Source organism: Notamacropus eugenii, chromosome 7 (genome assembly GCF_028372415.1).
Source record: "Notamacropus eugenii isolate mMacEug1 chromosome 7, mMacEug1.pri_v2, whole genome shotgun sequence".
Lineage (NCBI taxonomy): Eukaryota > Metazoa > Chordata > Mammalia > Diprotodontia > Macropodidae > Notamacropus > Notamacropus eugenii.
The window spans coordinates 166,433,130-166,577,308 of record NC_092878.1 but is presented as its reverse complement, the minus strand read 5'-3'; the positions used below and the strand labels follow the sequence as shown (position 1 = coordinate 166,577,308).

Below are 144,179 nucleotides of genomic sequence, written 5' to 3'. Positions count from 1 at the left end.
GAATTCAGTGCTACTCTGATTCAAAGCAAAAAACATTGTATTGTCAAGCACAGGTAGGAAGATTGGCACTGTGCATTTGAGGTCATTGCCGAAAGCAAAAAGTAATTAAAATTATTTTTAACTAAAATCTTCCAGAGGAAATGATGAATGCTGGAGATAAGGTGAGAGCTTTTTGGGTGCCAGGCTGAGTGCCACACAGCCTACGATTCCTGCACAAAAACACTTACATTCTGGGTTGTTCCTTAATTCTGAAATCTCTCCTTCGTATAGTTTAGGAGGGCAGTTAATGACAGGATAACAGCCTAGCAAACACCTGGTGTGCAGATGACGAAAATTAGAATCCAGTAACAAAAGAGTTCTTCTAATGGCTTGTATTTCTATGGGGCTTTACTACTTTCACAGAGCTGTCTAAAATAGTCTATTATTCTGTCTTCACAATAGCTTTGTGAGGAAGGCAGGGCAAGTGTTATCATTACCATTTTTGCAGATGAGGCAACTGAGGCTTAGTACTAAATCATTGAGCTAGCAAGTGGTAGCACCAGGAATCTCTTCACTATCCTACTCCCTTAGTTTTTAAATTCCATTTACTTTCTCCATCTTTTAACACCACCAGCCCTTTTATTTTAAAGAAAGTTCTTTATTTATTTAAAGAAAGTTCTTATTTGTATAGCTTTTCCTGAGGGGTTTCCCATCTCCCTATGTTAGTGCTCTGGACAGGCAGGGCAGCTGGGCTGTTGAGGCAACCAAAAAGGAGCTGTGGCTGTCATACCGTAGCACAGCATCAGTCTACCTCCTGTCCAGGGTCTGCCTGTGTTGTTGTTTATTCTTCACTTTCAAAGAGGACCATGACAACAGGGAAGTGATGCCATTACCTGGAAGGGAATTGGATTTAAGTGACAGAGTGCTGGGCAAGGTCACCAGCCTCACTTTCTCCTCTGGAGCCATCTAGGTCCAGTGGCCAGATATAGATCAGGATGACTGGAAATGACCCTGGATGCAGTGGGAGACCTTGGATTTTTAAGGCAAGGCCTTTAACAGGTCTCAATTTGACTGAGGCAACACCCATTCGGTGATTAAGGTTAGCTAAGAAATGAGGCAAAGAATGACCTGTTTACCTAGTTTTAAAAAAAAATCAGTTTGGGAGCAGAAGACTCTCCTAGTTTATGGCCAAAGAAGGGACAATTGATATTTATATTCACTCTGAACCACTCAGAGGCCAACAATGACCAGGTAGGGTTTGGCCTGGAACCTTTTGTTGGCCAATCAATAAGAGCAGAGTGATTTGGATTCAAGACCTGGTCCTTTAGGGAAAGAAAACATTTTAATGATCAAAATTTGCATTCTTTTGGGCAGAACACTTTATTGGCAAGGGACAGAGGGAAGGAAGGAAGGAAGAAAGGAAGGAAGGAAGGAAGGAAGGAAGGAAGGAAGGAAGGAAGGAAGGAAGGAAGGAAGGAAGGAAGGAAGAAAGAAAAAAGAAAGGAAGGAGGAAAGGAGGGAGGGAGGGAGGGAAGGAAGGAAGGAAGGAAGGAAGGAAGAAAAAAGAAAGGAAGGAGGAAAGGAGGGAGGGAGGGAAGGAAGGAAGGAAGGAAGGAAGGAAGGAAGGAAGGAAGGAAAAGCTGTATTGCCCAACTGGCCATTTCCAGTTGAGTCCCCAGTGTGACAGCTCCTATTTCTACTCCCAGAGGTTGTTACTTGTCCTTTGTTCTCAAAGAGGACCGTGACATCAGGGAGGTGATGCCATGACATGCAAGTGAATTGGGTTGAGGCTGCCCATATATAGCACATGAAGCTAAGATAAGCTGGGCTTTTATACTAGTGAATGCTTAACTGTCCCACATGTCATTGCTGTTGTAGAGACAGTTGAAGAAGTCATGTAGAAGTCATGGAAGGAACACAGCAAGAAGGTTGTGGAGGTCTGGGACTTCCGAGTGGGTGTGTATGTGTGTAGTACATCTTGGCCTCTGTGCTCCACATGCCCTTGTGCCATGTCCTTCCTGAAAGGTAGCAGATAGACCTGCCCAAAATGCTCTGGATCTGGTCTGACCAGGACAGTGGATAGGATGATTATCACCTCCCTAATCCTTGACGTTTGACCTCTCAATGCCACCTAAGGAGGTATTACTTCCACCGGTTGCCATGTCACATTATGGACTCATGCTGAGCTTGGAAATCACTCAAACTTCTGGATATATTTTTTTACAAGAAGTGCTGTCTAAGAAACAGACCATTTTCTTTTGTGTTATGTTGTGTTTTGGTTTGTTTTATGGTTTTCCCCATTCCTTTTAATTCTTCTATGCAACATGCATTAAATAGGAATGTATGTGTAGAACCGATATAAGATTTTATGCCATCTCAGGGAAGGAGTGGGGAGGGAGGGAGGAATAAGAGGGAAGGAGTGGGAAAAAATCTAAGATATGTGGAAGTGATTGTCGAACACTAAAAACAAATAAAATAATTCAATTTTAAAAAAAAGAAGTGCTGTCTAACCACATGTTCCTCATCCTGGAACTGCTCATTTTTTTTTTATCCAAGTGCTGGATTTTCTACACATCTCTAATACATTTTATCTTATTAGTCAGTCCAACATTCTAGCCTGTCAAAACCTGTTGCAATTCTGGCTCTGTCATGTAATACGTTGGCTGTCCAGATTCATGCTGTCTACACATCTGACAAACATGTTATTTATCTCTATTTTTATTCAAGTTGTTGATAAAATGTCCATGATGAAAAAAGGAAAGATGAGGATTACCTAAAAGAAATAAAAAGGAATTAATAACTTAGGTCGAACCCCAAAACTAAAGAATGAGTTGAAGAGAGGATTTGGTAGGGGATGGGAAAAGCCTTTGGAAGTAGGGCTGCACCAAGGTAAATGAAACAAAACTAGCCGTAGGGATAAAGTACTGAGTTAAAATTGGAGAAGGAACAAAAGGAGTATTCTAAATGAAGAAAAAACTAGAGACAGAAATGGAGGAGAACATGAATCTAATTTCCATAACTTTAATGTGAATGGATTAAGCACTTCAATCAAGTGAAAAGAGGTGGTGGGTTGGATAAGATAACAAATCCCCACAATCTATAGCTTAAAATAATTTTATCCCCCAAAAGTGAGCCATACATGAAATCAAAATGAGAGGTTGGAATAAAATGTGCTGTATATCAGGTGCAGTCTTGGTATCATACAAAGCAAACACAAAACACACACATAGTGTATATGTATACACACATACATGCATATGGAGAGAGAGAGAAGGAGACGGAAAAAGAAAGAGAACAAGGAAATTAATCATGATTGAAGGAAAGGTTTCAACCTTTTCTGTGCGATGGATTTCTTTGGCAGTCTGGTGAAGCTTGTAATGTTTTAATGCACAAAAGAAAGTACATGGAAAGTAAACCAATTAATCATATTAAAAACAGTTATCTCTCCTATCTGATCTATCTTCTACCTAGAAGCTAAGAATTAATCCAGGGAACAGGGGAAAGTGTATCTAATATCTCTGAGAAAGTTCTGCTATTCAACATGCAAGAATAAACAACAGAGCAAAGCCATTCTCCAGTAGAAGAGTTGCCAAGGACCTGACCCAGCCATTCTTGTAGAATTGCAAAGAAATAATCAATGGAAGAGTGTTCCAAACCCATAATAATGAAAAAGATGTAAATCAAGATAGCCCTGAACTTTCCCCTCATATCCAACAAATTGACCAAGGTGAACCAAACAGAACTAGTAAACGTTGGAGGAGCTATGGAAGAGAAAGCACCTAATACAAGGGTTTTTAACCTTGGGTCCACGAATTTGTATATTTGTGTGTATGTGTACATGTGTGTATGCACCTGTGTGTGTAGAGAGAGAGAAGGAGGGAGGGAAGCAGGCAAAGAGAGAACAAAGGAGGGAAAGAGGATAAGAGAAAGAGATGGGGGTAGGGAGAGGTGCTTCAGTATAATTGTTTTCCTTTGTATTCCTGTGTTTTATTTTGTCCATTTCAAAACTATTTTTTTAGGAGGGAAGCAGAAAACTGGGAAAGAATTTTTGCAACTAATGTTTGTGATAAAGGCCTCATTTCTAAAATATGTAGAGAACTGAGTCAAATGTACAAGAATAAAAGTCATTCCCCAATTGATAAATGGTCAAAGGATATGAACAGGCAGTTTTCAGTGGAAGAAATTAAAGCTATCTATAGTCCTATGACAAAATGCTTTAAATCACTATTAATTAGAGAGACGCAAATCAAAACAACTCTGAGGTACCACATCACACCTATCAGATTGGCTAACATGACAAAATAGGAAGATGACAAATGTTGGAGAAGATGTGGGAGAGTTGAAACACTGATTGTTGGTGGAGCTGTGAGCTGATCCAACCATTCTGGAGAGCAATTTGGAACTATGCTCAAAGGGTTACAAAAATGTGCTTATCTTTTGACCCAGCAATATCACTTGTAGGACTGTTTCCCCAAGAGATCATAAAAGTGGGAAAAGGACCCACATGTACAAAAATATTTATAGCAGCACTTTTTGTGGTGGCCAAAAACTGAAATCAAGGGGATGTCCATCAATTGGGGAATGGCTGAATAAATTATGGTATGTGAGTGTAATGGAATACTATTGTACTATAAGAAATGATGAACTGGAAAACTTCAGAGAGGCCTGGAAAGACAAGCCTGTGAGTATGTTAAACTGCTTCTAACGTCAGATTTCTTTATTATATTTATTCATTTCACCCTTCTTTGGTCAAGAAGGTGGAACTATGAAAGGTATATCCTCCTCTAATTTGTTAATGATCTGATTTTTTTATATGTCATGTATCCACTTGGAATTACTGTGGTAACTGATGTAAAATATTGATGTAAATCTAATTTCTCCCGGATTGCTTTCTAATTTTCCTAGCAGTTTTCATGAAAAGATGAGTCTTAATGTTAGTAGTTGAAGATCTTGGGTTTTCAAAAATCTACTATTTTTCATTACTTTTATATGTTATGCCTAAAATTTTCCAGTGCTCAACTTTTACACTTCTTATCTGTACCAAGTAGTTTTGATGATTATACTCTGGAGTACAATGCGGATACGCCATATAACCGGGCCCCCTTGCCTTTCTCCTTTATGGTTTTGCTCCTGTGATTCCTTACCTTTTATTCCTAAAGATGAATTTTGTTATTGTTTTGTTCATTTCAATACAATAATTCTTTGTTACTTTATGAATGTTGGCATTGCATCTGTAAGTTAATTTAGTAGTACTCTCTTTTTTACTATATTAACATAGCCCAACCATAAACAATTAATATTTATCAAATTATGTAAATCTGTAAAGAATATCTTAGATTTGTTCCTGGGCAGGTCTCGTAAGTCAAATCTTACATCTTTAATGCATGCTATTGTCTCTTTACTACTACTGTATTCAATATTGTCATATCAATATTTATTCAAAATAATGGCTCATAAGGTTTTGCCCTTTTGCTTTATCTCTTCCTGGGTAAAGTTACAGGGAACATCATTGTCTCATAGAAGGAGTCAGATAGGATGAGTTCCTTCTTCATTTTTATAAACTATTTATGAAACAGCTGTTTTTAAATATGGATAGAATTCGATTATAAATTTATTTTGTCCTGGTTTTTCTTTTCCCTTTTCTTTTGGAGTCCATTTATGACTTGTTAAATTTTTTTTAAAGTTTAGATTACTTAAACTCTGTATTTCTGATCCTGCCAATCTGGACATTTTATATTTTATAATCATTCATTTAATTTAATTTGTCAATTTTTGACATATAGTTTGGCAAAGCAGTTTTAATTAATTTCATTTATCTCTTCTTCCCCTGTTGCATTTCTGAGTATAGTCATTTGATCTTCCTCTTTTTCCTAATGGATTGCCTATTTTGTTAGGTTTTAAAGAAGAAACGGCTCCTTCTTCTAATAATCAGTTCCATTTTGTCTTTGCATAATCCCCAGTAGGGAGGTGGCTTCATTTTTTGTTATGACACTGCAGTCCCCAGTTGTATATCATAGATGGCTCTGGTCTCAGCCCTCCAGTAAGCCTCCCCATGCATCCTTAGGTGGGGAGCTTACTGTGCTCACATACCCCCTGCTGGAAGGGCTGCTGAGCACCTGATTGCTAGTTTTGCGCTGACCTGCCTATTGTTGTTGCTTTGACAACTCGACCTTATTGAACTGAACTCTGGGATTGACTGGCTGGGGGATGGCACTGTAGGGCTACTGTTCCACCAGGCCAGGACTGAGAACCCCCTGGCTCCAGATTTCATTTAGGCACTTGCTTCTGCTTCCCTGGTATGTCTCTGAGAGCGTCCTGAGGCTTCTGATGCCCTGCTCCCAGTGAGTTCCTAGGCTGAATGGAGGACTTCTTTGCTGTTCTGATTGGAGCTGCTTGATCATTTCTCTCCCAGGTTCCCTTTTTTATCTCTACTGGAGTGATTATGGGAGTTTTACCCTTTGAGGGATAAATCTAACATCAAGTCCTTCTTTCTATCAATTGTCTTTCAAATGCAAAGAGACAGAAACCAACATCCCCCACCCCTTATAACTTCTCCTGGCTAAACTTTCTAATTCCTTTAACTGATGCTTGCACAGCACAGGTTTGCATTCTCTTCTGTTCCATGTTACCCTCCTCTGAACATGTTTGGATTTTCAATGCCTTTCCTAAAATAGGAGTGCACATAACTGAACATGATATTCCAGAGGTGATAAAAGATGCCTATTGACTCATTATTATAGAATGTTTGGGTTGGAAAAGTCACCTATCCAATGGAGTGATCCCTTTTTTATAGTATTGCCCATAGAGGGTCAGATATCTTTTTAAAAAATACTTCAATTGATAGGGGATGCTCTGATATTAAATGACAGTATTTTTCCTTAATATCCTAGTATTTAGAGCTAGAAGGTATCTTAGGGATTATCTAGAGAACCAGGTATTATCAGTGTTGAATCTGTGAATTTCACATATATCTTGATAATTCTATTTCAAAACAATGTTTCTTTTATTATCTTATGTAGTTTATCCATTCAAAATCTTAGGACTGAGTCAGACAGTGAGTAGGTTTCCATAGACTTCACCAGGCTGCCAAAGGGGTCCATGATATGTAAAATCTAAGAACCTCTAGTGCAGTCCCCTGTGTGTAATCAACTAATAGATGATAAACATTTTTTAAGCTCCTACTATGTTCCAGACACTACACTAACCACTGAAATGACAAAGGATGCCTAAAGGATGAATGAATGAAGAGACACATTCATCAAGCAACTATGCTGTGCTGAGGCAGTGTGCTAAGCATTAGAGATACACCCAAACCCAAAGCAGAGCAGTGAGCAAAAAAGGCGACATTCTTATGGGAGGAGGGGACAGCATCTGCAGAATATATACGAAGAGAAGACAAGGTAGGTTTGGGAGGTTTTGTGCTAATAGTTTGGGGCTGGGGATTCAAGGAAGACTTCAAAGAAAAGATGATGTGAGGCAGAGCTCTGATGAAAAGAAAGGATTCAAAAAGGTAGAGGTGAGGAGTGAGGACGTTCCAGGTGTAGGGCTCAGTTGTTACAAAGATAGAAGATGGGGCATCTTGGGGAAGCGACTGCAAGAAAGCCAATATGACTAGACCGTAGAGGAGTGAATGAATGTCAGAAACAGAATATTGGAAAAATAGGAAGGAAGCAAGTTGTAAGGCGTTTAAATGCCAAACAGATAAATCACTCAGGCTCAGAGAGAGGCAGGGACTTGCCTGATGTTACACAATGTACTCATCTTTTGTGATTCTATTATGGTGACTATTTCTTTGAAACTAACTTATTTCCCTCTATTTCAAACGTTTAATTGGTTGTCCCAGAAGCTCAGATCAATTTAAACTGGGGGAAAACAATTTTCCAAATTCAACTCAGAATCCCCTCTCATTTAAAAGAAGTGTTTTCAGTAGATAAGTTCCAAGGCTGCTTTGAACTTTTGATCCATTTAAATGTCATGGGAGCCCATTCAGATTTCTGGGTAAGACAAAGTTGAAGTTTCTTTGTTGGATTTCCTTTCATTGTGCCCTAAGCAGAATGGAACATTACAAGATCAGACTGACTTCCTAATGGAATCTAAGAGCAGCAACTGGGGAGTTTTCTAGAAGGGGAGTGATAAAATCAGTGATCAAAATGCCAGAAAACTTGCTGAAAGGGTAACAATAAAGACAACATGGCCAAAACCACAGGCCAGTGACTGCTAGAGGATTGAGGTGCCATTTCTGGCTTGCATCTGGCCCCAGTTCAGGGAACCTAAGCTTTAGGAAAAGCACCAAATCTTATGAAGAAGCCTCCACCTTGAGCAGCTTAGCATCGTTGATAGTAGCTCACAGAATATCAAGGAAAATTCTTGACTTTGATGCCACTTGTGGCCGATAAACTTTGTCTGTTAGCTATATCTCATTGGGCCTTCTTTGCCTACCACACATACCTCAATGGCCAACACATCCAAAGATGTGTTGTTTTTATGGATTCATTCAAATCCATAGCCACTGCTAAAACACATGACCCCAAGGATATCATCCACTTACATCTCCATAAAAGAAGGATAACATTGGTATTTTGTCCAATGATCAATCAATAAACATTTATTAAGTGTCTGTTGTATGACAGGTACTGTGCTAAGTGCTGGGGATAAAAAAGAAACATTAGACAGTCCCTGCCCTTGACAACCTTACAGTCTAATGGTCTGGTAAAGCTAGCTACCATTTCTATAGTGCCTTATCTTCTAGATTCAAAATCAGATTTCCAGATCACAAATTCTTCATGCTTTCCATGAGGCAGTTCCTTAGTTCCCAGGGAGCTTTCCTCTTTCTTTTCTAAGATATCTAATGGCAATTCACTTGAAAGTGTTGCTTCATAGATAACATGGGACCATAAAGCTCTCTCCCCTCAGTTTACTGCTCATGAAACTGAGGCTCAGAGAAGGGGATTGGCTTATCAAAGTTCATGTAGATAGTGAACAGCAGAGTTGCCATAGAAATCTAGGTCTTTAACCCCAAATTTAGTGACTGCTTGCTCCAAACCCTAGGATCAAAAAGTGAATAAAATGATGGTTTGTTTTTATGGCTAAGGCTTTCAGTTAATTTAGATGAGTATTTCTGAAAACAAATTCCAGTAGATAATAGTACTCTGCATGAGAATATTGAGAAAGAGAAACTATTAACAGCAGCTAAGTGGATTTAGTTTTCTTCTTAACAAAAAATAGTTCTTATGTAATGTGTGTTCCTTCACCTGGGAGGAGTCACCACAATTTATCCTGCCACTTAAAACCAGCAGGAGAAATGACCAAATGAAAAAATACATTGAGGCTTTTTCAGCATCACCATAAGGAGGGAGGGATTGGAATCCTGAGGTGTCAAGTCTACCTTGTCACATAATGTTCATTAAACAATACATCTAAAAAGTCCCCCAATACACGACAGTCAGAGATTAAAAATAAGAAGATAATGAAAGAACCCACCTAAGGGAATTTTTATGGGGAGGAAACTTCCCCTGTAGATCAGATCACTGCTGTGGGCTCTCTCTCTGCTCAGGACCTCCCACTGTCCCCTGCCACCCTAGTTCAATAAGGCCAATAGTATCCCCAGAAGCCATGTGGCTGCTGCAATTTTAGACAATGACTGATAATTACTCACAGTGTAGCTTTCTAGAGAGAACCCTCCTTCCAGAGGCCGGTGAAGTCAATGACAACAGAGGGCTAAGAAGGAGGAGGTGATTGTGGAAAGAAAGCAGGAGAGGGAGAAGACCAGAAATAAGCCACTGACTGAAACCAATTAACAGGGCACAGGAGAAAATGGGTAACCAAGAGAAGGTGGAGAAAAGACTCAAAGGTGAAAGTTTCTTGAAACAATTTTCTCAAGAAAATACTTAGAAAAGGGTAGTGAGACCCAAAAGAGTAGGCTGGGCAAAGCAGATCCTTTTTCAATGACCACTTCGAGCCTCCCTATTACAGTGTCCCAATTGGTCAACCTCAGTCTCTGAGGGAAACTGGGCATCGGAGAGGTCAGAGAACAGACCAGGAGAGAAACATGGCAGCATCAGGGCTCTGGAAGGGAGAGGCTTGGGGGGAGCATATTTTCAGAAAAGGGGGGAAGCTATGGAGAAGTCAGCAGAGATTGACTAAGACAGGAAAGAGCTGATTGAGGAGAAATAAAGAAGTATTAGAGGGGGAAAGCCACAACACAAGAGTGTCCCAACAAAGATTCTGAATCAACAAGTCTCCTGAGTAGGATGAAGACACAGTAACAACAAACTAAAACGATAACTGATATAGGAAGATCATATCCTAAGGTTTCATTTGATCCTCACAACAGCGCTGAGGGAGCAGGTGCCCAACAAAGTTAGCAAAGGCTCCTGAGACAGCAAGCAGCAAGTCCACAAACTACCAGAATGATGTTGGACAGCAGTCCCAGAATGATGGGCAGCTGGTGGCATGGTGGAGAGAGGGCTGGGCTTGGAGGCAGGAAGACTTGAGTTCGAATCTAGTCTTAGATACCTACTAGCTGTGTTGCCTTGGGCAAATCACTTAACCCCTGCTTGCCCCAGGTTCCTCTCTATTAAAGTATGGATAAAATAGAGCCTGGCTCTGTGGCTATTGTAAAGATTGAATGAGAAAATATTTGTAAAAACTCCCAGCACCATGCCTGGCTTATAGTAGGCACAACATAAATGCTTGATATCATTATTACTATAAATATTAATGCTATTATCAACTAGGAGAAAATCCAAAAGAAATAAGGACAAAATTTAGGTCTTTTGAAGAGACCAGTAGAATAACCAGAAATAACAGAATTTAGAAGGAAAATCATTTTTGCTAATGCTCAATTATGACTGGTATTCTCTTACCATCCCTGCAAACATGTACACACACCTGCACGTGCGCGTGCGCGCACACACACACACACACACACACACACACACACACACACACACACTCTGTAAACTTCTTTTACCTTTAAGGTCCAATGAAAATTTGATTAGTCATTTGAAGCCCTCCCTAACCAGGCTCCAGTTGAGCTTTGCAGCCTTGTCACATGTTACTGTCTGGCCCAGCCATATCTATCTTCTTGATGTTCTTTGTATGAGACACACCCTGTCCCCTTCTCTCTGTGCCTTTGCACATACCTAGAAAGCCACCCCTTCTCACCTCGGCCTCTTAGAATGCCCAGTTCTTCTAAGGTTCTGCTCCAGTAACACCTTCTACATGATTTTTCTTTCTGACCACCCCCCAGCTACAAATGTCTCCCCTTTCCTCTCCCCCCAAGCTTTGCCCCTGGAGTTGTACACACTTACTTCTTACACATGGTCTCCTCTGATACAATGTAATTTCCTTGAGAACAGAGAACAGAGTTTCATTTTTCATCTTTGTATCTGGAATGCTTGGCAAGGTGCTGGCTATTTGGGAAACACTTAAGAAATCCTTGTTGATTGATTGAAACAAAGAGACACTCTCCGTATCAGCAAATGCTCTGAAGAATACAAGTAGAGAAACAGAAGGAAAAAATGGAGCAGAAGTAAGTGAGTTTTTACCCAGATGGGAAGGGCTCATAAAGGAGCCTACATGTTACAATGGAAAGAGCAGTAGTTATGGATACAGGACTTCAGTTCAAATTCTGCCTCTGGGAGAGAGAAGGACAACCAGAAAGTCTTGGGTCATTATTGACATGTGAGGATTGGTTGAAGGAGCTGGGCAAGTTCAGACTGGAGAAAAGAAGATTACATGGTGGGGCTGGAGGAAAATTCAAGTATTTGAAGAGTTGTAAGGTGGAAGATAGTTAGATTTATTCCCATAGGGTGAATTTTGTGTAGGGACCAATTTTCGCTAGATGTCAGGGCAAAAACGTAACAACTCTCTAACAATGAGAAATGTCCAAAATACAAATGAGTTGCCTCGAGAAGTGATAAGGTTCCCTTCCTTAGAGTTCTCCAAGTAAAGGTTGGACAACCACTGGTCAAACATGCCACAATGAGCGTTTCTTTGCTGAATGGTGGCTGATACCTCATCCAACTCTTAACTTCAGTTGTTCTGTGATTTTTTTTTTATTCTGGACTACCTGCGTCACCTTCCGCTTGCCACTAAACTCCCCTGGTACTCAGTTTCCTCACTTGTGACACAAGGAGGTTCAACCAGATAGCCTCTAAGGTTCCTACCCTTTCTTGATCTAGTAATCTATGATTCACCTGAAAACCTCTACAAGACAGAGTGTTGAGTTTGAACATAGAACGTAAAGAGGCTGAGGATGAAAAAGGGCACCTAAATACTATATTCTAGAAAGTCACATAGAAAAATTGTCCAGAAATATTGGAAGCAGATGGCAAAGTTCAGGTCAAGAGAATCCACAGAACACCATTAGAAAGAAACCTGAACTAGAAATCATCAAGAATGTTTTTCAGTCAGTAAGGGGAAAAAAATCCCTTAAAATTCCATGGTAACCCAGTTAGGACAGCAAAATATTAGTCTGTGGTTATAAACAAATCAAAATATAAATTAGAATGTGATATCCTGAGAAGCAAAAGACATTGGCTGACATTCAAAAATAACATATCCTGAAAAGTTGAGCTTGAACATCAAAGGAAAAAAATGAACATTTGTTCAGTAAAAGGGAAGAATTTGGATCATTCCTTCAAAACAACCTGTAAGTGAACGGATTATTCAGCATACAAAATGAAAGCAGCAGAAAGCGAAATGCTTTCATGAAACACTAAGACATTAAATGTCCATTTTTGTGCATTGAGGGCAAGGCAAGGACCTGAATGTGGGGCAGGAGAGTAGTGTTTGATTAACAAAAAAAAGTACGCATTGCATTGTGTGAGCAAAGAAAGCTCAGGAGATTTCAAGAGGGGAAACTGAGGGAGTGAATTAATATTAAAGGTGCAAAAAATTCCACCTCATTAGCAAACCAATATTATAAATGGTCAGTTGAATGTCTCTGATGGAAGGGGGTATGCATGTGAAAACTGGTAGCACAGGTAATATGAAGAGAGAAAATTTCTTTTTCTTGTTTAGTTGATATAGGTAGCATTTCTGGTACAATACTGAATAATAATGGTGGCAGTGATATCGGTACTTCACTTCTGATCTTATTAGAAAGGCTTCTAGTTTATCCCCCTTACAAATAATGCTTGTTCTTGGATTTATTGTTAACTTGTGGTTATGATCCTTGTTGATTTCTATTTCTTTGTCCATTTCCCATTTTTTCACATCCGTAGATTAGATCAGGTTAGAGCTGTTAAGAGAAAAAAAATCCTAAAATTAAAGCTCTTCAAAATTGGAATGAATTATTATAGAAAGTGGTTAGAAGGTTCCCTTTCATTGCAGCTCTTTCTGTTTAGACTGGATGACCATTTGTCAGGTCCACTGTAGTGAGTGTTCCAAATTCCTAATAGTCTAATATGGATGAGGAACTGGGGGCGGGAATCACGTTCCCGTAGCACTAGCTTTGGTGATAGAGAAAGATGCACCCTGTTTTGGGGCATACATCTTCCAATCCTCCCGTAGACCCTTTTTCTAAGAAATTCTCCCTTGACCTTGGGAGTGACAGAGGGGGCTGACTGTGACCCATTGTCTATCTCTACATATCTTTGTCTATGTGGATACGAAAGCACCAGTCATCTTCTGATGTTGTGATGGAGGAGCGCCTGCAAGGATTTGAGCGTAGGAGCAGCTCCATGGACCTTGAGGCAGATATGAAGCAGCCCCTCTAGAATGAGGGGCCTGGTCTGACCCAGAGCACAAAACTTCTCCACCCTCTCTCATATCCCATAGTTGTATATAGGAGAATGCAAAATTGTTGTCTCTTTCTGTCTGACCAAATCACAGGTCTTGTTCGATCTTTATTAGACTTGATTTCTTGGCTATGAGAAAGTCACAGTTAAGTATTAGAAAGTATGCTCTGGATGCCATGTGAAATGGAACAACCCAAATGGAGGAGATCTGAGGTACTGTGAGATTATTTCTACCAACCCCAAGGAGTGCTGCCAGAGTGAGATTTTTGACTGCAGGTACAACTATATATGTAAGAAAGATGTAGACAGGGTAAATTGGAAGTACTCTTAGGATGATGATGATGATGATGACGATGATGATGAAGAAGAAGAAGAAGAAGAAGATGATGATGACAATGACAATGGGGATGATGATGACAAGCAGGGGATGGGGAGAGGGAAAGAAGAAGGAGAGGGATAGGAGAAAGGAGGAAGAGGAGGAGGAAGATGGGGAAGAAAAGGAGAAGGAAGATGAAGTGAGGACAACAACCTCAGCTGTTTATGCACAAATAATAGTATTCACCGGTTATCCTGTTGGATGGATTTGATGAGTCTTGTCCGACATAATTAAGATTGCACCTTGATTGGTTATGGCTCCAAACAACCCAACAAGGGTAGGCCCCTCTGCCTTGTGATTGTCCTCAAGAAGAAGGTGCTGGATGGTGAGGAATAGGATACAGCACAAATGAGGAAGCTGCCTGTGGTCCAAGGGCACAAGCCTGCAGGTCTGTGTGGGAGCTAATCCCTAAAGAGCTCCAATCAGACACTTCTCAGCATGACGACTTCAGGGCACGTTCTGGGAAATGTTCATCATGCTGGAACAGAAAGGCAGAAGTCCAATTTTTTATGTTTATGATTTTTATTTTAATTTAGAGGAAAAAATAATAATGTGTTACACATGGAGAGGCTTTCCCTAATTGTTACCATTAGAAGAGACCCAAAGGACATATTCCAGCTAATTAGATCATCCAGGAGGGCTTTCTTGAGCCTGGTCTATTACAGTGCTTTACCAGCTAGGGTGTAGGCTGGCTACAATAAAAGCTGAAGGCCATGTTAAAATGAATAGGGTCAGTGCTTGGCTTTGTGGGCCAGGAGGATGTGGGATTGAAAAAGTGATGTACTTGGCTTCCTGGGAAGATGGGATTGCAGAGACATCACAGGTCTTTTGTTCCTTGCTCCACATTAAACTCCATCTTTCCAGCCATATCTGGAAAACCTCAACACCATCTTTGGAGGGGGAGGTAGGAGTTGAGTGGTCTTGGAAGTGCGGAAGGAAGTGGGGTGTTGTCCATTTGGACTCCTCATTTCTTTCATGTGTCAAATACCAAAGTGTGGAAAGGTTTTTTTGAAAGAAAAATGCTTCCTCCCATACAAATAAATGAACTTCTTTCAAGCTTTGTCTAAATGACATTAAGCATTCTTCAGTACTTTGTGGTCTTTATGATTTTGCTTATGAAGAAACTTTCTGTATTGGTGCAGAGTTCTGTCTATCCACTACATCATGAAACTGGCTCATGTACTTCCACAGATTCTCCATGGAGGATCCATTCAAGAGCCTTACTGTCCATCTCTAGGAATTTTAACAAACCAGGATACCAGTGGAGCATCTCTTTCTCTCTCTCTCTCTCCCTCTCTCATCCCTTGATCCATTTTCCAATACATTTTCTCAATTTCATTTCATTTCAATTTAACAAAGGCTGATAAAGCATCTATTACTATAAATCCCAAGACCTATGCTAGAAGCAGGAAATAAAAAAGACAAACATGACACAGTTCCTTTCCTCAAGGAGATGAATTCTCCTAGGAAATGTAGCATGTAGGCAGATAAATAAATTCAATGCTATTGTGATATTTAAAAACATTCCAAGAGACATAGTTTCTGGGTAATTCAATCATTTTATTAATAAAACTGGAATGTTTATTCATAGAAGGATAGTCATTTGGCCATCTCTCTTAGATTCTAGACCCCTCGTGGTGGTGGGCTTACAGTTTATATACCTTTTCAAAAGTAAATGTTCCTGAGGGTGGCAATCAGCTCTGATTGTTTAACACTTAATGAGAAAAGGAATATTACAATGAGAGGGCGGGCTATATTATGATAAGTACATGACTTGGATCACCCAAATCTTGGTCAGAGACTTATCAATTTCCATGTCACCTGTGTGACAAAAGGGAGAATCAACCTTTTCCCAGATCTGTCTGAGTAAACACAATGATCAGGGATGCACTCCTTCACCTAAACTTAGAATTTCTTTTATTGTCTTTGATTAAATCTCAGCCATCCTGATTGGGTATTATTTCTGGTTTATTTCTGGATCAGGAAGTAGAAAAGGGCAAAGACTTTGATCCTAATACAACATTTACTTCTTAAATGCAAGAGGAAAATAATCATTTCTCACACTACACAAAGTGTCTTCAAAAGGGAGAACCTACTAACAATGGCGGGGGGAGAGGAGAGGAATAAAGAAGGGTCACGTTGATAAAATGTCCCTCAGGGCCTGGACATACATCAATGGGAACAGTAGCCTAATTATTTGCCCCATGTGACTTAATGCCAGTTTTTCCTTAAAAGGCATTGAAATCATGTTTGAGATGCTGAAGACCCAAGGGACCAGAGGTTTAGGCTTTTGTCAGTTACTGGTTGCATGAACACAAGAAAGCCATGAGAAGCCCTGGGTGCTCCCCTGTCGTGGCTGTCTCTGCTCATTGGCTTAGTTTTCTCCCCTCCTCTCCACTTCTTAACCTCATGTAGCTTGACATTCACTCTACTCAACTGACATGACTTTGTCTCCAAGAGTGCCTGGGACCTTGTCACTGTCCAATGGCTTTTTCTCAGTATTCATGCTTCTTAGGTTCCCTGCATCATCTGGTGTTACTGACCCTTCTCCTGGCCACTTGCTCCTACACTGCTCACTGCTGGCTCTCCTGGCTGTTTGTCAGGTCTTGAGTCTTCTCTGCTGAATGACAATTCATATCCAATCCCCTGTGCATGGATGTACCCACTGGCCCTTTCCTGGGCCCTCGTATCTTTCTACCTGCTTTTCATGATTTCATCAGCTTCTGTGACTTCAACTACAATGCCGATTCGGATGATTCCCAAATGTCTATATTCATGCTGAGCATTTCTCCTGAACTCTCTACATCACCAACCACCTCTTAGAGACATCCCATTAGAGGACCCTTAGGTTAGAAAAAGAACGCATTATCTTTCTTCCCAAATCCTTCCCTCTTTCTCACCTCTCTGTTTTTCACACACTCAGCTCTTCCCTCATTTTGAATGCATTGCCAGGTTTTATTGATTCAGCTCCCACAATATAATTCAAATCTACCCCCTTCTCATCCACAGAGCCCCACGTGGGTTCAAACCCTCATCACCCCTTACCCAGATGTTGTGATAGACTCCTAATTGGTATCCTTGCATCCAGTCTTCCCCCCTTACCAGTCTATTATTCATACTGATGCCAAATGGATATTCTCAAAGCACAGGTCAGATCATGTCACTTCCTTACTTAATAAACTCCAGTTACCCTCTCTTGCCTCTAGGATCAAATACCAAGTTCTCTGTTTGGTTTTAAAAGTCCTGAATGATCTAGCTTCAGGCTTATTGCACAATATATTCTGTTTCATGAACTCTGCCTTACAGCCAGACTGGTCTACTTACTGTGCCCTATTCATAGCTTTTCATGCCCCATCTCCATGCCTTTGCACAGGCTGATCCTCATACCTGGAATGCACTCCCTTCTCCCCACAGAATCCCTGGCTTTCTCTAAGGCTGAGCTCATGTGCTATCTCCTAGAAGACTATAGGGATTGCCACCCTCCCCTCCATTTGCTGGTCCCCTCCACCCAATTTCTTTGTATCCAATATTCTGTGTACATACAATATTTGCTCCCATTCCCTATCCCCCCCCCCCCATAAGATCTATGCAGACAGGATCTATTCTGTCTCACATCACAAAGCTTGAGTATTGCTTCAAGGCACCTAGTACGGGCCATAATGGTGATTTTGTTGCTTTCTGTTCTTTTCCTAATGACTCCCCAGTGATTGCAGGATGAAATATAAATTCCCTCGTTTGGATCGGAATGATCTCTATGATTTGCTTGGATCTTTTCTTTCTAAATTTTGTAAATTTCTCTCCTTTCCTCATGTTACATTCCAGAAAAACTGGGCTTCCAGCTGTTCCTTCTCTCATCTCCCACCTCAGTACATTTGTGCAGTCTGCCACCATATCTGGAATGCACCCATTCCCCAGGTCCACTTATTAAAATGCTTCTTTTCCTATTTGTAAAAGTTTGAGGCAGATTGTCATAAGGGCTTCAAGTGACAGAAACAAAGTTTTGGAAGGGTCCAGGAAAGGAAGAGATCAGATCCAGATGGGATGAATCAGAAAGGACTTCATGGAGGTGGTGGCATTGGAGAAGAGCCATGAAGGATAGATGGGAGATGGAACAATTTGAGCATATAGGAACAGAGTTTTCCAGGCAGACTCAGAAGTACCTACTTTCCCCCCAGAAGTATTTATTGATTTATTTTCTTTTTATATTAGCCCTATCTCCCAATATGTCCCTCCCCAAAACCACTTAGAGAGTCATATCTTCTAACAAAGAACAGGAAAGAGGGGGAACCTCAAACCCAACCAACACATAGCCAAATTCAATGCTCTATTCAGTGTTCCACACCCATAGGCCCCCCCCTTTAGATAATGAATAAATATGCATTTATTAAGAAGTCTATGTCCACTGCATGGATCTAAGCACTGGGAATACAGATAGACAGCCTTGGCACATCCTAATGAGCGAGATAACACAAAGAAGGAGGTGCAGCACGTCCATCTCTCTTCTTTTGGCCAAGCTTGGTCATGAGAATCCCACCCTGTTCCATTTTCCAAGATCGTAGGAGAGTAGATTTGGGGCTGGAAGGAACCCTTGAATTCACAGATGAAGAAACTGGGGCATGATTTGAACCCATGCCTTCCTGATTCTGACTCTAGAATTCTATCCATTTTTCCAGGCTGACTCAATTTTTTGGATTAAACCTCTTCCCCCCCCGAAACTTTCCATTTACAATGTTATAATCATTATGAATATTGTTTTCCAGGGTTTGCTAACTTTACTCAGAGTTGATCCACATTAATCTTCTTCGCTTTGCTGTATTATCCATAGTCATTGATCTTACAGTGGTGTAATATTCCATGATCCCCAAATTCCACATTTCTTGAGCCAGTTCCCAGACAAGGGGCACTCTCTTTGCTTTCAGGTCTTTGTTAGCACACAAAGTACTTCATTTTGGAGGATATGGGCCTTTCTTTCTGGCACTGACCTCCTTGGGCTAAATGCCTAGCAGGAGATCTGGGGGCATCTACTTTCAAAGGAAGTTGAATTGGTGACTTCCTACTCTCAACTCTGGACTGGTTTCCTCCAGAAGAACATGCTTCCTCTAAAAAGAAAGGCCAGAGAGGCAGCTGGGTGCTCCTGCCCCTCCTTGTCTCACCTCTGGGTGCAGATGTGGCAGGGCAGCAAAGGGAAAGGGTGGTTCAGCAGAGGAAGCAGTGCCTCAAGCCTTTCCTGGAATGGGTTCAGTCAGAAGGTGGGCATGAGTCATCCAGGAGCAGGCATGCGGCCACACCTTGGCCTCAGATCGCTGCAGGCAGGCGGGCGGGCAGGTAGGCACCTTTTCTCTGCCAGGGCTTCTCCCTCCTTGAGTGGGATTGAGGAAAACGCCCTGGGAGGATCCCATTCATGAGAAAGACTTGTAGCGGAAAGAAGAGTCCACTATGATGGAGGAGTTGTGGGGTTGGGTCCCAGTACCATGGCCAAGCTGCTCTGCTCCATGCCCATGGAGTAGCCCCTGCTCCTCTCAGTTTCCTCCTCTGTAATAAGGGGATCCCTAGGGATCCTTTCTACTGGGCAACTCCTCGAAAGCATGCAGATATGCACAAATATTCATGGATATATGCTCCCTGAAGACTGTGCATGGAAGACTGCATTTTCCATGAGCATGCCCTGTTGGTTCAGGGGAAAGAAGGTTGACTTGGATCTGAGACTTGACTTTGAAGGGGGACTCGGTCACTCTCATTCTCTCCTCTTGACTTGGGCCTTCTTTTGGCCTGAATTGCTCCTCTACAAAATGAAGTGATAGCCCCAGTGACCTCAGCAGGGTGCCCTTTCTGGCTTCCTGGGCTCCTGACCCCAAACTCCTGCCTTGTCAGCTAGGCCTTTGGAGAAGGGGCTTGAAAGTAATCATTCTTGGCCAGGAGAATTTTTAGCCTTCGGGATTTTCAGCATGACTGGTCCGAGCCCTCTGACTATGGCACTGACCCCAAAGAGCCCTTACATGTGTGTGCTGTGGTATGTTGGATTTGTTCATGTGGTCCTTCATCAAGCATGTTGCATGGCTCCTCGATGTGAAGCCCAGTGTTGGGCAAGGTGGGGTTACCACATTGGATTTGCCCTAACTTTGGATTTCTAAATCCAAATTTAGAAAGTAGGATCATGGATTTAGAACTCAAGGGGACCTTACAGGTCATTCCCCAGAGGAGGAAATTAAAGCCCAGAGATGTGAGATGACTGGACCAGAGTCACTTAGCTAGTAAGCTGGTGAGGTCTTCCTCACTCCAGGAAGTGCTGGTGGTGGAGCCACCAGTCAGGGGTGCCCAGAGTCCACATCACTGGCACCCTCTGACTCCTGGGCATCTCCACTATGGCCATGGCTACTGGCCATCCCCTGAGCACCGAATCTTCTCAACTAGCTACAACTTTTAAAAATCTTTTTCAGCTTTACTTTCCTGACTTTCCTCATCTGTAGGGTTAATAATTGTACCTCCTTCATAAGGGTGTCATGAGTGTCAGAGGAGCTAATATATATATTCGGTGAGCTTTAAAGTCTATTGAAAAGGCTTATTACTATTATTCCTGAAAATATCCATGTGACCTGGAGCAAATCAATTGACCATCCTGGAATCTGTTTCCTTCTCTGTGAAATGCCGAATGGACTGACTTATTCTAGATGGCCTCAGAGGAACCTTTTGGTTCTAGATGGGAGGTTCTTGGGCTTTTGCGGATCCTGAACCCCTTGGGCAATCAGTCTGGTGAAACTTTCAGGAGCATGTTTTTCAGCAATTGATGGAAATTCTAACATTTAGTGAAAAAAATGTTTTCCCCCCATCCACCTTCACAGACACCACTCGAAATGTATCCATGGACGTCTTGAGAATCCGTGGAACCCAGGTGAGGAACTCTTCCTCTAGATTTGTAATCCTATGATCTTCAGTCACTTAGTCCCCTTGGGCCTCAGTTTATTTCCCTGAAAAGTAGGGGGTAGGGCTGGACTAGATGACCCTGAGGTCCCTTACAACTCTAGCTCTGGGATGCGATTCCCCAAAGCACACAGCACCGTGATCTAGTGATTGAAAAGTGACTTCTAAATGCCCAGTCAAAATATATCATTCCTAGGGGAAGAGGGAGAGGAGTATAGAACTACCCAAATGTTCAACTCCCTTAATTTTATAGAAGAGGAGACTGAGGCCCAGAGATAGGAAAAGCATTGCCCCAAACCTCTCAGAGCCAAGATAAGAACCATGGTCTGACTTCCAGTTGTAAGCTTCTTTTGTGTCTCACCACCATTGTTTTTTTTTTTTCTTCTCACTCTTTTTTTATGGGCTATTCTCCTCTTACTTCTGATACCCTGGGCATCAGCACTCTCAGGAGTAATCCATTGGGAAGCTAGGGAGCAGATAAGAATCCTATCTTAATGTCAACACAATAATGGATTTATGAGTGCTGTGGTATCAGTCCCTCCACTGGTGCTGATCACAGTTCTTCTCATTACGTAGAATTCTTGATGATATAGGACCCACCCTGTGCCTTCCTCTGTTCCTTACTCCAAAGGGGAAATAATGTACCCTCAGACTGTACCCCTCTTCCCCTAAACTCTTGCTCCATGAATAGCCTACTCCTTCCCATCTTATAGGTCCTGGGACATGCCTCTTATGACATTGTTCTGTGTGAAAATCACCCTTGGTGTCATTCTGCCCCCGGCTAACTCCCAGCTTTCCATTGCTCTTTGGGCACAGCTTAGGGGTTTTGTTTGTTTGTTGTGAGGTCTGCAGTCAGACTAGGTCATAGTGAAGACAGATGTTGTTGGCATTCATCAACTTGGGAATATTGCAATTGTCGCACAACTTTGTGAGCCCTCCTTGTCCCTCCTAAATCTTCCTTACAACTCTTCCCATGCACTCTACCCGATTCTGGGCTTGACTTCTAATATCTTTTCCATGTCTTTCCAGGATGGATGGATAACCAATGGATCGACTCAGTAGGCCCATTCTGATGGATGGACCATTGCCTGGCATTTAATGTCTCCCTCCCCCCAAATTCCCCTCCTCAACACACACTCTCGTCTCCTCTCTGTGCAAGGCTTGACTATCATTCCAAGAGAGCTTAGAGATGCCATGGGGCAGGAATTCAATGTGCTTCCTAGGAGAGGAGCATGTGTGTACTCTCCCATCGAACTGGGAATCATTTCTTAGGGGATTCTGTACAGGACATGCCTCATGATAGTGATAAATCTCTTCGTTTGACATGAAAGGATCTATTTATTTGAAAATGCCCAATAAGAACCTGCCAATCTGAGACTCTGTGGAGGGGAAGAGTGTATGACTCCACATGCTCAGACCCTTCACTTTACCAAGGGGAGTACCAAGGCCTGGGGGATGATCTCCTGAGGCTGCTCCAGCAGAGGTGGGACAAGAACACAGAATAAGCCCAGGCCCCATGACAATGGGGCCTGAATTTCCTTGATGGCTTCCTAAAGGAGATGTGCCCACTAAGTGTCCCCTAATGGAGGGGGCAGAAGAAGAGGTGATGGTCAGTTAGGGCAAAAGTGAGGCTGTAGCTGCTTGGACCCTGGAGTTGTAGATCACAGGCAGATAGATCTACATGGCAGCTCCCTCTGAGCGTGGCTCTGCCACTGCTTCTGCCAATGATGAATGAGTTCCTGGAAGTCTAGCCTACTCTGGGCCATAGTGAAAGGGCAGCATCTAGGGTCCTGGATCAGTATACAGATAAACTTAGGTGGCCTCACTGCACTAAATGAGCCCTGCACTTTCCTTGCCCTTCCAGGTTGAGAGAGGAACTGCCCTGGCAATACCAGCACCTTCCAGATGGGACACTTGTGAGTTCTAGGGCTGAGGAAATTGGAGCTCCAGTTCTGGCCGTACATGTTCCCATCAGGCCTGGGAACACTGGTTAGCCTTGAGACAGTGGAGGTCTGTTCAGTCCAGCCTTGTAGCCAGCTTGCTGGCCCTTCTGGGATGGGAGACATTTGCTAGCTCCAGGATAGGAGACAAGCACAAATCCAGCACTGGGTATGCTTGCTAATACCAACCTGCTTCACTGAACCAGTGGTCCTCTGGCTATTGAGTACCATGTGGTTGCACCCAAGCTTTGCCTTAATGGCCTCGACTTTTCTGTTCCCCAGGCTCCTACCTCCAAGCTCTCAGGCACTTTTGATTATTTCAAGATTGTTTCTATCCACATGAAGATCCTGGGCAGATCCCATTTCCCTGGGCATTGGACCTGCCACTATTGTGAGCTAGGCTGGCCTGTTCACTTTCCTGAGAAGTCAAACACAGCTGCTTAGCTTGGGGGAGGTAATAAGAAGCCCACAGGCTTTTGATCCAAGAACAGTGAGGGAGTAACCGTGCTCTTCCAACTGAACCCCCATCCCTACCCCCACCCCCAACTAGTGACGTTCTTAGAGGAAATGGGCCTTTGGGGGCAAGAATTTCTGACAAGAAAGAGTTGTGAAGTCCGCTTGGATCTTGTCTGGACAAGCTGAGCGAAGTATGCGTGGGTTGTCCTGGCTGTGGGCCTCTCTGAGATTTAGTGACCTTTGATTGACTGGCAGCTAAAAAATAAATAAATAAGAAACAACAAAAAACCCACTTTTAACAATTTTTTTTAAAAACAAAGCTTTGAGCCATGCCGGGGAGGTGGGCTGCTCTATTGGCACCAGGGCAAAAGGACATAGTGCCCCAGTGACTCATCCTTTTCCTGAATGAAATTGGAGGAGGGGGGAGGACAAAGAGCTCCTTGCTAGGCCCCCCATTCCCTGCTCACATTCTGTGAATGCCTTCTCCATAATTCATGCCTGCTTGCCTTCTGGTTTTGTTATTCTGAATGGAGGGCAGAGAAAAGGGGACTTGTTTCAGCAAAGGTTTCATCTGATATCTATTCATAATCCCACTCCTTTGACTAAGGCTGCCACCTTGGGCTGGGCGGCTTTGCCATGGGGTTGGGACTCTGCTGCCACACAGCTTCTGAGTGAGTAGTTGAAGTTGTACTAGCATATGATTAGCCCCAGAAAAACTGCTAAGGCTGGGGCTTTGGATTCTTGGGTGAGTCTGGAGTGGAGAGCAGAAGCTTTGGCCCACTCAATACCTCTTGGGGAGGAGAAACCGAAAACTCAGTACATTCAAGTGAACAAGCATTTGGTAAGGACCCGTGATGACGAGCGGTACCAGCCTGGATTTACTTATGAGGGTCCTTCACCTTGGTTGTGCCCTGGATCCTTTGGGCTGCAGTCTGCTGACCCTTCTCAGAAGGAGGTTTTTAAATGAATAAAGTAAAATACATAAGATTGTGAAGGAAACTAAAGGTTGGTGTGAAAAAAACTCAATTTTTTCTCTGAGTTCACATATGCCTTAAAATTGGGATCCAGTTGGACCTTGGGCTAAGAACCCTCGATTTAACACAGAGGTTTGAAATCCTCTGTTGTTTCATTTAATCTTCACAACAGTCCTGAGAAGTAGCTTCTATCATTATCCCCTTTTTCAGATAAGAAAACTGAGGCTGAGAGACATTAAGTGACATATCCGTGGTCACACTGCTCACAAGTGTTAGACACATGATCTGAACTGAAGTCTTCTTCATTTCAACACCAGAAGTCTATCTACTGTGATGTCTAGCTGCCTCACTATGCATGATGCTGTGTTGGGTCCTCAAGAAACGGCAAAGCAAAAAACAGAAAAACGACACAAATCCAAGTCCTTGGAGAACTTACATGGAACAGGGGCAGCATGAGTGCAAACCAAGCTCAAGTGAGAATGGGGGGAGGCTGAAAAGGTTTCTCACAGGAGATGACACCTGATAGAAGCTAGGGATTAAGAGGCAGAGGTGAGGAGACATGCAAAGACAAGGGGGCAGGAGATGGAATGTTGTTTGTACAGGAGACAGCTGGCAGGCCAGTTTGTCTGAAAATGACAACTGGGAAGGCGGAAAATATGAAAGATCCCAAAAGGCACTGGAAATCCAACTGAAGGGAGCTTTAAATGCCAGGCTGAGGAGCTTGGAATTTATTATAGAGGCAATGGGGAGCCATTGAAGTTTTAGGAAAGGGAGTGTCACTGTCAGACCTTTGTTTTAGGAAACATGAATCGAAGCTTTATAGATTGGGGATGGAAGAGACTAGAAGTAGGAAGTCCAGTTAGATGCCTGTAGCTATAGTCCAAGTGAGAAGCAATGAGATCCTAGACCAGGGTAGATGGCACCTGAGGGAGAAAGAGAGATATTGGCTACCACCACCATCACTACTCCTACTCCTACTACTACCACCACTACTACTACTAACATGAATATTATCAGATGTGGAGGGCAAAGAGTTGAGGATGACATTGAGGGATTGTGAGCCGAGGTACCTGGGAGGATGGTAGTAACCTAGAAAGAAATGGAGAAATTGAAAAGAGGTTTGGATTTGGGGGAGGGTATATATAAAATTCTGTTTTGGGCTGTTGAATTTGAGATTTCAGTGGGATGTCCAAGGAACTGGAATTCAGGCAAGAGATGAGGTCTTAACCGCCCAGCAGTTCAGCCAAGAATACAATATATACCCTAATTGATATCTGATAATGTTATTTTATAGCATTCACTTGGAAAACAAAAACAAAGAATCATCTCAACTCCCAGGAGAACAGGTTGAGTGCTGTAAATAATAATAACTGATATTTTTGTATGAATGTATTTATTCATTAGCACCATACTTGTGATTTCAATAACGTAGGGAGCTTCAGATGGGAACTTCTTCTACCAAGGCAAGATGATGCCTTCTCTACAACTGAGATCCTTGGGGAATTACCTAGGATACTAAGAAGGTTGAGTCATATAGGCAGCATGTGGTCTACAAGACTTTAAAGTCTGTCAAAATTTTAAGAATATGTGGTCTCCCTAATACTCTTAATGGAGTTATGAACTGATTTCCAATTTGGAGCTATGCCCAAAGGGCTTTGAATACCCTTTGATCCAGCAATACCACCATTCCTAGGTCTATATCCCAAAGAGGTTCAAGAAAAGATCTATTTGTATAAACATATTTATAGTAGCTCTTTTTGTGGTGGGAAAGAATTGGAAATTGAGGGGATGCCCATCAATTTGGGAATGACTGAACAAGTTAGGGTACATGAATGTAACGGAATACTATTGTGCGCTAAGAAATGAGCAGGATGGTTTCAGGAAAAACCTGGGAAGTCTTGTGATGCAAAGTGAAACGAGCAGAACAAGGACATTGTACACAGTGATAGCTATATGGTAAAGATCATCTGTGAAAGACTTAGCTTGTGTGATCACTCCAATGATCCAAGACAATTCCGAAGCATTCAAGATGAAAAACACTAACCCCCTCCAGAGAGAGAACTGATTGACTCTGAGTAAGGAAGGCAACACGATTGTCCCTACTGGCATAGTCGCATCTCCTCTCACAGTCCCATAGGCAGAGTAATACATATCTAAAGAGGCCACAGAACAAGGAAGACCTAGGTTGAACCTTGCCTCATTTATTTCCCAGGTAGCCACGTGATTCTCTGGACTACAGTTCCCTTATCTATAAAATGAAGATGTACTCAGTGTCCTCCAAGGTCATTAATAATATTGGTCGTTGTTGTTTTTTCTGTACTTTCTCTCTCCCTGGTTTTAAGTATTAGGGCTCTATTTATCTCATAAAAGAGTTCGGGTAGGGTGCTTGCTTTTTGGATTTTGGAGAATAATTCATTAAGTCTGGGAGCAGAGTGGTCTTTAAAAGTTTGATAGAAATCTCCTGGAAATCCGTTAGGACTGGGAGCTTTTTCTGTTGGTAGGTCTTTTCCAGTGAGATCTATTTCCTTTTCTGAGACTGGGTCTCCCAATAATTAGGTATTTTGTATTTTATGGTATTTTTCTATTTTGTATTCTTAGTTTTGTTAGCACAAAGCTGTATTTAATATGTTCTGACATTCTCCTTATTTCTTCTGGGTTTACTTTGGTTTTGACTTGCTTATGTGCTATTTATTGATTGCATGTGCTGCTTTCCTGTTTAAAATCAGATTAGCAAAGGGTTTATTAATTTTATAAGTCTCTTCAAGGAACCAGCTTTTAGTTTTATTCATTATTTCTATGTTTTGTCTCTAATTTATCTATTTTTCATACAAATTTTAATATATGCTTTTTGTGCTTATTTCAGGTTTATTTGTTGTTTCTATTTTAAAATATATAGTCAGTTCTTTAAGCCTCTTTTTGTCTTTTTTGTTAATCTATGTTTATAAGATTTATGTTGACATGTAATTGAGAAAAATAAAATAAGAATTCAATGTTTTTATCTATCTATCTACTAGATAGACAGATGATTTCTCCACTGAAGACTGCTTTAGCTGCATCCCAGAAATGTTGGCATGTTGTTCCATCATTACCATTTTTTACACAATTAATAAATCTTTCTATGGCTTATTCTTTGACTCACTCATTTTTAAGGATTTCATTGTTAAGTCTCCATTTGTGTTGGAGGCACAGTTAGGGTTATATCTTTTCTTTTTGGTCCCTGAACCAATTATTGTTTTTATTGCACTGTGGTCAGTAAAGGATATATTATCTGCCCTTTTACATTTCTTTATGATACCTCTGTGCCCTAGTAAATGGTTAATTTTTGAAAATTTATATGTGGTACTGAGAAACATGTATATTCCTTTGCTGTCCCATTTAGAAAATGCAACAAGTCTTTTAACTCTAATTTCTCCAGCAATTTGTTCAGTTACATATTTTATTTTTTGTTTCTTTCTGTTAAACATCCAAATCTGAGAGAAGTATATTGAAGCTTCCTATCAAGATGGTGTTGCTGTACATATCTTCTTATAATTCAGATCATGTTTGCTTTGTGAATTTGAATGCTAAAGCACTTGGAAAATATAGATTTTATCATAGATATTAGTTTGTTGCCTATGATTCCTTTCAGCATAATATAGTTTTCCATTCCTTTTTTAATGCCTATTTTTATTTTGTTAAATAGCATGATTTTGGGATTCACTTTATGCAGAATAAAAATAATAAATCCCATCCCATCAGTTTTATTTTGTGCATATCTTTCTTTTAAAATGTGTTTGTCATAAGCAACATATTTTAGGATTTCCTTTTCTTATACAATCTATCACTCCTTTTAGTTTTGTTAGATTGTTTAATCCATTCATGTCCAAAGTTCTAAGAGTTAGGTTTGTTTTAGTTATTAATTTTTCCAAGTTATAATTTTCCTCCTCTTCTGTTTCAAACCTGGTGCTATGTCCCTTCAATGACTGCCTTTTTTAAAAAGTGGTCCCAGTCACATTGACTCTCTTTTCCTCACCTCCGATCCTCTCCTCCCTTGTTAACCTTTTCTATTAAGGGTTTTGCTTATTAGTTTTTTTCTCTCCTGCTTTCTTCATTTCTTTTCCTCTGAATTAGTCCTATTAGTCCTTCCCCTTCAACTAGTCCTATTCATTAGATTTTTAAATTTCATTTTTGTGTACCTTTCCAAAAAGGATTTCTCTCATTATCTGTTCTCTCTTTCTATCTACTCCCAACCCTCATTTTCTGATTCGTGAGCCTTATAATTATCTGGTCTCCCTTTTCTCTGTATTCCTTATGCAATCAAAGCTTCCAAGATATCCATTCTAGACTCTCCCTTCTAGGCTGTTTCTGCAATTGTCTTGTATAATTTGCCCTACGGATTCCTCTTCTCTATTGTACCTTATCCCCAGTACAATGCCACTTATTACAGGTATCAGAGAGGACATTGCCCCATAACAGGGGCTCTCTCCCACCATGGCCCTGATTATTCATTCAGCCCACCTCTAATCTATACATTTCCATTATTATTCCCCCACCCATTTGCCTCAAAATCTCTTCCCTGAGTCCATGCTTTCCTACTCCCCTAAGTTCTGGTTACTCCCAGGAGTCCCAACTCTTCCTCTGTCCCACACTAGATAGGATGATTAGATTTTTAAGTACCAAATCCTCCAGGTCACACCCAGTGCAAGGTCCCCATCACCCTTCACAGACCATCTATTTTCACCCATAGGAACATTCAGCAGTGGAATACTACCAAAGCAAGGACTCTCCTTCACCCCTCCCCTTCAGCACTCCTCTATAGGCTCTTCTTTTTGTGAGACTTCCGATCATTGCTAGTGCTTGATTAGACCCCAGAACATCCGTACATTCTTCTTTAGTGATCTCCTTTCACGTGCCCTCCTATGTAGTTCCACAGGAGGAAAAAATGATTCACTTGTGGGCAGTTCATCTCCAGGTTTTACTCATCCTTCCTCATGCCTTTCTCTTCACTGTTAACTCTACTAGACTTGATCCTATAACTTTTCCTTCCCTGTGACCTTCTGAAATGATGAGTTGTCATCATCCTTTGTAAGGGATATTTTGCATGGTCCCTGCCAGGGAACCAGATTTCTTAATCCTAGGACTTTGACATCTACTGAAAGAATAGAGCCTGTACAAGGATGATGAATATTTCTTCCTCAAAGCATTTTCTCTCCTTCAGCTCCAGCACACAGTAGGGACTCTGTAAATGCTTGCTGAACTGTTACATGACACAATGATAGTAACCACAGAGACCAGGAGTGATAATGTAGGGTCTCTGAGGTCCCAGAATCATGTATTTCCTTAAAAAAAGAAATCAAAATGGATTTTTCTTTGAAAAAAGCAGATGTTTTTGCCACTTTTCCCCTGAACAGCAGCTGATTCCTCTCATCCCCAAAGCTGGGAACGCTGTGTTCTATAAACCTTAAAAAGCTTTATAAACTTCAGCTATTAACATTACAGTTGGGGTTTATATTTTAAATCACACCAGAGGTTTGTGTATTCAGGGTCTTAATTATTCCTCCTTCTCTAGTAGCTCCTGTCAAAGGCAAAAGCCAAACAGGATAATCCCAGGTTTTTTCTTTTCTTTTTTAGTCCTGCTTTAATGTTTCTGACTTTGGTGGGCTTCCTCCATTGACCAAAGTAAACAGATGTCCTCAGAATCATGGAGAGGTCCCCAGTGAGTACAAGCAGGATGGCACACATGATAAAAGGGGCTTAATTTAGAAGTGGTGTCAAGGATGTCATCAGCAAAATGGGTACTTTGGGGAAAAAGACAATGAAAGCCAGAAGTAGTTCATGTACAGTCCATTGGGCAGCCTCGATGCCTTGTAGTATCCATTCAATGTGATGGGAACACAAGGAAAACATTCTGGGGGACTCCCTGCAGCTCTCTCATAGGGGAGATCCACAGGCTAGATAGGCATGACTGTGCTGTGGTGGGCATTCCTAGAGGGAGCAGGGATATCAGTGAGATGGGAGATTCCTGGAACAGGGAGATGAAGCCTCAGGATCAGAGTGAGGGGGGACGTGGGAGACGTCAGAGTGCAATTCACCACCTCACCCCAAAACCCACCTCTTCCCACATCTTGTCCTTCCAGTTGCCCAGCAGTGATATCCTCCTTGACTTGTCTGGGTCTGTCATTCCCCATGCCCCGTCTCCAGACAGTTGCCAAGTTTGATTGCCTCTCTCTCCATGATGTTTCCCATTTATCTTCTCCCTACTCACACAGCCATCTCCCTCATTCAGTCTTTTATCATTCCTCCTCTAGAATCTTGAAGTCCTCTCCAAACTTGTCTCCCTGCTTCAACTTTCCCTCATCTCCAGGTCATCCTCCTAACATCTGCCAATGTGATTTTCCCAAGGCATAGGTCTGACCATGCTATTCCCCTACTCAAGAAGCTATAGTGCCTCCTTATGGACTCTCAGATACAACATCATCTCTTCTATTTGGCATCTAAAGCCCTTTAGAATGTGACTACGAGCCATTTTTCTTGGCTGCTTATACATTACAGCCTTTTAGACATTCTACCTTCTAGTCACATTAGTCTATAATCTGGGGGAGCCTATGGATCCCTGCCCTCCCAGAATTATTTTTTAAAATAAATTGAAAGAAATGCTAGGTTTTCATTAGAAGTTAGTAAAAATAATGATGTGATGCTTTTCCCATCTAAGTTCACAGCACCCTGAAATCTTTCCATGTGATCTGTTAGAGATCCGTGAAATTGGACTCATTGCATCTTAGATCTTAATTTCTGAACCCAATGGTCATTGTTAAGTAATAGCAGAAATAGCAGCAGCAGCCATAGTAATTCTGGGAAAGGACCAACATTTCAGACCAAACTGTTGCCCAGAGCCTTTAGGCTCTAACATTGATCTACAGAACCTTAAGAACAATGTCTTTAATAGATGTCACCATCATCAGTATTTCTAATCTCTAGGCTATGTAAAATTTAAAAAAAACAGCTTTCAAAGAAGAGGGACCTGGCTGAGGAGGTCAAAGCCATGTGGTAACAGGACAAGGTGAGCATCATCCCTGGCATCTTGCCTGAGACTGGAGTTGTACCCAGGATGCTAGCAGAGAGCCTAAAGAGGATGAGCTCATATCCTAACACTTTGATTCTGCTATAAAAAGCAATTATTTTTATCCCCTTGAGCAAGAATCCATAAAACATGGAATAAAAATGAATAATATAACGTGATAGTGACTTGACCCATGACAGTTTCAATTTAAAACCCATCAAAAAAGATGAGAAGAAGATGCGCAGCAGTAACAATGTTTGTAATAACAACAAACGATAATAATGTTTCTACGGAGACATGGTGGAAAATTTGTCACACACACACACACACACACACACACACACACACACACACACACACACACACACACACACACTGAAGGTTGCTAAAATTTAATATCAATTGAATCCCTGACCCCTATGTTGCTAACTCAAGCCTTGACTAACTTCACCTCCGTCAGCCTCCTTTCCCTCTGGAGGGTAGAATCCTAAATTCCTCCCAATGCCTTCCTTTATAGAGGACGGAAACTGAACTCTCATCCTTTCACTTTGCATTTGCTGCCTTGCTTGATTTCTACTTCATGCAAAAAGATAGCCCCTGGTGTTTTTTTCCCAGATTCCACCACTTTTGTATGTTCTCTCTTTAAAATGTAAACTCATTGAGAGCAGGGACTGCTTTTCTTTTTATTTATTGTAACCCCAGCATTTAGTACAAAGGATGACATATTGTAGGTGCTTAATAAATACTTTTTAAAAAATCATAATCAGGTGGCAAGAATTAGACACCAGCAGTTTACGATTTTTCATAAGTTGATGACCAATCTTTGTACTAGAAATAGACACATCAAAAAAATTAAGAATTTCACCAATAAACTCTACTTGAATCACAACACTATTACAGATAACATGGATGTCCAAAGTCATCTGGAAACGACAACAAAAATTTTAGAATTTTTCAATATACATTGTTATACCAGCTATTCCTAATCTTCAAACTGTGAGGAATGAATTATTTTCCAAATTTCATTCTTTTTGACTGCACAATAATTCTCCCATATGTTACCTCCTCTCCACTTGGACATCCACTACTTAGTTTAGGCCCTCATTACCTCTCATCTACACTACCACGATAGGCTACCATGTGGTTTCTCCACTTCAAATCTCTCTCTTCTCTACTATGTCCTTCACACAACTACCAAAGAGATTTTTCTAAATTATAGGGTTACTTGTTACTCTCCAGCTACCCCTCTTCAATGAATACCAGTGCTTCTCTATTACCTTTAGAACCAAAATCACCTGGTATTTAAAACTCTTTCAAACCTGACCCAGCCAATCTTTTCAGCCCTGTTGTGTTACTCATACTATCCAGCTATGGTAGCCTCTTGCTGTTTCTCCATCTCCTTTCTCCATGTCTTTGCGCTGGCTGTACCCTACACCTAGAATACTTTCTCTCTTCACCTCCACATCTTGGAAGACTAAGTTGGAGCACCGCCTTCTTCTACATGAGACCTTTCCATGTAGAAGAAGTGTGCTCAGATGCTAGTACCTACCCCCAAGATTACTTCCATGTTATGTATTTTGGATATACTTTACATGTTTGGTACCGCTTTCTCCAGTAGAATGCAAGTTTCTTGATGGCAAAGATTCTTCTGCTTCTGTTGTTGTATAACCCCTATACCCATCACATGATTGGCATTTAATAAGGGTTTAACTGATGGCATTTCATTGTTCTGTGGGCCTTTTATGATCCTGATGCTCCCAACATCATGCTATCACAGGGTAGTAAGGCATAGAGCATTTCTGGGAGGCTTGCCTCATCAAAGAGATGGGAGCATTTTGGGGAACATGGAAAGCATGGTAGAGCCATACAGCTCAATCCCTACCTCCTGCCCAGCTCTGAGCCCACCTAACTGTCCTTCTGTAGCTCAAGTCTAGGTGTGAGTGTTGACGGAGCTGCACAATAGGCTGCTAAACTGAATTTGGGAGCATTGTGTCTTCACTGCGCTTTTCTAGTGTGAGTGGTGCTGATTCAGCTTTCACATTCCTGGGAAATGTGCCGAGAAGACCACAGAGTGATCTGGGGCCTGAGACTAGCACAACGTCCTCTTTAACTATGAACATTCAGAGAATGTCTTCATCAGTGCATAGCTTCTTATTATCCCGCAAGACTTTTGGACACCTTAAATGAGCAAATGTCTCCCTGATTGTTCACATCTCATCTGATGCAAAAACTCAGTAAAACTCAGTATTTACTAGCAGTTATCTCTGTAGATCTGTTATCATGTATTCTGAATTTTTTAATGTATATCACAAATTATATATATGTTATTATATATAACATAATAACATATAATGTATATTCCTTAAGGTGGGCCCTCATGGCTACATATTTTACGGGGTTGCCTGCCTTTTAAAATAGATTACTGGATACTTTAGAACACCATAGTGTTTACACTCCTCAGCAGGTATGTAACCTAAGAGCAAACAAAACCAACGTGGTACGTAACCTTAAAGATGTGCTGCAGTATAAAAAATTGCTAGTTAAAGCCTTCCTTTTGTCCTCTGAGGCTTTCATCAAGAATCATAGTGTCATAGACTGTGAGCTGGAGAGGACCAACTGAGGCTCAGATAAACTATGTTAATTTCCCAGAGTCTTGTGGCAATAAGTGGCAGAGCTGGGATTTGAACCTATGTTTTCTGGTTCCAAACCCATGTCTTCCTTCATTGTATGTATGGGAAACTCTTGCACACATTTTGCAGAGATGAACAAGTACTTGTGTGGATCAGAATTTATTGATGTCTTAGTCAAGGTTTTTTTGGATGTGTATGTTTGGTAACATTTTTGGAATTTTTCATTCACATGGCAACTTTATCTCTTTGAAGTACCCTGAGAATTGATCCCTAGTGGTCTTTCAAGTTATATTGTATGTGTCAGAGTCTTCCAATCCTACCAACATCTTATTTCATATCATTGACACCTTCTCACATAATACACTGAATACAGGTGACAGAATTCAAATGCAGGAAACATGTTGATATGGTATCGTCACAAAGGAAAGTTCATCACTTTAACTAAGCTGCCACTTCTCATCTCTTCTGGGAGATATTTGCTGTTTTCCTTCTGATTTCATAGACTATTCCTTTTGGGTTGACAGTCAGCAAGTGTTTGGTAAGCACCAACTATGTGCCAGGGGGCACAAGGAAAGCAAAAACAGTTCTTGCTACAAGGAGCTTACATTCTAATGGTAGAAACAAACATGAAAACATCTAGGTATATCCAAGATATATTGTCCATTTGTAATACTAAACACATTTGTGCACACACACGTGTGTATCTCTATGTAAACAAAATTATAAAAAACCCCCTTTTTTATACGGATAGTATCAGAGTTAAATAATTGCAGAAATATTCATTGTTCATGATAAGGCAGAGCCAATACAATAAAAATGACAAAACCTAAACTAATTTACATATTCAATGTCATCCTAATTAAATTACCAAAAAGTTATTTTTAGAAAAAAATACAAAATTCATTTGGAAGAACAAAAAGTCAAGAATATCAAAGGAACTAATTAAAAAAAGGTAAAAGGAGTTGAGCATTATCAGATATTAAATTACATTATATTATAAGGCAGTAGCTATCCAAGCTATCTTGTACTAGCTAAGAAAGAGAAAGGTAGATCAACAGAACAGAGCAGACATACAATGTGCAGCTGCAAATAAATATAATCTGATTTCAAGTCCTCTGAAGGTATCATTTCTCTGAAATGACTTGTTGCAAAGTGACTCTACTTGTCATCTTTCCTTATTCTTTTCCTGACATTTTTTGGAATGAATTTCTTCCCTCAATCTTTATTATCTTTGGCGACCTTATTTCTTTCCCTGTCAGCAATTGTTTTTGGCTTAGGTCGTTTTGAACTCTTTTAGTCTTTTTTTAAATGACAACTGTTTGGCATCAGTTAAATTATATTAAATGATGATATGGTAAAAATCTTTACTTTTATCATGTAAATTTCTCTTTTTCCTCTTCCTTCCCACCACTCCTCACCTTGGAGATGTCTACCATTAGCTACAAACAAATGTGTGTGTATACATACATATATACACATGTGTGTGTCTGTGTAAAATTATTCTATACGTCTATTTATCAGTTCTTTCTCTGGATGCAGTTGTGTCTTTCCTCCTATGTCCTTTAAAGTATTTATAATAGACAAGATAACTTATTCACTCAAAGTCATTCTTTAAACAATACCCACTTGCTACTTACTTTGGCTTTGCTCTGACCAGTTAAAGAGCTTAAAACGAGGGTATTGGACTAGATAACTGCTGATATTCCTTTTAGCTACACACAGGGGACTCATCTTTCAATAACTGATACATATTAAACTAGCCATTTTCTGCTCTTACAGTGTGATGAACTGCCTTCTGTATTCATCATGTCCACTCCCTCCCAATTTTCTTCTAAAAGAAAGGATCTCTGATGTCTAGGCATAAAACTTTTGAATAGACAGCATTTTTGTCATTTCTTAATTATGGGTCATCTTTTCCAATAGAACTTTTCCCCACCCCCACTTTTCACATGGAAATCAATGGATATCAAGGCCAATGATAAAAACAAATGACTTTAAATTGAAGAGAAGCTGAAATAATGCATCTTTGGGTGACAGCCTCTTCATATTAGCTCGGTTAGTTCTTTAACGGTGCACACAGCACCTCTAGCAACATGAAACCCTCCCAGCATGGAAAGAGTTGCCAGATCTCATACTCAGAGACTTTGAGAGCCATGGTCACCTTTGTTCCAGAGAAGGCATCATCTGAAAGGAATGCTCATGCAGATGAGTTGGCCTATAAAGTTTAAATCATTGGGCCACTTACCTTAAAATCACAAAAGTCACATGCTTGAAGTGAATTCAGTGAAGCCAGCTGTCTTCCCCATGACTATGGCCCTGGCTAAGGGATCCAATCCCTAGGGACAGCATCAGAACTAAGGAGATTAACTTTTCCTGGGAAGTGCCATCTTTTGGGGTATGGCGTGTGCCACCATTTCATTGTAGGAGCTGCTCAGCCTTCCCCAACTGTGGCATCAGAGGATGTTTTATTGACGTGAGTGAAGAAGAGTTGAAGCTTCTCTAGAAGCTATGGGCATCTTCAGGGACAAGTGTTCCACGTGGGCAGGCAAAAGGGAACCTAAAGGCCAAAGGAAGGATTTTACCAAATTAAATAACCGCAACATCAGTGACTGTCTCTAAAGAAAACCATGAAAAGGATGTGACTCTGAATCAATCATCCCAGACCTTCCGTGGTTGGAAATATGGGAAGAATGGTACCTGGAGTTTGTAAGAAAGATTGGGTAGCATAACTTATAAAATAAGGGATGGCTCTTCCAAAAAAATTCCTCTGCTTATGTTACCATATTTTTCTTACCATTTTGAAGGGTACATTTGGAATGTTGTTTATAGTTTCCAATATTTCTTTTAACACTTGAATAGATCTACAACCACCTCGGCTTTGCAGGCTTTCACTGATCCACATTGTAATTTGTCTACGCTTGCTCACTCAGTGGTATTTTTATTCATGAAGTTTTCCTAAAGCTTCATAACATTCCCACTTGACACAGTGGAGGGGGAGGCTTCAACTGGCTTATTTTGTTCCTATCTGGTGAATACTCAGCAGCATTCAGGCAACTCATTCATTGCCCTTCACTTCTTTTTCTTGAACCCTTTCCTTCTTTTTTATCCTATAAACCTTGATTGGAAACGGGGTTGCTTTATGCCGCTTATTACAAGTCGTCATTATTATATAACAAGTCATCATTACTATACATGTATACTACATACTATGTATATAATTGTCGTTATTAACAAGTCATCATTAATATAATTTTAGTGTATTATTTACCTGCGTTTAGGAGAAGAGAGTTGCATACATTTGAGGAGTTAATCAATAAGGAAAAGTGACTTTTAAAGTTTCAGTTACACTTCAGAAAATATTTGTTCCTGGTCCCAAACTAAGTGTAGATACTATCCTTTCAAGACCCCTTTTTGTAAGCATGAGCATTCTTCTTTCCTTTCCAAGTCTATTTCACTATTCTTTCTATTTCTCATGAAATCTGTTTTAATTCCAAGTCTATTTCGCTGTTTAGTTGATTTCATGTGAATTTCTTCTTGTCACTGTTCAGTTCACTATTTGATTTCATTAGAATAAACCCCCTTCCTCCCCACCCCACAGCCCCAAGTCTCTTTCACTGTTCAGTCTGTTTCATGTGACTCCCTTTTTTATTTGTATTTCACTGTTCCATCCATTTTATGAGAACTTCCCCTTCTAGTCTATTTCAAAGTACAGTCTATTTCATGCGTATTTCACCAGGTGGTCAATTTCATGAGAATTCTCTGTTTCATTCTTGAATCCATCTTCAGCCCTTTCTTCTTCCATCCATCCCCCCCTCACGCCATCTACCCATCCATCCACCCCTTCCTCCCCCTTCTCCCTTCTGTCTCTCTCTGTCTTCCTCTCTATCCCTCCTTTTCCCTTCTTTCTCTCCCTCTCTCTCTCCATCCCTCCCTCTCCTCCCTCTGCCTACCTCTCTTTGTCTGCCTCTCACTCCTTCTCCATCTCTCTCTCCTTCCCCTTCTCCCTCCCTCCCTATCTCTCTCCTCCCTTCCTCTTCCCCTCCCCTCTCTGACCCTCGTTCTCCCTCTTTTTCTCTCCCCCACCCTTTTTCTCCCCCATGTCTGTTTCATTTTTCAGGCTGTCCCATTAGAATTTTTGGTTTCCCATCTATTTCATGTTGTGGTCTGTCTGAATGGTAGAACACAGTGCAAGGAGCTCAGCAGAGTGAATGTCTCTCATGGAGCAGCCTCTCCATGTTGGGCCCTGGGTTGGTGGATACTGAGAATAAGCTGGTGGAGAAATCTTTGTTGCTTCCTTGCCTGAGATCTAAAAGGTAGTTAAACAGAAGGGAAATGCCTCTAAATTATATCCTTGAATCTATCTGGATGAATACTTGCATGGCCCAGACATTACATGGCAGCAAGGATCCTCATTCTTGTCTGTATGGAGTCAGCAGCCTTAGGCCCTGATTCATTCTATTTAAATCCTATGTTTCTAAAGAGCATAAAGTCAACCCTGCACCACAGCTGCATGGTAGAAGTAGGTAGAAGTGCCAGCATCTCAGGCTCTAACACTGAACGGGACCTTAGAGAGCCTGTAGCAACCCCTTTTATAGATGAGAAAACTGAGACCCAGAATTGATCAGCTCAGGGTCATAGAGATAAGATTGAACCCAGTCTGAGCTCTTTCTACTGAATCACACCCTTTCTGCTTCCCCAATTCCCTCCTTTTATGTAGGAATAAAATGGGGCAGAGACGTGACTTGCCCAGAGCCTGGATGACTGTGAAGTTCTTCTGACTCCAAATCCAGTGTTCTTACCCCATAATATGCTGGTGCACTGAGAAGGTCCCAAGCATACCACGGAGCTGTTGAGTGAGCACTGGGTGATACAGTGTAGTCAGTGATTATGAGCACAAAGAATCCTTTTTCCTACCTCATCCCCATCACATGAAGGGGCAGGCTTGGCATGAGAGAGGGGGCTGATGTTGTCACCAAGTCCTGAACAAGAGGAAGACTACAAAGGAAGGAAGCAAGCATTTATTAATCACTTATCATATGCCGGGCACTGTGCTAAGTGTTTTACAAATCTCATTTGATCCTCACAAAGACCTAGACAGTAAGTGGCATTATTATCCCCATTTTATAGTCAAGTCAGGCACACCATGGTGAGTGATGAGCCTAGGTCACATAAGCAAGGAGGTGGCTGAGGCTTATTTGAATTTGAGTCTTCCTGACTACAGGCACAGCTCTCTTTTCATGAAGCCACCTTGCTGCCTCTAGCAGAGTAAATGGGTTGAGATGTTGGGGGCATCCCATATGATGATAAAACTGTAGTTTGGTGTGAGGAAAGTTTGTGAGTCGAGAAAGGAGTGGAGGGTGAATATGTTACATTATCTAAGAAGGTGTCAGTGTGTGAAACTTATAAACAGTGGCATTCATTCCAGATTCACTCCCTAAATGCTTCTTAGAAGCCATTGATGGAGAAGGCAGCACGGCATGGTGGATGATGTACTGACCTTGGAGCTGCCAAGAATGGGATTCAGATCTGACCTCTGACACTTACTGGCCACGTGAACATGGATGGATCACAACCTCAGATTTCTCACCCATAAAATAGGAATTATCATAAGGTAGCACTTTTGTAGAGCTTTGAGATTTGCCAAGTGCTTTGTAAATATGATCTCATTTGATCCTCACAACCACTCTGGGAGAGAGGGACTCTTATTATCCCTATTTCTACAGGTGTGGAAATAGATAAACAGAGACTAAATGACTTGTCCAGGGTCATACAACTAGTAAATGCCTAAGGACAGAATTGAACTCAAGTTTTCTTTATTGTAGGCTAGAGCTCTACTCACTGGGCCACTGAGCTATCTCTTGAGAAAGTCCATCAAAGTGCTTTGTGAACTTTCTATAAATATCAGTTATCATAAAAAAAATTATTCTCCACTTTGGTATGGCTTTAGGGGTATAGTGAGGGGGTGGTATAGCAGGTAGAGGAAAAATTGCTGACTGGACTTGCTGTCATAAGATTTGGGTTCAAATCTCAGCTCTGTTACTTCCAGACCCAATTTGCAGAGATACTGTGTAAACTGTATTATGGTCCAGAATGTTCTAGAACTACCTTGGTGGTATCCTTAACAAAACCAACCACAGGAGGGAAGAAAATCTCAGATAGGCAGAGCTGGTGGCCAGTGAGCTGGGCCTAGAATAGGAAAGAAGAGAACAAAATGACCTGTGGGATAAATGAAAAGGAGCTACAACACTGGACAGGAGTCAGCCTGGTGGTGGAAGGAAGCTGGCTGTAGAGTTAGAGGACCTCAGTTTGACTCCTGACTCTGGTGTTAACTATTTCTGTGAACCCAGGCAAGGCACTTCACTTCCAGGACTCAGTTTCCCTATTTTCAAAAAGGAAGGGTTATATTAAAGGTCCTTTCTAGCTCAGGCACTAAGTCACTTCACCCCCAGACCTCAGTTTCCTCATTTGTGAAATGAAAAGTTGAACTAGAGTGATCTCCAAGCTCTAAGCCATTAGGAAGATCTGGGTTTGAATTGTGTCTCACATGCTTATTAACAAAAGGAACTTCAGATACTAACTGACACCAGACCCTGTTTTTTAAATAGCAACATTCTCCTATGAGACTTTATGACTTAAGTCCATGCAAGACCACACTCCCCAAGAAGCCTGAACTGCAGGTGACCCAAAGAGCTATGCCTTATGGGAAGAAGCGGCAGAACTGAGAGCCCCATCAGGGTCATGTGTGATGAGAAAAGGAGAGGGAGAGAGAACAAATAAGCCAACCACATGTGGCTCTGGTATCCAATAAGGCCCAAATCCCTGGGAAGAAGCCTTCACTGCACCAGGCCAACCTTCTCCAGAAGATTGATGAGGAGACCCAGTCAATAATTGCACAGCATGAGGGGACTGAAGATGGTTAATCAGTCCTCAGGGGGAAGCGTCCATGCTGATGAGTTCGTGTATCTACGGGAGTCTTAGACAATGCTCTTGGTGTGGGGGAGGCAAATAACTTAGGAATCAACACTTGCCCCCTGGGCACTCATGAGGTCATGTGATTAGCTTCTAGTCACTTGGCCTGATGTGAGGTAACAGAAGAGCAAACAGAAGAGGACCTTAAGACAATGCAGAAAGCCAAAAAGTTTGCTTGGAATCCAGGCCCCCTTGGGAAGACACATTTCCTTCCATGAAAACTCCATGCTCCTACTTTGATGGATGAGCAGTCCCTTGTTTCTCCTTCTTGGGTTTACTGTACTAATTCACTGAAGCTTTTCATTTTTCCCTAGAAAGGTGGATGTATGGATTTCTGCTGAAGATAATTCTTCTATTAAAAAGAACAATCTTGTATGGTATTTAGATCAAAACCATACCAAGTCTTTAACTGAAGAAAATTGACATAAACCGACTAAATTTAGCTGACTTAGGTGAGGAATTACTCATGATGGGGTAACCAAAGAGGAAGGAGGCTCTAGCTGGTTCACTGTGTACAGCTCTTGATCTCATGGTGTAGGCAGGATGCTGGTGAGCTGGACAGGAGGAGAGCTGGGATGGCAAAAGGTCTTGAGACTGCACTACATGGAAGTCCATTGAAGGAAATAAGGGTCTTAGCTGGGAGAAGCCAAAACTTGGGCTAGGGGGAGCAGCTTGATAGTTGTGGTCACATATGTGAAGGGTTATTATATGGAAAAGGGAGGAGCCTCGTTCTGTTTTGGTCATGGTGAACCAGTAGCTATGAAGGTGAAATGCAAAACGGAAAATTCAGGCTTGATGTTAGGAAGAATTTCTCACAATGAGAGCCATCCAAAAGTAGGATGAGGGAGTCTGAGTGGGTGTTAGATGCTCCTTCATTTGAGGTCTTCAAGCATAAGTTAAACAGGTAAATATAAAGGTAGATAGATAGATGATAGATAGATAGATAGATGCAAAGATAGATAGAAAGATTGGCAGATAGATAAAATATTTATTAATTTCTGTTTGCCTAGCGCATAGCTAAGTGGTAATAACACAAATTCAAGCAAATAAGAAAGTCCATATACATATATACATACACCCACAGACAGTTTGTTTGTATGTAAATATTGTTGTCATTTTCAGTCATGTCTGACTCTTTGTGACCCCATTTGGAGTTTTCTTGGCAAAGATACTGGAGTAGTTTGCTATTTCCTTCTCCAGTTCATTTAACAGATGAGGAAACTGAGGCAAACAGAGGGGAGTGACTTGCCCAGGGCCCCATAACTAGTATCTATCTCTCTAAGGCAGGATGTGACCTCAGGTCTTTGTGACTACAGACCCAAGGCTCTATTTACTTCAGCACCTAGCAACCATCTACCATGTTACATTCAGTTCTGCCAAGCCCATTTTAAGAATGACGTGGATAAGCTGGAAAGTAACAGATGACGGCAACCAGAAAGGTAAAGCGTCACAAGATAACTGTCATGTGAGGATTGGTTGAAGGAGCTAGAGATGTTTTGTCCTGAAAAGGAGACTTAGTGGTGGGATGTGATCATTGTCTCCAGGCATTCGAAGGGCTGTCAGGTTCAAGAGAGATCAGCCGTATTCTGCTTGGCAACAGGAAAGGACAAGGAGCTGGGGTGCCAGCTGAAGAGCGGCAGAGTTTGGCTTGGTGTCAGGAAAATCTTACTGATAATTAAAGTTACTCTAATGTGGAATGGGCTGCCTTGGGAAGTGGAGAATTGGTTCTATTTCTCACCACCTTCAAGCAAAAAACCTTGGGGGAACATTGGTCAGTCATGAGTTAGACCAAGTGGCCTCTATAGCCCCTTCCAAATTTGTGATGATGGAACACAAGGGCTTTTAAGTGGGACCAGTATATGGAAAGAGTAAGTAAGGGACTGAGAAGAGACAAAAGATATCTGCTGGCCTGAAAGTCCCCCAAATGGTGGAGGGGATATGTGCTGTGACATTGACTGCTAAGGTTCCCTTCAAACTCTAACTTTGTGACCTATAATCCTATGTGGGCACAGTATCAGGACACTGTTTCCCTTCTCCTTCATTCTGGATTCTATTTCTCTTGATATAGACTAAAATTGAACTGTTAGAATTTGAAAAAAAAAAAAAAGCAGAAGTATCTCCATATCTAGGAAAGTTTGGGACTGGCATCCATCTTCCTGATCAAGTGTTTCTTCTTGCTTCAGCAGCATGGATCCACACATACCCCCCCTCTCTCTTTAATCATTTATGACAATTGATTCTACTTCCCTGCCCTCATCAATCCTCCTCCCTCCAACTGCACACCCCCAACCCTGGAAAATAACCTGATGACATTGCTTCCTGGCCACATCCTCTGCTAATGATTACCACGGGCTGAGATCACTGTGTGTGAAGAGATAGTTACTTTTATTTATTTTCAGTTGAACTCATAGTATCATCTAGTGATCGCCTAACCTCAGTGTAATCAGCCAAAAAGCTCCACATAGATTTAAGGTCTTTACAGACAAGCTCATCTCTCATTTTTGTTTCTGTAAGCAAAAGCAACAGCTTTTTCTGCAACAACTTTCTCTAGACCTTTCTTCTGAGCCAAGGAAAGATTCATCTTGCTGGAATTTTTAGGCTGTGATACTCATCTTCCCTTCTTAGCATCCCCTTCTTAGGTCCCAGTCTCTGGGGCTTGGTTACATGGCTTGCCCTCAGGTTGACCAGAAGGCCTAGATTTCATTACCAGTCTTCCCTGTGAGTCATGGGCCTTCTTTGAAGTGGGCATGTGCACAGTGTGTCTCTCCTGTGAAGTTTTCTGAAACACACACACACACACTCTACACCCTCCCTCCACCCCAGGATAAGTTGATCACTTCAAAATCCCATTACCATGTTGATCATTTAGATGTAGATATTCAACACCTTCCCAATACCCCTCTCTCTGATTTGATGGCTCATGGGTAAAGCTTTTCTTTAGAGAAAACAGGATTGGGACTTTGAGTTCTCTCCACTCTCCATCTGAAAGTCTGTTTGGTTTCAAATCCAGCATATCCACCCCACCTAGAGCAGGTACTCCCTGGTGTCCCCTCCTTTCCTGCTTCCTTTTGTGTATTGTCTTCCCCCAATCAACTATAAGCTCCTTGAGGGTAAAGATTGTTTCTTTTTCTTATTTGTATCCACATCATGGTGCCTAGCACATAGTAGGTGCTTAATAAATGTTTATGGAATTGGTAACAAGAACAATGAGATAGAGCTTTGCATAGAAACTCCAAATGATGAGTCCAGGGGCTCTTTGGAGCAGTCCTGGTGGAAGATAGCATCCTGTGAGGGTGCCATTTTAAATGCATGTGCTCTTCTGGGCATCTGAAGACAAGCTGGAAAATCCAGTTTGGGAAATGGAGCTAATCTATGCCCTTCTTCTTTTGGTCACACCTGCTCTTTCAACTCACACCTGATCCATTCTGATCACACCTGCACCTTCTCATTACACCTGACCTACCTAGTAACATTTATACCTTCAGGTCATACCTGCCAAGTGTGCTTACACTTGCACTTTCTGGTCATATTTGCCCTGTCTAATCACATCTGTCCCTTCTGGTCACAGCAATACCTTGAGTTCACACCTGGTTCATAACCAAACTGTAGAGCTCAGACATTCAGTTCATTTGGTTCCAATGCTCCCCAAATCAAGCTCAACATCCCAGGGAAATGACCTACCATCCTGCTGTATATATGCTTTTTTCTGAGTGTAGCGTGTACACGAATCTGAGGACTGTTTCTATGGATGCCATTCAGAAACTTTCCTGAGTTGTTGTAATTACCCAGTTATCACTTGGTGACTAATTTCCTGGTCGTGAGCCTTGCTGACCTCCCATGATGGATGGTCTTTCAGGGACAGGCATATTGCCCATTTGCTGGACTCACATACCAAACTTTCCCTGATTGATGAGGCTGCCAACAAATCATCAACAATCTTTAAGAACACAAGACTATTGCTAACATACATGGGGGCATCTGAGAAGGACATTAGTGGAGGCAGAGAGAGAGATAGAGAGATGTTCAAGTTTATACAGGTGAGAGTGGGGGCTGGAGCTCTGATTTCATGAGCATCAGGAACTTGCATGTAAGGAACCTCCCTCCACCAGTGGAGGCTGGCACTTCTGCTGCGTCACACATCTTTCCACACCAGGCTGCCTTTCCATGCTGGAGTAGCTGGAGAGTCAGGGATCACATGAAAAGATGCACGTGTTCTTGTTATTGTGTAACTTTCTGCTCAACTAATTATTATTATTGAGTGTTAATCTCTGTTATTTTGATTCAGTTTAATAAGCATTTATTAACGAGACATTATACGCCAAGTACTGTTCTAGGCTCTGAGGAAAGCAAGGGAACAAAGGGAACACAGCCATTGGCTCCAGGGAGCTTACATTTTATGCTGTTGAAGGACTGCCACTAATGTCAGCACCTTCCAAACTTGGCATCCTGGGAACAAAAGCCCAGCTGCTCCATCCTACTTATGTCTGCACAGCTGTGCTCTGCCTTCATTGAGGTGGGGTGGGGTAGAGGTGTCTCACCTATTGAAATCCCAGATCTTTGGTTTACTCATTCATATACACACATGCAGACACACAGAGACACAAACGAATGACCATATGCTCACACGACCTAAATATAAATATGAGGATAACACGGCTGCCATCTGCTTTCCCACTGCAACTTCACAGGATGGCCCAAGAAGATGATTGGATGATCCTTGGACATATTCATTTATTTCCCAGTATCATCAGATCAAATGGGATAATATTTGTAAAGCACTTGGCACAGTAGTGCTCAGCACTTAGAAAACACTAAATTCATATTCCTTCCTCCCCCTCCCACCTCATCCATCTGTGCCATTTCTATCAGTCCTCCAAGGGCTCACTAAATGACTGCCTTCCTTCTTTGAGAAGACTTTCCCTGATTTCTATCCTCCACCCAGAAAGAAACGATTGTTGCCCTTGAGAAGTAACCAAGTACTTTAGACTTCTCTGATGTACCACTTCTTAACGTGACTGCTAGACTGTAGGGTATATGGGGGGAGGGACCATGCCTTAGCCCACCTTGTATTTCCTGTGTATCTGCCATGGTGCCATAGGGGTGGTTCCTACTCAGTAAACATGTGTGGCCCTCTTACCTCTATAATTTTATGTCAGATTATTCTTCCCCATTAATACTGCATTTATTTTCCACCCCAGCCATGCTGTGCTACTTCTTTGGAAGCTGGCAGGGCCACCTTGCCTCCATGCCTTTGTCTCTGTGGTTCCTATGCCTGGAATGTCCTCATGCATTCTTTACTACTTGAAGTCCCTCCCATCCCAGAGACACCATGTGCTATAGTGAAAGAGCCTCTAGTGCTCCCTGCCTCTGTGACCTCAGGCAAATTGTTTAACTGTCCAGGCACTCAATTTCTTCACTTGTGAAAAGAGGGCTTTGGACGCAATGATGTTCTTGAAGTTCTTTCCATTTATGAATGTATGACCTTATCATCTATCTTTTATAGCCCGCCTCAAATGCTGTCTTCTCGAGGAAGCCTTCCATGATTCCCTAGGTCATTAATGACCATCCCTACTGGACCTTACATGGCACTGTATCACACACCCATGTCATGTCCTTACCCTATAGGATTGTGCATTGTGGCTAGCTGAGTTTTTGTCTCCTGCTCCTTCCCCCAGACCCCCAAGACTGATCTACATGAGGGCAGATAGATAAACATAGTACAGTGAAAGGGCCAAACAATCAATCAGAAAGCAATTTATGAAGTCCTTACTGGGTACCAAGTACTATGCTATGGACAAAGATACAAAGAGAAAAATGAACGTCTATACTCAAGGAGATTACTTATACTTGACTGGAGGAATGTAGTATGTGGATTATACTTTGGTACAAAATAAATACAAAGCAATGGTTAGGAGTAGGAAGTCAGGAGAGGAGACACTGGAACCTAGCAGATGTAGTATCAGAATGGTCTCATGCAGGAATAGATGCTTTTGTCAAAATTGGAAAGAAGTGAGGGATTCTACAAGGCAGAGCTAAGAAGGGTGAATATCCTAGAATGGGGCACAACTTGGGAAAAGCTATGGAGGTAGGAGATGGAATGGGGTGTATGAGAAAACACAAGTGATCAAAGTTAGCTGGGCCAGAGAGTGAGGAAGGAGTGCAATGAGTCATAAGTTGGAAAAGTCGACTGTAGGAAGCAGTGCGGTATCATTAAATGACAAAGGATTTTGTATGTTGTCCTAGAAGTAATTGGGTGGCAAGGGAGCTTTTGGAGAAGGCAATGACATCATCAGGTCTGTGCTGTGGGGTGATGCCAAGACTGCTTTGATCGTTGTTCTGCAGAAATTTAGGTTACACTCTTAACCTCATAGAATTTTGATCAAAAGCATGCTTGTTTAAGACTCCCATTTTACAGATGAGGAAATAGGCATAGAGGAGTGAGGTTTCTTGCCCAAGGTAATTTGAGGGGCAACCATTCTTCAGATCCAGGTTTTCTGAATCCTTCCAGCTCTAAGTCCTGTGAACTAATGAACCAAATTCAGCTCTTTTGATTATGACATACTGCCTCTTTCATCTAACTTCAGTCATCAAAAGGAATGCACTTTAGAGATAATATAACTGGATTTTATGTTAAAGTCAAGTCAGAACTTTGTGATATCCAATGAAAAAAGCCAAGTCCAAGAGATTTCCCAGGGTGTAGAGTGACAATCCTTGTTATAATAGACGATGGAGTAGTGGGCTTTGGGGCTGACGAGACCTTGGAAATTGTGAAGTCTCACTTCCTCCTTTCACAGATGAAGGAAGAGATATTCTCATTAGAATGTAAGCTTCTTAAAGGCAGGGACCATAATTTTTGCTGTCTTTGTGTCTCCAGTGTTTAGTACAATTCCTACTCCATAATAAATGCTTAATCCATTGATTAATGGAGGCCCAGAAAGTAAAGTGCCCAATATCACACGGTAGTAGAACTGGGCACACTGGTAAAATTTTCATTTTTATTATATTGGTTGACCCTACCTACCCATGAACAATTAATATTTCTTCTATTGTTTAAATTTGATTTTATTTGTGTAAAAAGGTTTTTTAAAAATCATTTTGATTATATAGTTCTTGTGTTTATTTTGGCAGGTATACTCCCAGGTATTTTATATTGTCTAGAGTTACTTTTAATGGGGTATCGTTTACTATCTCTTGCACACTGGGATTCAACTCAGATCCTTTAATTCCAAGTATAGTGATTTTTTTTCCTCCACTAATTATCCTTATGTTCTACAATTCCAAAATTTTCCCTTTTTTATGACACTTTTTAAATAAGTTAATATTCAAAGGAAGATGGTAACTATTTAATTGTGGATCTTCTTTTTTCCAAAAGTAATCTCTTTTGAGAGGGAGGGGAATTTTTTAAAAAACCGTATATTTTGTTTAAACTATAAAAAATGTTTCTATCAACCAAAAACTATTTATTAAAGATTAATGCCTTACAAAGTGAGGTAAAAGCAATTAGCATTAAAATAATTGACTGAATTAATTACTGAGAATAAATCAATGACATCTTTAGTTTGGAGAAAAGACTTTCAGTCTAAATTTCCAAGAGGAAGGTAACCTTGGGTAAAATTTGGCTTTGATGGAAAAGTCAAGGTTTTAATGGTAAATTTGATTTTATGATTGTCATTTAATCAGGAACTAGAACATGTATAGAAAGGCATGTAAGGCACTTGAGACTTGCCTCAAAAGATGTTCCTCAGCCAAAGTGAAATTATAATCATATTGGAAATCTGGTTATTGGAACTTGCCATTTTTAGATGTTATAGGACTATTAAATGACTGTTCTTCTGGTATGGATAGCAAGAAATGTGATCTGAGCCTCCAATTCATGATGCCAGTAAGCCTGTGAGATGCTGGTATGAACTGCAAAAGGTGATCTCATGGGAAGGGAGGGAAAGCAACTCTTCAGCCTAGGCTGAGGTAGGATTCTCTTGACTCAATTTCCCCACTGACACCTGGCAGATCTTAAGCCTGACTGAATGCAAGTGGACAATCTAATCCTGCCTGGAACTGACATGAAGTTGGGGAGACATTGTATCCCTGCCATGTCCCTACTCTTGTTGGCAACTTCCTATAGTCAAAAGGTTTGTAAGCTTAATACCAGATCTGTTCAATTACAGATTATGGGTAGGGGAACATCCGAGGTTGTCTAAAATTAAGCTATTAGGCATAGGACTTTAGACCAACAACAATAAGTTAGGGTCCTTTAATTCTTAGTAATACTGTGGAGACAATTAGGTCAAGGGCTTGTGAAATTAGTGACATAAATATTATTTGTGTCTCAGTTGGTTAATGTTTAAAAAAAAATTCTTTTGTGATCCATACTGTAAATGGTTTAAAAAGGAGGATCACCTGACCAATTGTTTTGTCTGTTATAAACTGTGTTAAAAATGAAAAATAAAAATGAAAAAAAAGATTAATGCCAGGCACTGGAGATTCCAAGGCTAAAAGGAAAATAATCCCTGCCCCTGCAGAGCTTGTAGTCTAGCTGAGGGAGACAAGATATATATAGGTATAGGTATGTCTCTAGGCTTTCCAGATAATCCTCTTTCCTGGTTCTCCTCCTGTTGTTTCCTTAAATTGTAAGCAGGGCAGGGACTATCTTTATTTTGGTGTTTCCAGTATTTATCAGGCATTTAATAAATATCAATTGTGTTGTTGCATAGGAGTAGTTAAAAAATGGATAGAAAGTGATTTTTAGGAGGAAGGCATTCCCAACTTAGGGAATCAGAAAAGGACTGTGAAGAACGTGGTGATTGAGTTTAGTCTTGAAGGAAACCAGGGATTTTGTGAGACGGAAACAAGGACACAGTACATTCTAGTCATGAGTCACAGCCAGTATAAAAGCCCTGAGGCTGGAGATGTACGAGGAAGGGCAAGAAAGCCAGTTTGGATGGATTATAGTGTGCATGGAGATAGAGCTTATAGAAGGACCTCAGGATCGAAGAGATTTAAATGATCGCCAGAACAGCTGGGCTGCCCAGAGGAAAGGGCATCAGGCCTGAAGTCAGGAAGACCTGAGTTCAAATCCAGCCTCAGACACTTACTAGCTGCCTGACTTGAACAAATCCTTTAGTTCTGTTTGCCTCAGTTTCCTCATCTGTGAAATAAGCTGGAGAAGGAAAAGGTAAATCACTCTGGCATCTTTGTGAAGAAAACCCCAGAACAGGGTACAAAGAGTCAGGTGTGACTGAAAATGGCTGAACGACAAGAAATGACCAATGAGAATTTGTATTTGATCTTGAAGGTAATAAGGAGCCAGCGGTTATTGAGCAGAGGAGTGACCAGGTCAGATGTGCATTTCAGCAATCTCACTTAGACAGCTGAATAAACGATGCATTGGAACAGGGAGCCATTTGAGGCAGGGATCAATTACGCAGCCATTGTAGTAGTCCATAGAACAATGAGATGCTGAACCAAGGTGGTGGCTGTGTACGTGGAGAAGAAGGGGCAGATGGGAAAGATGTGGTGGAGATCAAAGCAATGAGATGTGACAACTGAGTGGATGTGAAAGAAGTGCCAAGGCCATTACTAAGTGCAGTTACCAGCCAGAAGTACAAGAAGATGGAGGTGCCCTTGACAGAAATAGGGAGGTTCAGAAGAGGACTGTTTTGGGGGGATAGGGAAGATTCTGACTGGTTCTGGACATGCTGAGTTTTAGATGTCTGTATGACATCCAAAGATGCATTGACAAAATAGACATAAGGTGATTTTGAGGAGGAAGACACCTACAGCTCAGGGGAACAGAAAAGGGCTCATAAAGCAAATGGAACTTGCATTTATTTCATTTAGAAGGAAACTAGGGATTTTGCTGGCAATGCAAAAACTGGAGCTCAGGAGAGACTTCAATTCTAAATATAGACCTAAGAGTCATTAGCATGGACCTGATAACTAAACCCATGGGAGCTGATGAGGTCACCAAGAGGCAAAATGTAACATACACCCACAGATAGGGGCCATTTTGTGGATCATGACCCAGCACAAGAGACTGAGGAGTGGTCAAATAGATAGATGGGAGGGGAGCCAAGAGAGAGCAGTTACAGAAGTCCAGAAGGAAAAGAATATCTGGGGGAAAGCTTTGACAACAGTGTCAAACTGCAGAGTGGTCGACAAAGATAAGAGCTGTAGAAAGAATCCAAACTTAGCCATCTCAGCCTGAGATACGTAAAGATGAAACCAGAAGGAGAATGCCAAGCAGAAGAAAGACAGAGAAGATCTGCAGTGAGAAAAAATGCAGCTGGAAAATACAGCTCAAGTGCAGCTCTGCGCAGGACTGTACCTCAGCTTTATTCTTGTTCTGACTTTTCTACTTTCTACCTGTGTGATCTTGCACAAACCATTCAAACGTCTATACCACATTCTCCTATTCCGTGAAATCAGGAAATTGAATTCTCTTTCTCTGAATCATTATTGGATCTATCACTTGTAGTGCCCAGCACCTTGGTCCATGCTCTGTACACAGCCAGTGCTTAATCAATCTTTGACAAAATAAATGAATAAACTTGGGAAATGGATTGAATTCTACTCAATAAAAGTACAATGGCAGTGATGCTAAGTGAATATCTCTTCCCACCCCCACAACCCCCTGGGGATGAGGAGTCCTCATTACCCTTTGGTCTTTTTAAGTTCATTAACTCACAGGACAGAGGTATTCTTTCTTATGGTTTTTCAAACACTCAAAATGGAATAGGTGTTAGATCAGGGACAACTGATAGGAGCTGAAAATGCTGCTATAGTCCATGCCATGTACCCTGTCCCATTGTGTGTGTGTGTGTGTGTGTGTGTGTGTGTGTGTGTGTGTGTGTTCATGTACATTTCATCCCAGGGAGACAGTGGTGAGTTAAGACCTTCTACCCTCCCCCTCTCCTCCCCACAAGTTGGTCATCAAGTGAATGCTATCCTTTGGTATACTCATTCCACTTAATGTGCACTCATAAGAATAAAGTGGTTATGAAATATGATGTACTTGACCACTTCTTTTTAAAAGCTACCAAAAATAGTTTGGTGAGGTCATCTGTTTTTAAGTTTATTGATACAAAATGTTTTTATATCAGTTGTTTAGAGATAAATTACCCCCTCCCTGCAGTACTCCTTCCCTTTTAACAAAGAAAACAGTTAAGCAAGACCAAGTGATCAAGTGGCCAAGCCGGGCAGAGTATGCTGGATTCTACATCTATGCACCCCAGCTCTTCTCTCTTCTCTTTCCCTCCCCTCCCTCCCCTTCCCATCCCTTCCTTTCCTTTCTTTTCCTTGGGACCAGGACTGATCATTATAATTCCATCAAGCAGAGCTTCCTGCTGGTGTTATTTTCCATTTCTGCTATTTTAGCTATTGTGTCTACATTTGTTTTTGCTTTTCCTTTTTGAGACAGATCTAGGTGGCTCAGTGGATAGACCAGTCGACCTGGAATCAGGAAGACCTGAATTCAAATCCAGCCTCAGATTATTACTAACTGTGTGACCCTGGGCTTGACCTCAGTGGAGAAAGAAATGGAAAGCCAACATCTTTTGCCAAGAAACCCCATGGACAGTATGATCCATGGGATCACAAAGAATGTGGCATTACTAACCAACTGAACCACAGTAACAACAACTCCCTATCTCACCCAGGTTGGAAGTGCAGTGGTCAGTCACTGCACCAGCACTGGGCTGATTAGTGTTCGAAATCCTCCTCCTCATCACCATCGCTGGTATTTCTATAGCACCTCCTACGTGCCTGGCATTGAACTAAGCTCTTTGCAAATAGAATCTCATTTGACCCTTACAACAACTCTGTAAGGTAGAAGCTGTTATTATTCCCATTTTACAGTTGAGGAAACTGAAGCAGGCAGAGGTTAGGTGACTTGGCCATGGGTCACCCATCTACTTACTGTCTAAAGCTGTATTTGAACTCAGGTCCTCCTGACTCCAGGTCTGGCTCTCCATCCACCTAGCTGCCCTATGACCTAGACTGATTTGTTCCTCCTTGGGTGGCCAGGTGGCCCCTGCTGCCTAGGGCTCATCATATTGGTGCCAGGTTAGTTCAGATGCCACATTAGACCTACTGCAGGCCAGAACAATTGGAGATGCATGCTGTCTGAGCCTCAGCCTCCCCAGGAACAGGGATCCCAGGAGCATCACCATTCTCAACCCCTCCTCACTCTTAGCTCACCCCAGGAGTCCTTGCCCATACAATCAGAAAGGAGCTCTCCTCACCAGAAGTGCTACTCTGTGCAAGAACCACCTCTAGTCTCACATCTCTCAGGTCTCTCTTATTGTCCTCTTCCTTATTGGTGTCCTGGCACCAAAAGGAGCCTCCCTTGGTCCCTTTACTCATGAAAATAGCATCTGTTTATTCCCCAGAGGGGGGAGACCCCTGAAAAAGGCCAAGATCGCAGAGCAAAGTTCATCTGCAGTCCTTCTCCTTTCTCCTCTATATTAGCCACACCCTGGCAATGTCTGGCTGTGGAACAGAAGCCAATGGCCCACACAGGCTGAGAGAGTGCTGTGACTTTTGAAATACTCTAGGCTGAGTCAGAGGTTATCAATGTGCCGGGTGCTCCCTGCACCGTGGCTGGGGGTAGACAATCCATTTGTCTTCAGGGATAGGAATTTGATCCATTTCCTCTTGCTTTTTCTTGGCTTATAGAACCAGCCCTGGAAAGGCAGACCAGTGGCTGATTCTAGAAGATGAGTTTCTAGGTTGGCTGATGTAGCTCTTGACCTTGGATTGGAGTGATGCCAGCCTTGAGCAGACCCCTTCTAAAGGTTGAAAGCCATGAATATGATTGGGTAGCACCAGGGTTGGATAAAAAGTCAGAGAGCCTGAGTTCAAATCCTCACCCACCTTTGTGACATTGGGCAAGTAACTTAGCCTCTCTGGGCCTCATTTTCCTCAACTATAAAAAGAGGTGAGTGGACTGGGTGACTTTCAAAGTCCCTTCCTACCTTAACTCTGTGTTCTTATAAGATCAATACTAACCAACCTAAAGAATGGAGCATTTTCCCCACCCCAAACTGGGGACACGCAGATCTTTTCCTTGGCCCTGCTCTTAACTTTCTTGGTTCTCAAGCACACTATCCTCTGCCTGGGGATGGTTCCCTCTTTGCTTCTTGTAAGGATGATGGGGGGAAGAAGGTGGCACAAAATTAACAATATGAATTATCAGAAATGATAGGATTGTTGAAAACAAAAATAGCCCCTCTCCCCCTTTCCCCCTTTCCCCCTTTGGTTCCAGTTTCCTCTTCTAGTATTCCATTAAGCTCTGGAATCTTAGCCCCCAGACTGACTTCATTATAATTTTGAAAAGCACATCCAATGGGAGTGCCCTGTATTCATTTTCTCCTGTATTCATTTTCTCCTTATACCCTCAGAACTAAGGACAGTGTTTTGTACATAGTAAGTCTTAATAAATGCTTTGTTCATTCATTCCTCCATCTGGCTAGGAGATCAAAGCTCAGATGCAGAGGATGCTCTTACAAACAAGATAGGAGTAGGGGGCATGGTGGGGGTTCAGTATGGCCTGGGGGTCCCCTTAACTGACCTTCTTGAAGCTGACATGACCTCCCAGACCATTGAGGTGAATCCTCTCATTTTACATAGCAGAAGACTGAAGTCAAGGGATAGTAAGTATATCTCAACAGCCAATGTCAGAAGTGAGATCTGAACCCAAGACCTCTGAATTCAGAGCCACTGGTCTTTCCACTGAACTGCTCTGCTACCTATCCTTCCCTTTCTCCCTTTGTTGCTATCCTCCTGGACATCTTTTTCTCCTTCCTATCATCTCTAATCCCTTAACCATTCCCTGTTCTCCCAAATCCTTATCCTTACTCTGACCTCAGTTTCCCCTATTTACACTCTGGACCTTGGAGCTTATGAATTCATCTACAAACTGCCTTCTACCCTTGAATACCACACATGTTGGTCCTTGGTGCTCAGAGCCTGTCAAAGCCCATCCCTGGTTGAATTGAACCATCTTCTCTCTTCCCTTTTACTCCTGTACTGTGGAATGCTGCTGGAGGAAGTCAGGCCATCAGCCCATGACAAAGTCATTATGGAATTGTGAAAGGGCCCTCCCTACTCCAGAGCCAGCCTTTTATTCTTCTCTGGCTGATTCTCTTTTATCCTTTTCTCAATCACTGGTTCAAGCCTTCTCATCTCTCAACTCCCCCTCCTCAATCTCCCTCTCTTGGTAGATGACTTCATCTCTCTCTCTATGGAAAAAATCAAGGCCATCTGCCTGGACATCTTTACCCATTCTCTACTCCAGTCTCTTCTCCTTGTCAAAGTGAATCCCTCTACTTGGGCCCCTGAGGCCAACAACTCCCATCCTCTGAAGATTGCCTTCCTTGATAATTCCCTCTTTCTTGTTCATCTTGAAGCACATTTTCCAATGAATCCTTTCTTAATGCCTTTAAACATGGCCAGGCTTTTTATTCATCTTTAAAATATCATGTAGCCTTGCTGGAACCTCAACCTTTCCTTTATCTTTCCTCACTTCTTTCCCTGCCAAGCTACTAGAAAGAGTTGCCTCTGCATCCTTACCACTTCCCATTTTCCCAACCCCTTATAAGCAAGCTTCCAGCCTTTCCATGACTGAATCTGCTTTCTTTAAGATTAAAAAAAAATTTCTGCCAAAGCCAATGGCTCCTCCCACCCCAGTTATCATTAATCTTGACTTCCATTCAGCTTTTGATAGAGCTCATCACCCCATCCTCTTAGACACTGCTTCCTCCCCTAGGCTTTCCTGACACTGTATTCTCCAGAATATACTCCTACTTCTCTGACCATCCCTTCTTGGTCTTTGTTGCTTGTCCATTATCTGCCCCAAACATTCTAACCATGTGTCTCAAAGTCTTTCCCCTTCCCCTTTCCCTTACCTTTTCCCTCTCCAGTCAGATCCAATCCACCCTCCATTCGGTTACCCAAGTGATTTTCCAAAACAGAAGTCTGACCGTGTCACCCCCCACACAAATGCACACAATAAATTGTGGAGGCTCCTTATCACCTCTAAGATCAAATTAAAATCTTCATAACTCCTCCCACCTACACCCCCCAAACCCCACTTCTTACACCTTACTCCCCACCATAGACTCTTTCATGCAGTGACATTGCCCTCCTTTCTGTTCCAGGAACAGGACCCTCTATCGCCCTGCTCTGGGCACTTTCTCTGATTTTCCCCCCTGTCCCGCACGCTCTCCTTCCTTGTCTCTACCTCCTGGCTTCTCTCACCTCCTTAAAGTCCCAAACGAAACCCTACATTCTGCAGGAAGCCTTTCCCAAACCCCTCTAATTCCAGTGTCTTATTTTCTTCATTTCCTATTCATCCTGTGTATAGTTTTTATATTTGTGTGAGCTGGGTCCCAAAGCCCTCAAGGCCTGACTCCGTCCCATTAGATTGTTAGCTCCTTGAGAGCAGGGACTGTCTTTTGCTCTTTTCTGTGTCCCCAGGGCTTAGCGCAGTGCCAGCACATAGTAGGTGCTTAAAAAAGCATATTGCTTGACAGACCCTCTCAGCCCTAGTTCACATCACCCCTCTTCAGCCAAATGGAGCAATAGCGATGTCCCGAAAGTGATCTTCCATAACCTTCCTCTGGGTACCTGCGCAGGCTGCTCCCTCCCCTCCTCCTCATCTCCATCCTCAGCTTCCCTCAAAACTCCACTCCAGCAGCAGCCTCTTTCCTGAAGCCTTTTCTGGTCCTTCCCGGCACTTACTGTTCTCCCCTACTTCAACCTGCCTCTTCTTTCCTTGTCTGCATTCACCCTATATTTCGATAGTAGATCACAAGGTCCTAGTGGGCATCTCCAGTGCCTAGTTCAGTGCCGCTATGTTGTAGCAGCTGGGTAGTTGTGCTTGGACTCTGTTTGGGGCATTCGATGTCCTGCGGTCTGTTGTGTATTCAGGGGTCTAGGGAATATGTGAAGCAGCACTGGGCCGGGAGCTGAGGGCTGGGGAGATGGTGTCTGGGAGGGAGTAAGCAGCACCTCTGGGAGCTGAGCTGCCGGGGAGGCAGGAGAGGAGGCATGGATCACCCATGGGCTTTGGTCTTGCTTGGCACCACCCTGCTGTGTTTCTGTGGGTAGGGGAGGGGGAATAGGAAGGACTAAGCTGGGAGGCATCTTGCTTGGGCTTGTTTGGTAGTGAAGGGCAGGAGGCTTGCTCCATTTTGGAGGCCTGTTTTGGGGTGGAGGGATGGGGTTTCGGTGATGGGTGGAGGCTTCCAGCTAATAATGAAGGCATCTTGCAGACAAGCTAACATGAGATGCCCTGGAAGGCCAAGACTTGTTCCTTCCATGAAACATGGGGCTGAAGGAGTGTGGCTTGGTGGGAGCCATGGAAGCAGGAGTCTGAATCACCATGGAGATTGTGCTCTGTCCAAACAAAACACTAAACTAGGAATGCCCAAAGACAAAGGATGTGCAGCTGTCTCTGTGGCATGGCAATGGGGCCATCAAGGGAGTTTGTGAAGGCTGAGCACACTCAGGGAAATGGACTAATGTATGTGGTTCCTTCTGTTTGCCCCTTCTTCTGGACCTATTGGGCTGTTTCAATGAGGCACAGAAAGTAACCCCCCCCCCCCAAAAAAAGATGAACTGAGACTCAGCAACCAGAGGTCATGAGATTGAGGGAATGTTAAGACAGCATCAGAATTAGAGACCTTAACATCTAGATGAAACCCAATGAGATAATAGGGTAGACTTGACTGTTTGGCCAACTTGATCATTTCAACAAAATAACTAGCATTTTTTGGTAGCTGAGAAGTAATCAATTTTTACTTGGTGAAGCTAATCGAAGGAATAGATTTTCATCCTCTCAATAGTTAGATGTGAGAAAAGGAAAAAAATACTCTTTTTGGCTACATAATTAGTTCCAACAGTTAACAGAAGTCTGCTGAGAGACACTACAAGGGTGGTGGAGTGGGCAGTAGGCTGGTGTGAAGAGAGCCTGAGATGACACACAAAATGGCAGACCCTTAATGACATCAGGTTTCTCTGGGCTATCAGTCAATCCACCAGTCAACATGGAGGCAAAAAGGAGATGCTGTATGTTCAAATCCTGCCTGCCTGTTTCTGGATATCAACCCTTTTGGGTCTCAATTAACTCAGCAGTGGAAGGTAGGGCATGCACATCTCCCAGATATCTCCCATCTGTGACATTCTGTGACATGACTAGAGGTGGGCAGGCACAGAGGTCTGAAGACTCCCTTAACTGATCCATCTGCACCCCCTGGGACTAGAGCTTTCTCCTATTTCCTATTTAATTTTTGGAAAACAAAACTCCCTTCAAGGCTCAGCTGTAGGGCCATGACCCACAAGGGACCTTTCTTAATCCTATAACACACACACATACACACATGCACACACATGCACACACACACATGCACACACACACATGCACACACTCACACACACTCCCTAATACACATACACTATCACACACACTCATTCACACATACACATACACTCACTCTCTCACACACACACTCTCACACATAAACACATTAACTCATATGCATACATACATTTTCTCTCTGTCTGTCCATCCGTCCATCTGTCTGTCTGTCTGTCTCTCTCTCTCTCTCACACACACACACACACACACACACACACACACACACACGCATGCACATTGAAACATCAGTTGGTAGTTCTCTTTCCCCTCGAAAGATTAGGATCCAGAAGGGGCCTCACTGGCATCTTAGTCCTGTTTCTCATTTTCCAGTTGAGTACACCAAAGTCCTAAGAAGGAAAATAATTCACTCCAGGTTCACCAAAGTAAGCAAAGATGAGACTTGAAGCCTTCTGACACCACGTTGAGAGCCCTAACCCCAGTGGCATTTGGATTCCTAATTGCCTACTTAGGGAGCAAGGGAAAGATGCTAGTGGGCTTCCATTTCCTTCCCAGGGGAGCTAGGAGGATAAATGAGTCAAGATTTTTTGAGAGCTTTGAGTCACGGTGGCCGCCACCGCAACTGCTAATGGGTTCCTGGGAGTGCCTCCCCAGCGCAGCTCCATCCATCAGGCCTTCGTTCGGAACCAGCAGGCGGTGCTGATGGCTCAGGTTGGGTGCTGAACCGGCAGCTGACCTTGACTCTGATGGGGCAGGTCAAGCACAAACAGAACCAGGAGGATGAGGGGAGAGCATGATGCTGGGTTTGAGGTTAATATCCAAAAGCACCATTCCAGGAAAGGAGACCCTCTGCTAAATGGAATCCTCTCAATTGTTAAGCCACAGAGCTCAACAAATGGCTTTCAGACACGCCCTTGGGAACCACATCTGATGTGCTGGATTGCAGCGTTCTTTTCTGAGGGCTGGAGTGGCTTGGGAGTCAGCAGCAGGAGAGATAAATGAGCAGGGCGGGTGCAGGGTGTTGGCTCAGGATGAAGGGGGTGATGAGATTTTGGATTTCTGCTCCCTCCCTCCAGGAGGTCACAATCTAGTGCAGGGAGGATTGAGACACCAACCTAGATAGTCTACATCATTATTTATGAATTCATTAAGCAAACGTGTATTAAGTATCTTCTGTGTAGAGACCACTGTCCTGGGTGCTTGGGGATGCAATGTTAAAGTGGAAGTCCTCTTGGCCTTGCAAACCATTATGAGGAGCAGGTACCAACGTGAGGGTTTAAAGCTCAAGACTCCATGGTTGATCCTTCAAAGAAGGGCAAAACAAAATGCTTTGAAAGGTCTGAAGTCAGATCTGGGATCTTGCTGGTCATGAGGCAGCCGAGTGGCCCCTTGGGCAGAGGGGACTCAGTGTCTGAAAAGCCAGGGTTTGAATGCTGCCCCAGAGAATGACTAGCTAAGTATGACCCTAGGCAAGTCATTTGATTTGTCTTTCTCAGTTTCCTTATCTGTAAAATGGACATCATAATAGCACCTTGTAGAGAAGATGGAATGAGATAACAGGTGAAGTGCTTTATAAACCTCAAATGCTATTGAAATCTCAGCTATGGCTACAATCACTATTGTCACTATTAAGCACTGGGAGCTAGGAAGGCTTTCGAAAGCATTGCAGATAAATCAATGTATTTTCAACCTCACCATTCAAGTTCCAAGAGGGCTGTGATGGTTTTTTTGGCTTATCTAGCTCCAGAACTTTGAAAGCACTTAATTTTTTTAAATGAATGGAGTGAACCTTCTTGTGTTTCCTTAAGGTGAAGCTAAGGGTCCCAAGGGCAGCTAGATTGGTGCCTGTGGACTGGAGTCAGGAAGACTGATCTCAGACACTTAGTAGCTGGATGACCCTGCGCAAGTCACTTAACTCTCTCAAGCCTCAGTTTGCTCATCTATAAAATGGAAGAAAAGTAGCATCTACCTCACAGGGCTATCGAGAGCGTCCAGTGAGATTTATGCAACACTCAGTGCAGTACCGGTTACATAGTAACTACTTAGAAAATACTTGTTTCTTTCTTTTATCCAGTCATCTTTTTTCATATTAACTTGTCTGTGGGATTATGGGATATAGAACTAGAAGGTATAGGATCCTAGGGTTGAAAGGGTATTTTGAGGGCATATAGTTCAAACCTCTCATTTCATAGTTGAGGACAAGGAGGCCTAGGGGGTAAAGTGACTTGCCCAAGGTCACCCAGGTATTAACTGTCAGGTTTCCTAATTCCCAATCCAGGGTTTTTTTCTACTCATTTGTGCAACTAAAACCACAATGGTAAATTCTGCAAGTGGTAAATTCTGCTAGAGTGCTGGTGTTTATGTTCAAATTGGGCCCTTACTGGCTGTGTGACCCTGGGTAGGTCACTTTACCCTGTTTGCCTCAGTTTCCTCATCTGTAAAATGAGCTGGAGAAGGAAATGGCAAATCCCTCCAGTATCTCTGCCAAGATAGATCTCAAATAGGATCACAGAGTCAGACATGACCGAACAACAACGAATTCTGCAAAACTACCTCAGCCTAGGAGTTCCCAAGAATTTCATGAGTGAATCGATAGGGTGTGATCAGTTCAATCGCTCCCAGAAGATATGACCTCCTAGGACAAGGACTGTGAGTACAGACAGACACAGACCAAAGGACAGCCCCCACAATCCTTCCGCTAGTCCTACAGGGAAGTCCCTGACTCAGACGACTAACCATTTGCATCTCCCCCAGAGAAGGGAAACAAAGCTTGAGACATTCCAGAACATTTAGGCATGTACATTTTAGGGACTTCCCCTCTCATTTCTGTGCAAGCACCAGCAAAAGAAGAGGCGGTCCCTCACTCCGCAGAAGTCATGTGGCTGAGAGGCCCCTGCCAGCTTGGCAGCCTTGGCCATCAGGGCCACAAGGACCCACGTCTCTGCTCCTCTCTTCTCTCTGAATGTGGCAAAGAGCAAGAATGGTCATGGGACTGCAGATATCAAGCTGTGGAAATCATCTTAGAAGTCATTGAATCCAATCCCTCATTTTACAGAAGAGGAAAATGAGAGTGATCTATCCAGGGCCACAGTCTGGTAAATGTAAGAGGAAGGAAGGAGTGCTGAGTGGGAATACTGCCTGATCTGTGTCACTGTGGACAAGTCATTTCCCTCCTCTGGGGTCAGTGACTTCATTAGGAAAAAGAGCTGATTGGACTAGGTAATCTTGAATATCTCTAAATCTCATGATCTGTCAGTAAACTCAATATGAGAATTAAATTATGGAAAATAAACATGTTTAAGAATGTGACCTGGGGCAGGTAGACCCTGAAATCAAAAGGACCTGAGTTCAAATCCAGCCTCAGACCCTTGATACCTAGTAGCTGTGTGACCCTGGGGAGTCACTTGACCCTAATGGCCTCAGGGGAATAAATGTGACTGTTTCTGAAAGCCCTTGTCTAGTATAACAAATAAGGAATGTTGGTGTGAATAGTTCATTTCCTGCTCATTTTGTAATGAAACAAATGCCAGCTATGCTCTACTCCTTGCTATGTGTGTGACTCTGGACATATCATGTCCCTCTTGGGCTCCCACTTCCTATTTCTGTAAAATGGAGGGATTGGGCAAAATGAATTCCAGGGCCCCGGCACTCTTTGTGTCCTATAATCCTAAGGTGACTCTGCCCTCTCAAATGCTTGCCTCTTCCCACATCTTCTGAAATTCTTCATCAAGAGTTTTGTTTCTTTAGCGTAAGCCACATGTATCCATATCCCAATGACTGTCTTATGCATTGCTGTGGGTACTTTTCTATCCAGCTATAGCAGGGCATTCCATCCTGTGCAATTCTTGTCTGTGTGATAACTCACATCCTTCACATGCTATTGTTTGCCCTTCATTTTCAAAGATCAATGACATCATGGATGTTGTCTTGACTTGTATGTGAATTAGATGGGATTCACCCTGTTGTGCTGGAAGCCTTCTTCTTTTATGTTGGGGGGAGGAATTTACCAGAGCAGCACTCTGGCTACCCTATTCTCCCTCACTCTCACCTCATAACCCACCCACCTCCTTGTTTTACCTCAATGATATCTCCCCTTTGTCATTTCCTGTGCCCACACCCTCATCTGAAGCATATGTGTTACCCCACTGTCATTTTATTGACTCACAACTTGGGTTCTTCAGATTGTGGTATTTTAAAATTTGCAAACCTACAGTAAGAATATTGGGATGGAAAGGATGAGTCTTTGCGTTGGAGAGGAGCTTGGGTTCAATAAACTCCATTTTTCATATATTATCTGTCCACCCTCTAATTTTTTTTGAATTCTGGGCCAAGTGTAAAGGGTATTTATCCATAGTGCTGATCCCATATATGTGTGCTGATGGACTTCCTCAGTGGACTAGCTGTACTCAACTGCCTGTCAAAGTCTACAAAATAGCACTTTCCATCCAATTAATTTTTCCCCTATGGGTTATTAGGTTGATCTCTGTTGAATATTCATATATCTCATTGAAAAGGTCCTCTAATACTCAGAGGCAGGATGAAATCAGTCCAATATAATCTACAAACCGGAATCTCAGGAAGGAGCACCTTTGGTAATCAAGAACCTCACTGCTTTACATCTCACTTGATGTTAATGATCCAACAAGAACTGAATACAGTGAATTGAATAAAGTTGAATACAGTGGTGCTCTGGTGCTGAAAAATGTCAGAAAAAGAGATTCTATGATGGAGGAGTGGACAGAGAGACTGTACAGGTCCTTTCTGCTATAGAGAATCATTTGTGAAATCCAATATTTCCTTTCTCATAACTCATTACTTATCAAAAAATCCTTTCCATGGATGGAGAGAGAGAGGAAAGAGAGAGAGACAGACAGACAGACAGATAGAGAGGGAGAGAGAGAAGATAGAAAGAAGAGAGAGAAAGAGGGAGAGAAGACAGAGAGATAGAGAAGAGAGAGGGAAAAGAGGAGAAAGAGAAGAGAGAGAATAAAATAAAATTAGGTACCTATTAATGTTCTCAGTCATCCTTTAGGTATTAATATAGTTTGATTCCCTCCCCATTCTTTTGGAATCCCCCCCTCCCCCAGTATATCTTCTAAAAAGTCCTTCATAACCAACTCCCACCTCACTTTCTAATCTTTTTATACTTTCTACCCTTCCATGTACTCCAGTCCAGTGACACTGGCTACTGGCTGTTCCACAAACAAAACCTTCCATTTCTGGCCATTTCCCCAAGCCTGGAATGCTCTCCCCACTCAATTTCACCTACTGACTTCCCTGGCTTCCTTTAAGTCTCAAGCAAAATCTCACCTTCTCCAGGAAACTTTTCTCAATTCCTCTTAATTCTAGTGCCTTCCCTCTGTTGATTGTTTCCTATTTATCCTGTATACAGCTTGTTGTTTCCTCCATTAGACTTCAAGTTTTTGAGGTCAAATTGTCTTTTACCTCTTTTTGCATCCTTAGCACTTAACACATTGCCTGTCACATATTAGGGAAATGGTTATTGACTGACTGACTGACCAAAACGTACTGATTCCCACATGGAGCCTCTCCCTGGTTTTGTCTTGAAGAGCATCTCTGCACACATCATAGACTGAGATCTTCCCATTTGAAGAGGCTTATTATTCCATTGCTGATAATAGAAATAGGTGGCTATAGAAAGGTTGACATATCTCTTCCATTTTCCATCCATGAATGTTCTGGGGATGATGTGACTTAGCCAGGTCTCAGGCCAAGCTTTCCGTAAACTTGTTTTCACAATTATCACTCTTCATTCTTTTGTAAAATTACTCTAACCACAATCTTCACCCATCCTCCTTATGGTGCTTTACAAGATGCCTGTATTTTAAAGTAGAATTGGCCAGCTACATGGTACAGTGGAGAGAATGCTGGGTCTAGAATCAGGAAGACTCATCCTCCTTAATTCCAATCTGGTTGCAGATACTTACTAGCTGTGTGATCCTGGGCAAGTCACTTCACCCTGTTTGCCTCAGTTCCTCATCTGTAAAATGTGCTGGTGAAGGAAACAGCAAACTATTCCAGTATCTCTGCTAAGAAAACCCCAAGAAGGGTCCATGGAGAGTCAGATAAAACTGCAAATAACAGTAGTATTGATCTTACCTTCCACCTCTCTGTTATCCAAAGAGATCATTGCTTACTGGCTAAGTGGTTTCTAGGCTGTTTGGTTATATTTTTGCAGAAAATACTGATAGTCAACATCAATATCTTTGCTTATTCCATTTTGTTGCATATGTTGTTTGAATAGGTTTGATTGGAGCTGTTCACTTGTTTGGCTACTTTTCATAGCTCTCTGTTTAATTTTTTTTTTAGAATGAATCTAATTATTCAATGATCTGATTCTACAGGCATCTGGTTCTGAGATGACATTCTAGGAACTGGCCATTTCTTGTCTACTAACTCTAGTTTATTCGGTTTTTTTTTTTTTGTTTTTTTTGTTTTGTTTTTTTGCAATTGCTCAGTTTCTTCTCATTCTTCTTCTTTCTTCTAATATATTTCTTTTTACCTTAACTAATTATTCAGTGATCTACCCACAGCCATCTTATTCTGAGATGACTCCCACATCAGTAACTAGCCATATCCTGTCTATTAAGCTAGACTCATTTGAAGGTGGGGGTGATATTGTTTGACATTTGCCCTGTCCAGCCTCTCCCAGCTCTTTTAGGAAAAAAAAGTATTTATGATAGATAAATGTGAGGCTTCTGAGTAGGCCATGAGCCCCAGGCTTCTTTCATTTCATCATTTCAGCCAATTAATAGTATGGACTCACACTTAGTATTTAAAATGTTACAAAGCCTTTTTCTCATCACAATTCCACAAAGTTACTTCAATGACTTCCATTGCTTTGGTTACTTCAAACATGAAATACTAAGTATTGTGCCCCTTTTTAAGATGAGGAAACTGAAGTTCTCAGAAGTTAAGCCTGGAAATGGGGACAAAAACATAAGAAGCAGGATGGAAACTCAATTCCTTACTAGAGGAATCTGCCTCTTAAAGGGCTTTGAATTTTCTTGAAATGCCAATGCCCCAATGAACCTTATCAGACTCTTGCTACTTCTCAGATGCTGGTATTACCAGCTCCAGTGGCCTTGGCTACTACCCCTTATTATAGAGTATACCTTGGATTGCTCTCAGTTTTTCACAAGTTCACAGGCTCATAAGGTTATAACCTCATCCCATTCCCTCCCTGGATATCCATTTACCTCTGATCAGAAAACAGCAAAACTGGACCATTCCTTAAAGCAAGCTTTAATTGGTGGAAGGGCAGAAAGAGATGAGTGCTGTGGAAGGAACGATAGATAAGGAAAAGGCCTATAGGACATTCTGGGATGATGCTTTGTCTAGGTTCCACTTAGACTCCCCTTTGGGAATCTAAGAAACCAAATCCTAGGGACCCTTCATAAGTCAAACCAAACCCCATTACCCTGCCCTGGGATTCAGAAACCTGATAGACTGGCTTCTATTTCAGACTATGGGGTGCCAATTTGGGGAATGGCCCCCTTATAGAAGTAGGCTTGCTTTGAATTTAATGAAAAAGTTTTAAAAAAAAGAGGCTAAGTTCTGAATACTTCAAAATGCTTTCTTTAGAACAGAGAAAAATGAGGGAAAACAATATAATCCCTAATACATAAACAACCAGAAGCCCTTATTAAGCACCTACTGTGTGTCAGACCCCGGAGATACAGAGGAAATAATGAAGGACTCTCCATTCTTCTGAGGGAAGGAGAGACATCCTGGCTGGGTAGAAGACAGAAAAGTGGATTCAGGGTCAGAATGACATGGGGTCAGATTCTGCTGCTAGGACATCCTGGTTGTGTGACCCTGGGGAAATCACTTCACCTCTCAGGCAATTTTCTAACACTAGAGGCTTTGGGCAGTTGTTTACTTACATTGGCAGCAGAAATTTCCCAGCCTGCTGAAATCTTAGAGTCAAATACCATCCTCTTCACCCAAGAGAATCAAATAAAGAGTTTGACTCTGGCATACTGGGTAAAAGAACATACTCATATTCTTTGACTCTAGCCACAATTGGACTTGTTCTCTGCTGGGAAGAATTGGGGGGGCAGGGGGAGGAAGGGCAGAAGAGAGATTTCCTAACCAGGCCAAGGAAAGGTGTGTGCCTGTTTGAACTTGTGGAGGCTTGGAATTTGCCTATTTCTAGCCTAGAGGTAAAATTCAGCAGATGGGTGACCTGTGACAACTTGACAGGGAACAGCCTGGTCTAGTGGGAAGCACATTCATTTTAGAGTCAAAAGCCCTGGCTCTTTTCCTCCCCACCTGGGTGACCCTGGGCAGGCTGCTTCTCTTTCTGGGCTTTAGATTCCTCCTCTGTAAAATACAGGCAGCACGTAAATGACCCCTCAGTTCAAGGTGCTTTTCCTGTCATATAGTCAATCATCTGCCTTGGGGCCCCATGACAGAGAGGAGGCCTTGGACACAACTGGCCCTTCAAGTCCTTACTTCTAGTTTTGTGTGCCAAGACCATCCTGTCTGGCTCACTAAAGATGCCTTGTGAAAGGCTCTTGAGTGGCCTCCCAAGGACCCTGGTTCTAGGGCTAACACTATTATCCATTGTTAGCCTTGAGTAGGTTACACCCTCGTTCTGGACTTGTCCAATGAATGCATTGGATGAGGAGGTCCCTGAAGACCTTCCAAATCTAGAGGCTTTCCAGGGATCAGAGAGGGGCTGCCATAGCTCCCTTGTGCTAGGAGGACCAATCCAAAACAAGACCTTCATGTCAGAAAGGCCAGCCACACATATATGTTGATAGGATGGTCACCCACCTTCCAGCTACATTCAGTTGCTTAAAAAGTATCTGCTGAGTATGCCGACTTGTGCTGCACACTGAGAGAGAACCACAGTTTAAGTGAGACGTGGTCTCTGCTTTTGTGAAGGGGGATGAGGTTGTAATATTCGGTATTTCATAAAAGGGACATCAGATAAGTACAGAACAAAGTAATATGTGACCTTATAGGATTTCAGGAAGGAGAAGGGCATATGCCTTCGTATCATACCTATGTGCCAGGCTTTGTGATAAGTGCTTTGCTAATATTATCTCATTTGAACCTCATAGCCATGGGAGGTAGGTGCTATTATCCCCATTTTACAGATGAGGAAACTGAGGCAAATAGAGATTTAAATGACCACCCCAGAGACACGCAGCTAGTAAGTATCTGAGGCTGGATTTGAATTCAGATCTTTCTGTCTCTAGGTCCAGTGCTCCATCTGCTACACCATGGAGCTGCCTATCCATGAAGGAATAGATAAGGACATTTATCCAGATGAGGAATCTGTAGAGGAGGAAATGATATGACACAGCAGCTTATTAAATTCTCTTGGCTCCATTTGCCCAAGGTCTGGTGCTATTTGTTGCTGAAATGGGACGTGACCCTCTGAAAAGTTATATGGTGCTTCAAGAAACACCCTCCGTCTTCCTTCTGGCATAAGTATCTTAGTGGTTCATTCCTAGGGAGGAGCCAGAACCATGGAGGGGTCAGCCGACTTGTTCAGAATCTGCTGCCTAAGCATGTCACAGTAATGACTGAGGGTTTTATGTTTTACCCAACACATTTCCTCATCACAACCCCATGAAGTGGGTCATGAAGACAAAATTATCCTCATTTTAAAGGAGTGGAAATTGAGGTTAGAAAAGGTGAAGCAATTTTTCCATAGTAATGTACCTGCTGAGTTTAAGGACCATGAATTGAATCCAGTTTCTGTGACTCCCAGTCAAAGGGGTGCAGAGGAAGGGATGCTGAATCTGGAGCCAGGGAACCTGACCTGAACCCCTCAGTCTACTCCTTACAACCTAGGTGATTCTGGGCAAGCCAATGTGACCACTAGGAGTAAGCGAAAGTCTGCTGCTCATCGCAGGGAAATCCACCAAACTGGACTCACTTCAAAGAAACTGATGAGTTACAAACATTAGAAGGGTAGAGGTTTGGCCATGCCACCCCCTCCTCAGTGAATGCCAGTGGGTCACTAACAGTGCCAGAATCAAGCAGAACAAGCCTCTGGGTGGCTTTGAGAACCCTTTGTAACCTAGGCTTTTCCAACCTTCCCAGGCTTAGAATTTACCCTCCTCCTCCCCATCCCTCTTGTACTTTTCTAGTTGGTGACACAGGTCTCCTTCTTAGCACACCCCCCAGCCTCCCATTTCCCAACTCTGGACATTATCATTGACTGTCTGCCATGCCTGGATCGCTATCCCACTTTGTCTTGATTTCCCAGCTTCCTTTAAGTCAATCAACAAATATTTATTAAGTGCCTACTATATACTCAAGTACCATGCTAAACACTAAGGATACAAAAGGAGGCGAAAGACAGTGCCTCCCCTCAAGGAGCTAACAATCTAATAGGGGAGCCGAAGTACAGATACACACAAAGCAAGCTTTATACAGAATAATCTCATGTTCTATAGGAAGCCTTTCCCAAGAACCCTAAATACTAATGCCTTTCCTCTACTGATTATCTCAATTTATCATATATATTATATATGTGTGAAAAATACATAAAATATATATGCATAGACACACATACACACACGCACACATAATTAATGGAGGCAGCTAGATGACTCAATGGATTGAGCGCTGGGCCTGGAGTCAGGAGGACCTGAGTTCAAATCTGGCCTTAGATACTTACTGGCTGTGTGACCATAGGTAAGTCACTTAACCTCTGATTGTCTCAATCCACAGAAGAAAATGGCAAACCACTCCAGTATATTTGCCAAGAAAACTCTTTGGATAGTATTGGCAAGCTATGGTTCACCGGGTCACAGGGTGTATGTTTGTCCTTCGTTCTTGAAGACAACCATGACATGACTTGCAGTTGACTTTGATTTGACTGTACAAGGTCACCAGCCTAACTTTCTCCTCCACAGTCATCTGGGTCCACTGGCCTGATATTCTTCAGGACCCGTGGAGATGGCCCAGGATGCAATGTGGGACCCTGGCCCTTTCAGGCTAAGCTCTTGTCAAATTCTCACTTTGAGTGAGATACAGCCATTCAATGAATAGGCCACTTTAAGTAGTTACTCAAGGAATGGCCCCTTTTAATAAAAAAAAAAAAATCAAACTGGGAGGGAAAGACCCTAGGTTCCTAGGCAAAAGAGAAACAGTTACTATTTAGTATTTACATTCATTCTGTGCTAGGTGGGTGGGGGACCTGGTGTCCAATGTATGAGTTCCAGAGGTAATTGCGTTTAAGGCTTGGTCTTTGAGCAAGAAATCTAACCTTAGCACAAAGAGTCAAGAATGACTGAATGACATATCTCTCTCCTTTCTGTATAGCTATTTGAATGTTGTCTCTGCATAATATTGTAAATTCCTTGAGGGCAAGTATAAGTACTGGTTTGGTGTTTGTTTGTTTTTTTGTCTCTCTTTGTATCCCAGAACTCAGCACAGTGCCTGGCACATAGTAGGTTCTTAACAATGTTCACTTCTATTGTATTCCTTTCCATGTGTTTAGACCTAAAGAAAGATGGATTTTCAAGGTTATCAGCTGGGATTAGGACAATCTTAAAGGACTAGGAAGAGGTAGAGCTAGCAAGGGACCAGTCCATGCTATTAACCATAAAGCTAAGATGGTAGCTAAAATAAACCATTGGCCACAGGAAGAGAGGCAGGATGTCCAGAAGCAGGAAGGTAACAGAACCACTGCATTTGGCCCTGGATTAGGGGGCTTAGTTCTGGGTACCATGATTTTCTTGCTCTACCCACTCAGATCTCAAGCCCCTCATGTCTTAATGGGTGGTTTTCAGAACTATCCACAGCAAAATAATTCCTCTTTTTGTTGTCAGCATCCCAGTGATGAGTTACTCATTGATGTAGTGATACTCAGATCACAAGCTCAGAATCTATCCAGGCTTACATGGGAAACCTTTTCTGCCTGACAGAATGAGCCAGAGTCTGTGTTCCATTGGAATGACATGAGAATTATGGGTAACCTCCCCTGTGGTGACACTTAAAGAGGCTACTTAACTAGCCAGATGATATGTAGACACCCAGGAGACTTTCTTTGTATCCTCAGTACTTGGCACAATGCCTGGCAGAGTGCTAAATGTTTTTTGACTTGTCTTAATTTGAGATAGATTTTTTGGAGATAGATTTATGGAGTACTCATCAGGCACCTAGTACATACCTTGGATAGAAATATAAGTAAGGAGGCCAATCCCTGCCTTCAAAGAGTTTATATTCTGATGAGAGAAGACAATGTTTCAAAGGGAACTAGAAAGAGGCAAGATAAGAAGAAAGTTTGCCTATCCAAGCCAGGGGATCCTTGGATGGAATGCAACGTTGCTTTGTGGAGTGGATGGAGGAGAATATTAGCCAAAAAGTGCTTCATTATTCAATTATAAAATGAATTGACAAGAAAACTACAGCGTTATTTTGTAACTAGGTGGCAAAATAGATACAATCATGGCCTTGGAGCCTTGGGGACCTGGGATCAAGTCCTCTCTCAAATGTGTATTTGTTTGTGACCTTGGACAATCCACTTAACTTTTTCCATCTCACTTTCCTTGTCTGTAAAATAGGAATAAAAATGAAATCTTCTTAGAGTTGAAGATCAGATAAGCTGATATGTGTAAGGCATTTGGCAAACTTTAATGAAAGCCTGTCTAAAAGCTGGCTATTTTTATTGTGCTAAGAAAGACTATTCTATAGGTATACATGGGCACTTTTCATTGGGAGGTGAGAGGAGGGGAGTTTATCAAGTGAGAGTAAGATAGAGAGTAAATGTGGGGGAGAGAGTAAATCTGGGTGGCCAGCTAGGGTTGGGTTTCACTACAGCCTTTCTCTGCATGCAGATGACTAAGGGCTTCTTTTCCTTTCCCCCTTCTTTTTCAGTCTGAGAGGATAGTTGTCTAGTCTTTAAAATTATTTATTTGGCATTTAGCGAATGCCAAAGCTAGCGAGACAAAGAACTGATCCTAACAGGATCAGGCTCTATGTTTCATTATCCAATGAGAGGTGACATTGCTTGACACTTTAAATAAATACACATTTGGTCTCATTTATCTGTTATGTATTTATCAACTGGTCAAAATTCTTCCCTGAGAGGTGGCTAAAAGGAACCTGACTAGGTGAAGGGTGGTGTGTTTGTGGTTCAAGTTCTTGTCCCCCAGCTCTCAGGGGGCTTGTATCAGTTTCTTTTCTTTAATTAGTTTTATTATTTGTTTTCAATGTTCAATAATCACTTCCATATATCTTAGATTTTTTCCACTCCCTCTCTCTCATTCTCCCCTCCCTCCCTATTCCCTCCCTGAGATGGTGTGAGGTGGCCTACAATCTTATATAGATTCTACATATACTTTCCTACTAAATACATGATGTTCAGAACAATTAAAATGAATGGGAGAAACCATAAAAAAACCAAAGCATAACAGAAGAAAATGGTCTGTTTCTATCTGTGATCCAATTCCATAGTTCTTTCTCTAGACATGGAAGGCATTTTGCTTCAAGTGTGCATTGGAAATTTTTTAAGTCCATGCATTTCAGTGAAGTATCGAGTCTACCAGAAAAATTCCTTGAACACTGTGGTTGTTGCTCTGTACAAAGTTCTCCTGGTTCTGCTCCTTTCACTCAGCATCAGTTCATATAAGTCTTTCTAGGCTTCTCTAAAGTCTTCGTGTACATCATTTCTCATAGAACAATAGTATTTCATTATATTCATATACCACAACTTGTTTAGCCATTCCCCAATTGATGGATATCCTCTTGATTTCCAGTTTCTGGTCACCACAAAGAGAGTTGCTATAAATATTTTTGTACATGTGGGACCCTATCCCATTTCTGTGATCTCTGGGATAGAGTGCCAGAAGTGGTATTGCTGGGTCAAAGAGTATGCACATTTTTGTAGCCCTTTGGGCATAGTTCCAAATTGCTCTCCAGAATGAGTGGATCAGCTCACAGCTCCACCAACAATCAGTGTTCCAACTCTTCCACATCTTCTCCAACATTTATCATCTTCCATTTTTGGCATGTTAGCCAATCTGATAGGTGTGATGTGATACCTCAGAGTTGTTTTGATTTGCATCTCTCCAATCAATCGTGATTTAGAGCATTTTTTCATATGATAATAGATAGCTTTAATTTCTTCCTCTGAAAACTCCTGTTCATGTACTTTGACTATTTATCAATTGAGGAATGACTTGTATTCTTGTACATTTGACTCAGTTCTCTCTATATTTTAGAAATGAGGCTCTTCTCACAGACGCTAGTCACAAAAATTCTTTCCCAGTTTTCTGCTTCCCTCCTAATCTTGGTTGCACTGGGCTTGTGTGTGCAAAAACTTTTCAATTTAATGTAATCAAAATTATCCATTTTGTACTTCATAATGTTCCCTATCTGTTGTTTGGTCACGAATTTCTCCATTCTCCATAAATCTGACAAATACACTATTTCTTGCTTCCCTAATTTGTTTATGATATCAATCTTTATACCTAGATCATGTACCCATCTGGATTTTATTCTTATGTACCATGTCAGGTATTGGTCTGTGCCAAGTGTCTGCCACACTGTTATCCAGTTTTCCCAGCAATTTTTGTCAAACTGAGTTCTTATCCCAGAAGCTGGGGTCCTTGGGTTTATCAAACAGTAGATTGCTATATTCATTGACTATTGTGTCTTGAGTACCTAACCTATTCCACTGGTTTACCCTTCTGTTTCTTAGCCAGTACCAAGTGGTTTTGATGATTGCTACTTTATAATACAATTTGAGATCTGGTAGGGCTAGACTGGACCTTTTGTTCTTCCAGATGAATTTTGATATTATTTTCTAGCTCTAGAAAATAATTATCTGATAGTTTGATTGATATGGCACTGAATAAGTAAATTAATTTAGGTATAATTGTCATTTATATTATATTAGTTCAGCCTACCCATGATCAACTGATGTTTTTCCACTTACTTAACTCTGACTTTATTTGTGCAAAAAGTGTTTTGTAATTGTATTCATACAGTCCCTGAGTTTGTTTTGGCAGGTAGACTCCCAGATATTTTATGGTGTCTACCAAAGCTTTAAATGGGATGTCTCTATCTCTTCCTGTTGGGCTTTGTTAGTAATATTTGGAAATGTAGATGATTTATGAGGGTTTATTTTGTAACCTGTAACTTTGCCAAAATTGTTTATTATTTCAAGTAGTTTTTTACTTGATTCTCTGGTATTCTCTAAGTATGTCATCATATCATCTGTGAAGAGTGATAACTTAGTTTCCTCTTTGCCAATTCTAATTCTTTCAATTTCTTTTTCTTCTCTTTTTGCTACAGCTAGCATTTTTAATACCATATTGAATAATAGTGGTGATAATGGACACCCTTGTTTCACTCCTGATCTTACTGGAAATGCATCTAGCTTATCTCCATTGCATATAATGCTTGCTGATGATTTTGGGTAGATACTACTTATTATTTTATGGGAAGTTCCATTTATTCCTATGCTTCGCAGTGTTTTCAATAGGAATGGGTGTTGTATTTTGTCCAAAGCTTTTTCTCCATCAATTGAGATAATCATGTGGTTTCTGTTAGTTTTGTTGTTGATATGATCAATAATGCTAATAGTTTTTCTAATACTGAACCAGCCTTACATTCCTGGTATGAATCCTACCTGATCATAATGTATTATTCTCATGATAAGTTGCTGCTGCATTCTTTTTGCTAACATCTTATTTAACATTTTCACATCTATATTCATTAGAGAAATTGGTCTATAATTTTATGGTTGAGGTTTCAGAACCATATTTGTATCATAAAAAGAATTTGGTAGGCCTCCTTCTTCAGTAATTTTCCCAAATAGTCTATATAATATTAGATTAATTGTTCTTTAAATGTTTGATAGAATTCACTTGTAAATCCATCTGGCCCTGGAGATTTTTTCCTAGGGAGTTCATTGATGGCTTGTTCAATTTCTTTTTCTGAGACAGGGTTGTTTAAGTATTCAACTTCTTCTGTTAATCTGGGCAATTTATATTTTTTAAAATAACCATCCATCTCATTTAGATTATTGAATTTATGGGCATGCAGTTGGGTAAAGTAATTTCTAATTTTTGTTTTAATTTCTTCCTCATTGAAGATTAGTTTACCCTTTTCATTTTTGATATTGGTAATTTGGTTTTCTTCTTTCTTTTTTTAAAAATTAAATTAACCAAAGATTTATCAATTTTATTGGTTTTTTTCATAAATCCAACCCAGCATTATTTATTCAACAGTTTTCTTAATTTCAATTTTATTAATCTCTCTTTTGGTCTTCAGTATTTCTAATTTGGGATTTAATTGAGAATGTTCAATTTGTCCTTTTTCTAACTTTTTCAGCTACATGCCCAATTCATTGATCTCCTCTTTCTCTGTTTTATTCATATAGGCATTCAAACATATCAAACTTCCCCTAAAAACTGCTTTTGCAGTATCCCATAAGATTTGGTAGGTTGTCTTATTGTTGTCATCCTTTTGAATGAAGTTGCTGATTGTTTCTATAATTTGTTGTTCAACCCACTCATTCTTTCAGATTAGATTATTTAGTTTCCAATTAATTTTCTGTTTATATTTCCATGGCCTTTGATTACACATAATTTTTATTGCATTGTGATCTGAGAAGGATGCGTTGACTATCTCAGCATTTCTACATTGGATTGTGAGGTTTTTTGACCTAGTACATGGTTAATTTTTGTATATGTGCCATGTACCACTGAGAAAAAGGTATATTCCTTTCTATCCTCTTTCAGTTTTTTCTCCAGAGATTTATCATATCTACTTTATACAGAGTTGTAGTCACTTCCTTAGCTTTTTTCTTGTTTATTTCAAGGTTAAATTTATCAAGTTCAGAGAGGGGGAGGTTGAGGTCCCCCACTAATATGGTTTTTTGTTGTCTGTTTCCTTCTGTTTATGTGTTTGTCCTTTGTTGCTGAAGATCACGTCATCAGAGAAATAATTACATGACTTGCACTTGACTTTGTTTTGAGTGAGGGAGGACTGTGCAGGTCACCAGCCTCACTTCTCCTCCAGAGCCATCTGAATCCAGTGACCAGATATTCATCAAGATGACTGGAGATGACCCAGTGTGAGGTAATTGGGGTTAAGTGACTTGCCCAAGGTCACACAGTTAGTGCGTGTCAAGTGTTTGAGGTGAGATTTGAACTCAGGTCCTCCTGACTCCTGCTCTAGTGCTCTATCTACTGCACCACCTAACTGCCCATTTTTTCCTGTAACCCCCTGAACTTATCCTTTAAGAATCTGAATGCTATACCATTTGGTCAATAATCCTTAGATTTTTCTCTCCTGGATCTATTTTCCAGGTCAGTTGTTTTTCCAGTTAGATATTTTACATTTTCTTCTGTCTTTTCATTCTTTAGATTCTGTTTGACTGATTCTTGATGTCTTATAGAGTTATTAGCTTCTACTTGACTGATTCTAATTTTTATGAAATTGTTTTCTTCAGTTAGCTTTAACATCTCCTTTTCCATCTTTCCAGTTGTTCCTTTTAAGGAGCTACTTTCTTCAGTTAGGTTTTGTCCTTGCTTTTCCATTTGTCCAACTGTCCTTTTAAATTCTTCTGTGATTTCTTTTTTCATATTTTTAAAATCATTGGTCAGTTTTTCTTCTATTTCTCTAATTTGACTTTTAAAATCCTTCCTGAGCTCTTCCAAGAAGGCTCTTTGTGCTTTAGACCGGTTCATATTCCCTTATGAAGTTTCAGATGGGAGTACAGTCTCAATGCTCACCTCTTCAGTATTCATGTTTTGGTCCTTGTCCCCATAGAAAGATGCCATGATCTTTTCTTTTCTGCTTTGCTTCTTACTCATGATAATCACCCTTTTCCTGGCTTTTAAAATAGATTTATGTGTCTGAGGAATAGGGAGCTCTGTCCCACAGTTCTTGTGACTAGAACTTAAGGCTTTGTGTCTTGTTCTTCTCTGGTTCTTTTGGCTAGAAGCTAAAGTGCTGCAGCTTATCTGGTGCTGAGCTGGCTGGTGTTTGAAAGCAGAGGCCAAGTGAGGTGTTTTTGGGTTTCCCTGGAGTTGCCCTGGAGCTAGCTGCATTAAGTGTGGGGGAGAGGTGGTCTGGCTACAGGAGGTCTCCTCTGATGTGCTAGTGCATAGGCAAGCTCAATGGTGGCTGATCCTGCCTGTGCTATTGTCTTCCTGATTCCCCTGGGGTGCTGAGGCATGCTTGTGTTCCTGGTGTTGGCAGTCTTGGGCTTCACCCCCCTGAGGCTCAGAATTTTCTCCTGCTTTGTTGAAGTGGGGCTGTCTGGGACAGCTCTGGTTCTGCACTGGTCCACTTCAGCTACTGCAAGAGGGACCCTCCTTAGTGATTTTCATAGCCTCATGGGTTAAGAGACTGTTTTCCCCTTCTGCTTCTCCCACTGTTCCAGGATTTTTCTTGGGGAGATATTCTCTGGGCCCTTCAAGATCAACATGGGGAGGAGATAGTAATTAATGATCACTCCACCATCTTGGCTCCTGAAACCACAAATCCTTGTACCAGTTTCTTGTTTAATTTCACATCTCCCTCAAGCTGATGGGAGCCTAAATTTGCCAAATTAACTTCAAAGGGTGATTATATCTGTATACCAGAGACCATACTAGCTGAACAATCAGCTTCTGATAAAAGACACTTGAAGCTCAAACCCATTGCCTGGTAGAGTGATTTCTAGTTGCCAAGTTGCTGTTATTTTGAGTAGTCTTGGAATTTTAAAATGAATGGGTGACTCCCTTTATTATTTTTTTAACCTTGCACTTTTCTTCATATGCTTTGTCTCTGTATCCTTCAGAGTGTATAGCCAACAAAAGGGCACTGATACTCTGGGGCAACTCTGATCTCATTGATGTGATTGCTTCATTTGATGGGAGGGGAGCTATCCCTGCCTGTCCATCCTTGGGGATTCCTGTTTTTGCCCTTTCCTCAATTTACTACAAAGGGTTCACCCAACATATTAGAGGTTTCTTATGGCCTCATGATATAGCATGGAGATGAATAAAAATGCAGACCTTCCATTGGTCATTCCTCACTCTCACTATGTGACTGGAAAATCTTAAAAACAAACACACAAACTATGCCAGTTGTGGTGGTGCATAGCTGTAAGTTTCTGCCACTGGAAGAGGCTGAGGTGGGTAGATTCCTTGAACTCAGGAGTTGTGAGCTACAGTAAGACTAAAGAATATCACAAGTCCACAGGAAGTCTGATATCAATATGGAGAATCCCTGGGAAATGGAGACTACCAGGCAGTACCTGGCACATAGTAGGTACTTAATAGATGTTTTTGATTGAATGGTTCATTAAATAGGCAACTACCGTCCCTGTTTAGAAATGGGGCAAATCAAAGCTCTAGTGCCAATTAGCAGTGAGATTGGGTCCACTTGAGGCCATGGCCACTGTTTTGGCTTGGGTAACATAGGAAGGCCAAATCTCAAACAACAAAGAGAAGAATAAACTAAATGTATGTATTCTGTGCATATGCCAATGGTAACTCATTATGACAACATCTCATATATCTCATCATTTCCTACCTTACATCCCTACTCCCCCACTCCCCAGTACTACTCCATCTGACTAATATTGACACCCAGACAATATAGTAGACCAGTAAGATATCACAAAAGTCTCTATTGTGAATCACTCCACCTTCAGACAGCTCATGGGTTCAAGGTAAAGAAGGAAGCCAGATGGTCAGAGGAGTCAGATTGTTTTTTAGAATAGTTCTCAAAAGCAAGGTGGTGGATCACAACAGTTTGCTTGAGACCAAGAAAGGAAGAAAAATGGCATTGGAAACTGAAAGACAAATGAGACAAAGGGAGAGAGTGAAGGAGGGAAGAAAGAAGGAAGGAAAGGAGAAGTTAAGGAAGGAAGGAATGAAGGAAGGAAGATGGAAGGGAAGGAAGGAGGAAAGGAAGGAAGAAAGGAAGGAAGGAAGAAAGCAAAGAAGCAAGAAAAGGAAGAGGGAAGGAAAAAAGGAAGGCAGAAAAAGATTGAAATACAGGAGGAAAGGAGAGGGAAGGAGAGGAAAAGTAAGTACAGAACAAAGGGAGAAAGAAAATAAAGGAGTTAAATAAGGAAGGAGGAGAAGAAAAAATGAAGAATAGAAGAAAGAAGAGGAAGAAGGAGGAAAGGAGAAGAAGAGGGAAGGAAAGATGGAAACAGGGAGGAAAAGTAGAAGTAAAAAAAGAAGGAGAGAAGAGAGGAAAGGAAGGAAGGAGAGAAGGGGAAAGGAAGGATGAAAGGAGGGGAAGAGGGAAAGAAGGAAGGAAAGACAGATGGAATGAGAAAAGGAGGGAAGGAAGAAAGGAAAGGAGTGAAGCAGGGGAGGAGGGGAGGAAGCAAAGAAGGAAAATCTCAGAACTAAGACAAGTCTCTTAAACAATCTGGGCCTTGGTTCTCCCTGATAAGATGATGGGACTGAAATAGGTGACCCTTGAGGACTGTTTTGGCTCTATATACTCTGGTATAGTTAATATTCTAGTGAGAGAAAAATGTATTTCATTTGTTACTAGAGCTCACCAGAATACTAACAGGGAGACATAAATAGAGCTGAGTCCACTTAATTGCATCCCCTAGGCTTGGTGTGCCAATTGGGCAACAGAAGATGTCATTGCATATGTGTATGTACATGGGCATATGTGTTTATTTATAAATAATCCATGTATGTATGCTTGAAGATGAAGAATATATAGCCTCTTACATCTGAATGGAAAAATAGTGAACTTGGATATAAATATAAGATGAATAGCTAAAATTAAAAAAAAAAAACACACCAACCCAGGCAAACAGCACACATGGATTAAGCACCTACTATGTGCTAGGAACTGTGATAGATAATGGAAACAAAAATCCAATGAATGGGATGATCCCTACTCCCAAGATTACATTGTAACAGGTCAAGACAAGAAGCACATGCATATGAAATAAATATAAAAAGAATGAATAAAAAATAAATCAAAATATTTTGAGAGGGAGGGCATCAGGAATGGCTTGAGCTGTGCTCTTAATGAAAAGAGAGAGTCTATGAGATGGAGGTGAAGAAGAAGTGCATTCCAAACCTGGAGGACAATGATTGTAAAAGCATGAAGATATTTGTGAGAAACAAAGAAGGCCAGTTTGGTTGGATAGCAGATTGTAGGAAGGGTATATTGTACTCATGTACAGTGAGGCTAGAAGTCTAAACTGAGACCAGACTGTGAAGGGATTTAACAAGTAAGTTTGTTTTTTCTACAGGTAAAAGAGAGCCATTGGAATCCAGTGAGTTGTTCAGTTATGTGCTTAAGAAAAGTTGTTTTGATGGCAGTGGAGGATGGCTGAAATGAGGCAAGGAGGTCAGTGTGGAGGATTTACATCAATGTAGGTGACAAGCGATGGAGGATAGAGCCAAGGAGGTCCCCATGTGAGCAGGAAAAAAAGATGATGCAAAAGGTGATGTGGAGATCCAAAGAGTCTGATTGGACAACTGCTTGGATATGTGAAGTGACAGAAAGGGAGAAGTTGAGGAAAGTAGCAAGGTTACGAACCTAGAAGACTGAAAGAATAATGATGCCTTCAACAGAAATAGGAAGTTTGGTAGAAGAATGAGCTTTTTTTGAGGGGAAAGAGAATGATTTAAGTTATGAGAATGTTGAGTTTAATATGTTTCCAACACAACCAGTAGGAAATGGTGAATAGTTGATTGGTGATGTAGGGCTGATGATTGGGGAAGTGACTGTGACTGGATATGAAGATCTGGGCACCATTGACTTCACTGGCATCATTGCAATGACTCAGCCTACAGGACCTCATGAGATCACAAAGAGGGAAGTAGAAAGAAGAAAACAGTGGACCTGAGACAGAGCCTTGGGGGGACACCCACAGATAGAAGCCATGATCTAAGTGAGGAACCTGCAAAGAATTTGGAGAAGGAGTAGTTTAGAGGATAGGAGGAGAATGCAGTGTTATGAAAGTCCAGGGAACAGTGAATTTCCAGGAAGAGTGAGTGGCAAAAAAATGGCAAATATATCAGAAGAGGACTGAAGAAAAGACAAGCAGATCTCGTGATAAGAAGTTGCTGCAACAGCACTTGTTGTGGTAGCAAAAGATGGGAAACAAAGTAGACACCCATCAATTGTGGAATGGTTAAACTCATGGTATAAATGAAATGGAATATTACTGTGCTGTAAAAAAATATGAATATGATGACTACAGCATCATGGAAAGGTTTACACAATCTGATGCAGAGTGAAATAATCAGAGCCAAGAAAATCATACACATGATTACTGCAATAATTTAAATGGAAAGAGTGACCACAAAACATTTAATCATGGTCCTGAAGGAGAGACATGAGAAGATACCCCTACCAACTCTTCTGAAGATGCAGAAAGTCTCTATGTAACACAGGTTGGTAGCACAATGTGTAGAGCACTAAGTCTAGAGTTAGCTCCCCCTACCTCAGACACTTTCTAGAGCTACGTGACCACGGGGAAGTCCCTGAACCTCGGTCTGCCTCAGATACCTAAACTGTAGAGTGAGGATAATAATGGCATTTCTTCCTAGATAGAGTCAGAAACTAGATAGTAGAGGGTTGAAGAGTGTTTCAATCTGCAAGAAGAAATGCTTTCTATATTCTACACTCTGTGCTTAGTGCTGGCAAAGAGGAAGAGGGTGGCAAAGAAAGGCAATGAGAGCTCCTTGTGCTTAAGGTGTAATGAAGGAGACAGCATGCCAACAAGCATGGACATACAAGATATCTACATTGTAAATGAAAACTAACCTTAGAGAGAAGGCACTAGCAGTTGAGGTGGGTGGGTGGAAAGGTCTCCTGCAAGAAGGTGGAATTGCAGCTAAGTCTTGAAAAAAACCAGGGAAGTTGGAAGGTAGAGGTGAGGAAGGAGAGAATTATCAGCACGAGGGACAGTCAGTCAAGGGGCGGGGGTGGGGAGGAACAGATGGAGCATCATGTTTGAGGGATGTCAAGATGCCCATTGTTGCTGGATCATTTAATTCACTGAAGAAAATTAAGTTTGAGAAGGCTAGACAGGTAAGAAGAGACCAGAATGTGAGTGATAGAGGAATTTGTATTTCACCCTGAAGATATAGAGGAGTGAAAGCAGAAGTAGTTAGCAATCACAGATTTTTTCAATCTTTGTAGGAGTTTGAGAAAAAAGAAAGAGATATGTGGTGATAGCTTGAGGTCATGGAATGACCCGTGAAGTTTCTTTGGTTTTGTTTCTAACTCAGGATACACAGCCATGTTTGAAGGCAGGGAAAGAACCAGTATATAGGGAAAGGGTGAATATTAGAGACAAAGAGGGGATGAATAAGGTTGTAATCTTTTGGAAAAGATGACAGGATGGTTTCAAGGGCAATGTGGAAGGAGAATTGACTTGGAGAGGGGAGTCTGTCATTTTGCAGAGCCAGCAGCAAATATTCTCCTTGTGGAACATAATTTATTTCTTTTGAGGTCTAGCATCTAATGTACCATATTGTTGCTCTCCTATTCCAATATTATTACACATATTTCTGTCTTCACATTTGTCATCATCATCCACTCTCATCTCCTTTCCCATAGTGTCTGATAATGGGGTGGCCCTTTTTGCAAATTACTGGAGGAAAAAGAAAAAGAAAAGGGTGAAATCATAACAGAGAAGAAATGAAAAGTAATAAAGTGAAAACAGATTGTTGTTTCTCACTCTCAGGAAGAGAATTGACCCTCTGAAAAGTCAGAGGAGAGTTTTTCAAGCCAAAGCTTAACTTACTGTACGTATTTACATGCCAGAAAATTGAATATTTGAAAGAAATAGAAGATTTTCAACAAAAATATGAAATATTCAATTAACAGCATCAAAAAGAGATCTTAAACAATTCAACTTCAGAGAAAGGAATTGGACTTGCAGTAAAGGAACCACTAAAATAGAGGGTAGGGTGAAGGTGGGGGAATGCTCTAGTCCGGATTTATTTCCAGGAAATTCTACCCAGAATTTAAAGAACAATTAATTTACTATTCAATTGATGTGCTACCTAACCAATTCACAGAAACTGAGAAAGAACTCTGTACCACAAAAATTTGACAAATACCTATACCAGGTATGATAAAGCAAAGAAAGAGAAATAGATACCAAAAGTCTCAAAAAAAATTAAAATATTTTAAATAAAATCTGAGTAAAAATTCTAAAGTAATAGCTCTAAAACCCTACTTACTATGATCTAATTTAATTTATACCACAGATTCAAGGATGGTTCAGCTTTGGGAACACAAAGAACATAATTACTGAGGTTTCAGTCAATGCAGAAAAATCTTTTGATAAAAGCAGCTGGGCACTATAGTGAAAAGAGTGCAGGTCTTGAGTCAGGGAGACCTGAATTCACATCTGATCCAGATACTTACTATCTCTGTGACCCTGTGTCAGTCAGTTAAACTCAATCAGCATCAATTTCCTCATCCATAAAAAGGGGATAATAATAACACTTACTTCACCTTGTTGTGATGATCAAATGAAATTATATTTGAAAAGCACTTTAGCATAGTGCCTGATACATAATAGGTAGTATACTAATGTTAGTCATTTTATTATTGTTATTTTATAGCTGTTATTGTTATTATTATTAAAAGTACAATATTCATTTAAGCTGAATATTCCACAAACCATAGTGTAGAAGGTGCATTAAAAAGCTATAATAAAAATCCTGTATCTAAAACCAAAAGCTAGTATTACTAACAGTAGGAAAACACTGGAAAGTTTCCTAATACATACAGGACAATTGCTTACTTTGCCATTTTTTGAAAGTGTTTTGGAAATGCTATTGAAAGCCGTAAGACAAAGAAATTAAAGACAAAAATATAGAGAAACTAAAGAGAATAGTAAACTCTCCTTATTTACTACCAACATGATGGCTTACTTAGAATACCTTAGAGAATCAGCAAAGAAAATGATCAAGACAATCAGCAGTTTCAGAAAAGAAGAAGATACAAAATAAGCCTAGAAAAACAATGACATTTCAATATAGCGATGATAAAATACAGAATGCAATCACAGAAGGAAGCATCACATTCAAAATAACCACAAAATATTCAACATTTCTTGGCATCAATATCTATGTAGACACAATTACAAAACAGTCTTTAAAGGAATAGATCACTCAAATATTGAAATGACAGTGCTTATGGCTGGACTATGCCTAACAATATAGTAAAATGATTATACTTCCTAAGTTAATCTATAGATTAAGTATTATACCATTCGAAGTGTCATGGGTGTATTTTTTAGAATTAGATAAAATAATAACAAAGTTATTTTGAAGAAGTACAAGTTCTAGAATCCCAAGGGAAATAATAAGAAAAGAAAAGTTAGTAATGAGGGAGATAATGGCACTTCCTGGTATCAAACTACACTATTAAATAGTAACCATCAAAACTATTTGGTATTGATTTTTTAAAAAATAGAAAAATGGATCAATAGAATAGATTAGAAAGAATCAGAAACAATCCATCTTAATTACCTAGCATTAGGTAAAGTTAGAAAGTACCTGATTAATGTTAATGATGTCTCCCATGGAATTATGAAATTATTCAAATGTACACTTCATATTGCCACTGGACGGAAACCAATTACTACATTTTATATATAACTTTCACTTTAGCAGCATGAAGTTGAATATATATATATGTGTGTGTGTATACATATATGTGTATACACACACACACACACACACACACACACACACACATATATATATATATATATATATATATATATATATACTTTCAGGGATATATTATCTACACTGATCAGGACCTCTTATAAATTATTTGTGGAAAAACTAGGAAGGCAGAAATTAGGGTCCGATCAATACCTTACACCATTTTAAGATAGTAAGATCAAAATGGATATGTGCTATCAATCACTCATTCAGGAAGAATTTATTAAGCACCTGTTATATGCCTGGCATTGTGTTAAGCAATAAAAATATGAAGCAAAAATATTAAAAGTTATAACATAAAGAAACTAGGACAGAAAGAAATGAGATTCCCTTTTCATCCATGGCAAAACAAATTGTTAATAAAACAAGGGCTATATCATCACAAAATATAAAATAAATATGTTAGATTGCAGAAAATTTAATAACTTTTGCATAAACAAAATCAGTTTAACTAGAATAAGAAGGGACACTATCAATTGGGAAAAAATCTTTGCATTAAATATCTCTGATTAGAAGAAACTCAAAATTATTAAAGAAATAGCACAAATATGTAGGGTGACCCAAAAGTCAGTGCTTTAAGACCTTTGGGACACCTTTATTAGATCTAGTTATATTCCCAATGGAAAAGTCATCTAGATATTTAAGTAAACAGTTCTCAGAAGAATTGCTAACACTTTCCAGTCATAATAAAGACTGTTCCAAATTTCTAACAACAAAAGAAATGCAATTCAAAATAATTTTGAGGTTTCATCTCATATCTAAGAAATTGACAAAGAGGAAAAAAATCAATTCTGGATGGGTTGTGAAAAGACAAGTACAATATTATGTTACCAGTGGAGAAGTAACTTGGTCCAACCATTCTGTAAAATGATTTGGAATACAATGAAAATTTCCATGATCATTTGACCCAAAGATACCATCCCATATATCCCAAGGAAATCAAAGCTAGAAATTTCCCACAATATTTCCAGCAGCACTTTTTGTAGCAGAAAGGTTGGGAAATTTCCATTGGAAACCAAGTAGGAGCTCATCAACTAGAAACAGTCTAAAACTCTCGTGTAGGATTATAGTGGAATATGATTGCACCACAGGCAATTGTGAAAATGATGGATACTGAGAAACCTCCAAACACTTATTTGAATTAAAGACAAATGAAATTAGCAGAAGCAGGGAAAGGATAAACATGATGTCTATAGTAGCATAAAAGGGAAGATACACAATAGCACAAATATAGAACATGAAATGACTATCTCTATCATTATGATACTCAAGCTTGGTTCTGAAAAAGAGGGGAAAATATACCTTATTGCCTTCTTTGCACAGGTAGGGAACTCTGTGTATGGAGCATTGCATTTGCTGTTAGACTTGGTCAATTTCTTTTTTAGTTTTACTGATTTGCTATTTTTCTTTTTTTTTTCTTTTTTGTTACCAGGGCAGGAGGAGACAGGAATATATTTGTAAGTACAATGAGGTTAAATCAGAAGAAACACCCAATTTTTAAAAAGCAAATAGTTCTATGAAATTGTTAATATTTAAAAGTCTCAGACTTGTTAAGGAAATATTTTAATCATTTGGGAAAATTACTAATGTTCTAAAATTAATTTTTCAGCAATCATGACTCAATGAGGTGTTATCATAATGTGCATTAAGAGTAAGTGAGCTTAGAGTCATTTCCCTTTTTATAGTTCCAACCTAGGTGATTAATGGGTATTCATCCATGGGGATGATGAAATCTTTAAGGCTAAGAGAGATAAACAATTTGGAGGAACATTCGATAGTGTGTCTCTTGGAGTCTGCCTGGAGATGAATTTGTGTCTCACAATGCAGAGCAAACTATATCGTTGACCCTTGTGCTTTAAGCCAAATCTGAACTCTGACTGGTGGTTGGGTGCCTATAGAACAAACTTGAGTAAATGTCTCAGCATTGAACAAATGTATTAGAATAATATTTGCATCTCTGTGATCTGCTCATCATGTGTGTTGTGCGTGCGTGTGCGTGTGTGTGTGTGTGTGTGTTTTAACTTCAATATTCTGGCTTTTAATTGGCATATACCTTGAGTAAGGCAAGAGAAAGAGACATTGCTGCTTTGAGTAAGGCAAGAGAAAGAGACATTGCTACTTTGGTGGAATGGCATCTAGGTCACACAAGGGATAAAAAGCCAGGTCTGAAGTTAGAAGTTCCTTAGTTCAAATCTGGCCTCAGACACTTACTAGTTTTATAATGCTGGGCAAGTCACTAAACACTGTTTGCCTCAGTCTCCTCCTCTGTAAAATTAGCTGGAAAAGGACATAGCAAACCACTCCAATATCTTTACCAAGAAAACCTTAAATGGGATCACAAAGAGTCAGACATGATTGAAAGAACACCAACTTTGGTGGAACATTGCAGTAGGTCCTTCTTTCACAAGGGAGGATGATTTCCCTTAACCATGCCTTTTTATATGCTGAAATTGTTGTCTCTGTCTTTCCCTGTCACAATCATATTTTCCTGGCCACCACTCTTTTATATATGTTGTCTTGGTAGAATTCTTGAAAACAGAAATTATCCTGTTTGCTTCTTATATTAATATCTCCAGTGCCTGACACATAGAAAGAACTTAATAAGTGTTTCATTTTTAAAAAAACCACACACACATTTATTTGTTCCATAAAACCTCTGTAGAGGTTTTACATAGGTTTCTAGTGGGCTTACTCTTATACATGTTGACATTGATGTCAGAAGTTAGCAGTGTATCCCAGGCACTATCTGGCTGTGGCCAACTGACCTTTACTCGGTGGCCTGGGAGGTTCAGCTTTCATTTCAAAGAGGACCAATAACATCACAGATGATGCTTTGACTTGCACATGAATTAGATTTAAGTGAAGCAGGGTTGAACAAAGTTGTCAGCCTCGCATTCTCTCTTCCTGACTCATCAGAGTCCAGTGGCAGGACCAAAGTCAGAACTGGTGATGGCCTGAGGATATAGTGGATGATCCTTGTATCTTCAGTGTCTGATAGAGCTTTAAATACTCCACAGTGCCTGTTTCAGCCACCTTTATGATTGTTGGAAGAAACTGTTCTTATCCACCTGTTCCACAAGGAAGAGTCTTCACGTATTTGGGGTACACATCTCCCTAACTCACTGACAGGTTTGAGTCCTGTCAGTTATGCTCAACCTGGTTTAACCCATTTGCCAAGACAGCTTTACTGGAGTACAGCCACTGCACCTTTTACAACTTCTTGGAGCCACAAGTGAGAATTGGGTGGAAAGGTCGACACCAATGGTAGATGAGTAGCTCTGAAAAGGGCTTAGTAAACTTGCACACCAGAAGTGCTAGTCTTCCCTGAATATGCATAAGTAGATCTGAACATAAGAAGAACATAAGAAAGTCTGTAATAATAGTTTAAGAAATATGTGAGTGATAAATTAGAAGGGGAAGAAAGTTGAGGCTGGCAACTGACCTAGGAAATTATCATGGTAGTTAAAGATGGTGATATGAAGATGTTCAGTGGTGATGAGGGGAGAGAGCTAATGTGAGAGACTTTATGGAGTAAGCCTAGATGTAGTTGGCAGTCAACTGGAGATGAGAGTTTAGGGAGTGGGAAAAATCAAAGACAAAACCCAGTTCTCAACTTGCAGAGTCAATGGTGGTACCACTGTTGGAAACAATGGAGTCAGAAAAAGCAACAAGATTGGGAGTGACAGAACAAACTCAACTTTGAACATTTCCAATTGGATGTTCCAGTGGGATATCCAACTAGAGATGCCTGCAGGCACTAGAAATACAAGAGATATCAGGGCTGGTGACATAGGTGTAAAAGGTATTTATGTAGCAATCACAGTCGAATTTTCCAGGAGTGAATGAGATTATTAATGGAAAGAAAGTGCAGAGTGAGAAAAGAGAAGAGAAGAAGACAACATTGGGGGAAATATCCATTTTAACAGATTTGGAAGAGGAAAAGGAGCCAGAGAAGGAATATTTAGAGAAGTAGAACCATATCTCTGAATACAAAAGAGATGAGAGTGTTCACAAGGAAGAGATTATCAATAGGGTCAAATTCTATAGACACGAGATAGATGGAATTTGATTAAAACAACTAGATTTGGTGATTGCTTCCTAGCTAATGACCCTTAAAAAATCAATATCAGTAGGGAAACTAGGGGTAGGTAAAGAAAACAGAGACGTCAGGGGCGACAGGCAATGTATTCAGTGCACTGGAGGGAAATATCTTCCTTTCATATCTGAGAAGCATCCATGTGCCACAGGGGTCCATCTATCAACCTCATTCTCATGATAAAACCAACCCAATGAGGAAGCAGTAAAAAGTCATCAATGAGTGAGAAGTTGAGGCAGTTAGGTGGTATGCTGGATTGCGTGCTAGATTTGGCATCAGAAAAATCGGAGTTGGAATCTTGCCTCAGATACTTAGCTGTGTAGTCCTGAAGAAGTCACTTCACTTTTTTTAGACTCAGTTTCCTCATTTGTTAAGTAGGAATAATATTAGAACCTACTTCCTCAGAGACAATCAAAGGAAATACTACATGTAAAGCATTTCACAAACCTTAAAGCTATATAAAAATCCTAGCTCTGTGCAAAGTACTGTGCAAAGGGACATGTAGAGTGAGAATGAAGGATAATCAGTCAACAGCTGGAGAGCTGCTCTGAGATCTAGGAAATCTTCCAAGGTCCAGGGGGAAGCCTCCAGCATGGCAGGTCAGTCCTCTGTAGGGGTCTCATGGAAGGATGTCATGGGTCCTCTTTGAGAACAATGGACAAACAAATGAAAGATGGAAGGAATTTGAGTAAGAAATGCTCAGGATGGAAAAGTCCTTGATGGGTTAGGAAGTACCATGGTTGAGCTAGCACTCAGACCAATGAAATCCTGGCTCCCCTGGTGTATGGAAGCTGACATTTGAACACCACTGGGCTCCTCTTCTTGGGCCAGATGATCTTATTCCTCCAGGATTCCTTTCCATTTGTGTTCTCTAGCTATTTCTTCAATCCAACAAATCTTTTTTGACTGTCTACTGGTGTAGGACTGACAGTGAGTGTGTGTGTGTGTGTGTGTGTGTGTGTGTGTGTGTGTGTGTGTGTGTGTGTGTGTGTACAGAAAGCAACCTGTATGGTGCTTAGTCCCAAGGCACTGACATCAGGGAAACAGATGTACCATTGAATAGCAATGCAAGGTGTTATTTGCTTTAGGGTCAAAATGATGCTTCTGACCTTGCTTGGAAAGTTCTCCAATAGCCTTTTCTAAAGCTGGTGCTGCCCAACTCAAGAGTGTTCTGTCTCTAGAACTCTGTGGAATGGAGAGACGTCATTAGAAAGGGAAGGACAAAAGATGATGTTGAGTTACATACTTCTAGAACCACGTTCCAGGTAGAAGAAAAACAGGGTGGTGAGGCCTCAAAGTGGTGGTCATGGGTGAGTTGTTTGTTCTGCTGTGATCAGGAGATATGAAATCTGTCTTTTATGTGTGTTTCCCACTCCTGAACATTATTGGGGACCATTCTTCCCCAAATTAAAAACTTTTGAAGCCTTCTAGAGGCATAAACTTTCAGGAAATGAAGAAAATGTCCTGTCAGAGAGAACAATTTGAGCATGGAAAGGGTGTTGGAGAAAAGCAGGGGAGGGGCTGATGATGCAGAGAACCATAGGTCAAGTGGACAAAGCCCTCTAGCCATCGTAACATCTGGAGAAGAGGGTGATCTCATAAAGTAGCTGGGAACTTTTATGATCAACCCCAGTGTGGAATTGTAGTTGGGGCTCTCAGTTTCACGCAGCTGGCTTGTAGATGGGCTGGGGCCCTCAAGCTACATTCAGTCTTTAAAGTGATGGTGCTCTTCTCTGAGCCTTCTAGATTGACTCATCATCTCAGTGATGACAGCCCTTTCTTCAGACTGAAAATAATCTTCTTTTGTGTCCTTGGCCTCAGCATTACAGATTGAGCCATAGAAGAAAACTTTAAGTGAGTCAGGACTCTTGGATTCTAGAAGTGACTCTGTTTAATGAACTGCACGATCATAGGCAGATCGTTTTCCTCCTCCAGGCCTCACTTTTCTTTCCTGACAAAATAGCTAACTGGTCTCCATGATTTCTCATATCTCCCCCCTGCCCCACCACCTTTAAGGTGCTGTGAACTTGAGATGGACAGATGCCAGACAAAATGGATTTTGCTAGGATGGAAGGGTCCTATAGCTTTTGGAACCATACAAGATTTCGATGGTGACAAAAGTTAGGGTTTAGTGACATATAAACAAACACATGGTCATAAAAAAACACAACCCTTGTAAACTTTTAGGAACATGCAAAGTTCATCTTTTGTTTGGGGTGTGTGTATGTACGTGTATGTGTGTGTGTTTTGCCTTTACCATAAATACTGGCCCTGTGTGAGGCTCATTTCCCTTCATTTGAGCTCATCCAACAAAAGTGATTCTTCATTATGTCCTGCTTTTATAAACCAAGATCTATTTTGACGTGGTTACATAATTCTGTGGCCATCTGTGCTCTCCTGCCCCCGCCTCCCTTCCCTTCCCCTCTACCACAGGAGATGGAAGCTTTTTCTACCTAGAACTTGTATAGACTCTGGGAAATGACTTAGCTTCCCTGTGTAGTTCATATGCTGATGGAGGCTCACCACCCCCACAGCCATTATTTCCTTTCCACTCTGGGCCAGGTGGATGGCTTACTCACAAGGTTTATCTTGAACTGTTACTGAGTCTGCTACCAGAGCAGGGGCAATAGTGCTGAGATTGGGGACCTGTCCCTTGCAAGGGGGCACCTGACCCATGGGTCAATATGCAAAATGGTTCCACTTGATTGTCTTTCATTTGGGAGGCAAGAGCTTAGAAAATTCCTCATCTCTGAGCTACCCAATGTCTGCCACTCTCTGAAATTGTAGTTCACTCTTCCTTCTCAAAGAGGTCCAATGACGTCAGGAGGGTGATGTCTTGATTTGCAAGTGAATTGGATATAAGTAAGGCAGGGCTGTGCAGTCTTCAGCCCCTCTCTCCTGCAGAGTTATCCATTCTCTGAAGTAAAGACAAGACCATTCCCACCACCCGAGGGTGCTTGCCCATCTTGTACTCCCCCTTTCCATTTGTTTCTTCACTGGAGCTGGAGGAGAAGGAAGTCCACAGCTCCATTCCTTCTGAGATGGAGGTCTGTCCAACCTCCCTTCTGCTGGGCCCCATCATCCTAAAGTTCCCTGATGATTGAATATAAGCACCTTGAGGGTAGGGATTGTTTCGTTCTTTGCTGGTGACAAAATAATTAGAACAATAGGTTCCATTCTTTTTATGCTTAGTCATAGATTATCCCAGGATTTAAAGACTGAAGAGGGCTTCAAAGTTATCTAGTTTAACCAGCTCATTTTACAGATGGAAGAACCAACCTTGGTTTGGTTGGTTGAATGACTTGTCCAATCTTATGTAGCTAGGAGTGAATTCAGAGCCATGTCCTCTGATTATAATTCCAATCCCCTTTTATCAATCCACACTGCATCTACTCACTAAACTTGGCCCACTAACAGCCCATTAAACTCTTCAAAATAAATGCTTTAAAAAGTGAGAGATCACTGCAGAGAAGTGAATCTAAGTGACCCCAACCTCCTGAGCCCTCTTGACGACAGCCCAACCAAGAGACCCTCCTTCATAAGCACAACCTTCTCCTGGATTGTTTCACCGTCCTTTCCTTTCACATACCTCTGGAAGTAAGCCATTTCAGATTTGCTCTTTTCCTACTCTTGGGACCTAGGCACAAGGTTCCTGTTTTATAAAAATGATCTGTGGGGATGCCCATCAATTGTGGAATGACTAAACAAGTTGTGGTATGTGATTGGGATGGAATGACTACTGTGCTGTAAAAATATGATGAGCTGATTGATTTTAGAAAAACGTGGAAAGACTTGTATGAAATAATGAAAAGTGGAGCAAGTAGAGCCAAGAGAACATTGAACACAGTAACAGCAATATAGCTCTAAGAATAATGGTGAACATCCAACTTATCCTGAGCTCTATGAATACATAAATCAACTAAAAAGGAGCTATAAAGGAAGACGCGATCCTCCTCCAGAGAAAGAACTGATAAATAGAAGCATGCACAGTATGGTTTTACATATATTTATAAGTCTGCATCTCTATGACAGGGTGGGGCAGGGAGGGAGGGAGACAGTTCAGAACTTAAAATGGAACCAAAAAATGCATTTAATTTTTACAAATGGACCTGCCAGTGGGCTCCCACCCAGGCCCCAGAGTGGTCAGAGGCCAGTAGGACTCAGTAAGAGGCACTGGGTGGCATTGCCTTGCAGGGCTAGACCATTGCCCTTGGGAGTCTGAAGCCTTTCTGTTCTCTGTGGTTGTGACTCTGTTTTGTGTTTGTGAAATTCATCCAGGAGGCTATTAAAGAACCACAATCTTCTAAGTTTCCTTTCTTCCTAAAATCAATCTTGAGCAAAGACATTCTCCGTTAAATAACAGTTTTACTTTGCACCATCTTATAAACACTCTCAAATTACAATGCAAGACACTCTTAGAATACTCAGAACTCTCCAGTTTGGTAAGAAGTGAGTTGAACAGCGATACCTAAGAAACCAATCAGCAGAGTGAGGAAAGGTAATAATGAACGCTTCTCCTTGGTGCCCCCAGCCAACTCCTCTTTCACTCAGCTCATGTCATGACCTTTCTTGAACCCTGATCTCATCATGTTGCTCCTCTTTTGCTCAAATACATTCAAGAGTGTCCTAATACTTCCCAAATAAAGGTTCTACTCTTTTCCTTAGAATTCCATGCCCTGTAGCACCTGGTACCATGCTACCATCTAACCTCATCTTTTATAACTCCTCTCTAAAGTTGCCTTACAGTCCAATTGAACTAACTTCAGCCTCCCAAATGTGGATTGTATTTTCTAACCTTTGTGTCTTTACTTGCATTGATCTCTATGCCCAGAATGCCTTTCCTCTTCCTCCCTACCTGCTTAATTCATACCCAGTTCTTTAAACCCAACTTTCATTCTACCTTCTGCATGAAATATTGCTCCCTTCCAATGCTTAATGGAAATGACCTTCCGCTCAGGCCTCACAAAGACCTTGGCATCGCTCCTTAACACGTCATGTTGGGTCTCATTGTCTTGTTCCCTCCTGACAGGACCATGGAAATTCAAGCTGCATCAAAGTTATATCCTGTACCTGTCCAGGCTCTAGCACAGGGCTTTACCTAAAGTAGGAATACTAATAAAGGTTTGTGGGGAAACATCAGGAAGTAAAGAGAAAACGAGGAAAGAAAGGACTGTTTTTGGAGCTTTGAGAGGTAGATTGGGAGATGAATTTGTAGAAGAAAGCAAGCCAAATTCTGGATCCTCCAGAATTAGTGTCCTTATTAGACAGCTCAAGGAGTGATCCCTTCATATCAGGATCCTTAACGGAGTTTATGTCATGTCTCCTGAAGTCAAGAGAACCTTTCTCAGAATAATGTTTATAAATGGATATAATGACATGCATAGGATTAGAAAAGAAAGGAATTCTATTGAAATAAAGATATAATATTTTTGCCACTCAAGTTCACAGACTCCCTGAAATCCAATTCCCTTTGGAGTTTTTGGAGATCCTTGATCTACAGAGCCTCTTAAAAGTGATATTTAATTTTGAAAGATTTTTTTTTGTCTGGTCCAGTATATTACTTTGACTAATATTAGTAATTTCTATTCTTTTTTAGGTTTCTTAAATATAAGCTCCAGGTTCAAATTCTAATCAACCAGAATAATAAAATGGTACCTCCCATTGAATGCTAGAAGATAGAATGTCAGAGCTAGGAGGCACCTTAGAACATACAAATGTAATTGGGAAAGGCCATAGAACATTGAAAAACAGATCTGGGTGGGAACTCAGAATACAGAACAAAGACTGTCAGAGATTGTTGGATATTCATTGAATAGCCATGATCCTGGAATCTAATCCCTTTCATTTACAGACTAGTAACTTTAGGTCACGAGAGAGAGAGGAGGGGTACCAAGGGGAGGGAAGGGACATCATAGAACTTGTACTAGGTGACACAGATGCTGAGAGGCAAGCCAAGACATTTCACAAGCTGGGAAGACCTTTGAACTTCCCAAGATTTTTTTTTAAACAATTATTAAAATACCGTGGTTTAATGAGAAAAACCCTAATTTTATCATTTGAATTTCTGAGTCCAAGTTCCAACTCAGAATAACTCTGGGCATAGCACCTAATCTCTCTGAGAGGCAAATTTCCTCATTGATAAAATTAGTACAAAAATGCTTGTAGCAGATTGAGATAAGTATGTTATACTTATATAATACATGTGTTACATAATTACATATATTATGCACATAATACACACATATAGACGCAAATATATAGATATATAATAACAATACATACATATGTAGGTATACATATACCTACATTATATACCTGTTATACCATTATATACTTATTATATGTATATGTGTGTGTATGTATATGTATGTATTATGTCTGTATGTCTGTATGTATATTTATCATCTATGTGTGTATATGGACAGCTAGGTGGCCCAATGGATAGAACACTGGACCTGGAGTCAGAAAGATCTGAGTTCAAATCCAGCCTCAGACACTCCCTAGCTGTATGAACCTGGTCAAGTCATTTTACCCTGTTTGCCTCATTTTCCTCATCTGTAAAATGAGCTGGAGAAGGAAGTAGCAAACCAATCCAGTGTCTTTGCCAACATAACCCCAAATGGGGTCATGAAGAGTCAGACGTGACTGAAATGACTGTAAAACAACAACCATAACATGTGTGTATCTATGCATAGAAACATGAATATAATATATATGATGAGATACTATGGATAAAGTGCTTTATAAGCATTAAAGTATACACAACAGATTTCTATACTAGCATACATGCTACCCTGTGTGTATGTGCATGAATGATTGCAGAACACTTTATCCGTGTTATCTCACTAGATCCTCGACCTTGTGAGGTGGGTGCTTTGGTTTTTCTCATTTTATAGATGAGGAAAATGAGACTGAGAGTGTCCTTAGCTAGTGTTGTCGGAGACAAAATTTGAATGGGTTCCAAGTTCATCACTCTGCCCACTTTGCCCCCTAGTGGCCCCAAAATGCAGTGACTATGGCATGAGGGTAGATTTTTATGGAGGAAAGGGTATTTGAACTGAGTCTGAAAAGCTTGCTCATGTTTCTTTGTTATCTCTTCCTCATATTGCTTTGATTATAAACAAAACAATCACTTGGTTACAAAAATAAGGAACGAAGGCTAACGCCATCCTACGAATTGCAAATATCTCCATCTTTATAGATGGGAAGACTCTAGATCAGGTTAAATCATTTGGGGCTCAAGGGCTTGGTCATATTTAATTTAGCACAAAGAGGACTTTCTGAAGACATGGCTTCAGGTCCCCCAGGGGCAAGTTTTTTCAGCTTGACCTCAGTGGAAGCCCTGGGGGCAATGGTTGGAAATAGTCAAAGGCCAATCTGATGGGAGCTGTCCAAAATGAGAATGGCCTCCCCGTTACAGTTTTCAGTCAGAAGGAAGGAAACTTGTCAGGTGGGATGCAGAGGGGAATCTCGTTGAGGTGTGAGCTATGTTAGTTGGCCTATAAATTTTTCTTCAACTCCAAGACTGCGGGGAGGGGAAGGTAGGTTGTGAAAAACAGTTCTTTTGGTTTGGTTTTTCCTTTTCAATAGCAGAGGGGAAGGATGAAGGGCAAATGGATTTTTGTTCTTTAAAATTAAAAAAAAGATTTTTAATAAAAAAGAAAACCTAGCTGCCCACCATGTTCAATTCAATAGACCAGAAAGCACTGGGCTGTCACTGAGGCAGCTAAGAGCATTCAGGTAATGGTCTCAGCTCTCCAGGAGCTCCCAGTTTGGCAGTTAGGAGCAGCCACAGAGGAACATGGTATATCTAGTGAGTGGAGGGAGATCTATTGGCTAGGACTCGATGCTCTTGCCATCCATTGTTGAAGGAAGCTACAGTGTATCCAAGCACTTATTATAGACAGGAGAACTCATTGTTTGTGTGTGTATGTGTATACACATATGTACATACATACATATATGTAGAGAGAGAGAGCATTGAAAAACGATTTTTTAAAAGATAGCACACTAGATTATCAGTAATGAAGTTCACTTTCCTGAATTCACTCACATTTTGGAATTCTAGCTTTACCTTGAAGTACTTGGGATAGGGGTAGGGAGGAGAGGAAGAAGACAGAAATGGTCTTGAGGGAGAACACAAGCATAGTCCTAGAGTGCTATGTGACCTTAGAGATGTTCACTCTGGGAGTGAATGACAGGCAATGGAACAGAATAGAATGGGAGAAGGATGAGAGGGGAAAAGGGAGGGAGAGAGGAAAAAAGAAGAAGAAAGAAAGAAAGAAAGAAAGAAAGAAAGAAAGAAAGAAAGAAAGGAAGGAAGGAAGGAAGGAAGGAAGGAAGGAAGGAAGGAAGGAAGGAAGGAAGGAAGAAAGAGAAAGAAAGAAAGAAAAAAAGAAAGAAAGAAAAAGAGAGAAGGAAGGAAGGAAAAAAGGAAGGAAAAAGAAGGAAAAAAGGAAGGAAAGACATAGAGAAGAAACAAAAAATATTCCAAACATTTCTCAAAATCTTCTTTCAGGAAATTATCATCCAATGTTTCTCTTCTCTAATTGATTCTCCTCACAACTGATGAACTAATCTTCCAAAAGAGTAGAGCCAACCATGACTCTCACTGGCTCAAAGAGGGAGCAGGGCTCAAGAGAGAGCAAAGCAAGCCTGAGGGAGGCAGACATCAGGACCTGAGACACAGGGAGTGGCCAGGAGCCAAAGGCCATAGAAACACATTGGTATAAATAAATTGAGGTCTAACAGAGACTAGGCCCGGCTGGTCAGGGTGAAGGCCAGGGAAAACATCTCTAAAGGTTGTTTTGGTTTGTTTAATATATGTTGTTTTCTTTTAATAAACCCAGAGAAGCTTTCAGTGGAGGGGAGAGACATTGGAGAGATGTGGATAGGGAAGAAAGCAGGGAAAGGGGAGGCAAGGCAAAAATTGATCTGCTGCATCCCCTGGCTTCCTTTCCAGTACTTCCCTTTATCAAGTAATTCAGCTTTTAGCTCACCATATCCCTCTCCTCCTCCACTTGTGCCCTTATACAAGAAGATTTCCATATTCATGTTGATGCTCCCACAGGCACCCTGACCTTTCATTTACTTGGCCTCCTTAAATTCCATGGTCTATTCTTTCACTCTACCTCAGCCACACACTGGAACAGTCACACCCAGAATCTCACCTTTATCCTTGAACTTCTATTTCTTTCATCGAGAACTCTGGCATTCCTTTATCTGACTAACCTGTCATTCCATCCCCTCCTGACCATGCTTCTTACTCATTGGAACCTCCAACAGTCCACCTCTCAGTACTCTAGCAGGCTCTTTCCTGCTCTTTCTTCATTTTCTCCCTTCTCAATCTTACCTCCATAGTTAGCCATTTCCATTTTATACTGTCCTTCACCAGACCCATCACCCAAAGGGCCTACAAAATGGTGAAGATTGGCTGTAAGACTTCAAGGCACAGAGCTGTTTGTTGCCAATGTGCTTTGGAAGAGGTTCCTCATGCTGAACTCCATATATGAAAATGGGTTTGATTGAAAACTTTTGAGCAAACAGAACCATTGAGTGATGAAATGGGCCACTTTAGAAAGAAGGTGCTGCCATCGCTGCCATTTCTTTGAAGCATTCTTTGTGGAGCCTGGTCTTGTTGCCTCTGCCCTTATACTCAAAAGGGCCCTCTCTGCATATTTGCACCCTTCAAACAGATTTCTCTTCTCTATTTCATGCTACTGAATAACTAGTCAATTCCATTTGACTTCCCTCTCCCCAGAAACAGGGCAGTACATCTCATTCTTCCAATATCATCTCTTGCTGTTTGGAGGTTGGCTTTAAGAGCCATCATGTATGGTTTGCACTTTCTCCCCTCACTTGTCTCTGAAATGAACTAATACTTGTAAAATACTTATCACCGTGCCTGTAACATAATAGATGCATCTTCCTTTCCCTTTATTTTCCATCTTCTTCCTAAAAAGTTCTTTAGGGGTATTCCAGAATGCTTCATGAAAATTTTGTAAAGACAAGGTGGGAAAGAAATCCCAAGGGAGAAGATATACAATCGTCACTACACATGTGAAGATGTTAGCTGGAGGAGCTAGGAATGGTTGTCTGGGAGAAGAGAAGATTCAGGGGTTGGGGACATCATAGTTATTTTCAGTGATTTGAAAGATTGCCTTACGAAAGATTTGTTCCTTTTAGCCCCAGGCAAAGAACCAGGAGCAATGGATGGAAGTTACATGGAGTTACACAGGCTTAGACTTCTAAGGATAAATAGAGTTGTTCAAAAGTGGACTGGACTGCCATGGGAGGTAGTGGGTTACCACCCACTGGAAGATATCAAATCTAGTGTGGAAGATCACTTATCAAGGCTGTCCTACCAGATCTTTGGATTTGACATTCTAACTCTGATTCAATGAATTTCATCTTGATCTTCTTAGCATTTAGTGGAGGGGTGGGTAGAAATGAGACATACATTTCAGCTCAATATAAGGAAAATATTCCTAACAATTCAAACAATCCCGAAGTGCAATGGTGTGTCCCAAGAGGTGATACTTCATGTCACTGGAGGTCATCAGGTTGAGGTTGGAAGGCCACTTTCTAAAAGAGGAGATTTCTGCTCAGAAACAGGTTGGACTAGATACCGAGAGATATTTTCCAACTTGAGACCATAATGTAGTTCATGAGAATTCTTTCATGGTTGGAGCTTGGATCTTCAATGGATCCAGTTCCTTTTAAAGCAGGAGATCATAGTTTTAATGCTAAAAAAGGTGTTAGATGTCATCTAGCTCAGAAGTTTTTAACCAGTTTTATATCTTAGACCCCTTTGGCAGTCTGATGAAGCTTGTGTACCCCTTCTCAGAATAATGTTTGTAAATGTATAAAATATAGATAGATGATTGCAAAAGACAACAATTCTAGTGAAACATAATTATCAAAATACATTTTTTTAAAAAAAAGTTCACGGCCTCCCAGCTAAGAATCTCTGATAGTGGACAATCCAAGGAAACTGAGACACCGAGAGCTGGGATGACTTGCCCAAGGCGTTGAAAGGAGTAAATAACACTGGCAGGAACTGACGCCAGTTACTCTGCATCCCAATCCAGGGGGCTGGCTATAAAATAATCTGACTCTGATTTGATGAATTTCATCTTGATCTTCTTAGCATTTAGTGGAGGGGTGGAAGTGATATGTATGAAAGGGTAAAATGTATGAAACCCCAAACAGAAAAGGGGGAGGAGAGGTGTGACAACACATGCCTGGGCTGGCTCATTTTGAGGAGGACAGCCCACTATGTCCTGGGGTTTGGGAAAAACTAGAGGGACTATGAAGGACAAAAAGACCAGTAAAGAGAAATGAATCTCCTTGTACAGTTGACAAGTTGAGCTAAGCCCTAAGGCTACGTGTCTCAGAAGTACAGCTGGTTGTGTGAGAACTCTTAGTGACACACTCCAGGAAAATGATGAGGACAGCTGGGAGAAAGAAAGAGGGGAGCAATGACCCCCACTGCCCTCCTACACACACACACACACACACACACACACACACACACAAAAGCACACACAGACACACACACACACATACACACAGACACACACATACAAAAGCACACACAGACACACACAGACACACACACACACTCACTCACTCATCCTTTCCAGGCAGCCTGACAATAAAGGAATGGATTTCAGAATTAGATTTTTAAGGATGCAACCCCATTTCATTGGGAACTCTGAGACATACTTCTTTTTCCTTGTTGATTTTCCAGAGGCCAATAGCAAACAGCAAAAAAGGAAAACATATATGCTGGTCAGGTCTGCTTTTCTGAAAGGAGTCAATAAGATATATATCCTCTTCAATCATAACAGCAAGGATATTTTCAGTGTCATTTTTCTGATTACTAATCACATGCAATTTCCATTTCTAGAGCCTTGTCCAATGACACAGGTAGTACATGCATCTGATTCCAATTTTACACATGAGGAAACTACATCTCAGAAAACTGGAGAGATTTGGGTTTGCTCTAAGAAATTTGAGTGGAAGCTATGGCATACTGGGCTTAGGTTTAGGTGGAAGGAGTTTCAAGTGCCACTTCTGACACACACTGTCTGCAGACCTCTCAGAGTCTTGCAAACAACTCTCTAAAGCCTTTGAGACAAAGAGCAGCTACAGACCAGCGTTGCTCAAAGTTCCTTTCTTAGGGTCCCTACTCCAACAGAAACTCAGGCTCAGTTCCTGCACCTTCCCCTGTCTTGGTATTATCATGCCATCTTAGATTGTGTCTGGGAACTCGACTACGAGGGTATGGCCTCCACTGGGGAAGATCTGAACCCATCATTGGTCTCCTGGTCTAGGCAATTTGCCCTTCCATGGAGACTTAGCCAAATGAGGGCCTTCCTCTGGATCTTTTGACTTGGTCTAGATGTTATGACCTTGAGAAAGAAATGGCAAACCACTAGTATCTTTGCCAAGATCCCCAAAGGGGTCATGAAGTTAGACACAACTGCAAAGACAGAACAAAAAAATAGGAACAAGGCTTAAGCTCCCGGGCAAGTATAGCTTCTTTTAGCCACATACTTAGGCTGTAGCCACAGCTATAGGGAGAAAGAAATTGCCATCTCAACACTGGCTGATGACCCAGCAAAAAAGAAGTCAATGATTCACATGGCTGGGTGGGGGTGCGGGAGAGTTTAAGGACCCTGCTCTGAACTCCAAGCTTCTGTGTGAAGGAGTAGGTATTTTGAATTCCCTAAGCAGCAGAATCCTAGAATGTAACTTTCTAGCCCGATGAGGGATGCTTTCTTGGCTGCATCAGGCTTGTATATAAACTCAAGTTTGAGAATTCTGGAGTTTCAGAGACTAGGCACCAGACCTTGCAAGCAAAGATTTCCTGATAAAGCATCTTTCTTCAAGAAATGCTACGTTAATCTCAAGGTGAGAGGGGCCATGCTTCCCTCATCAAGGATCCCAGCTCTGAATTCATACAAATTAGCTTCAATCTTAGAGCAGCCTGATCCCTAAAAGATGAGAGACAAGGTTTTTCTCATATTCTCTGGCTCTTTATACACCCAACCCTAAGTAGAATGCTCAAATTTGATTTTATACACAAGCCTGATGCAGCCAAGGAAATCAAAAGGCCACACTTAAGGATCTAAAAAGCCACATTTAGCTTCAAGGGCTCAGGTTCCCCACACCTGCTCTTAGGGATCAGTCCTCTCAGAGGAAACCCTCCCCCCCCCCCCCCAGGCAGAGAGACTCATTGGGACCCATTAGGAGCTGTGGTGTCATTTTATTAAAGTAATATGCCTCTCCTCATGGCACAGGAATATATTCCGCATAGACTCATCTCCACTATAGAAACCAGGGGATAGTTTGTATGATCCTTGAGCAGAAAGTATATTCATTACTGAGAAAGCAAAATGATTCAGAAAGTGAAGATTTGTGAATGAGTTGATTTATTGCATAAGCCCCAAACCATGAGGACCTCGGGGGTGATGTAGCCTTAGTTCTAGGGGGTACAGTTTGGGGTGATAGTGTATAGTGCTTTATGTGACAGAGGAACTCATCAAAATAACCGAATGCTGCCCTGACAGCCAGTCCAAGTTTGATTCCCTTCCTGGAAGCTGTTGCCTCTGTGAGTCCTGGGTTTGAGACTTCAGTATCGTACATTTTTTCTTTGGAGTGAAATAAAGTCTGTCTTGTACCTAATATTGGATATTAAGGTCCTATGTGGAAATGGCAACACACACACACACACACACACACACACACACACACACACACACTTATAGCCATGAGCTCTATTTGGAGGATGTTGCTGGATTAACTCCAGGTGGGGGCAAAAAGCCAGAGAGAGAAACTAAGAGCCCTATAGGAGTCTGTGTGAGCTCAGAGTCTTTGGGGGGCAATACTTTTCTGAGTTTCACATTATGAGGCAAATAAAGGCTAATGACTCATGAGACAATGACTCAGATATGGTTAGAGGAGACCATATATGGCCAAAGGTAATTCAGCAAAGTTTGTGGATTGAGGTTTTTGAAATCATGCCTGGGTTGAGTTAGATATCCAAGCAATAAATTTTAAAACAATAAAATAATCACAAATAAATTCTGATGCCAAAATACATACCTGCTTGAGAATACTTCAGGATTCACTGTTGGCATCATGCTGATCAGAAGCCAGAAAGGTCAAGCCTTGTCCCTCTTCACTGCCCTGTCCAGGGCCATTCTGTGACCTCCAGGAGAGCTTCTTGGCCTCTATAGGCACCTCCCTGCTTAAAAGCAGAAATCCATACTATAGGGCTCATTTGCCCTTGCTAGCCCATGAGACACGGAGGTGGACCTGCCATTTGTGATAAGTCATTTGTGAAGGATTGGAGGAAGGATAGCAAACCAGCTTTGCATGGAATGACAAGGTAGGGAGGAGTCTGCTTTCTCTACCAGTGAAAGGACTGCCCACACTGACAAAATCATGGATCTGATGAAGATATTGTCCGAGAAAAATTCAGATATAGTTAGAAGAAAGTCAAGTTGGAGAAAAGGGTGACTTTCTTAATTTGTTCAACAGGCATTTATTGCTCATCTATAGACAATAAATCCTGTGTTATAAGAGAACTGGCCCAGGAGCCAAGAAGACATAGATCCATGTCCCACCTCTGCAAGGTTGTGGGATCCCTACATAAATCACTGGATCCCCCAGTGCTCAAGGCAAATCTCTAAGACCACAAATTATGGAGAAGGTATCTACCTGCAATGGTAGAAATTCCTCATGGGAGATCTCCCCATGCCAGTGGAATCATAGATCCAATCTGTATTTAGACCCACTATTCCAATGAGCAGGTTAGAAATGAATGGTCTCTGCCTTAAGAAACTTACAATAGAGTAAAGATTATTAGATTGTGAACTTGAATAAAGGGATGGTCTTTTGCTTCTTTTTGTGTCCCCAGCACTTAGCACAAAGCCTGGCGCATAGTAGGTGCTTAATAAATGTTTATTGATTGATCAGTTGAAGAAACATATAGCTCAAGATTTTGAAAAGAGGGAAAGGAAGCCAATGGAATCTTTCTGTTTGCTAAGAAAATCAAACATGAGATTTCAGCAATGAGATTATAAGATACATTCATGTTAATGTGCTTGTGGACTCCCTTCTTCAGTGACCTAACTCACATACATGAATGGAAGTACAAAACCATGGGAGATAGTGGATAATCCAGTCTTGGACTGATTTGATATTTACAAATAACATTAGACTAAAGCAATGCACTCTGCTGACTGCCATTCATTTAGTGTATATTTCCATGCTTATATAGGATCTGATATGAGCAATACTTTCAAATATTTTAACTGAGGTGTCAGAGAGAGAAAGAGGCTTTGTTAAATGGGCACATCAGCAGATTTTTATCTAGAAGGAAACAGATTATGTCGACCACACCCAAGGTTGCACTGGAGCCAGCTCCTAGCAGCTCCCGAGAGTCAATTGTCAAAATTTCAGAGTGAGCATGTATGTTCTGGATTTGACAAAGGCTACAGATCAGGGCTTGGTTTACTGTCTTGTTGATCATCTAGACTTAAGAAAGTGAGAAATAAAATGTTAATGAAGATTAAACTGAAAAGTATGTCCTATGTACCTTTTCCCTCCTGGAAGTCTACTTGTTAAGCCCTGTCATACCTTTCATTTTCCAGAACAGAAAACTGAGGTCCATAGAGGAGATCCTAGGATCACCTTAGAATTAAACAGATTCTGGAAGGGGTTTGAACCTACTCGCTCTGATTGGAAAGATGACATTCTTATCAGGACTAGAGTAGACATGGCTACTGGTCAGCACCAAATTAGTGATCTTGAGTCTAATAGCTTTTTTCTAATAAGAAACAAGGTCACTTGGGACTTATACTTGAGGTTAATTCATGGGAGGAAGGAGAGAAAGAGTTCCCATTCTGCACTTTGGATGGGAGACATAGGTTTACTCTTTGCTTTACTGGTGTAGCCCTCAAGGCTGCCACTAGAAGGGAACACATGTGGTCAACTCTACCTTAACCTTTTTCCACTCACAACCCCTTCAGAACTTCTTAAACTATAGGTCTTGGCCCCATGGCACAAACCATGTGAGAGGACTCATTTCAAGCACATGTATAGACTCAAGGCTGGAGGGGTTCAGAATTTTTAAAAAGTGCTAGAGATCATATGGTCCAACAGTCATTTGACAGAGGAGAAAAGTGTGCATTTCACCTTGAGATATGAAGAGACTTGGTCAAGGGCAGAGCAGCACAATGAGAATGCTCCTATTTGAAGTCATTTTTAAACTAAGGTCTTCCCATTATATCACATTTGTCTGTTGTGCATAATGGAATCTTGAGTTGGAAAAGATCCCACAGGCAACATGGTCCATTCTCCCATTCTCAGGAACACCCTGGACAGAGTCCCTGGGAGCTGGCATTGACCTTCTGCTGGCAGGAACTCTTCAGTATTAGCTCACTTACACTAATGCAGATCGGTTGTCCCAAAGTTCAAACGTTAAGGCCAATTCACTTCCTTTACACTGGTGACAGGAAATACTGAGTGATTTTCTGACTGATGACACTGATTCATTTAAGAAAGGGATGTGAAATGTACCTGAGCTCTAAAATAAGCAAGGTCAATTAGATACCTTTGGAAAATGAACCCAGAGACAATCAGTGGGTCAATGACTATAGTCATTGCCTACCTGCTTAAAGGGAATACATCTCCCTTCTAGGTGAGGTTACGTGTGTTTCTATCCTCAGGCGGAGTCAGATAGGATCCCATTTTTTTTCTTGCTCCCTTCCTTCATTGGTTAGATAATCTGACCAAGGCCTTTGACACTGCTAGTCATGAGGGCTTATGGAAAATTATGTCAAAATTTGGTTGCCCAGAGAAGTTCATCAATATTGTATGTAAATTTCATGGTGGCATGTTTGCCCAGGTTCTGGATAATGGACAAAACTCTCATGCTTTCCCAGTCACCAATGGAGTGAAACAGGGCTGTGTGCTTGCTCTCATGTTTTTTAGCATGATGTTTTCAGCCATGTTGACAAATGCTTTCAATGAGGATGAACACGGCACCAAGGTCAACTATTGTATTAATGGCAAGTTCTTCAATTTGAAAAGGTTACAAAGCAAGACCAAAGTGGAGAGAATTTTGGTGCATGATTTTCTGTTTGCAGATGATTGTACACTCAATGCAGCCTCTGAAGCTGAGATGTAACAAAGTATGGATCAATTCTCTGCTGCCTATGCTAATTTTGGCCTAATAATTAACACCAAAAAACACAGGTGCTCCATCAGCCACCACCACACCATCCATACATGTAACCATTGATTACAACAAATGGAGAAGTTTTGAATGCTGTGGATAAGTTCACTTACTTTGGTAGTGTATTTTCCAGGGATGTACACATTGACAATGGGATTGATGCATGCATTGCCAGAGCTATCTCAGTGTTTGGAAGGCTCTGAAGAAAAGTTTGGGAGAGAAGAGGTATTAGACTGACTACCAAACTGAAGGTCTACAGAGCCATTGTGCTGACCTCATTGTTTAAGTTTGAGAAACACGGACAGTCTACTAGTGCCATGCCAGGAAGCTGAATTGTTTCCATTTGAACTGTCTTAGAAAGATTATGAGGATCATCTGGCAGGATAAGGTACCAGACACTGAAGTCCTTGCTCGAGCTGAACTGCCAAATATTCAAACTATGCTTCAGAGAGTACAACTCCTATGGACTGGCTACATTGTTTGAATGCCAAATGTATGCTTGCCAAAAAGACAATTTTATGGAGAACTTGCATGGAGCAGATGATCGCATGGTGGCCAGAAGACACGATACAAGGACACTCTCAAGGTCTCTTTCAAGAACTTTGGATTTGACTGTTCATCATGGGAGACACTGGCACAGGATCACAGCATGGCATGCCCACATCAGAAAGGGTGCTGTGCTCTTTGAGCAAAGCAGAATTGAGGTAGCACAAAGTAAATGCAGGATGCGCAAATTTGGGATATTCACCCTAAATATTCAAACAGATTATCTGTGCCCAACCTGTGGCAAAGCATTCTGAGCTTATATTGGTCTGATTAGTCACAGCTGGACAAACTGAAATTTCACTTTACAATGGTGATATCATTTTGGTCCTCTTTGAAGACGAAGAACAACAACCAACCATACCATCTCAGAAGCTGCTGGGATCCCCCAAGACAAAGATCTGGAAGCTTAGAAGGATGCTGTACATCTAAACTCCCATAATTCTGTTGGTTGACATGCTAAATGCTATGATCTTTTCATCCAGGAAGCTTGTAAGGAAGGAGTATTGACATTAAAAATTACTAATGGCTCCTAATGAAATCATGTCACCAGGCTCAGATGAACCACATCCTAGGGCACCAAACTACTTGGTGAATTTGGCTGCTATGCTTCATTTTGCAATCTCCAAGAAACCAAGGAGAAGAAAGCCATACCTCAGGAATGAAGAAAAAATAAACTTGTCCTATTTTCAAACTGAAACTGGATACAAAAAAATTAAGATGACAGGCTTGATGACATTTCTTAGAAAAAAATATGAGAAGTAATCATTCAAAGAACAGCTTGTGAGATCAGTAAGAGGGAATCTCATTGGCTTTCTCAAGAACAGGGTGTGCCTGACTGACCACTCATTTCCTTTTGTGGCAGGATTACTCATCAGGCAAAGGGAGGGGGAAAGGTAACAGACATTTATATAGCACCTACTATGGGTCAGGCACTGTACCAAGTGATATTTTTTTTACAAATATTATCTCATCTGATACAACTCTGCAAGGTAGGTCCTATTATTATCCCCATTTTGCATTTGAGGAAATTGAGACAAACAGAGGTTAAGTGACTTTCCCAGGTCAGAGAGTTGGTGAGCACTTGAGACCAGATTTAAACTAAGGCCTTCCTGACTCCAGGAGCCACACTGTATTCATGTGCCACCAAGGAGGTCAGGGGAATGCTGGGTCCATTGCACCATTGTAAAAGAAAGAGCAGTTAACCAAGTCTCTCCTAAGAGCCTTAACAATCAGGTAGGGAGCTAGAAGCTAAGTAAGTTTGAATAACTGGACCCAACAAGTTGGGCATGATGTCTGCGTGGAGAATGGTATTCATATGGTAATCCAAAGCCCTACCTTGGTTCCTGTGCTGGCCATCAGGATGAACAGTGACTCAGATGAAAATAAGTGACATCCTTAGCCAATCTGTGTATGACACTAGAGGGCCACTCAGGAAATAGATCATAAAAGTGGGAGGGACCTGAGAGTCCATGGAGGCCTCCCTCCATTTTGTAGATGAAGAAACTCAGACACAGAGAGAGTAAGTGACTTGACTAGGGTTACACAACCAGTAAGCATCTCCATCTGGATTTGAACTCAGGTCCTATTGACTCCAAATATTGATAACATAATTGGTGAAGACAGGATGATACAATGGAGATAGAGTGGGACTCAAAGCCAGGAAGATTTACTAATTAGCTGTGCAGCCATGAGCAAATCATGTTTGGGGGCTGGGTAGTGGTGGTGGTGATTTTTACTTGAATCATTCAGTATATTTTCCTCTTTAAGGTAATGTTCAAATCCTGCCCCTGACACTAGCTGTATAACCACAAGGAAAATAGTTGACCTCTCTCAGCTTCAGTTTCCTCATCTGTAAAGTGGAGATAATAATTTCTGAAGTACCTACCATACATGGTGAGATAAGGTACATAATGCAGTTTGCAATTTGAGGGCTTTATAAACATCAGCTACGTAAGATCACTGGATCTGGCATGAGGATATACTGGAGTTCAAATCCTGCATCAGGGACTTACCTGACCCTGAGCAAGTAATTTCATCTTTCTCAGACTCAGTTTCCTTATCTGTAAAATGGGGATATTAATAGCCTCTATGTTCCAAGGTGGTTGTGATGATCAAAATAACATAGGTTAAAGGCTTTGTACTGGGTGAATGCTAGCTGTTGTTCTTGTTAGGATTCAGAAAGAACTCAACAAAATGAAAAATAGGCTGGATTTGGAAGGATTTTAGTTGAAAGTGAGAGATAAATGCAAAGTCCTAATAATGGAGTTAGGTAAGTGCAGAAAGGATATGACTCTAGCTAGAAACACATCTTGTCTTGTCTTGCTTATGGGACACTTTGTTTTAACTTTGTAGCTCCCCAAGGGTCAGCATCTAGTAGGCATTTCTTTGTTATGTTGCCTTCATCATGCATTCCTTAGTCTATTGGCATCCCTTTAGGACTAGGAAGCAGCACATCTCTTGACCCTGACAAGGTAACGTCAGAAAGGATGTCAGGACAGTGTAGTGATCACATGGCTTTGAGCTGGGGTTCAGTGATGGGGAAAGTTGAGACCTTAGCTTGAGGGGTTGAGGAGCAGAATCTCATAGACCCAGTGGAGTTGGGAGATAGGGCTTTGGTAAGCAGATGCATGTCAGGGAGGCCAGCACACAGGGCTGCATCTGAGTCAGCTTTCCCCTTGGTTTAGTATAATTACGGTCTGCTGGCTTGGGGGCCAGCACAGCTGGTGTATACAGCAGTCTCAGTTCCAGGGCCTACCTCTTGCACTGAAAGCCCAAAGTCAAAGTGTATCTTAGGGATAATCCCAATAGCCCCCCAAATACTCAGTGTTCTAGCAGATAGAAATTTGAAGGATTAATTTTTAAAATGAATGGACAACACACATTCACTAAATGGTCTTTGATGAAATATTTGCATTTGCAAAACACTGAGCAGCCTTTATTCAGCTTCCAAGTGGGGAGCTAAGTAGGAGGGACAGTGGAACGAGAGGAAGTAAAGGTCAGATCTCAGAACCACAGCCTCCACATCTGTGTTGGTGTTGGAAGTCCATTGCTTTGCAAAGAAATGGAATTAAGGGCCTGCCCATCAGTTGGGGATAGGCTGAAAAGAATCAGGGTACATGTATCTATTGAAGTCTTATTGGACTGTAAGAAATGGTGACTTTGCTGGATTCAGAGAAACCTGCAAAGACTTGATTGAACTGAAACAGACTGAGAAAAGTGGAACCAGGAGAATTTATGGGACAACGACAATAATAAAGTAAGGAGAGAGAACCTGGCAAGCTCTCAGAACTCTGATTCCAGCATCAGCCAGCCAAAAGAGAGATGATGTAGCACGTCTCCCACTTCTTGGCAGGGCAACAATGGTTAAGAGGCAGGGCCCCGGATGTGCCTTTGCAGACATAGCCAATGAGTTGTTGTGTTTTGCTTGACTCTGCGTATTTCTTACAAGTGAGGGCTTCTGCTTGTGGGTGAAGAGGACTAGAAGGGTGGGTTGGCACACAGTAATAGACCTGAAACAAGGATGATAAAGCATATTAGGACTTCAGAGTAGAAAACAGAAGGAAGAGGACAAGGGGTTCAGGAGAGAGTTTTCAGTACCATGTTAATGGAGACAAGGTATTCCAAAAGTCTCAGTGCTATAAAAATGTTTTAATCTAAGAAAGCTTAAAATTTCACTAAACTTTTGGGGCCACCATGTATATGTGTACACACATATATGTACATATATGTGTGTGTATGTATATATAGGCACTTATAGAAACATATTTCTTTTAAGAAATAAACCTTTAACAGTAGTTAATAGGTGGCACAGTGGCTAGTACATTGGACTTGCTGTCAGGGAAACCTGAGTTCAAATCCAGCCTTAGACTCTTACTGCCTGTGTGACTCTGAAAAGGTCACTTAAGCTACCTCAACCTCATTTTCCTCATCTGTAAAATAGGAATAATAGTAGCACCCACCTCCCAGGGTTTCTGTGATAGCATTTATAAGGTGCTTTGCAAACCTTTAAATACTAGCTTTTAGTATTATGCAATCCTAGCTCCTTTTCTTTGGATGTTGAAATGCTTGCATTTGTTAAGGATTGCTAGCTTCGTAATGATAAAGAAAGTTTAACTGAGCTTTGCTGCTTTCTGTATTTGAATTTGGGCACCAACAAGCTGGTGGTCAATTGATGAACCTCTATAAAGCACCTACTATATACCAGAGCCTGGGCTAAGCTCTGGGAATGCAAAAAGAGACAAAAACCAGTCCCTGTCCTGGAGGAGCTTTCAATCTCATGGGGGAGGCAGTGGGCAGATAAGTATATGCAAAGCAAACTATATTCCAGATCAATAGGAAATAATTAATGGAGGAAAGGCACTAGAATTGAAAGGGGTTGAGGAATGAACAAATTCTTACCAAGTATCTGCTGGGTTTCAGGCGGGAAGCAGTGTGAATCTAGTGGCTAGCAGCCTGATCTTGGAATTGGGAGGATATGCGTAATAGATGTGGAACCATGGATAAGGCACTCAGCTCATGGGCCTCATGCAATTCACTCAGGCTATAAAGGCAACAAATTATATTTCATGGGAATTCCATACCCTAGTGAAATCAGAGGTCTGGACTCAAAAAACATGGGGGTTGTTTAGTCATTTTCAGTCATGTCAGACTCTTCATGACCCTATTTGGGTTTTCATGGCAGAGATACTGGAGTGATTTGCCATTTTCTTTGCCAGCTCTTTTTACAGACAAAGAAACTGAGGCAAACAGAGTAAAGTGACTTTCTCTGGGTCACACAGGTAGTAAGTGCCTGAAGCCAAATTTGAACTCTATTCTTGCTGACTTCTGGCCTGGCACTCCATCCATTGTGCTACCTAGCTGCCAAGAATTATATTACAATTTTACTTGTTACAGGATTTAACCTATGGAAAGTATAGTCTCTTTCTTTGGAGTGTGTCTTGTTTAATTAGAGAGATATGACTGGACCTGGTATTGCCTTGGCACCAGGGGATGAAATTCTGTCTGTGCTACTTTCTCTGCAAATGTCAGTCTTGAAGAATTGCCCAGAACACTTGGAGGTTAAATGCCTTGCCTGGGTCAAAGAGCCAGAATGTGTCAGAGATGAGCCCTGATCTCATATCTTCACTTGCAGGCCAATGCTCAGTTAGATACCCCACCTTACTTCTAGTAAATTAAAAGGCATTTAACCATAACCCTTCCACATGTACTCATCCTGTATGATTCTTGTCCATGACCTTCTCTGTAGACTCTCTGGGAATGGCAGGCCTCCCTCTGTGTCTCTTAAGGGTTCACAGATACCATATAATGACTCTCATTTTGGGATTCAGTCACTTGTTTCTCAGAAGTCCTTATTGGAGATGTCCCATAGCCTGCTTCCACTTGACTTATTTAATACCATTGACATTTCTTTTTCTGTACCTGGTACACAACAGATACTTAACAAAGATTGGTAGATTGTCTGATGATTCATTGGTACCAGCTACAAGTAAAGAAAGGTGCAATGAGGTGGCACAGTGAACAGAGTGTTAACTCTAAAGTCAAGAAGACTCATCTTCCTGAGTTCAAATCTGGACTCAGACACTAGTTGTGTGACCTTGGGCAAGTCATTTAACCCTGTTTACCTCAGTTTCCTTATCTATTAAATGAGCTGGAGAAGGAAATAGTAAACTATTCCAGTGTCTTTGCCAAGAAAGCCCCAAATGGAGTCATGAAGAGTTGGACACAACTGAATGATAATAACAAAATTCCTAATACTCTTCCATAGTTTCCATAAAAAAAACAAAACAAAACAATAAAACAACTAGTGACATCCTTAGAAGTTGGGGAAAATAAGCATAAACACAGCAAGCTAATCCTTTCCTCCCTTGGAAACACAGTTGGCATGTTCTGGGACCTACTGCTTTTTTTGTTTTTCAGTGACAAAGGCCATGAAAATAGACTAATTGTTTCACTTGAACAAATAGCTGGTAATCGAACTGGTCTGAGGCTGGATTTGAACTCAAGTCTTCCTGTCTCCATGCCTGGCACCCTATCCAATGCACTACCTGGCTGCCCTCACCAAGAGTTAGGAATCTTTAATTTCTGCAGAAGGGCACCTGCAGACTAAGAAGAAACTGGATTATAGAAATGAGAGAGCCTTCAGGGGCCACCAAGGTCTATGTCCTCATTTTACAGATGAGGAAATCAGAGAGGTTAAAGAACTTGTCTAAGACTATCCAACGAATTTCTGAGACAGAATTAGCGGCCAGGTGCTCTGAGTGTAGAGCCAGGGCTTTCTTCATCGGTCCATACTGCCTACTAGAATTCTTCCTCCCTCAAACCAGGCAAATGAAATGGCAGAAAGAAGAGGATGCATTGGAAACCATCAAAAGGGCAAGAAGGACAACCACCATTCATGAAACTAGACAGACAGTATCAGAATTGGAGCACATATGGTGCTCCAGTTGGATGATTGGATCAGCCTCCCATCTGCTGATCCCAGCTCCAAACTGAAATCCCTTCAGAATCTTTATGGGAACAGCCATGAGCACGTCACTATGTCAAAGGTCCTTTGGTTCCATCAGAGCTGTAAGGCCAGTGTGTAGTTCATCAAGGCAAAATGAGTTGATACCCCAGGGCCAGAATTGGAGCGTTCTGTACCTAATCCAACTCATGTAGCTCATATCCTTTCCCTGGTTGAAAAAATAAAAGGCCTGCTTCCTTTAAATCTCTCCCTGTGAATTGTCATATCATTAGAAATGTCATCCTAACCTTGAGGTAAAAATGATACTTTCAAAGAGCTCCCAACATCCATCCTCATTTTTCCTATAAAAGAAAATGCTGTTGCTATGTAGAATTTTCTCATATACTTAACAAATCAAGACGAAGCTATCCTTTAGAAGGGTTTTTTTTTCATTGTAGATCTGTTTTGTATTTATGTGACTGGCATTTCTCAATATAGATTTACAATTTTGTTGTGTTTGCTAATTTGCTAGGTGAGAGTGAAAATTTGGATTTGGGTTTTTACTTTGTAGTTAGATCAGTCTCTAGTGTAGCTTCTAACATGAGAATTCTTCGTTCAAATCCTTTGACCACTTTTCAATGGGGGAATGCCTTTTGGTATAGTATGTTTGGACTGCTCCCTGATATATCTTGGATATCAGACTCTTGTCAGTGATGTTAGATGTAAAGATTTCCCTACCTCCTCCCACACACAGTTGATTACATATGTTATTCAAGCTGACTTAATTTTGTTATTGTCAAGACTTTGCAATTTTCTGAATATGTTACCCATTTTACCTTTGGTAAAATATCTATCCTTTCTCTGGTTTTCACTCTATTGCCATAACTGTGAACAGTAATTAATTTCTTTTAATGTATATCATATATCCATTCTAAACTTTTTTGGGTGTAATATCTAGCACTGATATAGTGCTTTAAGTATGCAACATGCTTTAGATATGTTATCTCATTTGGCATATGGTATATGATGATGGTCTAAATCTAATTTTTCCTATAGTGCTTTCCAGTGATTCCAGAAATTCTTGTCAAAGAGTCATCAAGTAGTTCATGTTCTGAAGTTTATTGAAAACTGCTTTATTGAGTTTAATTGTTTCAACTCTTTCCCTGTTTAGTCTGACCTACTAATCTACTTTTCTATTTTCTAAACCAGTAACAAATAGTTGTGAGAATTACTGTTTTGAGAGGGAAACTCTTAAGACCAAGCACAGCTTGGGGAAAGAGGAACAGTTTAGTTATTGAATGATTCAGTTCTTGACCTCATCACATCAGTGATTGGGGGAAGGGGACAGTGTCAACAAAACAAGCCTCAAGTAGGATCTTTCGGTATAAGTCAACAAAAGATAAATTTTTGTGAGAAGCCAATTTGTCAGCAAAACATTGGAATTTGGAAGTAAAAAGTGATTTTTATGGGAACATGGTAAGGCTACATCTCCTAGGCACTTGGATGGTCACATATGATGCCTGAGTCGAAGGGAATGGCTGGCTCTATAGGACTTTCTAGTCTTCGTTTTGATCAATGCTTGCTTATCTTATTATGTTTCTTCTCATGGGCTTCTTGGAACTATTTTGTAGTTTGGAGTCCTTCCAGACCTACAAGACATTCTAATACATTCTGAACAATACACAGTTCCTCTTTCCTTCTGATTGGTTTTCATGGCTTGTAGTTCAAATGTCTAAAAGTATGATTGCATCACATAGCCAATTGTATGCTTATGGAGATGTGATGTATTGTGGAAAATCGTTTGCCAAAACTTTCCTGTTTGCATCTGTATTTTCATCAAGAAAAATCCACCATATATTTCTCAATTACTTTATAAATATTTAGTGATGAGAAAGTATGTACAATGATTGGTATTTTAAAATGTCCTTAGTTGCCATTTTTTTTGGAAGGAAGGGTTTGTGGGGCAGCTAGGTGGCATAGTGGATACAATGCTGGCCTAGAGTCAGGAAAACTCTTACTAGCTGTGTGACCCTGGGCAGATCACTTAACTCTGTTTGCCTCAGTTTCCTCATTTGTCAAATGAGTTAGAGAAGAAAATGGCAAATCGCTTCCTTATCTTTGTTATGAAAACCTCAGATGGGGTCATGAAGAGTCAGACATGACTGAACAATGGGACTTTTGCAAATCATTCAACACCTTTTCTAGTATATTTAAAAGTCTGTCTCTCATACTAATCAGCTCTGAAATCAGGGATAGGTCAGTTAATCTCTATAAACCTTAGTTTCTTCAAGTAAAGCATGGGACTAATAACACTTAACACCTACCTATGCTGTGAGATTCCAATGAGATAATGTATATGAAGCACTTTGTAAAATTTAAACCTCTATAATAATGCTATTTACAATAGGGTTATCGTCATTCTCATCATCTTTTTGGACGGAGCTCAGACTTGTCCTGGGACAAATTGCTGTTTTCTATTTAGCATTTTATATACCTTTGCATAGACTCAAATAATTCCTTTTTGTAGTCCAAGAAAGATATTAGGATGTCAGCTCTTTTGTAGGCTCGTTGTCAGCATCACTGCTATTTCAGCTGCAGACAGGATGAGGGCAGTAGTGTGTACTCCATCCTGTTCCCACAGGATTGGCATTTCTTCTGCTACTTCTGTGTATTTTCAAAGCCTGTTGTTCTCCACCACTTGGAGATTGTAAGTATCCAATAAGACAACATTTATTAGCTGCTTTTAAGTTTTGATGGATCAATCATATATAGTCAGGTGACTATGGACAATGGTTTAGTCTGGGATTATGTTCTGCTTTCAGTATGGCTTATTGATTGATTTCTCAAGGCTATTTTGAGCTCTATATTTTTAGCATGAGAGTTTCTCATCTGACAGTATATGAAAGCTTCTGATGCATAATTCTAGTCACTAGGTCATGTCTTATTATGCAGTGGGTGCTGAAGTTTTGAGGCCTGTAGTAATATACCATGGCTTAATTTGTTTCCCTGTATAGTCTTGATTTACAACTAAGTCTGGGTTCCCTTGTATAATTTCTAGGAGCAATGGGCTGTTCATGAATGGCCATCATAGATATCCATTTTCGTAAGAAAATCTCTACAACTCATCCATCTATTCAACTCTTCTTTGCCCAGACATTTTTGACTGAGTTCATATAAATGTTACACATGGAAGGCCTTTTGATTCCTCTCTTGGACCATATTCAGACCACATAGGCTACACATACCTTCCACTGCAGTAAACAAACTCAAAGTTGTGAATTTGTTACAAGTCTCTACAATTTCTGGGTCATTTCAAAAGTAATTCTGCAGAGTTTTTCCCCATTTAACATTTTTTTTATTGTAAAATCTTTTGCAGCCCATTTGTCAAGGAAGCACTAATATTCTTCCAGCTGTGTTAAGGTGGAGGACCATGGGCTTTGTTAATGTTGGGTTGTTCTTTACAAATCTAATCTGGTTCATTTTAGAGTGCCCAAAGTGTACATTAAAAGAGGTATTATGTAGATCCAAATTGCTTCAATTGTGTTCGCCTCGTTTATTTTGCTTTCAGGATGCCAACGAGTCTCTTATCATGTTTAGCTACCATTTTCTCCTGGACGGCTTTTTGCCTATTATCCTCCACCTCCTCATAACCATTGATACAATTATCATCATCATCTACAGAAGAGAAAGTAACAAGCATTTATTAAATACCTACTGTGTGCTAGGGCAGTACTAAGTACCTTGTAAATATTATCGCACTTAATCTAAAAAATGGATCCCTCAATGCTTTCCAAAGTTTGTGACTTGACGGATCAATGTCTTCTGGTTTTTTTCTGGTTTAGTTATAATTTCATGCTTACATTGCTATATGAAGCCAGAATTACTCTTAACTGTCACACCACTGCTCTTGGTAAACAGATCAAGCATTTGCTGCCTGAGGTGTCTTATGGGCTCTTTTGGCCTCTGCACCATGCTAATTCCTGAGGGACTCAATCCTGGAGTCAGATGTTGGAGAATTCAAGATGGAGAAATGGACAGCCTAAGAAAGAGCACATGTTTAGAGGAAGAGTGGGAGATAAGACTGGAAAGATAGGTCAGGGCCATATTGAAAGAGAATTTGAATGACAGATGGATGATGAGTTGAGTCAACTACATTCTGTAGACTATGGAGAGTCATTGAAAGTGTTTAGCAGTGGAAAGATGTGTCCAAAGATCTATTTTAGGAAAATGTATTCTTGAATGCTGTTGAATGGATTGGAAAGGGGGAAAGAGTGAAAACCTCTTTCTGAAAAAGTTAGATACTGAGGATCCTTTCAATGGTCTGAGGAAGGAGAAAACCCTAACATTGGAGGGATGGGGAAAGGTTGATCGTAGCAGGTGGTACCTGTGTCAACTTCAAATTGATTTTAAGACTTGAGTTCAAATCCAGCCTTAGACACTAGCCAGGTAAGTCACTTAACTCTGTTGTTCTGCTTTCTTATCTGTAACATGGGGATAATTAATAACACCACCTTCTCAGGGCTGTTGTAAGGAAAAAATAAGATAATATTAAGAAAGCGTTCTTCAACCCTTGAAGTGCCAGATATTCTAAGAGACAGAGGCGAGGACAGGGAGGACGTTCTAGGCATAGGGAAGGTAGTCTGTGTCGAGACATAGGAAAGAAAGGGAGGATCAAAATTAGGAAACACATGCTATTGTAGGTTAATGTGATAGGCCAACTGAATATGGAGGGGAGTGATGTGTAATCAACCTGGAAAGATAAGCTGGGGCCACATTGTGAATTGGAATGCCAAAGAAAGAGAAGGGGCAGAGACATGTATTTATGAAACACCTATTACATGACAAGCACTGTAATTAACTCACCTGATTCTCACAGCTCTGTGGAATAGGTGCTATTATGATCCCCATTTTACAGTTGAGGAAACTGAGGAAGACAGAGACTAAATGACTTACTCAGGGTCACACAGCTAGTAAGTGTCTGAAATTGGATTTGAATGAGGAGCTTATATTTTATTTGACAGTACTAGAAAGCCACTGACGCTTCTTGAACTGGGGAGGGACGTCGTTAGACCACATCCCACTACATTAGAGAGGTGAAGGGAAAAAAAAAAAGAAAAGAAAGAAAGAGTAGAAAAGGAAGAAAATACAAATGAAATATATTTGGCCATTTATTTTCCACTGAAATATTTTGTTGTCAAGTGTCAACTCTGCTCAGATGAATGTTTTCCTATAGGTATTACCAGCATAGCTACCATAAAATGAACATGGGACTGGAAGTTCTTCCCACCCAGAAAATAAAATCACTTACTCATGAAGGGATGGTATTGACAAGTTCTTCCCTGTAAAGGAGTAAAAACTCAAATTAGAATTATGAGCTAATCAGAAGTGATCATTATGCAATGTGACTTTTCCTTCCCATACCCATAATAAAACAAAATTTTCTTTCTCTCAGGTCCCATGTTCCTCCTCCATATAGTCACTAAAATTAATATTCCTAAGGCACAGATCTCTCCATGTTCCCTCAGTAATGGAAGAAATGCCATCTTCTCTGTGATTAGTTGCACAGAGACATGTCCATATCTATTTCCAGGAAGCTGTCATCAGTAAATATATACATAATATTCTATCCAAGTTCCAGACAGCATCTAGGTTTTACTTTCATTCTGTGACCAATTCAATGCCTAAAGGTACCAAGGTTGATCATCCTAATGAATGAAGCTTAAACAAATCTTGTAACAATCCTTCCTCCTTTCATATACCTGCCCTTGCATGGGATCAGTGCTATACACCTCAGCTTTGAGAGGCTCACTACTGTCTTCATCACCAGCCATTAGTGCTGAATCAACCAGCAGGTTCTCCTCCCCTCTAATTGCTGGCCATGGTGCTGACCAGTTTTCTGATAACTAAACTAATGCAGGTCCCTTCCAGTTCTAAAATTCTATGGTTCTGCTTCTCTCATAAACTTAATACTTTGTTTTTGCTTGTTTGGTAAATGGCTGGTTCAAATGGTCTCCTGTTGAAACATTATGTTTGTCTAACCACTTATAAAAATGATGATGGTCTATGCAGAAACCCAGAGTTTTGTTTCAGGCCCTCTGGCTCATGCAATTCCCAGACTAGCATAAGGGAGAGTGTACCATATTCTTTCATCAGGTATTGACAATATTTGCCTCTGGAAAGCCTTTGTGTAAAGCCTAAAGCATTCCCCTGGTTAAATGAAATGGGGTCAACCCTCCTCAACTTTAAGTTATTCCAGGACAGCTCTCCTAGTAAGCCAGGGAGATATGGACAGAGGTATGGTTTAAAAGTTGAATAAAGGTAGTAAGATGTGTTAGAATTCTGAGAAAAAAATTCTCACTCAAGAAGCAGAGGCAATATGATGCCTTATACTCAAGGTGTAAATGAGGATGAAAAAATGAAATTACCACCATTTGTTCAGAAATATTTAGTAAGTTCCAGGAAATCAAATGGCATGGAGGTGTTGACCAAACATGCTTCTAGAAATTTGTAATCAGGAAATTTGAACTAGCTGTCAACACACTGAATGATAATTCATCTGAAAAAAAAAAACAGTTGGAAGCTTTATTGGAAAGCAAGCTTGATATGACTCAGAAGTGTAACATAGCAACAAAAGAGTCATATGATTTTTAGGTTGAATTTACAGAGGCAAAGTCTTCATGATCAGGGAGATGATACATTAGCTTCATCATTCCCTGCATGAGACCAAATCTAGAATGTTGTACTCAGACTGACCCCTAGATCACCAAGTCAGAGAAGCAACCAGTCAACCCACTGATGAATAAATATCTTTAAGGCCCTACTGTGTGTTTGACATTGCTACATGATAGGAAATAAATACAATGAATTGAACAATAGCTAATAGTAATGAACTTTCATGCTAAGAGAGCAAATAACAAGTTTAGATGACAGTGTATTTGGTACAAATGTAAGGAAAAGAAATAAAAAAGATTGTTAAATATAAATTAATTTGAGAGGGAAGGCACTAGCAATTGGGGAGGACAGGAATGGTTTCATGTAGAAAATGGGACTTGAGCTACATTATAAAAAGAAGAATTCTGTGAGTCAGTAATGAATCCTGGACAAGAGGAACAGCCAGTGCAAAGGAGTGGAGATAGGAGATGAAGCAGCACACATGAATACAGGAGAGAAGGTCAGTTTGACTCCATTGCAGAGGGTGGTAAAGGGAATCAGGTACAAGGAACCTGGATGGTTATATTGGAGTGAGGTTGTGAAGGGCTTTAAAAGATTAACAGAGGCAGTGAGCAGTGCCTGGCACATAGCGGGTACTTAGTAAATGCTTCTTGAATGAATGAATGACTATTTTATCCTAGAGGGAATATGAGAAAGTATTAAATGGGAGAAATATGGGGTTAGAAAGCGGAAAAAACATTTGTTAAGTGCCAGAAACTATGTTAGATACTTTAAAAATATCTCATTTTATCCTCACAACAACCCTGGAAGGTAGGTGCTATCATTATCCCCATTTTAGAGCTGAGACAACTGAGGCAGACAGAGGTTAAGTGACTTGTGCAGAGCCTCATAGCTAGTAAGTGTCTGAAGCTGGATTTGAATGAAGCCTCCATGACTACAGGTCCATCATTCTTTCTACTATGCCACCTGGCTGCCTCTAGGTAGAAATGGCAAGACTTGGCATCTTATTTGACATGTGGCATGATGAAGAGTGAGGAATTGTAGATAATGCTGAGATTGTGAGCCCGGAAGACTGAGGGATTATCAGTGCCTTCAACAGAAATAGGGGAGTTTGGAAAAAGAGTCAATTTTGGGGAAGGATAATGAGTTCTGCCTTAGACATGTTGAGTTAGAGATATCTTTGAGAGTGAAATGTCCAATAGAGAATTGACATTATGAGAATGACCATGAAAAGGTGATGCCGGTGGCAAGACAAGACTGTGGGATGCAAAGATGAGTTGAAGGAACAAAAGGCATTTGTGTTAAAGTAGGGAAGACATCAGAGGACCATGGTCATGACCTTAAAAGGCTTTCCTATGAAAACTAGGTCAGGCTTGATCTACATTATCCCAGAGAAGAAAATGAGAAGAGTTCCAGATAGTTGTTGGGAGGCAGATGTAGATTGGATATTGTATAAAAAGTTCCTAGTAATCAGAACTCTCCAGAGATGAACATATTTACTCAAGGCAAAAGTTCTTCCTCCCTGGAGGTGTCCATGCAGAGTCCAGAGAGATCCTTGTCAAAGATGTTGCATCCATAAGTAGTAGGACCTGCTGTCATGGCTATCATGTTAAGGGTGTGCATGATGGGGGAGCAGAAGGAAGAGTGGAGATGTTGATTTTTCCTTAAGAAACATTTTTCTTCAACTTGATTGGGAATTGAGTGGAATGAGAGATGGACTGAGTGCCGGGTGAAGAGCTTGAATAGCTTTGGGTAACTTAGTGATCTGGTCATGGCCAAGGGCAGTGATGATGAAGACTAGTCAAGTTCATTGCTACAGAAAATCCCTAGTGCACACTGGTGCATTCTTCTCAACTTATTGACCTATCAATCTAATCACCAACATTTATTAAGTCTTTACTGTATGCCAACACTGTGCTACATGCTGTGGATGATAATACAAATACAAGAAAGTTACATTCTAACAGAGAAGACCGATATGCACATATGTATATAGATATAACTATAGATGTTGTAAAAGACAGAGGGACTATACCCTTGATTTCATTGGTTCAGGGAACGTCCTTTTACCAATGCACTTCAGCCTCTGACTTAGAGTCTTTAGGAGTTGCCCAGAGAACAGAGATGTTAAATGACATACTCACTGCCATCCATCCAGTCACTACCAGAGATGAGATGTGAAGTCGTATATGTCTTTGGCTGCATGGCTGGTTCCCTCTCTACTAGTCATGTTGTCTCCCCTACCAATGATACAATTACAATAGTTGGTTACACAAGGGAACCAAGTGAAGTATTCCACATTGTGATGTTCACTGTGGAGTTCTACATCAAACCATTGATAGTTATGTCTCCATGACATTGAGCAGATGCTCATAGGGATGGATATGGGCAAGACTCACACAGGAGGAGGTTGTCTGCTTAGGTGTCAACCTGCACCTTTGGAGGGAGGGTCCACACTGTTCATGCCATGAATCTGTTACAGTAGTGAACGTTAAAATGAGAAAAGTCATGTGGTACAAGGACTGCCTTACCTATAACAATAGCAACCAGCACACTAAACAAATGCTGACTAAGGGCTGCTCTTCTGTATGGCACAATGCTAGAGGCTTCTTCTGATACGTCATCCTGGCATGGAGTTGACTCTGTCTTCTTGAAGGGTTTGTCAGGAGAACACAAGCTCTGGCAGGTCCAACCAAGCCAGAAAGATTCATGACTTAGTCATGAACAGTGAGACTCATTGGAGGACCAGCTTAAGTGAGTTCTAAGGAGATCATTACTAGCTGGACCACGATTTGACGAATTGTTCTGCCTTGTGGGTCACTCAAAGGGCACTGCTTGGCAGGGGAGGTGTATGTCAGTTGTATGTTCACTACAGTATAATATCCACAGTGAACTTTGGAAAAGAATGTAATGTCAAAGATATCAAAAGACACATACTGACTAGAAAGGGTTAGCGTGTGCTTATTCTGAATTTAATAATGAGGGATTCTTTATGGTTTTCCTTCCTTCCTCCCCTCCTTCCCTTCCCTTCCCTTCCCTTCCCTTCTCTTCCCTTTCCTCTTTCCTTTCGTTTCCTTTCCTCCCTTCCTTTCTTATTTCCTCCCTCCCTCATTTTCTCCCTCCTTCACTTCATTCTTTTGTTTATTCTTCTGTTCATTCCTTCTTTGCTTTTCTTTTTACATTAAAAATTATTGTAGTTATGTATTTTATAATTTTTTTGTGTTTATGTGATCCCTCGATGCGAGTTTGAGTTGCAGCTTACTATATACCTTTGGATGAGGCCATGACATTGACTGGGCCTCATTTCCCTTGTCAAATGAGGGGGTTAGTCTAGATGACCCAGAACTGGTGGCAGAGCATTGTGGAGTTCTCTCTCTTTGAAGGTCTTTGAACAGAAGTGGTATTACTTGTTGGGCATGGTGCATGGGGAATTCCTGTTCGTGGATTGTTGGCCCTGAAGTCTCTCAGAAATTTAGGGATTTCCTGCATGATCTAAGGTGGTTTCCATGTGCTTCCACAAAAACAAGTTTATATGGAGCATTTAACCCGATGGCCCTGGCAGAAATGCTGGGATTAAATGAAATCAACAAGCAGGCAGAAAGAACCTACTGTGTGTAAAGCACTGGCCCATGAGCTGGAGGAAATGAAGGAATGGAGACAGCCTATTTTCATGACACAGGAGAAAGAAGGAAGATAAAAAAATCACAGAAAATGAATCACAACTTCTCTGCATATTCATGAGAAGGTTTTTGTTTCTCTTTTCAATAGTGGGGGTGGGCAGGAGAAAAAAATAGATTTTAGTTAGTTAATTTTTTAAAAAGGTTGTTGTGCTCATCCTTTGTTTTTGAAGACCATGACATCAGAGAAATGATGACATGACTTGCATTTGACTTTGTTTTGAGTGAGGGAGGGCTGTGCAGATCACCAGGAGCAAACATTACACTATGATGTGGGATCTGAGAGCAGCTGACTGGGGGCAGGGTGGGGCAGGGGCATCAGGAAGGTCACTTGGAGAAGGTACCATTCGATTTGGAGTTGGAGAAATTCAGATTTCAGTCACCAAATAAAGGAGCAGGGAAATGGCATGCTAGGTGTGGGGACAGCCCTGGCAAAAGCAAGGAGGTTAAGAAATCACAGAGGTAGATGGATGATGATGGAGGGGATTCTGGGAGTAGTTCCATCTGACCTCAGGGAAGGATCATGGTGAAGAATGGTAATATGAGAAAAGCCTGGAAAGTGAGAGTGATCCCAAATCACAGAGGGCCTTGAATGTTAAATTTTTTAAGTCATATGCACTTTACCCTGTAGGTGAGAGGGAAGCGCCAAAGAATTTTTAAGCAGACACATGACATGACATGGGTGCGTCTATACATGAGATGAATCTGGAAGTGGTGTGAAGGACAGATTGGCTAAGGGGGAAACTAGAGGCGGAAAGGAGGGCTCACCTGAAATCAGAGGACCTGGGTTTAAATCCCAGCTCTGTAAAATTTGGATTCAGTCAAAAGGCCTTACCAAAGCATCTAGGGGGCCACATATGGCCTCAAGGCCACATGTTCCCAGCACCCTCTATTAGGAGGCCAAGGCAATAATCCAGACAAGTGAAAATGAGGGGAGGGGAATAGAAAGGAAAAGAGGGGTGTGAGAGATATTGACATGGTAATGAGCCACTGGAGGTGAGAGGTGTGGGGGGGAGGGGCCGCACTAATATTTGGAAAGAACTTTCATTTGACCCTAAAGTTGGCTTAAATGGACCAGGACAGACTAAAGGCATTAATTAATATCCCCGTTTTAAAGATGAGGAACTAAAATTAAGCATCAAATGATTAAATGGCTTGTCCTGTTAGCGCAGGGAGAGAAATTGTCAGAAGTAGCTTTGGAATGGAAATCTTTCTGAATCAAAGTCCAGTACTCTACTTCCTAAGCCACAAGGAATTTTCTGGGGCAGCTAGGTGGCACTGCGCAGGACTTGGAGTCAGGAGTTCAAATCTGACCCCAGACATTTACTAGCTGGGTGACCCTGGGCAAATCACTTATCCATATTTGCCTCAGTTCCTCATCAGTAAAATGAACCAGAGAAGGAACACTCCAGTGTCTCTGCCATGAAAATCCCAAAGGGAGTCACTAAGAGTAGGACTCAGCTGAAAAGTTAGTTAACTTGGGCCTTTCTAAAGAGAGTCAATTCAGGTCAAATGAACAAGCTTTTATAAAGCATTTACTACCAATCAAATCCAGAGATTAGCCCTGGGAATACAAATGCAGCAGAAATCGTCCCTGTCCTCTAGTTTAATTTCTAATTCTCATAGAGGAAGACCCAGAAGCCAGCAGGGGAGGGAAGGGAGAAGGCCCCCTCGTTAGGGGAGGAGGCTTATGGTGGAGATTCAGGCAGAGACCCTGGAGGGGGGTGGGAAGGGATGAAAGCTTGTCTGGCCTGGACAGGTTCCTTAAAGTGGACATTCTTGGAGGAACTAACCAACGAGAGGAAAGAACCTCTGAGGAGAATGAACTTCCAGGATGAGGAAACAAGTTGTTTGGTGGAGAAAGTCAGGAGGGTGAGGAGTGTGAAGAAACAAATAAAAATAAGTTATTAAATAGTTACTGTTTTTCAGGGACTGGAGACCCAGAGTCAAGCTCCTGCCCTCAAGGATCTTACATTCTAATGCTCAGAGAAGCAAAGAAAAGGAATGCCAGGTGGAGCCCCAAATGAGGGGAGGGCAGTAAAGGTACATGTGGAGCTGGAAGGGGTTTGCCTACGTACATCACTGGATTTGCCCAGAATTCTGCCGATGACGGAAGGAGCATTATTATTTCATTTCAAGCCACTTGCTGAAGACCACCATGCCAGAGAGCCACTCCTCACCCCCCGTAAAGATAAAAGCAGGAATGCCCTTTTTTGCACACCCAGTCTTTAGTATACTTGACCAGGAAACCTGTGAAGTAAATATTCTAATTTCAACAAACATGGAGCACACACTGTGTAAATAAAGCCCCAAGTGCTTGGGGTCAGCTTGCTTGCTTGCTTGACAGAAATCACCTCAATACTCTCAAATTAATGATAAGGTGAATGTTAAGACCCCCCCCACCCCCAAGACAATAGTGTAGGTGGGATGTGGGCCAGTGGATTTAGGGAGAAGAAAAGCTTTGTTGTCCCCAAATACTAGTATTATGTAGATCTACAGAGGCTAAAGAATAGCATTGTAGTGCTATTATAAGTAAGCATTTATTAAGCACCTGTTGCATGCAGAGCATTATACCAAATGCTAGGGAAGATACAAAGTTTAAGTCCCTAGCCTCATGAAGACCAGAGTCCAGTATGGAGATAAACCCTAATATCACTTGCTTACTAGCTAATAGTGTGTGTTAAAAGCATTGCAAAGATTTCTGGGTAATGCTGGGGGGCATGTGTAGGCTTGGTTGCTGTCCTTCATTCTCAAAGAGGTCCAAAATGACATCAATATGTTAGAGTTAAGTTACAGTAAGTCGGACCAGTACAAGCTTGGAAAGCTCTACCACAGGTCCAGTACAAATAGTCCACGTGAATTTTTGGGTTGATTCTCAAAATTTGCCCGTCTCACATTTCTTTTGAGCTACTTCAAGTCTCCTTTGCTCACAGAGCACAGCATCTTCTCTGATGTTGGCACATCATGCTGGGCAGTCCTGTGTCAGTGTCTCCCAGGTCACACAATCAAATCCAAAGTTCTTCAGAGAGACCTGGAAGGTGTCCTTGTATGGCTTCTTCTGACCACCATGTGAATGCTTGCCGTGTGTTAGTTCTCCACAAAATAGTCTTTTTAGCAAACATATTGTTTTGCATTCTAACAATGTGGCCAGACCATCAGAGTTGCACTCTCTGAAGCATAGTTTGAATGCTTGGCAGTTCAACTGGAGCAGGACTTCAGTGTGTGGCACCTTATCCTGCCAGGTGATCCTCAGAATCTTCTAAGACAGTTCAAATGCAAACGATTCAGTTTCCTGGCATGGTGCTGGTACACTGTACAGGTTTCCCAGCCATATAACAATGAAGTCAGCATAACGGCTCTGTAGACCTTCAGTTTGGTAGTCAGTCTAAGCCCTCTTTTCTCCCAAACTTTTCTTCAGAGTCTCCCAAACTAGCTCTGGCAACTCATGTGTCAACCTCAATCTTCATGTGTATGTCCCTAGAAAGTATACTGCCTATGTAAGTAAACAGCATTCAGAGCTTGTCCGTTTGCTATGGTCAGTGGTTCCACATATGGGTGTTGTGGTGCTGGCTGATGGGGTATTAATTATTAGGCCAAAATCAGTGCAAGCAGCACAGGAACCATCCATACTTTTTTGTGTCTCAGCTTAATCTGTTTGCCTCAGTTTCCTCCTGTGAGGCAGGGCCCAGAGGACTGGCTTTCATGGGACTTCCATAATCCCACCGACAATGAGGTCATTTTTTTCCCCTATGTGGGCAGAGGTGGGAAGTTCCAAGGCCCACACAGCTCACGGTGCTCTTTGTTTACCCCAGTGCTTCCAGGGGACCCTGTGATGCAAGGGGTTGAGATGGAGGCATCACGAGGACATTTAGCCCTCTGGGGCTTGCATCATGGGCCCTCAGTTTGTGTAAACTACACTCATGTTTCCACTTCCTTTGGGGCCCCCCGGTTTGTTTGGGTTTTATTTCATTTTTTAGTGGGAGGTTGTTTTGTTTTTATTTTATTTTTAAGAGAAAGAGAAACTTTTAGGGTTTGTTAGTGTTTGTTTTTAAAGGATCTTGGCTTTTCAGTTTCAGAACTATTAAGGAGCCTCCGAGGTCACTGGTCATTGACATTAAAAGGTACTTTGTGAATTATGGCCCCACTGGCCAGTAAGGCCGAGTACATCCTCTGCTACTAAGCATTCCCAGTCTTGGGCTTGAATTGACCAAGTTCATTCCTGAGTGAGTCTGGCCCCAAAGAGAAAAGACAGGCCTTTCTCATGTTTTCTGGCTCATTATACTCCCAATCCAGAGTAGAATACTAGGTTAGGCTCATGTGTAGGGCCTTCCCAAAAGGGTTAACAGGGCATCTTCTAAAAAGTACTGGATAGGACAGAGTAGACAAGATATAGGATAACTCTATCTCCTTCATCACAAAAAACTTGCTTAAAATGGGAAAGACTCATGAATGCACATGGACATAATTTTAATTCATGAAACAAAGCACATAAGTCTTATTTTATTTACAACAAGAAACTCTTTGGAGGTCTGGTGATGAGTCCTTTCATCTTCATCTCAGCATTACAACACCTATATAAGCTAGAACATGGCTTGTATCCCTCCTGCGGTCCTCTGAGAACTGTTTTAGTGGTTGTAGGGAGAGCCTCCCTGCTGCTCCTGATCCAGAATACTTTACAATACCAGAATTCTTTACTCCATGAAGTAGCCACCCGGCCTGGAAACAGTCATCTCAGGATTGCTATCTGATCACCTGTGATCTGACAAAGATACACAGAGCCAAGGAGATAGCCAAGGCCTTGAGATCAAGCCTCAGGATCAGCTAGACGAGCACATGCTCTTGCTGCAATTTGAGTCCAGTTTCCCTGGCTGCCAGGGTTGGGGGAAAACTCTGCTTTCACTACAGGAAGTCCAAGGGGGAGTTTTCCCAAGTCCTAATATATACATTCATAAAGACTTTTATACATTATACATTTATACATTATACATAAAGACATTTATACATACAAAAAAAGACTGAGAGCACAAGTGACACATTTACATGGTATAATAGAGAGCATGCTAGAGTTAGACTCAAAAACCTGAGTTCCAACCTTGCCCCACACACTTTGTAGCTGTATGAGCTTGGGCAAATCACCTAACCTCTCAGTCTCAGTTTCCTCTTTTGTAAAATAAGGATAATAATTGCACCTAATGAACAGCTTTCTTGTGACAATTAAGTGAAAATGATAAATAAAGTGCTATATGAAGGTCAGTCATTATTAAGTTGTCTTTTCCTTTAAAGCTTACTAAGTGGGAACTCTTACTTTTGATTGGCCAATATTATCTGAAGCAGCGTTCCATGATGGCATCAGGGAGAGAAAGATTGGGACCAACCAGAAGCCTTTGGTTTTTAATCCATTCTAGGCTTTCCTCAAAATGGGCCAGGGCACATGATCCAAGTTCCAGGGTCCATAATCCAGACCATCAAGTCCAGTCACTGAGGGGAGCTCTCCTGGCTTCCCTTCATCATTACCTCCAGATTCTGTAATGGAGTTACTCAGTAATTGTCATGAAAATCAATGGACTACAGCAGGTCCGATTGTTTCCATTTTACAGAAAAAGAAAGTGAGGGCTCACAGAAAAGAAGCAACTTGTCTGAAGCTACAACCATTCCCCACACTGGCCAATGGAAAGGAGTCTTGCTTGGTAGAGCTTTGCTCTATATCTCCCTTATTCATTTAGAGAACTCGAGGGTATCTCTGAGCATCCAGCTAGCATGGAGGGCATGAGTCACATAGCACAGGATTCCCAGGCTCTGACTTCCAGGCTTCCTCCAGGATTCTCTCTGCCACCAAAGTTTATACATTGGGTGGCAGGGTCTTGGAGACTTTTCTTGCACTGCCTTGAGATTCAGAAAAGCAATGATTTTCTCCTCAGTCCGGGGCTGTGTTTGGACCAGATAGACCTTATGAATGAGATCAGTCTCATACTGAAACTCATAGATGTCAATTCACCTACTCTGTGAGAGAGTAGAAAATTGCCCCATCTGAATCCTACCCAGAGTTCTCTATCTATCCATCAGCTACCTATCTATCATCTCTCTTTTATCTACCCATTTATCACCTGTAGTGTATGAGGTATTCAGGGAGGACTAACATCTCTAGTGTGAGGCTTTGCTTAGCCCTTTTCAGGGCTGCTCATCCACCTTTGGTGGCCACCTGTCACTCAACTCTCACCTGTGCCTCCAAGAAACTGTAGCATGAGCAGCAGCCACAATTCAGTAAAACCATCTTGGCAAATAGGACAAACCAGGTTGAGGGTAACTGACAGGCCTCAAGCCCATTGGTGAGTTAGGCGGATGTCTACCCCAAGCCTGTGAAGACCATCTTCAGTGGAATGGGCACATAGCCTTTGTTCCAAGGGTTATGAAGGTAACTGAAGCAGGTGCTTGAAGCTTTGTCAGATATGGAAGACACCAAAGTCATCTGCTGTATCCTGGGCCATCAACAGTCACCCTGACTCTTGTGCTGCCACTGAACTTCGATGGCTCTGGAAGAAAGCATGAGGTTGATGACTTTGTGCAGCTCTGCCTCACTTCAATCCAATTCACAAACAAATCATGAAATCACCCCACAATGTCACTGGTCCTCTTAAAAAATGAAGAATGGACACCAATCTATCATCTATCATCATCTATCATTTTTCTAAAACATGTTCATGTATATACATGTAAATTTATGTACCTGTGTGTAAGCAACATATATGTACATATATATCTGTATTTGTATGTGTATGTATGTACATATAAATTTAGTTTACAGATCATTTCCTGCCACATAAATTCATGTCCTCTTCCCACTGGGCCTCTGAAGTAGATACCCCAGGTGTTGCCCTCAGGTCACAGATGAAGAAACTGAAGCTTGGAGATAAAAAGGCACTTGTCAAAGGTCACATCGCTAGAGAGTACCAGAGCTGGTCCCAGAAGCCCGATCTTCTGAGTGACTTCTTTATGATAACCTCTAGTATGCCAGTTGGCATGTCATTCATTGCTCTTTCTTGGTTCTGCATTAACTAAGGGAGGGTACAGTAAGAGAGAGAGAATCCTCCTTAACTACAGGAAACTTGGAACCAAATCTGCCTAGTCCCCAATACTGACCTCTAGCATAGTTACTTAGAGAACAGTTGATTCAAAGGCTGCGTTTGCACTCGCTTGACTGGAGAGAGTTCACAAAATCCCAAGTTAACTTAAGACTTGTTAAATTTGTAGGGCAGTTAGGTGGCTTTGCAGTGGATTGAGTGCTGGATCTGGAGTCAGGAAAGCTCATCTTGAGTTCAAATCTGGACACAGACACTCATAAGCTGTGTGACCCTTGGCAATTCACTTAACTTGTTTGCCTTGGTTCCTTATCTATGAAATGAGCTGGAGAAGGATATGGCAAACGATTCTAGTATCTCTGCCAAGAATACTCCAAATGGGGTCACGAAAAGTTGGACATGACTGAAAAATGACTAAACAACCATATTTGTATTCCCATTAAATGTCAGCTCTTTGGATCTGGTCCAATCAATCTAGTCAAAATCTTTTAAAATTCGGTCTTTTAATATTTGAGAAATCCTCTCCAGCTTTGCATCAGATTCAAATCTTATCAGAATACCATTTATGCCTTCATCAAAAAGCCTGATAAAAATGTCCAGCAGTCCAAGTCCCAGAGCTGAAGGGAAGAGGACTTTCCGGGGCAGTTCTCTGGAGGTTTTCTTTGATGACATCAATCCTGAATCCCTGCACCCAAGGTCTAGTCATTCACATATTTCTGCCTAACTGAGGGGTTATCTACTCCACCTCTCTTTCTCTTTTCCACCTCCTTAGGTAGAGAGCCCTTTTCAAAGGCTTTGCAGAAATCTAGGTAAAAAGGAACTTCTCTGATAAGATAGAGAAAGCTAGTGTAGAACAAGTAGCCATGCATTTGGCGTATAGGTCCTGGCTTTGAGTCTTCTCTCTGATAAGACTTATGACCTTGGTCAAGTCATTTAGCTTTTCTGTACTTCTATTGCTATATCAATAGAATGGGGCTAGGGTGGGATTGGGCTCTGAGGTTCCTCTGTTTTCTCAATCTGTTCCTTTGAGAATGTCATGAGACCTAGCCCCTCAATCTCATCTTCAAAGAATCAGCAAGAAGGAGAAGAAGCAGGCACAAGAACTAAAGAGACAAAAGAAAATTGTTTCTCAGAAAAGAAAAATAATTAAAGAAATTAGCAAGGAAATTAAAAACTCTAAGATAAAGGTGGATTTAAAGAAATTGAAGAAAATGCACCCAAAAAGAAAGGGGAACAAGGAATTCTCAACAGCAATGGCCAGGAAGATGAAGCTATAACTGTAGGAAGACATGTCAGGAAACATAACAAGCATCTGATAAGAAATAGAGAAAGAAATGAGATTAACAAAGAAGGAACACGACAAGCTGATGATGGAATTCAAGTGCCTAGAAGTACGTGAGGAGAATATTCACCAAATATGTTTGCTGAGAACTAGAATTCTTTTTCAGGAGGACACCTTGGTAGAAGTATTGAAGGCAAATAGGAAAAGAGGCTCCCCAACTGGAAAAATGATTTGAAACTGTGAGCAAAATGATAGATCTGTAGGACAAATCTCTGAGACACAATGGAATACACATCTAATGTCCCCACACTGCAGGAGAGTGTCTTGACTCAAATGAGGTCCACAAGAATGGCATCCTGGGTCATCTCCAGTCATCCTGATGAATATCTGGTCATTGGATTCAGGTGGCTCTGGAGGAGAAGTGAGGCTAGTGACCTGCACTGCCCTCCCTCACTCAAAACAAAGTCAAGTGCAAGTCATGTCATCATTTCTGTGATGGCAGGGTCTTCTGGGGCAACGAAGGATGAACACAACAATGTAGTTTGTTCATGTGGTCTGCCAAGAGTGTAGTGCTCCACCTCAAATCTTGCCTTTCAATGCCAGGCAAAGGTAATAAACTATAGTCACTTTGAATGACAAGATAACACCAGGCAAAATAAAAAACAGCACCATTCCCCACATCTTGTGGCAACTCACCTAATTTTCTTTATCAGTCTTTTGATCTCTCTGTGTCCTAAAAGAAAAGGGTCAGGGGTATGATCTGGACACATATTATATATGGAAATTATTATTAATAGCAAGTAATCTCTTTAATCAGCTCTGCTCCCACTCAGCCCTTGTTGGAAAAAAGAAATCTCTTCTCTCAGTTCTACTCCATACTTCATTATCTGACAAATTCATTTTTGAGAACAGCATGTATATATGTAGATATAATATGTTAATAACTCTTTCAAATACCATAGAAATTATTTTTAAAAACTAAAGCTTCCACATGTTGACTGCTTAGCTGCTACTGACCAGAACACAATCCTCAGTCCTTGCACACAGCCTTCTGCCTGATGGTTGGAAAGGAAAAGCAATGGATGTGGTGGAAATATCCACTGGCTTTGCCATGAGATGACCTGGTCCAAATCCCACTTCTGGGTCTTACTCCCTTTATGACTGTAGATAAAAATCTGCTTTGTTGAGTCATGTTTCAGTTACATCTGGCTCTTTGTGACCCCATTTGGGGTTTTCTTGGCAAAGATATGAGTAGCTTGCCATGTCTTTTTCCAGCTCATTTTGCAGATCATGAGCTGAAGCAAACAGGGTCAAGTGACTTATCCAGAGTCAGACAGTTAGTAAATGTCTGTAGTCAGACTTGAACTCATGAAAAGGAGTTCAGGCCTGGCACTTTCTCCTTGTACCACCGAGCTGCCTCTACTGGATGTAAATGGGAAATGCTACTAGAGAAAAATGGCAGGGGTGGGAGGAAAGAATGAACAGGAGCACATAGTAGATAACTGAATATTAACCAAAGGCATCCAATGTAAAAATTTCCTATGAATCTGGGATCATAAAATACTGCAAAAAAAATATATTATAAAATACTATAAAAACTACTGGGGAAATTGGATAGCATTATGATGAATAGTACCATGATGAATAATTGTACACCATGATTAATTCCCAAGGGATTAATGTTTTAAAGATAGGAATGTTACACCAGAAAAAAGAAGGTAATGCAACGTGTTATTTTTCACATTTGTGAAGAGTTTGAAAAAATTCTGAGCTGTTCAAGAAATACAAGGTATTATGAAGCTAAATAAGTGAACTTAATTATTAAAAGTTTGCATAACAAAAAATATGCAATATAAAATGGAAAGAAGCATGAGAAAAATATTTTTGGATGAGACATCCCTGATAAAGAGATACCGTCTAAAAAAATCTAGAATTATCAAATTCTGAAAGAAATTAATCTCTGATAGATGTCTTTAAAGGATATGAACAGAGAACACTTAGAAGAAAAAATATCAATTGTTAGCAACAATTTAAGAAAAATAACAAAATTACTCTGAAATATGATCTTTTAGTCAGAAAATTAGCAATTGGTTGGTTGTTATCCATCTTCGAAGAGGACCAAAATAACATTGCCATTGTAAAGTGAAATTTCAGTGTGTCCAGCTGTGGCTGATCAGACCAATATGAGTTCGTAATGCTCTACCACAGGTTGGACACGGACAGTCCATAGGAATATTTGGGGTGGATAGCCCAAATTTGCTCATCCTGCATTTACTTTGTGCTGTCTCAATTCTGCTTTGCTCATAGAGCACAGCACCCTTTCTGATGTGGGCACGCCATGCTGAGCAGTCCTGTGCCAGTATCTCCCATGTTGCACAATCAAATCCAAAGTTCTTGAGAGAGACCTTGAGAGTGTCCTTGTATCGTGTCTTCTGGCCACCATGTGATTGCCTGCCCCATGCAAGTTCTCCATAAAATAGTCTTTTTGGCAAGCTTACATTTTGCATTAGAACACCTTGGTCAGCCCATAGGAGTTGTGCTCTCTGAAGCAGAGTTTGAATACTTGACAATTCAACTTGAGCAAGGACTTCAGTGTCTGGTACCTTATCCTGCCAGGTGATCCTCAGAATCTTTCTAAGACAGTTCAAATGGAAACAATTCAGCTTCCTGGCATGGCACTGGTAGACTGTCCATGTTTCACAAGCATATAACAATGAGGTCAGCACAATGGCTCTGTAGACCTTCAGTTTGGTAGTCAGTCTAATACCTCTTCTCTCCCAAATTTTTCTTCGGTGCCTCTCAAACACTAAGCTAGCTCTGGCAATGTGTGCATTAACCTCATTATCATCGTATACATCCCTGGAAAGTACGCTATCAAGGGAAGTGAACTTATCTACAGCATTCAAAACTTCTCCATTTGTTGTAACCGAAGGTTCCATGTATGGATGGTATGGTGGTGGCTGATGGAGCACCTGTGTTTATTTGGTGTAAATTATTAGGCCAAAATTAGCACAGACAGCAGAGAATTGATCCATACTTTGTTGCATCTCAGCTTCAGATTATCTGCAAACAGAAAATCATGCACCAACACTCCCTCCACTTTGGTCTTGGCTTGTAACCTTTCCAAATTGAAGAACTTACCATCAGTAAGTATGGTAGTTGACCTTGATGCTGTGTTCATCCTCATTGAAAGCATTTGTCAACATGGCTGAAAACATCATGTTAAAAAGGACAGGAGCAAATGTACAGCCCTGTTTCACTCCATTGGTGGCTGAGAAGGCACGAGAGCTTTGTCCATTATCCAGAATCTGGGCAAACATGCCATCATGAAATTTACGTACGATATTGATGAACTTCTCCGGGCAACCAAATTTTGACAATTTGACAATTAAAGAAGCCATGAAATTCCAAAGTGACATAACTGGGCTTGGAGGGCTGTGAATTGTTGTAAGCTTTCTGAAAAGCAATAGGAGTCTCTATAGTAAGAGCTACGTAACTATTCATACCCTTTAACCCACTGATTCTCATTTTTAGTACTATATCCTAAGTAAAAATGAACTATCTATACAAAACTATTCCTAACAGCACCTCTTTTTGTTATAGAAAAAAATAGAATTAAGAAAAGCAACTCTCAATCATGTATACATTTTGTAAAAGGAACCTGTTTTCAATGGTTGAAGAATGGAAAACTATGCATTTCAGGACAGATATGCATTGATAGAGGGAGTTGCTTCAATGGGTGCTCTCGGTTTTGGTTGAATACCAGATCCAGATCAGATTCATAAAATGGAGAATCTGAATAATAGAAAGATATCTAGGAAGACTTCTCTGCAGTACTCAGACCACAGAATGCAAAATCAGAATTACATACGTGATATGATAATTCAAGTGAAAAAGAGAGAAACATAAAAGTGCAGTGTATATATACAGAGAAAATTAGTTCAGAAGGGGATAAAGAAAATGGGACCATTTTGGTACTAGCTTGTCCAATTGTAGTTACATTTTTGAAAACAGAAATTTAGTTTCGACTCCTTCCCCATGTGTTGGCTGTGTGTTTTAACTGTCAAAGAAGGTTGAGCATAATTTTTTTTACAAATGAAATCCAGATAATCTAAGTCTACGTGTCTCAGTGTAGTAACTCAGTTAAGAAGGAATTGAATTTAGTTAAGAGTAATGTCTTCCGGGTGAGGGTATGTTAGCTCTTTGTGACTATGGCTTCCTCTTCTACATGATCATTAACATTTTACAATATTGATTAACACGTTGTAGGATTTTTGCCAGGTGTTGAAGTTTAGCTCACTCAGTGAACTCTTCTCTTTTCTCCTTAGGAAAGCAAGAACATTCACATATTTCTAGTCTTTTGACACCTCTCCCATTCTAAATGACCTTTCAAACATCAGTGATGGTGGCTCACATCACAGCAATCACATCTCTTTGTATTTTCAGCACCCAGGAATGTTGTTAGTGTGGAGTTCATTGCAGGTAGTTTGGTCTCTCTCACCACCTATTTGCTCATATTCCTCTTTTGTGTGCTCATTTTTGAGGTTTAGAGATCCTTCTCTGTGGGTGAGTGGGGTGGTGGTGCCAATAACCTTTGTGAAGGTCTATTTTGTGTCCATTCTTCATTATCATTATCACATCTAACTTCAGAAGTGGGAATACTGTTTTTTACTCTTTTTCCTCAAACACAAATAATAATTAATATTATAGGTGTTGTCTAACAGAGGCACAGTATAGCATGACTAAGTGAAAGATATCACTGTCAGAGGAGGGAATTAATAATTCTTGCTGAATATGATTTTTAATATATTTTTCAATGCTTATGAAGGGTATGGATAAACTAGTGAGGACACAAAGGAGGGCAGTTTGGATTAAGGCCCTTGAGATCGTACTCTGTCGATGCTATTTGAAGGAATTAAGAGTTTTTATCTTGGAGAAGAAAGAATCAAAGGACACATGATAGGTGTCTTCCAGAATGTGAAGAGCTCTTGTGTAGAATGCACACTAATGGTGTTCTCTTGTTCTTAGAGGTTAGAACTAGGAGCAGTGGGCAGATGTTACAGAGACAGATATTGACTGGGGAAATAAAAGTTTCTATCAGTTGGGATCTCCTGAATTGAGATTGCTTCAGGAAGTCATTGGCTCTCTCCACTGGTGATCTTCAGACAAAATCTGGAGGACCACTTCTTGGGGATATTATGAAAAGGAGTCTTCTTCATCAGGTTAGGATTTGAGCAGACACCCTTCAAGGTCCCTTCCAGTTGTGTGAGTCTGTGATTCTGGAAAGGAGGGATGAATTAATTAAACAAGACAAAGCTGAAACTGAAAGGGAGAAAATTTGAAACTTCTCATATTCATGGGCTGCAGATACATCAATGGCCATGGTCTAAGTGCCCAGGAGGCAGGTGAAGGGGCAGAAAAAAAGCACTGATTTTCTTTCAAGATTGATGTTTCTTATTAAGTTATTCTTGCCAGGACCTAAGGCTGGGGGCATGTTGGGGCTGAGAGTGGAGAGTGGAACAGAGTGTTTCCAACTTGGACTCCTATGGGTATTGTTTGTGTGTGCGTGTAAGGCAAAGATCATATTTTATTAGAGGTACAACATTTCCTACTGGAAAGGAAAGTGTGTTGGCTAGAGTCACAGAACTCCACTTCACATGAAGTAAACATGAAATAAAAGTCACAGAATAAGGGGAGAAAGAGAACAAGTATTTATTAATCACCTACTGCATGTCAGGCCTCATAACAATCCTAAATTAGACAGTGATGGAGTGATATTGCTCATCAGAGCTCCAATTTCTATATCTGATTCCTTTCAGACACCAAAATGATTCCGTCCCCAAAACCCTTGTTGGAAGTACAAGGAGGAAAGTAGCAAAAGCCCAACTCCTGCCATTTGCATACTCTGAGATCTTGGCCACGTCACTCAATCACTTCTCCGGGCTCAAGTTTCCTCATCAGTAAACTGAAGGCTTAAGACCCATAAGGTCCTTTGTATTTCTTAACATCCAATGAGTCCATGAAAGTTTAGGAAGGAAGTGTATCTTTGTAACTTTGTTCTTCCAACAGTAAAACAGGTGACATGAAGACCCGTATCCAACACAAAGATTCTGTTCAATTTACACAAGATCTAGTGTCTACTACCTACACATGGTGCATTGTGGTCAAACACTTACATGGTCTCTGCCCTTCCTTCTACTGGGGGCAGTTGCTATGGATACATGAATGCATCTTTTGTTGGTCTACTTCTTTAAAAAACTATTTGGTCTGTAATTCCTCTGTGATTGTAGAGGATAATGCCATCTTCCCATTCCCTCAGGCTCACAGCCTAGGAGTCATCCTGGATTCATCACAATCTCTCATTCTCCCATATTCAAGTGATCTCCAAGACCTGCTGATTTTAACTTGGTGATATCTCTTTAATGCACCCCCTTCTCTCCTCTGATACTACCCCCACCCCAGTGAAGGTCCTCATCACTTCCTGCTTAAATTTTTGCAAAAGCTGCTGGCTACCTTCCTGTCTCAAGTCTCTCCCCACTCCAATCTATCTTCCATTCAACCACTAAAGTGATTTTTCTAAAATGAAGATCCAATCGTGTCACTCCTGTAGTCAATAAACACCAGTGGCTCCTTAATGCCTCCTGGACCAAATACAAAATGCTCTATTGGCATTCAAAACCTTCATAATCTAGCTCTCTCCTCACTTTCCGTCTTCTTTTTTCTTAACTTTTCTTACGCTTTCCTCCGTGACATGTCCTCTGATCCTGTGACCCTGGCCTCCTGACTGTTCCATGAGTAAGACACTTTGTCTCTTGGCTCTGGTTGTTCTCCCTGCCTGGACAACTCTCCCTCCTCTCTGACCACTGACCTCCCTGGCTTCCTTTAAGTCCCAACAGAAATCCCACCTTACACAGGAAGCCCTTCCCAACCGTTTTTCATTCCAGCATCTTCCCCCCATTCATTATTTCCTATTTATTGTGTGTATAGACTTGCTTTGCATATGTTTATTTGTTTACTCCACTATTATATTGGAAGCTCCTTGAAGGCAGAGACGCCTTTTGCCTCGTTTTGTATACTCAGTCCTTGGTACGGTGCCTGGTCCATCGGCATTTAATAAGCATTTATTGATCGGTTGCTATACATAGCTCGAGGTAGACAGATCCCTTTCTAGCCATGCAGATATCTTAAATGCAACTTAAGTCTTACTGATGTTGCTGGGGCCAAACGACTTTCTTGAAATGTTAAGTGACTTGCCTAGGTCACACAGCCAGGGTTTGTCATATGTAGGGATTGAACCAGATCTCCTTGGCTCCACAGCTGATGCCATACTGTTTTCAGTATGCATATATACTCAACATATGTATGATACAAGGTCATGAGGAGAGAGAATACCATTACAACTGAAGGGATCAGGAGTTTCATGGAGGAGTTTGTTCCTGAGCTGAGTCTTCAGGAAAGGATTATGAAAAGTGGAACTGAGGAGGGAGTGGACTCCAAGCATGGAGGAGAGCTTGTGTAAATGTGCAGAAGCTAGAGATAGGGTGTGGAGTTTGGGGAACAGCTGGTCTTCCAGGTTGGCTGGAACATAGAGTACATGAAGGGGAATGAAGTAAAGTCATGTTGAAATAGGAGGCTGGAACCAGATGGTGGAGACCACCAACAAATCATTTTAGCCTGTCCTGATGAGCTGCTAGGCTATACAATGAAGCCTGATGTGTTTTCATTAGAAGGGTTCTATTAAAGAACAGGCATAATATGACAGGGGCCTTTTCTGAGTCATTGATTGTGAGGAGATTGGAAAATGACATTTGCAGAATCGAAACGACCAGGTATTCCTTTAGAGAGAAGAAAAGAATTGAACTTGGAATCAGAGGACTTGGTTTCAGGTCCCTCTCATCCACCATTGTAAATAGCATCAGTAGCCCTTTATCTCCCTCAGGGGCAGATTTTTCATTCTTAACATATGGGCTGGTGTAGATGTAGCTAAGTTCACTCCTGGATTTCATTTTCAGTGCATCAGGTATTGATGACATTTGGAAAAGAAGGATGATGGTTGTCCCTTCTCCCATATTAGTGGGTCTGAGAATGAGATTGATATGGGGAAATAGAGTGATGGAACAGGGGAATCAGCTAAGTACAGAAGCAACAATGGTGAATGACTATAGTATTCTACTGTTGGATAAATGCAAAGACTTCAGCTTCTTTCACTATGTGACAAAAACTGCTGGGAAGACTGGAGAATAATATGGCAGAAACTAGGCATAGACCAACATTTCACATCTTATACCAAGATAAAGTCAACATAAAGACATAAGGGTGACACCATAGGCAAATTAGGAGAGCAAGAAAGAGTTTACTTGTCAGATCTATGGAAAAGGGAATAATTTATGACAAAACAAGAGATAGAGAACATTATGAAATGAAAAATGGATAATTTTTATTACACTAAATTAAAAAGCTTTCACACAAACAAAGCCAATGCAGCCAAGATTAGAAAGAAAGCAGAAAGCTGGGCAACAATTTTTATAGCCAATGTTTCTGATATAGGTCTCATTTCTCAAATATATGTAAAGTGGAGTCAAATTTATAAGAATACAAGTCATTCTCTAGTTTATAAATGGTTAAAGGATATGAACAGGCAGTTTTCAGTTGAAGAAATCAAAGCTATCTATAATCACATGAAGAAATGCCTCTAAATCACTTTTGATTAGAGAAATGCAAATTAAAACAACTCTGAGAAACTACCTCACACCTATCAGATTAGCTAATATGACAGAAAAGGCAAATGATAAATGTTGTAGAAGATGTGGGAAAATTGAAACACTAATGCATTTTAGTAGAGTTGTGAATTTATCTAATCATTCTGGGGAACAATTTGGAGCTATGTCCAAAGGGTAATCAAAACATGCATCCCCTTTAATCCAGCAATACCACTGCAAGACCGGTATCCCAAAGAGATCATAAAAAAGGGGAAAAGATGCACATGTACAAAAATATTCATAGCAGCTTTTTGTTATGGCAAAGAATTGGAAAAGAATTGCAAAAGGAGGGGAAGACCATCACTTTGGGAATGATTGGACAAGTTGTGGTATATAAATGTAAATGGAATACTATTGTGCTATAAGAAATGATGAGCAGGTGGATTTCAGAAAAACCTGGAAAGATATACGTGAACTGATGATGAATGAAGTGAGCAGAACCAGTAGAACACTGTATACAGTAACAGCAACATTATGTGATGATCAGCAACGATAGACTCAGCTCTTCTCAGCACTGCAAGACCCATGATGGAACATGCCATCCTCATCCAGAGAAAGAACTATGGAATGCAGATCAAAGCATATTATTTTCACTTGTGGTTTTTTCCTTTTCTTCTGATTCTTCTTTCACAATATGACTAACGTGGAAATATGTTTAGTATGATTGTGCATGTATAACCTATATCAAATTTCCTGCTGTCTCTAGGAAGAGGGAGGGAAGGCAGGGAGGGAGAAAAATTTGGAACTCAAAATCTTACAAAAATGAATGTTGAAAACTATCTTTACATGTAATTAGAAAAAAAATACTTTTATCTGCAAAAAAAAAAAATGTTACAGGGAGCTTCATGGAGGGAGCTAAGATGTTGGTTGTTGCTACCAATTTGCCTAATGGTGGTGAATGAAGCAGTATGGACGGAAACCTAGTGCGTGGGATAAATGGGACAAACTTCAGTGCTCAAGAAATGGATTCTCATTCATGCTACTTCTCGTGTACTCTCTCTCTCTCTGTCTCATCTCTTTCTGTCTCTGTGTCTCCTGAACTCATAGTCCCTTGACACAGTTTGGTATAGGGTGATTTAGTGAAGGGGGACAGCCAGGTGGTACAGTGGATAGAGCACTGGGTTGGAATCAGGAAAACTTAAAGCTGTTTGCCTCAGTTTCCTCATCTGTAAAATGAACTGGAAAAGGAAATGGCAAACCACTCCAGTATCTTTGCCAAGAAAACCCAAATGGAGTCATGAAGGGCTGGACGCAACTGAGAAATGACTGAAAAACAAGAGGGAGAGGGAGTCAGTGGTAGGAAATCATGAGGCTGGCCCTAACCTCCCCCCCCCCCCGCCCCCAGCCCATTTCTGTGACAAGTCCTAGTCTGAAGCAAGCTGTTGTTCATAGTGATCAAGGACCTAGCAACCCCATCCCCCCACCTGCCCCCAGACTTTGAATTCGGGGTGTATGACTCAAGTTCCACGCTCTTTCCACTTCATCATGCTTTCTGTCCCTTCCCCTTTGGCCCCTCCCCTTCATTCATCCTGTCATTGGGACACACAAAACATATGCCCTGGCTTGACTTTCCTCTGAGCCTCCTATCGTATTTGCAGCATGTGCTCTGAAGAGATAGAAGCCAGGCTGGGCTTGGAGATCCGGCACAATCCAAGTGCAGCAGGAGCCAGGGAAGAGCCCACTTTCCCGATAAAGATCAGTTGCTGTTTCCTGTCCTGAAGATGAGAAGTTGAGCAAACCTAAAGGTCAGCTGTGTTTATATTACCAATGCAGCCGTTACCTTCCATTTTCGTAACCACATCAGGCCGTTAATTATCTTCTTGTCTTTTTTTATCATTCCTTTGAACTGCCTCCTTCAGCTTATCATGATATTTCTAAATCTGTAAACAGCTTGAGAAGAGCAGTTCTCTTTCTCTAAATAGAGTCTTAGGTCATTTTATTATCCAGCGTTAGCAATGAGACTCTACCCAGCTGTTGTTCTTTCACATCTGGAACAGTGGTTAACTGTCCCAGCCCTCTGGGCAGTGGACGCTGTCTCTGGGGTCCTGGGAGGTACCTCAACATTCTCTAAGCAATACTTTGTCCCATGGGATTTGGGGGCTTAATCCTCTACCCTTCATAGCATTCCTTCTTAGTACCTCCTTACGACATGAAGATGAGCCTGGAATCTCAAAGGCTGTACCTGGGTACTACAAGATGGCCATTTTTATCAAGCTGGATGGTTTCCCAGGATGGTCTCAGTAGTAAACTGTGTCCATCATTCAAGGACCAGCCTAGCTCAACAGCAGACAATTGGTTCCAATGTGATTAATTCTTTCGATCATAGCAACTCATAAAGAATGCCTACTAAGATGTGTGAGTGTGTGTGAGTGTGTGTGTGTGTGAGTGTGTGTGTGAGTGTGTGTGTGTGAGTGTGTGTGTGTGAGTGTGTGTGTGTGAGTGAGTGTGTGAGTGTGTGTGTGAGTGTGTGTGAGTGTATGTGTGTGAGTGTGTGTGTGTGAGTGTGTGTGTGTGTGAGTGTGTGAGTGTGTGTGAGTGAGTGTGTGAGTGTGTGAGTGTGAGTGTGTGAGTGTGTGTGTGAGTGAGTGTGTGTGTGTGAGTATGTGAGTGTGTGTGAGTGTGAGTGTGTGTGTGTGAGTGAGTGTGAGAGTGTGTGTGTGTGAGTGTGTGTGTGTGAGTGAGTGTGAGAGTGTGTGTGTGTGAGTGTGTGTGTGTGTGTGTGTGTGTTGCAGGGGCAGATTAGGACAGGGGGGAATTAGTGAAGGGCTACAGCCACTGATTAAATCATGCCTGGTTGACATATAAAGGGGATTCGACATTGATTCAGCAGACAAGTATATAGGTCATACACCGAGAATGGAAATAGAAACGACAGAGTCTGACAACTTCATTTCATTTTAATTTTTTAAATTATTTTATTTGTTTTCAGTGTTCTACAATCACTTCCATGTATCTTAGGTTTTTTTCCCCTCCCTCACCCCTCCTTCCCCCCTACCTCCCCACTCCCTACCTGAGACGACATATAATTTTATATAGGTTCTGCACATATTTTCCTATTAAATACATTTTCACCTTAATCATGTTGCATAGAAGAATTAAAATGAGACAAATCATAAAACATAACAAAACATAATACAAAAGAAAATGGTCTGATTCATTCTGCAATCAAATTCCATAGTTCTTTCTCTGGATGTGGAAGGCATTTTGCCTCAAGTCCATTGGGAATTTTTTAAGTCCTTGCATTGCAATGAAGTACTAAGTCTACCAGAAAAATTCCTCCCACGCTGTGGCTAACGACCTCATTTTAGACTCCAGTAGAGTAGCAATTGTGAAGTAAAACTATTCAGTACGTTGTCCATGTCCCAAAATGTGAGGATGTCTCTTTTTGCATGTTGAGTTTATTTCCCTTCTGTCGAATCACCATTTGTCATTGCATTGACCAAATTTCTCAAGTCTTTTAAATTTGTTGTAATAAAAATTATAATAATTTGTGTAGTATTCACTATGTGTTAAGTGCTATGCTAAGTATTTTGTAATTATTAACTCTTTTGACCCTCACAACAACCCTGGGAGGTAAGTGGTATTATTATCCCCATTTTTACAGATATGGAAACTGAGACAAACAGTGATTAAGTAACTTGCCCGGGGTCTGAGGCCAGTTTTGAACTCAGATTTTCCTAACACTAGACTCAGCACTCTATTGAGCTCACCACCTTGCTGTGCTATAACAATAATGTGTCTGAGACTGGATTTGAACTCAGGTCTTCCTGATATCCACTGTGCCTTTAAAATATGATTATCATTTAGTCTCTTTTCCTGCTTATGTTCATTTCAACATGCAACAATTCATACAAGTCTTTTCAGGGTTCACTGAAGCTATCCTTTTCATCATATGCTACAGCAAAGTTTTATTCTATGATATCCATATTCCATAATTTGTTCAGTCACTCTCCAATTAATGAGCACCTCTTTTCTTCCTAGTTCTTTGATAATATTAAAAATGCCACTCTAAATACTTTTGGTCATGGGTCTTTTCTTTTTTTATGTCTTTGGGTATAAGCCTAGTAGTCAAATGGTGAATCCCAAGGCATGCACAGTTTAGTGACATTTGGGGTGTAGATCCAAATTGCTTTTTAGAATGGTTAGACCCATTTGCCACTCTACCAATGTTTGTGCACTTGTCCTCCCATAGTTCCCTACCCTCAACAAATGTCAATTTCCTTAAAAAATTTTTTTTGTTAATTTGATGAGCTTCAGATAAAGCCTCAGAGTTGCTTTGATCTGCATTGATTTACTAAGGAT

At 41.1% G+C, this 144,179-nt stretch overlaps 2 long non-coding RNA genes across 3 annotated transcripts; one reads left to right on the top strand and one right to left on the bottom strand.

The window, feature by feature from the left end:
* Positions 1-38,146: 38,146 nt before the first annotated feature.
* LOC140514946 (uncharacterized) lies at positions 38,147-132,141 on the top strand. Its single transcript, XR_011970780.1, has 3 exons — positions 38,147-42,465; positions 85,509-85,533; positions 124,690-132,141. It is a non-coding gene; the product is annotated as an uncharacterized lncRNA (long non-coding RNA).
* On the bottom strand, positions 109,178-132,221 carry LOC140514945 (uncharacterized). 2 transcript variants are annotated; one of them, XR_011970779.1, is made up of 4 exons: positions 132,136-132,221; positions 121,224-121,323; positions 117,720-117,750; positions 109,178-109,478 (listed from the first exon to the last, which is right to left on the bottom strand). It is a non-coding gene; the product is annotated as an uncharacterized lncRNA (long non-coding RNA). The 2 variants fall into 2 exon arrangements; XR_011970778.1 differs by having other exon boundaries at positions 121,228-121,323.
* Positions 132,222-144,179: the final 11,958 nt, after the last annotated feature.